The sequence below is a fragment of the Teleopsis dalmanni genome, chromosome 1, assembly GCF_002237135.1.
Source record: "Teleopsis dalmanni isolate 2A chromosome 1, ASM223713v2, whole genome shotgun sequence".
Lineage (NCBI taxonomy): Eukaryota > Metazoa > Arthropoda > Insecta > Diptera > Diopsidae > Teleopsis > Teleopsis dalmanni.
The window spans coordinates 12988840-13133018 of NC_051846.1; the positions used below are offsets into that span (position 1 = coordinate 12988840).

A 144179-nucleotide genomic window follows, 5' to 3' on the forward strand; every position below is an offset into this window, starting at 1 on the left:
AACTAGCATATTAGGAGATATCATTTATTTTTTCTATATATATTAAAGGTCCATTATAATTTATTAGAAACAATAGTTTCGCTTAACATGTAAATGAGATTTTTAACTTGACTGATTGTCGTAATAATAAACTAAACCTATCCTATTTTTTTACTGGATTCAGAAGTTTTTTGCTTTACAAAATGTAGTATATGTTGGGGAGGCCCCTAACATAATGAAACTCAATTGAAAAATCGATATAAGTAACCAGTATATTTTTCCTATTTTAGAAGTAAGTCATAACTGCTAGGCCTTTAAATTACAGGCATTACTTTTCCAAGTAAGCTTAAGTTTCATTGTATATCTAAATATTTTATAGACTTACTTTATGAAATTGTTGAAATTAACTTCTAAACGGTGTGGTATAAATATAACTTCCACAAATATTTGCAAGTTAATCATTATCTTCCACTCTAATAACCACTCATCCATTAAACTTATCTGCAATTATGTTTCGGGTGCAGGTTCATCAGTTAACATAGTGGCGTGGCTAGAATTCTGTCATAGCAGAGTTTATTCTAGAAAATATTTTTCTTGAGTGTTTTTGTAGCGCATTATCTGTTGGTGTCAAGTGGGATCTATACGTTAATCCTGCCTAACTATGGCACTGAGTTGCTACAATTGTTGCATTACCTGTGAACATTGCAATTTATGTGCTATTTCAGATAGTAAGGAGGTTATTGAGTATATCATTTTGTGAAACCAATAAGCTAAAATTCTAATCATGAGAATAAAGTAAAAGTTTAGTTCTTTACTATTTAAAATGAATTCAAAATAGATTCAGCCGGCTATGATAAATTCAACTGGTTTAGAATTACTTGCTGTTCTTTTCGTTCTGCAATTACTTTAAAATGTAACCAAGAAGTGAAGTAATATGTAAAGTAAATTACATTCTTTTCTGGTATTTTAAACAATTTTTCATAATCATCGCTGCCTGTCTGCTTCCTGCAGTTCTGCAGCACTTTGGCCAATGCAAGATTTGTACATTCATCCATTCCAAGCTTCTCTACAACGGAACGCACATTTAGTGTAGTTGGCGCATGCCATGGTAATTCTGTGCGAAAGCGTCCACTTCAACTAAAGACGTGTTATGGCGAAACTTTGACTTAAACTTAAATGTCTTGCGTATATAAATATTCAAATAACCGTTGTTTCCGTACTTATACTCCATTGCTATGGATTATAGCAATGGATATACCCCGTGTAAGAAATGAATTTATAGATGGACACCAAAAAAAATGGTTTTATTGCTCCACATTAATTATAAGATTTATTACTTCATACAACACAATTATAATGCAATCTCATATAAAAAAGTCAGCCAAATGAATAGAAATGAAATATTAATAAAATATTTATATTGCAATTAGCGCTGAAGTTGAAAACTTTAATTATGATTAATTTTTACATGTTCCGTTTTTTCCAGATTGAACTCTGTACTAATCAACATGGCTGCGACTTGGTGCTGCACAAGAAATATTATAAAATTAGTTTTAGTATGTATTGTAGTTGCCAAACAAATTACCTTCATTCAAACGTTGGAATCAGATCAATCAATAATTCCACGAAATTTACCAAAAACTCAGACAGAAGTAACGAATCAACAGTCAAATAGTCTCTTGGATGAGATTGAGCACGAGGAGTTTATAGATAATGATTCAAAACAGCCGCATTCGCGAAGAAAACGGTTGGTGTGGATAACCGATGACGGACGTTTAGCACTTCCACCAGGCACAACACTTACCATTACGCCTACAATAGCGCTACCACTAGTTCGACATCCACCCGAAGGCTTCTTTTCAAATGTGTCAATCAGTTTTCCATTAACAAGTAAGTACACAAATATACGAATATATCTACCTCATTAAATATAACTTTCATAAACTACTTTTAAATTATTTCCTTTCAGTTGATTTTGACAAACTTGGACTAACAGACAATCAAAACCCATTGGGCGATTTACCGCCCCTATTCAGTCGTTCATTCGGACATGCGGCTGGACATATGCTAGGTGAATATGTGTCTCGTTATTTACATTATAAAAAGAAGCGTGATTTAAGCGACGAAATGAAGCCCAAATTTAAACAAAACTCCTATTTCAATATTAAGGAGGAAGAAGCGGAAGAGGACAAAGTACCAAAATTACCTGAACGTTTTAAGCACGTATTTCATGGAGGCGAGAGGTATGTTATATGATGTTAATCTTCGTATCAATATTATATATTAAATTATTTCTTCTCCCATTAGGGTCATGCTGTACAATGTCGTGGAAGATTTTTTATCCACATTTGGTATGAATGGAAAAGCTTGTCTTTTACGTACAATTTGCGAAGTTCATTCCCGAAATCTTGATAACTTTGGAGTTTTTGGTGAAATTGTTAAACTATTTCTAACGTAAGTCTATACAAATCTTGTTTAATTATATTGTCTTTAAAATACTTACCCTTTCAGTGTTACAAAATCACCTTACTCGAGTTTGTTGCCAGAATATGTACGAGCACAAGAGATTGGGGAAGGCCGAGAAGGGCCTGGGGAATGCTTTCCTTATTATAAAGAATGTCCAAAGAGTATTTTTAAGGCTTTAGAAAAGCATAAATACAGGTAGGGATTTTTTGGATTTATACATAATGAAAAAAATATTTTATTATTTTCCATTACAAATTACTTTTTATTTATTTTAGTGAACCTACTGGTGAATATCATGAGCAGGAAGTAGAAGAAATTATTAGCCAAAAATTACCAGAAGAACTCAGAAATGAAGATTTACAAACGAATGAAATCAAAGAGAATCTCAATGATATATTAACAGACAATCTGATATCAATGTAAAATGAATACACACTAATTGGATAAATGAACTAATGGAATATTGATGACCTTATGGAAAAATTTGAAACAAGAAAAGAAACAAAATATTATTTTAATATATAATGAATATTGTTTTTGTTGATATGTAAAATTGTAAATATTTAACAATGAGTGTTACTTGAGTCATTTGTTAGTTTGTCATATATTATATTATATATACATATTCTTATACCTATATATATATATATACATATATATCTGTATATTTACATGTATATTTATATTTGTTGTAAATTTAGTTATTTATTTATTTAATTTATTTATTGTTATTAACTTAGTGCTTAATATAATCATGTAAATAATAACAACAAAACAATTTTTGTCAAGTTTGATAACAATAAAATATTGTCTAATATAATTAAAATTATGAATACTAAAGAAAATCATTTAAAAATTAATTAAATATTTTATTGATGTAGTTAATATATTTCTGATGAAACAATATTTCAGTTATCACTGAAAATATTTATGGTGAATTAAAACTTAATAAATACTCACCACAAAAATCAAGTTTGCTTCACGAGCTACTCGTTGTAACTTTGAGTAACACTATATGCGTTTCACCAGCAAATTTTCGCTTTAATGAGAGCATCTGAGAGAGCGTGACATCTCTGTCGAAATTTGAATATTCTACACAGACTTTACTCGTACATTTTATTTCAAGTAAAATTTGTGTGATGTCTGAATCAGCTGTTTTGGTTTAAATTAAATTTTTGAATTGTCTATTTGCGCGGCACTGGTGTTCTCACCAGACTTTACATAAAGCTGCTCCATGAAAATCGGTGTAAAGAGCGAAATTTTGCACTTTATTTGTGTTACGCTCACAATTTGTACTTTACTTGTGTTTCACTCACGGTTGCCACTTATGGTACTTTAGTACCAAAATTGGTACTTTTTTTCCGTTTGGTACTCTGGTACTCATGTTCAAAAAATGGTACATTTACGGCGACTCAACTTTATTGTGGATATTTTCAATTAATTTTTTTTATAAATGTAACTTGTATTGTTTTATACTTTTTGTACATTTTATATAAATTGTTTTTTCTTATAAAAAGACAATAGAAAAATTTTGGACCTTTTTTTTACAGAAATAGTACCTTTTTAAACCAATTTTGGTACAGGAAAAAATTTTCAAGTGGCAACCGTGGTTTCACTTGAGTTTTACTACGAGTAACTCTTGGAACAGACGAGTAAGTAAAAAGTCATCAAGAATATATTTGTAATTCACATCTCAGAAAATTTATACTAAATATTATATCATTTAGTACATTTTAATATAATACATATATAAATATTTTATCACATATATTTTATATTAGTATTTTATGAAAATCGTATATTACAACAATCTACATATGCGAATCCAATTTTGGATTGATTTAATATTAAACAGAAAAATTAAACCTTATGAGAATTATAATTGATTTGTACAAAAATAAAAATTATTGTTTGGCAGCGTTGTAGCAAGGATTATGCTAACCAATGCTTTTGCAGTTTATTATCAAAAGAAGATCTACCACCACAGTGTAGGATTACCACCTGATTCAGCCCACACTGATTATGCCACTGATATATAGAGAGATTTGAATCTGCAATTTTCGGGTACTAGTTAATTAAACCTAATTCAAAATATTTAATTTAAATATTTAAGTTTAGTTGCTAATTTTTAGGTAAGAATGGTATGATATCGCTTATGTTGATTATATTAAAATTATTGTATTAATAAATTATATTATATTAATTTGTAAATATATTTGTAAGAATACTTCGCATACATCGGAGGTTTTCGAATAAATATATATTTAAGAACAGAGAGTAGGTACACATTAACCTACTTTAGTTTAATCTTGTGGTATAACAAGTACGCACATGGTTAAAATTTATTTTACATCTAAAAGATAAGTTTGCTATTGACGTTATAATGATCGAAGAAAGTATTACTAACTTAATGATATGGTTAAGATACTTCGCTATAAGCAATTCGTAGTGCTTTATCTGTTGAGTAAATTTGTTACCAACAATATGAAATTTATGAAAAATGAGAACACTTAATAATCGAAAATACTTAATTCTGTACTTTTTAATCGTTTTTTAGTAAAATAATTTAACTCTCAACTTTTGGTAATTGTTATTTTCTTTTGTTCTTTGTTTTATCATGCAAATGCTAATCCATATAACTTCATATGAGTTAAAGTAAATCCTACCTTATACTGCGTTTACATTGTGAGATTAAGAGTACAAGATTAAGTTATACATTGGAGATTTATTTGGTATTTATCTTGTCATGTTTTGTTTCCTGTGCTTGATAAATTTCTGTAAATAGAGAATTTAATGACAACTTTGTACAAAAAAATTATAATATAAATTTAATAAATAGTTTTATACAATAATTTAACAAATTTTGGTTATAATTGTGTATAAAACCATTATTAAACAAATTTAATAAAAATTTTACTCATTCGGCATTTACAAATTTTTAATGATTGTTTCAAATAGATTTTGACGATATTAAGAAATTTGCAGAGTTGCACAGAAAAATAATTACCATATCTAAGGAAATAAAAAATTAATCTCGACCAAAAGAAGATTAACTTTTGTATGGGAAATCTGAGAATAAACAAAGAGATTAGTAATTTAATCTCTATTATTGTTTTAATCTACTTTTAATCTCACAATGTAAACGCCGTATTAGTATATATCGACAGCACAGATTGTACACTTTGATACATAGCGTATCAGCAGGTTTATGTATAGCGTGGCCGCTTTTAGTAAATATATTATAAAATATAAAAACATATATACCATACAAAAACAAAATTAAAAGTTCGTAAAAATTAGTTATATGTGGTTATGGGTGTGATGCTTTCATAGTTTTCCATGTTACTTTCGTATTTACGATATAAACCAAAATATATTTTAAACTGACTCCACCGTGAATGTTCCATATGAAAAAGCTGAAAGTTATAAAAGCCATTTTGACATTTCAATGAAAAAACAAAAAATGAGACAAGAACTTTTGTTGTCAAAGTCTTGTGCAGAAATTCAGTAGATTTATTTTAATAAAATGCAGTAGAACGTTGAGTTGAGTTGACAAATATTAATTAACAGCCAATTGGTTAGGTTAAAGACCAGCAGAGTTGGAATAATTAATACAAAATTTATTATGTGAGAAAATCAAATGAAATTGAACTTTTTTTTTGCAAATGCTTAAGGAAACTAGAACAATAACAAAGAGAAAAAAAATTAAAAAATCAGATGATCCCAGCGGCTATAAACAACAACAAATTAAAGTGAAGATAAATAAAACGCCTCATGCTTGCCTAATTACGTGGCTAACGGCTTTATAACTGTTTACTAAAATTAAAGAAATTTAACAAATTCTTGAATACTGAAATGGATGACAAAATACTCGTAGGAACTCCACCCGCACATCACATAAGATCGAAATCAGAAATAACTTCAGTGAGTAGTGACGATTCGGAACCAGAGTACTTCGACAACAATAGTGTAGAGTTACGCGGTTATCTCAGCAAATGGACAAATTATATTTATGGGTGGCAGCCACGCTATATTGTATTAAAAGTAAGTATTTTTCTTTAAAATTACAATAATAGAATATTTTCAATGACATTTTATTTCAAAGAATGGGACCTTATCCTATTACAAATCAGAATCGGAGTCGGATTTCGGCTGTCGAGGTGCTATAAGTCTTAGCAAAGCGACTATCAAAGTGAGTGTTTACACATATTAAGTAAATTTAATTACATATGCATATATAGAAAGTTATTAGATACGGGCGGTTAATACATTAATCTTATATTAAACATTATTTCTGCTGTTGCTGTCGTTTTCTATTTTTACTGTCGTATTTCATCAATTTTTATTTTTAGTTGAAAAATAAAGCCTCAATTAGGTGCTGAACTTTAGTTGTTGACCTTATGACCTAATTGCTATTATCAACATTGCATGTGTGCTGTAGTAGGGCTAAATCAACTTGTGGTTATCGTACCAATACCACTGTCAATGTATTAGTATCAATAAAATTAATGTTTAATTTTATGTGCATGAAATAAATTACATTATAGTGTTTACAGGCGGGCGTGAGGGGTGTTGCTACACATTTAATGCTGAAATATTTTTTATTTGTTATTTGTTTGTGTAAGGGCACCCCCAATTTAAGTTGACAGAATGCGTCATCCTCGTAACTTATCAGTTTGTACATTTTAGTAATTTGTATATAAATGTTGATAATATAAGTGGCGCTTAGTTTACTTGACAAATTGTAATAAAAAAAATGTATTATGTATGATTCATGGAATAGTTTTGTTTACATTTGCTTTAATTTGTTATTATTTGTTATTTTTGTTTGTATTTAAATGCCTTGTCTATTTATAGTCACATGAATCTGATGAATTACGCTTTGATATCGTGGTTAATAACTATAATAATTGGTGTTTGCGAGCGGAGACGTCTGAAGATCGTATGCATTGGGTGGAAGTTCTGCAGATGTACAAGGAGGAAACGGGCAGTACTGATACTACATCTTTACGTCGACATGGCAGCACAATGTCACTACAGTCAAACACTGTTTCAGTGGCCAGTGGTAGTAGCCTTAAGAAAACATCTCGAAATCTGAAAGAGAAAGTTGGAGAAATTGAAACATTCAAAGATATTTTGTTTGGACAAATTGAAACATTGCAAAGGTATGGAATATATAGTCTTAAACAATTAATTATTAGTATTTTACAACAAAACATTTATAAATGGTTTATTTTTCTCACACTTTCTAATGAAAGTTAACCTTTCTATTTGTTAAGTTATAATTTAACTCATTTTTCTTATAAATTTCTGTTAAAAAAAATTAAAACTTTGATTTAATTTCATTATTATCTATTTAAATACAATTCCGTTTATTAAATCTGCATTTAAATGATAACATTAATAAATATATGATAAATTCTTTCGAATGAGCAATAATATCAGGGATGGGAATCCCCGTAAATTACTTTAAATGCCTTATCTAGCCGAATATATAACACTAATAAACAACGCTCTCTACACTTTAACATAGTAGTGTCGATCTGCATGTTTCTAATATTATAAATGATAGATATAAATGCGGTCTGGTAATGATTGGTGGATGGAACAATTCTATTACATACCAAAAATGTGCCACAAAAGAAGAAAAACTCTTTAGTACAACAAGGAGGTGTTTTTGTAACCCACAGGGATCTGTTTGTGTAGTCCCATTGGAATGTGGCGAACGGCACATGTTTATAGAACTTGATAAGTGGCTCCGCGATGTAGACTCTGTCACAGATAACTATTTGAAAGATATTTATGCGATTAGATTGGGTGCTCTAAGTAGAGACTTCTGTAGAAATTAAGTTCATAGAAGAAATGATTAAGTATTTATTAACTTACTCTCTGGCTTATCTTACTGGAGACAAAGAGTTATCATTTTAAAAGATTTGTACTTTGAAGAATAAGCAGAATTAGAAATAGTTTACTTAACAAAATTTGAAAGGGTTGTCATTGGACCAGAGCGTGTAGTATAGGTGTTTGATAATTTGAGGCAAATGTCCAAAAATGTATAAGCAAAATTTACATTTTGTGTCTATAATTTATTGCTAAATGTTTTTTAAAATTACTGAAGACTAAAATCAATATATTTTCAAAAAGTAAGTTATTAGAAGTTAATACACGGAATTAATATAGACAAGGTGAAACGGTTATTTTTTATGTTATCTAAAGTTTATTGTGATAAAGGTCTTATAAAATAACTCAATTAAGTATTTAGTGAAATCAGTTGTTTTTTTGTATAATTGTTCAATAAACATTTTATGTTATTTATAGATATTTCGATGCGTGTGTAGACATTAATAAAGATACAGGCAAACCATTGGACTTAGGGGATGGCTTAAATCCAATCGATTTTAAGGTAAAGTATTTTTACTATAATTTTATTATATATAACAATTAATTTCAAATATTTCAATTCTTATTGTTTTAGGGTGAATCTATTACATTTCGTGCTACTACCGCTGGTGTTTTAACAACATTGCAGCATTGTTTAGATATTATTGCTGAGAATGATGATTTGTGGCGAAAGAAATTGGATCGAGAAGTTGAAAAACGAAGAAGAGCCGATGAACAAAATAGGTATGAAATATGTATTATCATATAAAATATATTATTATATTATTTAGTTTTTTGACTAATTAAGGTCAAGGTAGTTAAAGTTTTCGTGATAAACATATAATTCATAATTGCTTCATAAACTTCAATATTAGACATCTTCGGCAGTTTTAATCTTTTTATTTTTTGCTATTAAATATTTGTTAAATAAAACAGATAACATTATTTTTGCAAAAAAAAGAATTTATTACAAAAAAAACACTTCTTATAATTAGATTACATTATCACGAACTATAAACAATTGATTTAAACAGCAATGAATTGCAGCAACAAAATGTTTGTATTTAATTAATTGAATTTTGTGCCTGACTATACAGCTGTTTCGAATATTGTCAAATACTCATCATCAGCGAATTTTACTTATTAGTTATATAAATATATAAATTATATAAATTTATGAACAAGTACAAGAGGCTTGGAATCATGAACATTTTAAAATTTTGAATTAAAGACACGATCTTTTGTTAGCTGAGAGTGTAATTTCGTTATGTAGAAATTCAAATTTTATTCTACCTTTTAGCAGATTTAGTTTATAATGAAATTTTATTTTTATAAGACAATTATTAGATTGTGTAGTAATATAGAATACTGTCATTTATCCTTTGTTAAAGCTCTAGGATCAATGAGTACAAAAACCCTGTTGTTTTCAGTGGAATTATAATACAATTTAAATAAATCTGTAATAATTGTTTATTATATATTGTTTATATTGTCTATATTATTATGATTATACTTTTTTATATTTAATAATGTCATATATTACGAAATATGTAACTAAAATAAATGAATTGTACTAATTTTAGTTTTATATCTTAAATTTATGTTATCTAAAAATAAATAAATTATTTTTAAGTGACTATTATGGAGTTTATATGTGAAAATATGCATCAATTTTTCAAAGATTTAAATTTTTGTATTAAAACATTTCTGAATAATCAAAATTTTTTATATCTTTTGCAGGAAGTATAAAGAAGAAATAGAAAAAATCAAACGTATTTCATATCCTGGTCCAGATTTAGAGGTAAGTTTAAAGATATATTTTTTGATTTTATTGTCTTTAAGCTAAGATGTTGCATAGAAATGATTTAAGTTTCATCAAAAAACAGTTCGAGCTTAGCATAATTTTTGTAACAATCAACAAAATTAATATTTAGATAATAATATTATAAAGTGTAACAAAGTAAAACATTATTTTAATGTTATATCTATACAAATTAATAATGTCATTTATTTAAAAAGTAATACAATGTCAGCCACGAAAAAGTCATTAAAAAAAGAACCGGCTATAAATCTTTGATAAGCGTTTAATGACTAAAAAAACCCCACAAAATTTTAACAAACTAATACATTTCTGTTAGTATTTAATTTTGATATATAATTGATTTCAATTTTAGTATTTGGGCCTACAAAAATATATCTTCTAACATTAAAAATGTTTATATAATGATCTTCTGAGGAAATTTTTTGTTAAAACATTTTAATTGTTTTTAATGCAAGTTCTTTATGCCCATATGACATTGTATATTTTTCATTTCATAGCTTATTTTTCATTCAGTATATAGAAGTAAGAAAGACTAATATAAATATATCATAAAATAATAGTTTACATAATAAAATAGCTTGCGATTTAAAAACAATATAAAAACATCTCCAGAAACGTCAAAAAAGTTAATCTGCTAAGGTTTCGTTATTTTATTTCTTTTACTTTTTTAGTGCCGTTAGCTGGCAGTTTGACAATTATTTATTTCATATATTGTTTTCCTTCATTTTTTATTTTTTTTTATCTGTCGCATTGAATCTTGTTTTTTTTTATATCTACAATATATTTTAGCTAAGTTGACCATACACTGTATAAATGAGTGATGTAGTTTTCATTGTAATTGATTTTTTAAAATTGTATTTCAGTGAAACATATATATAATGTTTTAGGTTTTTACATATAAGGTTTTAATGTTATAAGTAATTAAGTTCAATTTATGATGACAACATATTTAATGATTTTTGTTAGAATTGTGCCATATTTATCTATATATTTATCTATATATATATATTTATCTATATATATATATTTATCTATATATATATTTATATATATATCTATCTATATATATATATTTATCTATATATATATATTTATCTATATATATATATTTATCTATATATATATATTTATCTATATATATATATTTATCTATAAAAGAATTAACATATTACTTATGGTGGGACGTTGAGACAGCGCACCGTCCAATAAGTGGCCCCACTGCAGTGAAGGATTAGCCGAAGTATTTCACGAAACTACTTGGGCCCTTTTTCGTTCTTCTAATCTCGGATGTCGTTATTAAGTTAAAACTGGAGCGGCTTCCATCCGCATAATTACATCTGTTAATGCAAGCAGTTCATTTAGCTTGAGGTTGCCTTGTCTTCCTCAGCAAGAGTTATCTTTTTGAGGTGATACTTGAAGGTGCCATGTCCAGTAATTAGTAAAGTCAGCCAGCTTAGGGTGCTCCGCGGATAGCTAAGCACTTTTATCGCTTCCCTGACCCATAGTTTCGGCAACATGGGTTTGGTCTGTCTACAAGTGTTCAACTCTCTCCATTTATTGAGGTGAAGTGAGGTTATCCATTTATAGACATAGGCTGTCATCATGTTGTAACCCAATGGTATTCTGGGTTTTGGGCCGCACAAGTTATGGCTTAATCCTTACAAGTTCATCTGCCTTCTCGTTTTGCTCAATACCGATGTGTCCCTTAACCCACATGACCGTTAGCTCATTTTCATGAGCCTATTCTATGAGCTTGGCTACACATTCTTGAACTAAGCTGTTATGTATGTATGTCATGTTATGTATGCTATGTATGTCATTTGCATGCTCTTGATAACTGCTTGATTGTCCAGCGCTATCAGAATCTTTTTCTGATACACCTGACAATCCAATAGGTCATCCAGAGCATGTGAGACGGCCATAAGTTCCCCCTGATAGACGGAAACATATATTCCCAGATGTAGAGTGCACGTTAGATTTAGCTCTTTCGAGTAAAAGTAAAATATATTAATCGCATCAGTGAAAACTCTACCTTATAGTGATGATTATATTAATTTTCAACATATCTAGAGTTATCTACACAATAACGTTTAACTAAGTACTCTCTTTATTTTTTCACATTTTCATCTATTTTGACGTTGATATATAGTTTTTGTAATTATATTAAATAAAGTATTTTTGAAAGTGTTTATGCAAATATTTTTTTTAGAAGTTCTTTAGCAGTTCTTAATGACATATTTGTCTCGCCTAATTTTGAAGCAGTTAAATAGCGTTTATATACTTTCGTTTTTGGTGCTGTTAGCTAACACATTCATTTAATTTGGTACATATTAACAAAAATGCTATAATTGCGAGGGTGAATTGAGGAGGTTTGCTTAGCAATTGATATGCATTTATTTTAGTAAAGCAATTTATATGCAGTGCATCATTTTCCATGTATAATTAAATTGTTTTAAAAAAGGGTCTGTGCATTTTTATTTGTTTTCTATTTTTTCGCATTTATAGTTCTGCTAACTATAATAATTTTATTTTTGTAAGTTTTTATTGTTGTTAGATGGCACTTTGATTTTTGCTTGTTTTAATATATGTGCATATACAGTAGAAATCACATCACAATAACAACAACTAATATAACGACCAACCAGATTTAATAGGTGTTTTTTTAAAGTCGAATTCATATTTAAGCGAAGTTGACCAATAACTGCTTGCGTCTGCAAAGTGAAGAGGTTTAGTTTGCTATTGATAATTCAATTTAGAAGTGCAATTTATACCTTTACAATATGAAATTTTCTTAATTAATTATGACTTAATAACATTAGTAAATTATGCTAAGAGGTTTTTATAATCATTTAATATTGTGTTGTGTGAAATAAGAAGCTAACTATTACGATTATAGTCATAGCAACTGATTTATTTTTAGTTTACATTTCAGAAGCTATAGTGTATATTTTATATGTATTCGTATGTAAATTATGTGAAATAATTATATAGTAAACAATTGAATTTCTATTTGTTTAAAAAATTTGAAAAAAAAATGTTTAAAACAAGTTTAATTCAATCCCAACATGCGGCAAATGCTTTGAATATTTCATTTTGACTTGCCAATTACACAATTTCTAATATAAACAATTTAAGTATAAAATATTAAGTAACAAAGTAAACCACGGTCAAGTTTATTAGGGCAAATAAGTCCAACATTGTGGAAACGTGTGAATGGTCTATTAAAACCAAACAAGCTAACATGTAAAATATTAAGCAAAAAATAAACAAACAAATCGGCAAGTAAACCGTATACCAGCCGAATTTAAGTTACTCATAACTCAAGACCGATATAACTAATATAATTGAAACATTAAATTATAGCAATAAAACTGAAATGCATTAAAAAAAAAAATAATAATAAGAAAAAGATATTGTTTGCCTTAAGTGAAGCTTAATACTCACTATACAACTCATGCCATAAAAAAAAATATTTTACACTTAGAGAAATTCGAAAAGTATATGTACTTGCTATTCATATTATTCCGAAAACTTAACTTTAAAGTATTAATTGCAATTAAGAATGAAATTAAGTACATGCAGAATTAATTGAAGATGATGAAGTTTCATTTTAAAGATAATTTGATTGCTTTGTACTTTATTATTGTATTGTAAAAAGCTTCCGACCTCTCTTAAGAAAAACAATACCTCATATTAAGAACAATTAAAAGTATAAGAATATTTTAAAAGTTGAAAAAAAAATTGTTCACTTGTATTAATTATAATAAAGAATTAGAAAATTATTTATTTAAATGGAACCAACAAGGCCAGGTCAGGTTAAAGTCTAATGTAAATCTACTCTTTAGGTGTATACTATTATTATGTGTTCTCTCCAATCTCGTAGATTAGATGTGATAAGTATTTCTCCAACTTTTTCTCTTTATTAAAGACACGAATTTCTTACACGTGCTTTTCTGTTTTTTTTTTTTTTGAAGTCTTGCCTGTAATCTAACGACTTAACTTACTTAACTAATTCGCATTAATAATATCAATTGTATAATAAATTTTTATAGTTTTTTATTTTTCGGAATCGATATTCCTTGCTTCTTATGAAAAATGTTTGTACTGAATATTGATAGCACGCCGTCACATTTCATCTACCTACAGAATCTGTAGTAGCATCTATGGGCAATAATAATATTTCGTCGCATTTTAGGATTGACAATCTTGTTTGTATGGTGGTGCGATAAAGATAATTGAATTTTTACAAAAATAAGATCATCAGCTCAACGTATCACAACAGGCCATTTTTTGAGTCCAAATAGGTTTGGACTCCAACCTTACATCAAAAGCAAGCTATCTGAATATTGAATATATTTCATTTAGTCCTATACACTTTTGACTGCATTTCTATAGATTACTTTTAATAGCTATAAAGTCACCAATCACCTCATGCTTGATACTTTTAATGATATCATCTTTGGTATATGAAAAGACTATCGTCAGCGTGTACAAAAAGTTAAACACATTTGTTATATATGATATCACTATCATAAACCCCCACATCATCACTTCTATGAAGAATGTATGAAATATAGTGTAATGTAAAAGAATTGTGTAAAACTCAACCTAGTTTAATGGAGCTGTAGGAAATACCTATAATGCAATTTTACAGAAAAATATAGATAATATATATAGATAATAGATATATATAGATAATAATATATATAGATATAGATAATAATATATTGGATGCTATGCTTGTGAACTTTACCTAAGATTTGGTGCAGTATAAATATCTGCCTATAAACGAATGGTCAGGTTCAGAGACGAAATGATATTAGACGTCGATGGTATATAAGGGAATGCTAAGTTCGTTCGTTAACATCAACTACATTAATGAATGATAAGTTGTACTGATAAAACATAAAGACTATGTTGTAAAGACTATGTTGCAAACAGAACTAGATTAGTTCAAGGATCTTGTTGGCAATGGGTGTTATACCTAATCGTTGCGTATTATATGAAATATTATATATAATACATATTTCATACTTACATTTTGTTTAATATTATCATAAAATTGTCTACTGTATTAATTTTCCTCAATTACATTTGTGTTTTGTTTTATGATTTCTAATAATAACTGTTGTGTTTAATTGAAAATATTAAACAATTAAACAAAAACGAATAGTCCATTCCACTTAGTTTTTGTTCAGTTTTTCCGCTCATGCGTTAACATTTTGTTTATAAAAAGTTTTTATTTTAATTGATTAATTATTTTATTATTGCGGGAAGTTTTCAACAACTTTTGTGTAACTTTTAATATATCAAAAGAGGAAAATCTCTTTAAAATTAAATCTAAACTGCCGGTTGTGGTAATGAATTCTAACATGCGAAACTCATTACATTTGTTGACTGCATTCCGAAACATCCATCGGAATAAATTATGTCCCATGTGCCACACGCTGCTTCCCATACATAATTTCAAGTACTCATGTTCATCTCATCTGGAAAATTGTTGGCGCTGCCTATGTGGACTGTTAGGCGACAATAATGACGCCTTCAATTAAAGCATAAAACTAATGATATTTATTTGGATCTTTTATCTTTTTATCTCAAAATTTGTTAAATCGTGTTTAACTTATGTCAGTTTTTAGTTAAATTTTGTTTTTAAGTCGGATTACTCGTTAAGAAAGTCTATGGTGCATGACTGCATCTGGCATCATTTCGTAGATTTGTTTAATAATGATTTTATAGGATGACTAAAATTTCTTAATTTTATTTTTGCAATAAATTAATTTTTAATTTATTTAGTTTATTTGATTTCCAGCAAGAAATTCCACATTGTATTACACAAGTAAATGAATGCGTTGCTTTATTGGATTTCGGGTGGTCATGGTATATTGAAGCTTCGATACGAAATTATGATTGTTTCAACATTGACAATGTTTATTCATTAGATATTTTTTGTGAAATTATCTTTCCGCTTTTAAGTGTTGTAAATTGAAGCTTTTCTTTATTTTATTTTATTACATTATTTCTAAATTTTCAGTTTCTTTAGTGCTGTAAGCTAGCATTTTAGCTATTTCTTTTTTTCTCATATTTAGTGCTATTGGCTAGTACTCTGGTTTATATTTATTATACTTAGGTGTGATTCTTTTAATTGGATATCAATGAAACATAAAAATATTGACAAGTAGATGAGTAACATTCGCTTTGCAATGAGAACATATTTAATATTGAAAATAATTACTATAGTAAATGATGATGATTTTCACTCATGACGATGTAAAACAAGGTCTACAGATTTTGACATAAGTCATAATTAAGTATTATATATATTCCTCTTTTTACTTGAAAGGATTTTAGCTTTATTGTTTTTCTTTTAAGATTCCCTATAATTAAATGTATTATTTATTCCCTATTATTTCTTTACTGTTCTTTAATATTTTATCCTTATTTTGATAAAATATTATTATTTTACTCTTATTTTGATATGGATATTATATTCTATAACCAATCAATAACAATAATATTTTTTTTAATTCTAAGTTTCTAAGTTTAAAAAATTAATTGATTCTGTTTCACAAATGTTTTCCTGTCGGATTTACCTCATATCCATAACCTCTAATTCATTGCAGCTGTATAAAGTCTTCTGCCTTTGAACTATGGACAAAAGTTCACAATGAAATAAATATTAAAAATGTCAAAATAATTTGATTTGATTGGAAACTTTATGACATTAAGTAGATTTGTTGTCTTGTACAATAATAAGTTCATTTAATTATTGTATAGATTACTAAGTGGATACTATGAAAAGACACAGTGGGCCAATTCAACGATTGGTAACTTTAAGTGACTATTATAGAAAATTTTTTATTCAAACAAATGCTCATAAAAAAAAGTAAAATAATTTAGTCAAATATTGAAAACAAATATTCAAATTGTCTTATTAAGTCTTGATATGAACTCATATCATAAAATTATTCATAGTATAATTCATATCAATTACGGAATGACGCAGGTAGTCATTGCTGAACTTAGCTAAAATAGATACATGTATGTTTGTATATTAAAAACACGTATTTAAATAAGCAAAAATCAAAATGCCAGTTAACAGCACCAAACTTAATATTAAAAAAATTGTAGGTTACAGAATTCCCTAATTTTGTCGTATTAAACAAAAAATTAATGTCTGATACGATTGTCAATGTTAATAAATAGAATTGTCCATTTTATTATTATTAAAAGGAACAATAATCTACTGCAACCTATAAGATGTATACAACCTTCAATATTAAAAAAAGAGACATAGATCTACTGCAACCTATAGGATGTATACAACTTTCAATATTAAAAAAAGAGACATAGACGAAACAGACAATTGTTCAGTGAATAGGTGCTATGCTTGTGTAAATTCTATTATCATTGGAAGGAACAATGGTATACTGAGACCTATATTATAAGATTTATTGTGTTATCTCTAAGTTAACTTGGACAAATGAAGGTTATTGGCAAACCTTATTATGTCTCTTGACTGAAGATTCCTGACCTTATTTAATTCAATAAAATTCGAATGAAGTAAACACGATTCATTAGATTTGTTCAAATATGTCGTTGAGCAATTTCTGAATACTGGCTAAGTTAATATTTTATGTATTATTTTTCTGGCCTATAGAAATGCCTAAAACAACACTGAATGCGGTAAGAAGTTTTATTCAAGTCCTGATGGAAATGCGTGTTGAGATAGTAGCACAAGTTAAGTCCGCACGTTAAGAATGTCAGATCTCATATGATGGGGAAAAGTATCTCTTTATAGATATGAGAACCAATCAGTTTTTTAGGCTGATAGTTAAGTGAAATGTAGTAGTAGCAATGAGGTTTTTGAATTGTTAAGCCATTGTCAGTCAGAGTCTCTATTTTAGATTAGCTAGTTTCGCAATATAGTACCGGTTCGTAGTACATGGATGCATAAGATAAAGACGGCTAAGCTTTTACGTATACTAGTAATACAGGATTACCAATTTGGTGGTTTTAAGATTTTGATAAATATTTTAGTTTAGTATGAATACCTTTTCAGGGTATTACTTTAGTAATAGATGACTAATATCATCAGTGTGGGTCTTAACGACATTGCAAGTCTTATTGAAACGGAGCAGTGTTTTTTTTTTGTTCCATAAATAGAGTTATCTTATCTCCTTAGAGAAACCACATGCCTCAAGACTGTAGTGTCACAATAGGCCTACTTTGTCATACAGTCTGAGTCGCGTCTCTTGTAAGACAGTCTGCCACTGGTATCTATTATCTACCTATACCATTTAAGAGCACGTCGATATCACTTTTGTTTAATTTGATCAGTGTCTTAATTTATTGTTTTTGTACATGCAAAATGAATCTAATTAATGAATAAAAATAATGAAAATAACAAAATGTCAATAAAATTTTATAACTTAAGCAGCTTTACCACTGTATCTAATATACGAGTTGACGTGGCAAACGTGTAAAAATTTTCTTTACGATTTTATTTCTTGTTTTAGATAATTTCGTATTCATTGAAGAAAATTTCTGTTTACTTATTAACTTGTCCGCTCGTCAATACGTCACTGCGTCAATTTATTAGCGCTTGACCATTTGCTACTCGAAGCATTCGACGGGCCACTGCCACTTCAGTGATCAGCTCGCCGAGTAGCGCATTCAGTTTAATGGGAACTTCAAATGCGTTAGCACATTCGTCCGTCGAGATACTTTTGCCGAGTTTTTATGGTTTTAACTGAAACGTGTACTTAAATTGCTTGTTGATTCGCTTCCACCGGAATTTCGGTTCTGAATAAATTTGCAATTACTTTTTTTTTAAGAAAATAATTTTAAACGAAACAAGAGAAGAAAAATTGAAATTATAAAAAAGGAATATTTGATATCCTTTTTAGTGAAAACGGTGTGCCCAGTTGTTATCTTTTATTCGAGTGTAAAATTCTTTTTTTTTTGTTTTTTTTTTTTTATTGAAAACGGTAACAAATTGCAGTAAATTAGGCTTAAAAGGATGCCTTCAGTGCGATTTTTGCCTAAAGGATTTGGATTCTTATCCAATAAAAAGGATATTGTTGTCGTTGTGAGTTGAAGAATATTTTTATTTCTAAGTTTCAGTTTACATTATATATGTATGCATATTTAGATATTTGCATATTTACATATTTACTTGTGTATTTGATATTAAAAAAGTGTCCGTTTGTGAGTTAAGATTGTTTGCGAGAATTATTTATTAATATTTAAAGTATCATTAAGAGTCGTGTGCTTTAAAACTTCACTATTATTTCAAATTATTATTTATTTTATGATTTTTATATATTTTTTAATGGGGCTATAGGTCCCTTTTTGTTAAATAATACAACGTATATTTCGACTTTCCTTGAAACTCATTATCAGGATTATGAACTAACATAAATTTATATTACTAAAATAATATCTGCGTCATCCTCTTTATTCTATCGTCTATATTGCTTAAAAAAATATATAAAAACCATTATAAAAAAACAGGTCGAAAAATAAATTTAATTATTTATTTCTTATTTATTACGAGTGTTTTAGATTTAAGCATCTGAAATGTTTTAAATTTTCGCTCAACTGTTAGTCCCGATAGGAGTTTTGTGATTTTAAGAGGAGATTTTACAGTGGTGACATGACATAGGCATGACTTAATACATTCATTATTGAGACTAAAGTTACAACTGTAAATGCGGTGCTAAAGACCTATGTTGATTTTATTTTTGTCTGCATGACATCAAAAAGACAAATCGGCTTAATGGGAAGATTGGGAATAAAATTAATAAATAAATAAAATGTGATTGCCATTCCACAGAGTTAAATGGAAGTAATTTTTTACATATCTTTGTTCTTTGTAGGAATATATTTATATATACTTGCATTTTAATAAGCTATGCATGTATTTATGAAAGTGTTACATTAGGGTTTATAGGTATATAAAATTGATGAATTACGTTGAATTATTGTTACAAACAAAAATTATTAAAAACACTTAAATTATTTCACATAATTTTTATTAAAATCAATATTTTAACTTTAAATTAAAGACAATCCTCAGGAAACTGTCTATTGAATTTGTTTTTAAGAATTTAAGAAGTTGTTAAATCTTCACATCACCTTTTTGTCTCTTTATAGCCTTCTTTATAATCCTTCTCTAATATAAACGGTTAATAATCTTGATATCGAATATTAGTGTTTGAGCTTTCTTCCATCGCATACAGTCATCGATTCTGCAGGCTTCCTCTATTCCTATTTTCTTTCAAAAATCCTTTTAAATATACTCTCATCCGGTTTTCGGAAGGTTTTGGGAAGGTCTCGATTTACGAATTTTTAGTTTTATTATATTGGTAGAATTTTACTGCCTAGATTATTTATATGTAGAAATTATTCCTTAAGTTAAAGATGAAAACTTTAAATTCCTTTAAGTTGTTTTGTCAAAAACCACTGCATTTCCTCTTTACCTTAAAGTTGCTGCTGTGAAAATAAAGCAGACTTTTAGGCTCCTGTTAATTTTTTCAATTGGGTTATACTGCATGAACTCACTTTTATCTTATTTTGCTTGCTTAAAAATCAACTTTAACTCTCAATAACCGAACATATTTACCCTCCTTCCATATCTCACAAGCAATCCAAATTTGTGCGTATGCCTTGCTCTTTTTGTTTTCCGTTTATTATCAACCTTCATAACTCTACCATCTCTCTACGCCTCCATCACCCCCATCACACCATGAGAGGGTCTTTTGTATGTGTTGGTATTTGTAATGGATTTCGTTCCTCACTGATTGTGATGAATTCATCTCGAATCCCTACAAAGCACTGGTAAATTTGTTGGCTGCTTTTCTGTCAGCAACAGTTTGCCTGGCGTGCTCGTACAAAACGGAAGGATTTAAAAAGTTCTGCAGTTTCGACATCTGATTTTGTTATATTATTTTGTGATTGGTTTGTGTTGTTGTTGTTGTTGCTGCAGTAATTGTTGTTGTTCAAGGATAATTTATTTTGCGGCAATATATGTGAAATAATTGTAATGTTACGACAATAATTCAAAGCCAAATCGTAGCATTTGTGGCAATTTGTTACTCAAAATATTTAAATAAATTAAAATTCTTTGGCAGCATTTTAGGCGGAATGAGTATTGCATATATTATATAATTTTGTGACTACATTAATGTTTGGCGCCATTTGTTTTTTTGTGTGTATCATTGTGTGTGTATTTGTGAAAAATAATTTTTCAATCTACCATAAAACTTAAAGTGGTAGGAATAATTTTATCTTTCTATATAAAATTAAAGAAAAGGATATATCACAAATTAAATTTATCGCCCCCACTCTCCTCCTCCTTGACAAAATCATCTATCTCAAGACTTTGCTTTTCTAATATATTTTGCACAAAATAATTGCGGTAGAAGGAGTTTCTTTTTAATTTGGGATTTTAAAATCTCAAAGGACGTACTACTCATTTTTTAATAAATTTTTTTTAGTTAATTGTAGTAAATGAAATTAATGTAAGGTGAGGTATATACTTGAAAGGACATCTTTGAACTGAAAAGTAAATAACAAATATAACAGATGACTTGTAAAAAACAAAATATTGCAGTAATTGATATGAAACCAAAACGGATTGGAGTTAATAATACTTTTAGAATACATGTCTCGGTTAATATTATTTTAACAATTCTTTCAGCATTGGTCAATTAAAATTAAAATATGTATGTTGCCTATCTATTATTCAGTTACTAACTTGTATAGTTTCTACTTTAAAATCCTTATAAATTATACTTGTTCTTTAGTTATAAATGAAAATATAATACAAACTATTCTTTGCAATGAATAAGAATCGAATATTTCAATCATATTACAGCGTTTTATTGAAGATTTATTTGGATATATTATGCTCAATTAGAAATATAGACAAAACATGATAAAAATGAATTAAAAGGATTTTTCAGAGTCCTGAAGTTACTTAACTTTAAATGTTCAACAAGGAAAAAGGAGAAACACTGAAACGTTTTAGTGTAGCTGCTCAGCTTTAGCTAGAAACAGAATAAGCTTCTCAAGTAATTACGATTTTATTCCTCTTAGAGAAGTGGATTAGATACTAAGATTAAACCCATCCTAATATTTATTAGGAATATAAAATGCTCTATGAGTGAATGACTAACAGATTTTAAGCTCGCATGTGAAGTAGTGATATCACAGTGGATATATAGAATACACATATAAATAAGTTGGTGAACTTTACCGATTACCACAAATACCTCTCCTAAGTTTACCTTAAAATAAATATTTTTTTTGTTTATGAAAACAGTAAGGAGTGTTGTTCAATATTAGAACATTTTAACGAAAAGGACTACGACGATAAAGTGTATATTTACCGATCCTGTTAAAGATTTATACTGACTAAACTGCGAATCCTAAGGGAGTAAAAACCATGATATATATAGACCATTGCACAAAGTAAAGGTAGTAAAGGTTTTCTTAATAAGAATACATTTTTTAATTTATTAACGCTGGATTGCCTGGATTCTTCTGTTTTTTATTGTCATTTCCCAAACCTAAACTTGGATCCAATTCATTTTTAATTTAATTCTTTTCAAACTTTAAATTAAATACTTTTCCACATTCTGTGTTGTTTTCATTATCTTATTATGCCTTATATTAAATTTCACCATTCATTCACCTAACTAGAATAATAGCAAAAAAAAGCTTATATCGTTTACTATACTATATTTAAATTTATTGATTTCCACATTTCTTGTTAAATAGCGGCTGTGGTAGTAGTTAAATAATGTCCAGTCTTATATTCAATCAGATTATAATATATACATGCTTTATTCTTATGGTAAGGTATCCTTCTTCAGCAAAACAGAGTTGAGGTTGCTAATGGGTTATTTAACCGGTCACGATTGACGGCGTTATCATCTTAAGGAAATGGGTCACATCCCAGTCACAGTCTCTGTGACTGCCCAGTCATTGGGTCGAGAGCTGCTCTTCCCTTCTCACATTACTTTCTGGCTTTAATTCGGAATGCGGAATGTCTCCTGTTCGGTTAGTGTCTATTGTAGCAAAAAAGATCAACCATGGTCGTAGTGCTCCGCTCCGATGGAAGTTGGTAACCTGTTTATTTCTATTCTATTCTCTCGCCTCCCGTTTAGAGTTTTTAGAGAGGAATTTGTGAAGTTATCGCTCGGTTTAAAATTTACGAGAGATAATAAAATTACAACGTCGTTTATGCAAATTGTATATAGTCCACCGGATTTCTTAACAATCCAGTAGGCGTTGTATTTGTATTGGTTCAAACTGCGGTTATGTCTACGTCCCGGAAAAATTTCGAAAGAAAAACAATTTAAATACGTTTTCTCAAGGACGTTTGAACGATACGTCCCTCTATTGAATAATAAGTTACACCTTACTTTTTGAATTATTACTTTGTTATCAATACTTATTTCACGTGTCATGTGATTACGTTTTAATTAACGTTCCTATGATTGACATTTATTTAAAGTGTTTGCCTTGCCTATAAAACTGTAAAGCAACTGCCTTTTAATTTTGATAATTCAATTAAGAGATTTGACACATGAATTACACTTTGCATATTAAACACAAAAATTATTCGATTAATGTTTTATTAAAAGACATAAACTATTAAACTTTTATTGAATATATTAGAGATATAGATTCGTTATCTTTTCCAAAAATTTCACAACTCAAAAAAGATGTTTGCTTTAAATCCACTAAATGAATAATTAAGTTTTATTATTCATTTTATGTGATAAGCAAAAAACAAACGACGAAAAAGAAATACCAGCACAATTAAAATTTTGTTGCCGTAGACGAAATGTGCGCGCAATGATGAAGCATCATCACCACTAATGTGACCGACGTAACTCGCTTAGGTAACATGACCATTACCTTTTTAATTGAATTATTTTGGTCACGTTTTTGCTTTGCCAGAAGGAAGCATAGACAGACGACAATATTTAATGAACCAGTAGCGTTGCTATTCACATGAGCACTTAATTAAGTTTTAATTCTTCTGGACGTTAATCCGCAAGGATTTGTTTTGTATACAAATTTACTAGAGTGAAGAGATTGTAAGGACATGAAGGTAGTTAACCGTTTGCGTTATAAATTATAATTACAGAACTTTAGTAAACCTAAGATTTATAATGTACAAATTTCTATTAACAATATTTATATTATTTATTTGGTAATAAGCATTTTATTTATAGTATGAGTTATAATTTTAATTATATTATGTATGAAATGATTTACGTGGTACGGAGAAACCTCATGGCAAACATTTCAAATTGAAAAAGTGCTTTTTTGAAACATTTTACTGCTACATTCTTGCACTATATTGGAGTTTAACATTTTTTTGGGATATAAATAGTCAATCTCAAGTTGATTTCATGTTCAGTGTCAATGGTTGAGTAACTTGTCTCTGCAAACTCCTTCGGAAGATTTCTATTTGCTTCAACTGGTTTGGAACTGTTTTTGTTTTTATTAACATCTTTTCCTGCTGAGGCATTCCTATCGTTTGTACTATTTGCATTTTCAAGAAGAACAAATTTCTGTCTTGCTCTTAAGAATTGTTCACTTGTTAAGGGGCAATCATTATTTTGAAATATTGTATCTCCTCCATATTGTCTATCCTTAGGAGACACAGACGTTCCATCACCTTTATATTTTAATGTTATACTTTCGGGTTTAGTGGCATTGCCAGATATCGAACTTTCAATCATTTTCACTTGTTTATTAAATGATTATGTATTAAATATCTAGTATACGTCAGGCCAACAATTCTTGTTACAAAACTCGTGTTTTTGGATCCCAATTAGAAGTTTATGTCCCAACGAGAAATTGTTGTTAAGCGTGAATTACGATTTATTATATATAGGAAAACGTGATGGTTGCATTCCGAATGTTATCTTCGGGCTCTATATTCTTGTACACCTTGTCAATGGCACGTTAGCAAATATCTTATTTCCTTATATACTTCTTGATACCCTAAATATTAAAAAATTTTGTTGAAGAAAGTTCGAAACATGTTTTGAAGTGACCGGGAATTTTGAATAGATAAACACAAAATTGTTAAAAAGACTAGCGAGTGTATGCATAATAAGAGCAAAGCAAACAAGTCCGACAGTATCCATGAGAGTTCATTTAGAACTTACACCTCTGCATACTACGAATGCTCAATATCAAGCGATTATGTCGTCTTGTGTAATTGTTTAAATCGTAAGAAGCCAACATTTTTGCAAAACAATTTTTGAAATAGGTCCTTATATGACTTCAGCATATAAAGTTTGATTGTATAAAATGATTTGAAGTATATCTAAGCTCTTACAATATAAACCAGCATATTATATTCTGGCATGATGGTTCACATACAGACCAGGGAGTTGGAGCGAGAGTTATCGGGGTGTTACGGATAACATACTCTTTACAGCGGAAATATACACAATTGATAGGTGTGTTTAGATTAATCTTAAACATAAATGCCAAAATCAAATAATAATCACCTAGATAGACAGTCAGACAGTTATCAAGGCATTAAAAACTCTTCAAGTAACATTAAAACTGATGATGGAGTGCAGTCGACCAAGTAGGGTCTTTGTTTATAGATCCAGAACACTTCTGCGGCGTATGAAGAAGTCACAGTTTTCTACTAACCTAACATACTTATAATAAGCGAAAGAAAATAAAGAAAACCTCTGCTTTTGATAATTTGCACTATTGCATACGGTACTTTTCTCTAACACCAAAGTAAGATTACTGTTGCCGTGTGAACAGGCTATAAATATGAAGTACTTTTACAAGGAGCTCATATGAGTACATATTGATACTTTTAGATATCGTGTTATCCGTATACTATCTAAAGCTAGGTTGACATATATAATTTAATTATAAATTAGATTTAAAAAATCACCCTGATTTTTATACATAGTAGGAATAATTATTGACATAACATAGTTATTAATTGCATATGACTGACATGTAAGTTACGTGTTGCATGCAATTTCGATGCACTTAAATATAAAATTATTTTTAGTTTTTAGTAATTAAAAACTTAAAGATAAAATCATAAAAATGTTGTTTTATATGTGCTTAACGATTTGACTTTTGTGATTTTTGTAGGAGGGTCCACACTCAACTTTGCCTGAGGATGAATTTTTCGATGCAGTTGAAACGGGCTTGGACAAAATCGAAGAGGATATGCAATTGCGCGTTAAATTAAAATTGCAATCTCAACAATCGCAAACTCTGGTCAATGTGCCTCATCAAGCGCAGTCAGAGGGTGAAGAAGGCGTAGAGGAGTTTGGCACTGGAGCATTGGCGAAATGTCACACTTTGTGGCCGGAAGTAAGTGAAATAGAAAAAAAAAACAAAAAAAAAAAATATGAAACAAATGGAATAGAGTTCAAAGGAAATTGCAATATTTCTGCGATTAATTGCTTTTTGCCAATAAAAATGTTGTTTATTTTGCTTATTAGATCGACCGTGTCTGCAAAGAACAACTACACTACGCTCGAGAAGGTGTGGGGCAGGGTGGCAACGGTTGGCAAATATTTGCCGATGAAGGTGAGATAAAAATGTACAAACGTGAGGAGGAAGTAAATGGCATGGTGATGGATCCCTTAAAGGCATATCACTCGGTAAAAGGAGTTACCGCGCGCGAAATGTGTCATTACTTTTTCATGCCAGAATTTCGCAACGATTGGGAAAGTAAGTATAAATTTTTATTAATTTAAATAAATTAAATAATTTTATAATAAATTATTTTATATTTAAACTAATGTAAATATAATTTTAAGCGCAATATTATACATAATTATGCATAGCAAAATATCAAGTTAAAATAGAAAACAATGTAACTGACTGGTATAATATTTACTTCATCATTTTGTGACATGAATTTCTTTTAATTTTTATTTTTATAGCCACTTTGGAAGATTGTACGATACTGGAGAAAATATCTCCTGATACTTTAGTGTTTTTGCAAACGCACAAACGCATTTGGCCTGCTAGTCAACGAGATGCACTCTTCTGGTCACATATGCGTAAAATACAGGATGGCCTAGATGAAGGTGCGACTGATACATGGATTGTGTGCAACAATTCTACAAATTATTCAAAACAAGAGGTAATTGTTATTGCATACTAATTGCAAGGGTGTAGCCAGAAAGCGGAATGGGGAAGGTGTTTATGGCACAATTTACCTTATGAGGCCTCTTTTTATAATAAAATATTACTTTGGACAAAGTTTCACTTCTGTATGCCTCCGTTCTCTCCGTTAAATAGATTATAAGTATTCCCTAAGAAGACATGTTTGTTGTAAAAGACGACTACAGATCGTCCCGTATTGTTTTGTATAGTTAGGTTTTCAAATCTGACGCGCCACCAGAGGCAAAATCTGGTACTATGAGATCCAGCTGCGCCAACTTAGTTGTAAACACCAAGTCTGCTGTGCACTTTTCCGTTTTGCATAGGAAAAGTATAAGTATTTATGCTTTCACTCAATATATAGTAAAATTGCATTTTTTAATCGGGTACTGTGACCCATAAAACAGCATATGTAGACCACACTACTAAACAAGGAGGAAGCTATGTTATATTCATATAATTTCAATTTGTACCACCGAACTTCAATGCGGCATTTGCCGGAGCATTATTTGATACGTGTATTAACAACACGGGGGTTATAATCCTTACGGCAGTTAGCCAAGTAGAACAACTACGGACTCATAGGTCCCGCATTGGTTACACTCATAATAAATTATATTAATTACAATTCTAAAAAATTAAAAATAAATTGTTTTTTGTAATTTCAGTCTAAAAACGGTAAATGTGTACGTATATTCTTAACAGTAATACTCGCTTGCCAGACATATTTACCACCCAGTAAAACGAAAACTGATGAACTGAAACGTGATGAACTGACCTGCAAGATAACATACTGTTCCGTGGGTATGTAGTATAATCATAAAAATAATAATAATTTTTTTTATAATTAAATTCCATAATTCTATGTTTTAGTCAATCCTGGCGGTTGGGCTCCTGCTACCGCATTACGCGCTGTTTATAAACGAGAATACCCTAAGTTCCTTAAACGCTTCACTGGTTATGTGATAGATCAGTGCAAGGAGAAGCCAATCATGTTCTGATATTTGCCATTGTTGTTACGATTTTAATTTTATAAATTCTCTTCAAACTATTTGCGGATGTGTTATATATTTTCTGTATGATATATACAATATAAACTAAATCATGTATTTTTATATAAAGAAATGCACAGTTAGCATAAGTGAAACTAAATTTTCTATTTTTAATTGCATAACTTAAGCATATAAGAGAAAAAAATAAATAATAAATATTTTTTGAATAAGTATAGTTGAAGCTTTAAGTGGTTTAAATACTTGTTTACACTATTAAGTATATTTTATAAAATATTTTATATACTTTTTATTATTACAAAGCTAATCTAAAATACAAATAAATACAAATTTATCGCTTTAAGCAAATTATATTTAAGTTTAAGATTTAAAAAAACTATAATATTATGTTTTTACTGTATGTTTTGCATTCAATTATATTAAGTGCCTATTTTTCGGAAGTTAATTTTGTGGCTTTATACATATCTTATATATTAAAATATTCAGGGTTTCTAATGGTCTTTCAAAAATTGTAACAAATTTTAAGATTTTTTTTATTAATTACAAATCGCTGTTCGTTCAAATATTAAAGCACAGGACAATCAAACTCCTATTCTATAGCATTTTTATTGTTATTTTATGAACTTAAGAGTGCCAAGTTCTAAAGATGTCATTCATTTGATTATATCTATTTAGTCGAAATAGGGTCAACTATTCTGAATATGATAAATATTCATTACAAAAAATGTGTTAAACATTATATTTGGAATTAAAAGAAAAGTCAAACAAATCAGTTCTCTTAACTTAGTGAGTTGTAATCAGTCAACACTCTTCTGCACACGTTAAATTTTATTTAAAAAATTTATTTAAAATTTTATTCAGAATAAAATAAAGTAAAACATATTTGTCACTTTAACTAACTTATTTAATCAATTGCATTAACTAGAAAATATATTATTAGCTTATATATTTCCTTTTTATCTTCAGTAGTCTGATAATACATATAACTCTTTAGATGTAGAAATAATGTAGTCTCGTTTATGATTTCTTGTATTCACAATAGTTTGGCTTCATGTATGTCATTTGTTAAGCTCTTGCGTGTTAAAAATTTTTTAGTATGTAAATTAATATTTAGTATATATACTTAAATCAAACCAGGGCAATAATATTAATTTGAGTAATAATTTTGCGTAATGAGTTGGTATTCTGTATTCTTTTCTTTCCATCATTACATGATATATCTTTTTAAGAAGTGTATTTGTTTAAAAAAATAATTTTTATTTGTTTTATTTCAATTTTACAAATTTTACTTACAAAAGTTCCAAGTACATAGTTACTAAGTATTTTCCTGAATATTTTTGACCTAAGTAACTCTGAAAAAACTTGTCAACCTTGAAAAATAATTAATCTAAATAAATTATAAACAAAATTGAATTTCTTTTTTGCTGCATAAATATTTAGAATTGTATGTTTTTAAATATAATAAGTAACTTTAAAATTTCACATTAACAGAAGCATAAGTTTTTATTCATTAAAACTGAATGTAACATTAAATTAAAAAAACAAAAAAAAATTGACAAAATATTTTGTATTGCATTTATTTTGAATTATTGAATTATTATTAAAAAAATAAAAAAAACAATTTTAAATAATAAATGAGAAAAAAAATTTGTATAAATGTTTATTTATGATCTAAAAAAAATAGCTCTGAAATATGATAACAGATATTTGTATAATGTTATTTTTTGTTGTGAAATATAATGTAGTAATAGATTTAAATATAACCCGATTTTCGTTAATCTATCACTTATTTACTCTTATGCTTTTTATCTAACTTTCTGTACACAAATGCAATATTTTAATTAAAAACAAAAGAAAAACTTTGAAATTTTTACTATTATTATTTAATTCTGTACAACACAAATATTGATATTATTTATAAAGATAAATTCATATGATATATTGTATTTACCTAATTTTAAGAAATCAATGTTATATTTTAATTTTTATATTTGTTGATACAATAAAATTGCGATTATTAAATAATTATAATATTATTAACTACTATTACACGATGTGGTTAATGGTAATTATTGTCAGAATTTTCAACAGTGAAACAATTTCTAGAATCGTAGAAGCCTATTACGTTTAAATAGTATTTTGATATAGCCGGTTTTTGTTAAATCTCGATATTTGGATTAGGGTTTTTGAAGTTATATTGTACGGAAAACATCAAACAAATAATATGAAAGAAATTACAAAGAAATTTAGCATGTGGGTGATGGGTGATGGTAGTGTGAATGGCGAATGGGAATTGTTTATAATAACAATTGATTGGCGATAAGAATTTCATTGATTGTCAATAAAATGTTATAATAAAGTTTTCTCAAAGACTGATATGGTATCGACAATAACAAATAATGTAACTTTGAATGATTAGGAATTATAGATCTCTGTTTTGATATCCATGTAAGAGTTGAAAAAACCCGCAGGAATTAAACAAAAACTTCAGTCAGAACTAGACAAAAACGTACAATAATTGAAACCAAAGAAAGGCAATGAGGCGATCATACGTACTGGCAGCCACATAGCGATATAAATAGATTTTTTCTCCGATAGGTACGGCAAGGTAGTCGACATCTGCCTTGAATTGACAAGAACTATTGATAAAGGAATGATAACGGTTGGATAAACTAACTGGTAATTGACTATTAATAAAGAAAAGAAAACAGCTGGATATACCTAGGGCCAAATCAAACAAACAGTCAACTGTAGAGTGAGATTTAAACAGATTATGGAAAGCCCTATATATAAGTTCTTTCCAGATATCACGCAATTAGTAAATAAGTAAGTCATTTTTTGAAATTATGTGGAAATAATGGTTTTTCTAGTTTCAATAGAAATAAAAGGCATAAGATAATTTTAATTATTTTTAATATTTATTTCCATCTGTTTTATATATTTATTCATATATATATATATAATATTATCATATTATCTGTTTACTGTTTTGTTTTTTCGTAGTTCAGTTTCAATATTTCAATATTTTTTGCATTTTTTAGTTTATTTTTTATTATACACACGCACATATTTATTTTATTTTTTATATAATATATTTTTAATTTCGATATTTTGTTAAGTTATTGAAATTTTGAATTTAATTTAATTTTTACAATATAATTTTTAAATTTTGTATATTTTACAACCAAAAATTTGTGATTTTTTTAAAGTTTTTGCCAAAATTTCTGTATTTAATTTCTTTATTAAAATTTTCAGATTCTTGTGAATTTAGTTTTTTTTTTAATTTTTGTGCAGTCTGAACAGTTGCATATATTTATATATATATATATGTATATTATTTTTTTTAACAATAAATTTTTTTTTAAATACTGTATAATTTTTTATTTGAATAGTTTACATTTGGTAGTTTGTTTTTTTTTAATTTTAATTTTATTTTTATTAATTTCGTACATTTTTATGATTTACGATTTTTATATGGATTTTGAATTCTATTTATTTTTATAGTAAAATTATTTATTTGACACTTTCAGTTGCAATTTGTTGTTTTATTTCTTTTAAATATATATTTTCTTTTCTATTGAATATGAATTTTTTATATATTTATGCAAGTATGTGTGTTTACTCAATTTGTGAAAAAATAATTAATTTGCAATAATAGTTATTTTATTTAATTTTTATTATTTGTTATGAATATTGTCGTGTGTATTTTGGTTTATTTTTTTATTTGTATGTGTAAATATATTTTTACTTAATGTAGCTCTTTGAACTCATTTTATTATTGTTTTATAAGTTTATGGAAATATTTGTTACTCATTTCTAAAAAAAAAAACGAAAAGTGCATATTTCAAAAAAAAAATTCCAGTACGTATTTTATTTTTAAGTGCTTTATTCAAGCATTTAAAAAGAAGTAGTGTCGTTATGGGAAGTGAATTCTGCGCCATATAAATGTCGCATAGTGATTTTAAATCACAGATTCTAGCAATTTAGTATTTAAATTATTAATTTCTGTCAATATGTTTTAATAAAAGCACAATATCGTTGTCTTACGATCCAATTGTTAGGCTAAAAATTGTAGTGACATTGGCCAATGTTTGATGTAGATAAGATATTAAAAAAAAGAGTTTTCAGTATTGCCCATAAAAAACATATGTTTACACTTTATAATGGGTGGAACTCAATTAGTGATAATCGCATAACTGTTTACACTACAGCAAATCATTTAGCGATTAGCTTAATGAGGAAGCAAAATTTTTGCTTCTGTTGCATCTTAGTCTTATTTTTTCATTAACACATAAATTTTAGTTTGCAAATAAAATAAATAAATAATGCTTAATTGCATTTAAATAAGAATGATCTATTGTTCTTTGTATTTGTATATTCAAATTTTGTAAAAATCTAGCCAATGTAGAGTTAAATAAATAATTAGAGCAACGAGAGCTACGATCTGAACAGCACTAATTAAAAGATCTCAATTCGAATATAGCTCGACTTTAACTATATTAAAGCTGTTGATACATTGTAAAAAATTTGTAAAAAATTTGTAAAAAATTGTGCTACTATGACCCTAAAATACGACTAATTGTTACACAATTAGCAAGTTAATTGCGAAAATTCACTGATTGAGATAGAATAAACGTACTGTAATAAAAAGAATATTAATAAATTAAAAAGAAAAAAGTAAATAATAATATATAAAATGAGAGTGAAGAACATATTCTAATAATAACGGGCATTTGTGATTTTGTTATTTAATTAATGAAATGCATTTTAGCTGGTTTACGACTTTAGTGTTTTATTTTCTTTGAACAATTTTATATATTTACTAATTTATACTGATTTCTTTGTTGTTTAATCATTTGTTAATTAATTTATATTTTTTTAATTAATTTTAAATTTTAATACCAATTTATTTTTTTTCCATATAACATACCAATTACATGTATTTCAATATTTAATGTATTTACATGAATTTATGATTCATATGTCAATATGATGTACATACTTGCTTATAATGTACATATATAGCAATTACTGAACAACTATCTAATATTAGTTAATGTAATTAAATAAATATACAAGTGAAATGATATATAAACATTTTACAAATATTTTCTTATACGAGCATCAACAAAACTGAAGACTATTTTTATTGTTATTACAGCTTATAACTAAGGCATTTAATTATTATTTAACTTAAAGTTTCATTATAACTTAATAATATACTTTTATTAGAACTTAGAATAATAAATATTTATTTATTTATAACCTAAACGCTAATTGATTATTTTTATTTATGTATAAGTTTATGGTATTAACTATTTAATAAACAAACTTACTTATCAATAATTTAAATATATATATATATATATTAAATAGTGTATAAATAAGTCTTTTTGGTTTATTTTCAATTTTTTATTAATTTCTTTATTTGAATTTATTTTTAATATTTTAATAAAAAATTCGCTAATAAAAATTAAATTTTTTAAGTCAACATATCATTTTAGTATAAATATTTTATATTTAATATATATTATTTTAACAGCTTAAATTAGTATAAAAAGAAAATATAACTAGAAGATAGAACAACATATAAAAAATTCGTAATATACTTTGTAAAGTACTTTCGGGTTCCCAGACCCATTAGTAGTAAAGTGGAATCCGCGCTGAGATTTTGTTAAAATATCTGCATATTTTATTACTTATAAAATATGTTTTGTTTTATTTTTAAATTTAATATTGTAATTTTTAATTTGTATTCAACTCTTATAATGGGTGGATTAACATTATATTACAATTAAACTATTTTTTTTTTTAATTTTCTGATTTCTCATAGTTTGCATACATTTAACGAATTTCTTTTTTTGTTGTAAATTTCATTTTAAATATTTTACAAATATTTTTCTGTTAATCTTTATTTATGTCTTATTAGTATTTTATTTTATTTTCTAAACATTTATTTGAAAAGCTTCCCTCTGCAGTTTCTGATTGGCACGTATTCGTGGTGAAGTTTGGGTTTTCGATTTCTCATTTGAATCTGAAAAACGCGCTGGTGGATTTATGTGATCTTGGTAGTTTGGTGGATAGTTGGATATGCTTTGGTATATACATAAAATATTTGAAATTAATTTTTCTTTCTTAAGTTTAATATATTTAATATTGATTCAAGTAATTGTTAGAGCAAGAACAACCCAGTGCTGTAAATATGGTTTTTTTTAATTTTTTCACATATAAAAACTCACCTAAATGTGGTTTCTTCGTTGTGGCTGGAATATCCACTTGAACTTCGCACATGTCGCTTACCGCCGGTGCCTGATTTTCCTGCTTTCCGTGCTGCAAATGGAGGTTTCGATTTCCGCGACATACTAGTAGGTGTGGTCTCCGATGAGGAAGAAGTTTCATCCTGTGTATCTAATAAAAAAATATATTTATACGTTACATTACATTCTACGTTTTTTTAATGAAACTAACTCACCACGTTGCGCTCGATACTTGGCTGAGTTGAGAGCGCGCGCAGACACATCATTGTCGGATTCGGAACCGAGTGTGTCATATTCTGTAATTGGTATGTGAAGCGTTAGGATTTTCCTAACTTCGGAATCTGTTGAACCTGGATTATCCGATTCTAAAAAGTTTAGTACGATATGATGGATTTTGTTGTTGTTGTTGAGATGAAGATTGAATGAATGTTGTAATTTTTTAGGAAATTAATATTAAAAAACAAAAAGTTAAATAAAAAATTAATAATATACAAAAATAAAAATAAAAAGCAAATATTTTAATGATTTATTTTATTTTTTTTTTTTGAGGCGAATGAAAAGTGCAGGAATTTGTATGAATAGTGAGTGACGTTGGGAGGGGGTGATAATTTCAAGGTTTAAGATCAATTTCATATGATATTAGCATGATGGTGTGACGTCTATGATATGTCTGATTTGAAGCATGCGATTCAAATGATGATTTTAGTCACTCTAAATTTTGCTTACTTCAAAAAATCTTACTACTTAGAAATTACTAAAAAGCTTCAACTTACCTTGACTCTCGGAGTGAGGATCACGTAACCGGCCAACTTTTCGTCTCACCTTTGTGTATTCTGGTTCTTTTGTCTTAAAAATTTAAGAATGAAGAAAATTTAAGATTGAAGAATATAAGGAAATTATAAATGAAAAGAATTTATTGTTATATTTACATGATAACTGTCTGGTTTTACATCGTGGTAAACAAAAGAACCACGCACGGAGTGATAAGGTCCACTGTAGACATTGCCGCTATATGAGCTCTCGCTGTAGGTTTGCTTGTTTAGTTGAAAAGTTGCATATGGACAGATATCTTCGATGTATTCATTGCCCTCAGCTTTACCGAAACTGCCTGAATCGTTGGAGTTGGAACCGCGTGGTGGACCAGCGCTAGGATTGCAGCGTACCGCTAAATATTGTTGGTCACGATTTTGTTTGTTCTGCAAGTTGGCCAATGAGGGAGATTCAGACATTGAAGATGAAGCGAGGCGTGCTTGATGATTTATTTCTAGTAATTTAATAATGCATTTCAATAATATTAAAATTAAAGTTAATATCATACTTCTTTTTCGTATAAATAAAACAGCTGCTATGAGGCCTAATAGCATAAACATAGATAAGCAAACTGGTAATAGCACCTTGAAGTTTGCATAAAAAGGACTGTCGCTCATATGCGACACGGGATTTGCGTGATCTGTTGAGTATATAACTGTATACACGATTTTGTTTTAAAAAGATTGTAATACATATTTAATTAGTACTAACCTCCTTGTGGTGAGAGAGTAGTAAAATTGTAAACAGCTGTAGTGGAACCAGCATTATTGTGCGCTGTTACTTTTAGTTGATATTTTGTACCAGGAACTAAGTCACTAACCGTGAATATGCGTTCTGTAGGAGGTATATGATTCGAAACAACATTCCATTGCGATCTATACAACGCCATTATTGCAAAAATGTTATTCAAACTAAAAACAATTAAGACTCACCTGCCATAGACACGTGATTCAATCATAAAATACAAAATTCCACAACCACCATCGCCCCACGAATCTAGCCAACAAGTGACACTTGTTGAGTTATGAGTTATCATTTGCGAATGCTTTGGCTGCACTGGCGGATTGCCTTTTGTATACGAGTTAACTATATCACAGGGCAGACCCGTGCCTATTTTATTATAGGCAGTTATGTAGAGTTGATATCGCGTACCACACCACAGATTACTAAGCAAATGTGAATTTGTTTTCGCATCCACCTGCAGCTCCTCCCAGTCACCATTGTCACGTTTATAGTTAATAACATAACCTAGTATAGGACTACCTCCGTGACTATTATCTAACCACTCTAAGTGTAAGCTATCTGTATACGTGTTGACAACAGTTAAGTTAGGTGCCTCTGGTGGTACTTTCACCACGATACTATAAACAATTTCATCCTTTCCCCAAGTGTTTTCTACACTGCATGTGTAGTTACCGGCATCCAAAGCCTGACACTCACGTATATTCAGTGTGCCGTTCTTTGAAATGGACTTCCGTGAGTTCGTTTCCATATTGTGACCATCTTGTCGCCAAATAGTGACTGGAGCTGGTGAACCGACTTTTCGGCATGGCAGTTCTAAATGTTCTTTCCACGGGGTTATAATGCGCTGACTGAAAGACACAATCCGTGCTGGTACTTTGTTGTTTGGTGGCACTGTTACCACTTGTGTCTTCTCACCCTCACCTATCTTTGTTGAGGCAGTTAACCAAAATTGATATGTGGCAGATTCTTGTGTGCGTTGTGTCTCATGCATTTCCACAAATGGACCAAGCACACGTTTATGTGTGCCTTCTTCACGCCCGCCCTCTAACATGGACATGTAGAATGTGTAACCAGTCTGTATTGAATACATTCGTTTATCAATATTATTAATGCCAATGTGATCAACAAAATTGGTACTTACAATGTCGCCATTTGGAAGCTCTGGAGGAAGCCAAGAGATTATAATTTTTGTATTAGAAGCTGGTATGGCTTTTATTGCTTGTGGTGCGGAGGGAACTGTAATAATAAGAGTAATATATAAACCCACTCCATGATTTTAGATAAGATCTCAAAACATTTACCATCTTCGTGTGTGCGGCAGTAGAGTGGCTTAGTTTTTATGCCATCACCAACTTTAGTGTAGGCTAACACCCAAACCGTATAGTTGGTGTATTTTCTTAGGTTTTCAATGGTAACGTATTGATTTGTAGATTTCACAACCTCAGGATCAGTTTCTATTAAAACAGGAATTATAAATATGTAAATTAGAGGTAAATAAGTAAAAATGACTGATTGAAAGACACAGTTCACCAATCAATAACGAATGGTTAACTTGCAAAAACTATATAAGACAATGTACCATGCAGTTTTGTGGAAAGAAGTTTAGAAACTGGAATGAGATTTTTAATTAAACCATTAATGAATATCAACTCTTTTGATTACAGAAACTTGACAATGGATTACAATTTACTTTATTTTGAAATTGTGAAATATCTTTTTTAGAAGACAAAAATAAATTGAAAGAACTACTGAACCGGAAGTGGATAGAAATGGATCGTCTAGATGTGGACCGTCCAGATGTCAACCGTTTACCATGGAATGAAGTTGACCGTCTAGAAGTCGACTACCCTGAAGTGGACAGTTGAGAAGGGAACTGTCCAGAAGTGAACTATCCTGAAGTGCACTGTCCAGAAGGGAAATGTTTGTAAGTGGATGTTTAAAAGACAAAATATCTAAGTTGGCTTAGTAGGCAGGATCTTGCCATATTATGGTACTAGGCGATGGTTTGAGTGGCAAACACGCTGCTGTATTCAAAACTATATCAAACGGTTTTTATGGGAGTTTTGCATGTCGAGGTAAAAGAGAGGACGATTCGACATTTCCTCTTCAAATGTCCAACTTTATACTAAATTTGCAAGAGTAATTATGGAGGTTGGTGACTTTGTAAGAAATTTATTTTTTCTGCAATAGTAATATTTCATCCAAAAAATATATACATATTATTTTAAAATACTTTGACCATCATGTTATAGATTTAATCTATATGAGTACAAATATGAAAACGACATTTTTTGGTGTGAATTTAATTGAAAGTTTTTTTTGGAAAGACATCTTTTATTCTAGATGTCTCCTTTGTTTATAATAAACTTATACTTATTAACATGAAAGAGACTTAATAGTAGTGTAGTAGTTTGTGTTCGAATTTTTCGAATAATTCAAATAGTTCGAATATTCGAATATCAATGAATGATTTAAATAATTCGAAACATTCGAATAATTCGCTAATCGTTTTGCTATGAATATTTCGAACTATTCGAAAAAAATTGGAATATTCGTATTATCTCAATATTAGGAATATCAGAATTATTTGTATAAAATGAGCAACAGTACCTTCTAGGAACTTTTGTTAAAGCATCCACAAATTAATACCTTACCCGCCCTGTTTCGACACTATTTGTTCAATGTAAAATAAATACTATCTTCCATCTAAACCAAACTCTGATAAAACTATTTTGATTCTCAATTTACTGCATTTTATTTGCTTTAATTTTGAATGCAACCAACCAATGTGACGAAATCAAATTTTTCCTCAAATGCTCTGAAATGGTTTTAATTGGCTGCAATTTCCTTTTATTCTTCATCACTGACGAATTAATCTTTCATCATCAGTCAGCAGTGTTTGTAAAGGTGTTAAAAATTAATGGCCTGCATAATTGGTGCCAGTAAATTACCAACAAATCTTATATCTCCTGACGTAATTTACAGTGTAAACATTAAATCATTGCAACGGCGGTAATCAATGTTTGCTTTATTCGCAATTTCATTTGGCAAACAACTACCAAATGCAAATGCAGACATATCTACTAGGGACATGTGGACATGTATGGACATCCATAGTAGTTGCCCGATGCCCGATGCCTGTAAGGACATGTGTACATCTGCCTCTGCATAAAACTACATGAGCCGCTATTTTGTTCAATTGTGAGCTTGTTTCGTTTTACGCCTCTCATACTCCACTTACCATACAATTCATCCACTGATATGTAAAATACTTTGTATCCTTTGATTTTGCCATTTTGTCCGTCCACATCCGGTGGTGACCAGGTGATGTAAATGGATGTTGAACCTAGAACGTCGCATTGCGGACTTTCTGGTGGTGAGGATGGCACTAAAAAGTGATATTATTAATACTGTCGTCTCTTACAATGAGTAATGCCAAAGATTATCAATTCTCACTGCAGAGCAACAAAGATGTATCGCTCGCACACATACATACCAACACACACAAATACATCCCCATGTCTTAGTGTATTTGTCTTTATAATTTAGGCAATTTGAATGTGTTGGGCAATTAACAAATCCAATCAATGCATTTACACATGACACATACACACATACACACCTACATGATTTTCCATTGTCAACTCACTAACTAAATGGTTATTTGTCAGCCTCGCTGACCCATACTTACCATCCTCCAATGTTTGCACTGCAATCTCTTTACTTGGTGGTCCGCTGCCCTGACTGGTGTATGCCTGCACGATTACATGGTACTGCGTGAATTTGTTTAGATTTGTCAGCACTGTTTCACCGCCAAAATGTGACCTTACTTCCACCGTTTTAAAGCTGAAGCCCTGAGTGGGATTTACTTCCTTGTCCTCGGGCGATAACGACATCTGATAGCCCACATAGTAACCAAGCAATATTCCGTTCCAATGGTCACGTTCGGGTGCATCCCATGTGACTGATATCTCAGTGGAACTCTTTGCCTCGGCGCGCACATTCAGCGGCGGGCCGGATGGCACCTCCTCCAGTGTGGTCACTTGCACCACCTCAGAGTACTCGGAGGCGCCTAATTTATTCTCAGCTGACATGCGAATGTGATAGGCTTTGGCTGGTCGTAGATTTTGTATGTTGACCACTGTTTGTGCACCGGTGATGGTGATGTGCTCGGCGTTTTGCCAAATGTCTACAGGAATTTCGTGTAAATTAAGCAATTAAGCAATGAAAATCGAAATATAAAACAAAATGTAAAATGCAATATTATAGAAGAAGGAAAAATAATATTTTTAAAAGGAAATTGAAAAATGGAAAAGGTATATAGCCTCTGGCACTGCATTGGTGTGGTGGCTTTGCTCTACATTATTTTTGATTTGATTTATTTTATAAGTGTACACTAATCCAATGCAGTTCTTGTTAGATTATATGATTTTATTTTATTGCAAATTGAAGTCCTTATTTTTGGTTCATCTGTTTAGAGGTACAAACCTGAGATTTGTTTATAAAAAATGTGATACTCCTCAATTGGACTGTTGCCAGCGAATGGTTGACTCCACGTTAACTGCAAACTCCGGGATTGCTGTGAGTTGATGCGTAGGTTCTTTGGCTGTTCGGGTACTTCTTGCACAATTAATTGTATCGACATTTCGTCCTAATTGTTCGTTTGGTTTTTGCAGGATTGTTGTAATATTCCGGAAAACCCAAGTCAATTATTATTGTTGTTTTATTTATTGTAAGTTGCCGGCATTTATTTTGTATGCATGAAAGCAAATGAAAGTAAACAAAAAGGATATTTGAGTTAATATAGAAGTGAGTCACATATGCAAACAACATGAACTTAAGTAGGTTAAGCTCACAATAAAGTTTATTTACTTGGCATACTGCGTCTACAATTTATATATACTACATATATATATAAATATATTTGTAGATGAATGCAATCCAAAAAGCTTCAAAATAAATTATACTAGCATTAGTTAAGCAAATATCTAATAACTTACATCCTTCTATGGTATTTGTTCATTATCCTTTTGAAATACAGCATACACATTACTTAAAACGAAAGTATTATGGAGAATGCAGAATATTTAAAATAAGTTGAAAACCCATTAGCAGTTGATTAGATAGTTTAGAAAAAAAATTTATTATTTATTTTAAAAACATTTAAGATTATTATTCTTCTCGGATCGGTCAAAGTAATCATAACATTTCATCTATATTCTGGTAACTTATGTTGGTACATTGATAGTTCTAAGATGGATTGATTGAAAAATAAATCAATGCAATAATCACGATGAGTGGATGGATAGTACTGCTTTATTTAATGTACTTCTGTCTCTTATATTCATTTTGGCGTGGTGTTTTGTTGTGGTGTATGCGCCTAAACAAATACTATTTACAATGAGATAATGAAATATCTGGTGTGGCGTATGCGCCTAAATAAACACTAATTATAGGGATATCTTCGACTAAACATCTAAATTAGTCTAAAATAAGATACATGTTCATATTTGACTACAATTAATATTGCTTTGCGTTAAACAATAAAGCCATACAACTAGATTGTTTAAAAGGTTTGCAAAAAGGAAATAAAATTTTTAGTTGTAAAATGACTAATATTCAGTATAATATTTTTCAACTTCTTCCAACGATTCTTTAATTCATAAATCCGATATTTGTATTGATTTTTAGAAGATCTGGAAATACCCTTCCGCGTCAGCTATTACTTTTTCGTTTCACCAAAGAACTTTATGAGACGTTAGAAGAGCCAGAAGTAAGAGAGAACTTCATGTTATAAATAGGCGGATTGTTGCAACGTTTGATGAAAGAAGAGCCAGTATTTGGAAGGAGCTTAATTTTATGAATAGGCTGATTATTGAAACATTTTTTGAAATTTGTTTCATTTGGAAAAATTTTTAAGATGTGAGAAGAGCCAAGAGACAGAAACAGCTTAATCTTTTTAATAATCTTTACATTTAAGAAGAACCACAAGTCAGAGGTAGCTGAATCTTGTAAATAGGCTGCAACGTATGGACTTAAAAATATGTGTCATGGAGGTTTCGAATCAAAATTGAAGCAAACAATTGGACTAGTACAAAGCAGTTAAGGTATTAATAACTTCCGATTGGTGAAATAATACAAAATGTTTTCTCGTGAAATTTCACTAATCTGAAAATAATATTAGTTAGGAAAAACAATGGTTTAACAAATATAAAATATTTATTTTCTAGCATTTTTTGTATTAAAATTAAAAGTTAAATTTTTTTTTAATATTTAGGAAATATCGGTACTCGGTTTAATATATCGAGCAAAAGTAAATTAAATTTAACTTAAAAAATATTAATATGATTTAAGTTAGTAATTTATAAAAATCATTTAATTGAAGATATTTATCCATAATAACTTTAGAGATCTTTTTATATAATAATTTCATTCTAACTCTTAACCTTATTTACTACAACATAGTGTTGTATTATAGTGTTATTATAGTTTTTATAGTGAACTTGTAACTTCCAAATGTTTTTATGTATCAATGAAATATAATTAAATAAAAAATACTTTAAGGTTAATTTTTTCTTGCCGATAATGGCGTGTCGATTTATGACGAAAGAAACTATTTAAAAGTTAGACGGATTCGAATAGCAAAGAAAGGACAAAGACAAAAAGACCATAAACTAATTAAATAAAATTCGATTATTTCCAAAGACCACTGATGAAGAGTACTTGGCAATACTCGAAACAGCGTTGTATGATCAGCCAAATTTCAAAAAAATAAAAATAAAAAATTTTTGTTTTTGTCCTTTCTTTGCTATTCGAATCCGTCTAAAAAATACTTTAATTTGTTAGATTAGAAAGACTAGTTAGGTGAAGTGGTAGGAGGAATGAATCCTGCTCGATAAACTAGAAAGCTATTTTGATTCCACATTCTTCGTAATTTTGATCGAAACCAGAAAGACGCATTGATGAATGCAAGTATATATTTCTCAGTGTCCGTTTCCGCTGTTGGTGCATAGGGCAATGCAAGTATCTAATCAATATTAATGTTGGAAATATCGCCGATTGTGTTAAAGCGTTCAATAGCTTAAGACTGTTTCTGAACAAATCTGGACAGAAATACAGCAGATGCTCCAGTGTCTCCTCTTTAAGTGCCGGTAGACATGTGTTACAGGACAATCGACAGAGCAACTTGAGCATGACTCTATGCCGTCATTAAATCCAATATATTTGTTAGACTAATTTTAATTTATTTATTTTATACCATATAAGTCAGAAATCCCGTCACTTTTCGCTCACATGCTTTTAATGTTCAACTCAGCTCAAATATATATAATGAAATTAAGAGCCAAACTGCCAAGCAACGGCATTAATAATGAGAAAAACAAAAAGAAACAATTAAAAAATTATTTATTAACATTATAAAGAAGAAATTTAGAAAAAAAAAATATAGTATTATTAAAAAGTGCCAGTTAACAGCATTAAAAAACCAAAAAATATATTTGCAATAAATTTTTGTGGAAAACTTTTGTTTTGGATTGCGATCATCTACAACATTATTCCATTATTTTCTGTGTACTATCACTAAACACATAAATATTTCAAATAATTATTTTAACATTAAAGGTATTTTTGTTTCTATTTTTTTTCGTCCAATTTAAAAATAGAAAATAACAGAACGACAGCGAAGGAAATAAATGGAATGTCCTTAACATGGATAAACTTACCTGTCCAAATGCATTGCTGGCCTGACAAATATAAATGCCTGTGTCCTGGCGATATGTGTGGGAAATGCCTAATTCGGATACCATTCCATCGTCGAGGACCTGATCACGTATCGTGTATCTATTACAGACGAAAGAGTATTATTTTCACTGTTTGTTTGTTTGTCTGTTTGTTTACTTAAGTAAATTTATTTTCTTATTTTGCGAGCATTTCAATGCAGAACGAATGTATGAGTGTAGTGTATTGTGTGTTGTGTAAATGTGTGAATGTGTAACTATTTGCGTGCTTTTATTCATTTTTTATTGTGTTTTTGTGCAACATGAATTTTACAATGAGTTACAATTTTATTGTTGTTGTTAAATTTGTTGTCATTGTTGGTTGGCAAAGACGAAGACATATGATCCGTGCCGCGTACGATGTATTTGCATCAGTGCACGTATGTTTGTATGTGTGTGTTGAAGTGAATTGTGCGCTTCTGCATATATGAAGCACTTACGTACGTACTTGTGTGTGTGTGTGTATTTGCGATACAAAAGTATTTGTAAATAGTATAGGAAGAAAGGAGAATAAATAAAACTAACAAATATACACTCTTTATACTCTTTGCTCGTTTTAATATTCAAGTAAAATGGCAAATGGTAAATGGAAAATGGAAAAATGTTCAAAAAAGAAAAATAAGAAGAAGCAAATATTTTAGCATAAAAGGTAAAAGTTGATATAAATGGAAAATTTCTACTCAAATGGCATTTGTGGCAGTGAAGTACGTTCATTGTGTTAACTGTGGTAACATATTGTTAATGTGAGACAAACTCAAGTGCTTATACCTGTACAGGAATCGATTATACAGGGTATGTCATCAATTTTAAATCCACTTTATTTTATTATGACAACTTTTGAAATATCTCAGAATATAATTTCTTTTTCAATAAATTATATGGTACATATATTTACATATTAGAATACAAATGGATTTTAATACCTATAATATTATATTATTTTGTAACGTACGGCACTGTAACTGACTTAATGGGTAAAAGGCAAATATAGCAAATCACCTTCAGGTACTTATTGCAATCAACATTTGGGGTTCCTAATCCACCATCTATATTATACATTATAATCCAATGTCAAACTCAGAGAAATTACAATGGTATGAAATTCAATACATCCAGAAAACCACCGCAGGTATTTATAAGAATAAAAATTTAGGGTTCCAATCTATCACCTTTATCACGATTTATAATTGAATCTCAAACTTCTCAAACCTGCAAAGCTGAACAGACCACTATTTTATACTGAAGAAATAGAACAGGTGACTATTCTATATTGAAAAAGTAAATAAGATAAGACTACCCGTTACTGAAGAAATATAACAGATGTCTTTTCTATACTGAAGAAATAAAAGAGATGACTACCTATTATAACTATCTCTATTTACCCTTTACTTACAATTTACTTAAGAAATATAACAGATGATTTTCTATACTGAAGAAGTGGAACAGACTACTATAATATATTGAAGAAATAGAACAGACGACTATCCTATACTATGGAAGTAGAAGAGACGACTATCCTGTACTGAAAAAGTACAAGAGACGACTATCCGGTACTGCAGAAATAAAAGAGTAGACTATAATATACTGCAGACATGGAAGAGACGAAAGTGAAAAAAATGACTATTTTATGCTAATTAAGTAGAAGATATGATTATCCTATACTGAACAAGTAGCAAAGGCTACTATAATGAATAAGTAGAAGATATGATCCTTCTAGCAGCAGAAGTGGAAGAGATTACTATCATGTACAGAAGAAGTAAAGGACATGACTATTACCATCTACATATATGATATGACCATCATATACAGAAGAAGTAAGAGACATGACATTACTTCTATCCTCTACTGATTATTCTCTTCTGAAAAAAGTAGAACAGAGATCTATCCTATACTAAATAAGTAGAAGAAATATATTGAAGATGTAGAAGAGATGATTATTCTGTACTAATGAAGTAGAAAAGATAACTATTCTATACTGAAGAGGTAGAATTGAACAGAATTCACAGTGATTTTTATTGTAGTTGTACCTCTGCTTTTCAACCTCTGTTTTTCAAATGATTGATAAATTTTCAATATTTTGAATAATTAATTAAAAACATTATCAATCTTTCAATGATTATCTGTAAAACTTAGTGAATTTCTACCGTATTATCCACTAATAAGTGTTGTTAATGTACGCATTGTTTTTAAAATATCTCTCTTAGGTAATGATTTTAGTCAATTCTATTTTGTCCTCATTTTGTATATATTATTATAACTTTTGAATTATACATGTAATATTAACAATAATGATATATGAATTGATGTTCCCAGTGAGAGCATAGGGCTATTAAGATTGAAGTATAAAGTTCTATTATTTTTTAATGAAAACACTGATTTTCCTTACTTTTCTTATTAGAGTAAAGCTTAAAATCTTCTTTGTTCCTTTCCTTCCTTAATTAATGCAATGGGATAAATAATATGCTATTTGATAAATTAAAGAACATATTAGTAAGGGCCGTCTGGTAATTATTTTCTCTATAGGTGCTTTTAAAACTAACGCCGATATAATTTTTTTAGTATTACAAATATTTACTTCAAAACCAGGACTACATATAACTATAATATTTCAATACCAACATCTTATAAACAAATTCAAATTGATATCTACAAATTTAGTGTTTAATTAGTGTCATCAAATATTTTCATTACACTTTTTCGTAGTCTGAGTTGTAGTTGTAATTGACAGTAATTTGGGATTACTAATTGTCAATAGCAGGAAGACACCTTGTAAAGGGTTCTAATGTTGCTGTTATTGTCATAAGGACAAATACTCTTTAATTAGTTTTAGTTTTAGAGTGCAAAAAATGTATGAAAAAAAATTGTCAAAGAAATTCTTTCTTAATTGAAAGCAATTTTCTGTATGTTTTCAGGCTGAAAGCCTTTGTACTTTTTCGACGTGCGTTGTTTCGAGAAGTGTAAAGACCAGTTGACACACCTATAAGCCGACCATACACACATAAGTGTACAAATAAACGACAAAAATTGTCAAACAAAAGAAAAAATGAAATGAAATTTGGAAAAAAAAGAAAAAAAACTAGAGCAACTGCATTGAATTTTTCAATAAAAGTTGACTTTGATATGCATACCTTGAGTCCAATGATTCATCAAGATACTGTTGTGTCGCCTGTATTTTCCATTTAATATCGATGGGATTGTCTCCTTGTACGTTGCACTGTACATGCACCTGCTTTCCCTTTGCCACGGATATTTGTTTGGACTTTGTTTGAAAATGCGCAGGAACTGTAAGCAATGAAAATTAAACAGAAAAATAGAAAGAATAGAAAATAGAAAATAAAAAATGAAAGAAAGATAATTGGAAAGAAACGAATCAAGACATTTTTTTATTTGTGTTTTTATTTTGAAGTTCGTTTTTCTTTCCATTTTTGTCTTATGACTTACCATTAACTTTAAGGAAGATTACTTTACTAACTCCAGAACCAATATTATTCTTTGCTTCACAAAGGAAGTGTCCTTGTGACTCCTTGCTGATCTTTTTAAAGTAGATCGTACCATTAGGAAAAAGTTGTACTGTAGGTTCATATAAAAAGTCTTTGTATTCGCCTGGGGTGGGGCCAATAGCCTTCTTCCATGTGATTGTCGGTTTGGGATAACCTGCGGACTGGCAGTGCAATAGCACATCTTGTCCTGCTTGTGCGCTAGAGTCCTTTGGCTCCAGTACCCATTTCGGTGGTACATTTACCGTAAGCGGTACTGTAAAGCGTTCGGTGCCCGCCACATTGCTCGCGATGCAAGTATAATTCCCTGAATGTTCGGAGGTGATATGTTCAATGACCAAACTGGCCGAATATTCATCCAAACGGCGAAACACTTCATTACTGTAAGAAAGATCGTATACGTACATAAGTGCGTGAGTGGGTGATATTGATTTAATTGACAAATCAAAAAGACAACAACAATTTTGTAATATAAATTAAAAGCAACAACTTTGCTGAAATTATTTTCCTTTCATACAAATTTATTAGACTTTTGCAACTTACCCCGTCCCTATTAGCGGTTTACCATTGCGCTCCCAACGAAAGCTGACTGGCAAATCTCCTTCCAATATTTGACATGAAATTGCCGCTCGCATACCCTCCCGCAACATGTTTGTCATGGCCTGTATCGGCATAATTTTTGGTGGCACTGCAAAAGCAAAAAACAAAAAAAACCACAAAAAATCATGAATTCACTTGCTAATGAAAGTAAGGATGTTGGCACGGAGGATGGGAGGTGTGACAATTTGTAGTTAGCTGTAGTGTAGTAGTAACACGTTATGATGTGGTGTGGAGTAGTGTTGCCATTTTCATTAGTACATATTGTAGGAGTGGTGAAAACTCATTACAATTGCGGTTGATAGTGGCATAGCAGCAAAACAACAACAACTACTACTACAATAACAACAACAACAACAACACCACCACCAACAGCGTAGCAGCCGCACTGCATGTATCAAGTGCTGTGGCAAGCCAAGCCAAGCCAAACCAAACCTTGCCTACGATAATTATTAAGCAGCTTTGATTGTTTTCATGAAATGATGTTCATGTTAATGTTGAAGTTTATGATAATGATGAGCATAACGAGTATTTTTGATAATTAGCAAATGATAATTATGTTCCTCTACGTATCATGAGGAAGATTATTTTAATTTTGCTTCTATTGCTGCGCTACTGTTGCTATTGGCGTTGATTGAAAGGGTGGCTGTATTATGGTGTGCTGTGGTGTAATATGGTGTGGTGTGGGGTGGTGGAAGTGGTAACGATTTTATTATTTATTTTTGTGATTTATAAGCATAAAAACTTGTAGTGGCGTTTTTGTTGTTGTATCGTGGCTTGGTGAAGTCAACGACTTTCATCAAACAATGGAAATCACTTAAAATGTTGTAGTGATTAAAAATGTGAAAATGTTGAAATAGTGATTTTGGTATTGTGGCGATGAATTTGACTAAAATCAGAAATATTATATATTCAGTGACAAAAAAAAAATACATATATATTTCGAAATATTTTATTTTGAAAAATGATAACGATATACATAATTTGAGATTTATTTTACTGTATTGCGTGGTGGTTGTACTTAATATGAAAGAAAAGTACTATGGAAAAAGGCGTCCACTGGAATAAAGAACTATTACTATAGATTCAACTAATTCTAACCAATGATAAAATACGTAACTCTTCAAAAGAACACCGGAATATATGTCACTGCACGAGTTTTATGACTTTTTTATATAAAGATATAATTTATAATACACATAAACATCGGTTGATTTAATGCAGGGGAAGTTTACCAGATTACTTTCCGTTGACTTCAACTACCGATTGAAATCAACGGAAGCGAAGCTAAAAGAAGAGAACAACCAAATCCATCTTATCGAATTTAGAAAATCTAATAGATCTTTCGTCATTATCAATAAAAAGCCTGACAAACTGTCAAAATGCAGCTCCTTAAAAACCTACTTATTTCTGAGGTCTCAGCCGGAAATTCATAAAAAAAATGCTTAGTAGTTTGTTTTTCCTGTAAGTTTCCACAACTTTTACAATAAATATTAAAAGGAATGCACAGTTTCTCTGAGTAAGCTCCTATGTATCATTGACCAGAGAGAACGGTTCATGCATTCTTTTATAATAAGTTCCAGGTTTATGACCAAGATCTGATCTTGTTATATGAGGATTTTGTTATAAGAGAAGTTACACACAATCGAAGTATCTTTCATTTGTTATTAAGAAGCTATAAAAAAGTAATGATAGCTAGAAGAACATTAACTGGTACACTTAGGAATACATCTAGTGAAGTACCAATGTGAGCCAAAACGTCTGTTTATTTATTCTCTTCAATGTTTCCGATTCTTTAACACGTTTTGATTTTATGCTGAAAGATTGATGGACTTTAAGTGTCAATCTTATTTGGTATAAACGTTTTGCCTAAATGGATATCAAATGTGTAAACCAGGTTTGTAGATCAAATGGTAGCAGATGTAGCACTGCATTTATGGTGTCCAAATGGGTCGTCTGAAACTCTGTAACGCCAACACATGCAGTCCTCTGAATTCTGTTGAGTTTTTGAATGTAATAATTCTTATTATAATATTATTATTATTGTTATAATTCTTGTTACTATTCTCATTGTTATAATGTTAAACCTAATTTAACCTAAGTAGATCCGTTTTATTTTAAATGTACTTTAGTGATTTTTGGTAGATAGAAAAATGTATCTGTGGCGTTTTATTGGAATGCTTTTCAAGTTGCATATTTATATTAAAATATTTACATAGTGAAAAACTATCTCATTTTTAAAACAAATTAATGAGTATTTCAAATTATGTGATATGATTTTATATTTTTTAGAATCATAAATAATAATAAAGTATTTCACAATGTGTAATGTGACTCTTAAAGAGATAACATATCTACAAACATTAAGATTCATCTTGCTACATACTTTAATAAAATTAGAAAGCAAGTACAAGTATATATCAAAGTAACAGAATAAGTGCAAACAGTGGCATATGGCAAAAAATGCATTAGTAATGCCTTTAACTAGTCTGCTTATTAAAATGTTAGAAGATACAAAAGTGCGCTTTGGATGACAAATAGAAATGGCATTTGCCTCTTCGCGGACACAAGCACACGCACACAAATAGAAATTGAAATGAGATTTGTTGCAAATACAAAATGCAACACGAGACGCGAACTATCATTGCTATGTGCCGCGTGCAACGTGCAGCATTGCAATATTAACATTTCATGAATGTGATATCTTTGTTAAACTCGTTTAAATAAATAAAAAGATACGAGTATGTGAATAATTTATAGCAGCTACTATACTACAGTATATTTAATAAAAAAAAAATATATTTTATTTACGCTCCTCCAACTGTGACTGTGTGTAGCTGAACTACTGCAAATAATAAAATCACGTACATTTTGTCATTTTGTTTTAAGTACAGAATAGTTTTTTCTATTCTGCATTCTACATGGCTTAGAGATTTATTTATATTGCAGAAGTACAAAAAACGAAAAAGTAGGTTAATCTTGTTGCAATAGAAATAAGTTATCTCTCGTATGTGCAAGTGGGCCGTCGGTGCGTATGAGTAACTTTCATTCAAAATTCAGTTCATAAAAGCAAACTGCGAAAGCAGTTTCAATGAATGTTAAAGTTTAATTAGTGATTTAGTTATTTAGTGATTTATGTTAAACTTTTAAATATGTTATTTGAAAATTCGTAAAATGGTAGTTCGTAAAATAAATTTAGAGATAAATTATTAGTTTACCTAATACTTGTATCTCCACGTTTCTGCGCGAAGTCTGCTTTTGCTTGTTTTGTGCCATACACGTATAGGTGCCAGCATCCTCTAATCTTTGAAGCTGCTCTATGATTAGAGTGCCATTGTTGTAAGCTCTTTGTCGTCGATTGACAGGTAATGTTTGTCCATCTAAAAATAATAAACCCAACTTAATTATATTTATCTAAGTAATATTAATATGATTTTGAATGCGCTTTCGATTTATATAAACATTTATATGGTTTATTCATATATATATACCTATTTAAATAAACAAAAGCTAATATATAATAATTAAAATTTATTTGATTTGTAGTTTTTATTTAAGTTTTATGTAATAAATATTTATTTGAATTAAGTAAATTTAATTAATTTTTGCAAATCAAACAAAATTTAAATTCGCACGCTGCAAAATTAAATTTCAGCTGAACTAACTACTTTGAAAATTTTGCAGTTCAGCAATTAAAAGCCTTTTTTCTGGTAATCAAATGCTTCAATAGAACACTGAAAAGTTCAAAATATTATATTGCAAATTTTGCTCAAAAAGTCCAAAAAAACTATAGCAAATTAATAAGGCAACAAAATTGCTGAATGCATAAAAATGTTTTTCCATTCAGGATTTATGCGAACAATTCAGTAGAATATATGCCCTTCCCTGTAATAATTTGTTGTGCTTTGCATGGACTTTGTGTTCCACAAAAAACTAAATCAATGCATTTGTGTGTTTCAAATTATAAAGCTTTTATACGTTTTTAAATATATTCTTTAATAATTTTTTTTTATCTGGTTTCGGTTTTTTTGCCAACACAATTTTGCGCTTACCTCTTTCCCAATGTATTTTATCGATTGGATAACCTGCCACAGGACATTTGACTATCAAATCTGAACCAGATATCCCTGTTATTTTTGGCATTTCACGTATATACGGCAATCCATAAATGTTAACTTTGGCACTATGCGATACTCTATATCAGCAGGCAAAAAAAGTACAAAAACATTATTAAAAATGAGCATTGAAAAGTAGTTAACTCGAAGAATATAAATGTATATGCTAAATAATAGATAGAGTAACCACAAAAAAATAATGATAAATGTAAAAAAAATTCACATAAATAATAGATTAACAGAGCTCATATTATTTTTAAAATAATGTTTAAAAAAAAATATTTGAGAAGCAAAATATAACATATATGATTTATATTTTAGCTTTGTTAATTTACTATTTTTTTTTTTTGATCCATTAATGTACTTGTTAACGGATGTATATTATAATATAAAATTTATAAAATCTTAAAATAATCCCTATACTTATATAACATATAATAATAATGTTTAAAATGCATTCGCTACTAACTTTCCAATTGCATTTTGTGCGGTGCAGGTATATTCGCCACCATCTTCTTCCTTGACATTTGACACGTTGACGTGACTGATAACATCGTCATGTATAGTTACATATTGACCTACTAAGAAGCGAGAATTATCGGGAATCTGTAAATAGAAAAGTAATCAGATTAAACGTCAAAGTTAGTTAGCTGTTCATGTGTCTTTTAAAAATTATATTGAAAAATGTTTTATCTAACACTTATAAGTATAAGTTAGACAATATGAATTTAAAATTTAATATGTGACATAAAAAAGATTTAAAATATGTTATAAATACTTGGAAATTCAGAAAATGGAGTAAAGGTTTTCAAGAAAAAGTTATAATTTCTATAAAGAATGCTGCAATGATTTTGCTATCTAAATCTACAATGAACAATAATTCACTCGTTACTTATTTTAACAATAAAATGGTATTTGTACAAAGTGTTTCTCTGGTATATTTATCTTTTCAATGAAAACATTTAAATTTAAAATTATTATATTCATTCTAATAGCGTTTAATAGAAGATGAAATAAGTGTAAGATTCATAGTACAATGTATACTTTATCTCCAATCAAAGATTCGTTCGAATAGCATTTTAAAGAAGCTTCTAGTTGCACCGTAGTTACTTTTAGAGGAAATGGATGTACAATATATGTACACTACTCTAAGAACATACTTTAACTTTATCTCTAAACAAAGATACGTTCAAATAGCGTTTTATAAAAGCTCACAGTTACTGTGCAATAGTTATTTTTAGATGAACAAGATGTATGCTATATTGTCACTATTTATTTTTTGCTTAATATTTTTTAAGAACATATTCAAAATTTATGTTATTAATGACGTTTCTAAATGAACCATTTTTATATTTATTTTGTCTGAACATACCTTATTCTATATTGCTCTTAGAGAAAAAATATGTATTAGCAAACATTATTATTTTTTGTACTTATTTTTCTAAAAAGGACTTTGCTTTTACCTCCAACACTTATGAAAGTTTCGATACACAATAGATATTAGAAGTTACTGTTTGATATAAAAATATATATGTACTTGTCTATTTAAGCATATTAGAAATGAAAATAGTGGTTTTTGATCTTTGGTACATTTAAAGATATCTGTAGTAAAATGAGATGTCAAATGGGATCATATATAATATTTTAGAAGTTATACAAAATTCTGAGCTTGATATCACTTAAGTCATTTTCTTTAAATTTATCTTAAAGGATTTTGTTAATATGTAATTATATGCACTTACTGGAAATCCGTCCAAAGACCATGTAAACTGTGGCAGTGGATTACCAGTGGCTACACATTTAAGTGAAACAGTTGGTCCTGGCTGTAATGTTTGCTCCGAAAACCAATAGAGTAGTTCCGGCGAGGCATCTAAAATTATAATAAAAATTATTTTAACTTAAATCTGTGGTTAAGTTTTATTAAAAAAAAATTGCCTATAATTAGCTAAAAATGAATATAAATACGATATGTTTTAATTGTATTTTATACGTTTGTGCACTTATGGCTTAATTGTGGCTTAGTCTAGTTAGAATTTATGACTTAATAAATAAATTTTTTTAATTCAAGGTAAAATATTTGATGACTTTTGTACTAATTGACATATTAAGCACTTAAATATTAAGTTAAAGTAACTTAAAGATTGCAAAAACATTTGATTCTCTAGGATTTCGTACACAGGACTGAGCTCTGCTCTTTCATACTTTCATACACATTGACTCACGAATAGTGACGTTAATAATAATTTCAAAAACATATAATTATTATTTAAAAAAAGTATGAAAAAAATTCAGTTATAGTTTTACTAAGATCTCTACACTTGTCAGATAGAGTTTTTTATTAATTAACTATTAACTATACATTTTTAGCGCTAATTTGGATATTTTTGTGTATTTCTAAATTAGTTTAAATAAATAAAAATATGAACTCATTTTATATCGTAGTGTTATTTTTTATGGAGTGTCCCTATTATTTTGGTCCATTTATCTACTTTGATTTAAAGCAGATTGTGTGCAAAATCTCATTCTATGAGATCATAAGTGGAGGAACATTTAGCTAGACATACAAATAACAATAGCGTTATCCGTCTTGTCAAGCTGATCGAAAAGATATATAATTTAAATTATGTCCATTTATATATTCATTGGGATATAAACATTTTGGGAAACAAATTATAAGCAGTATATATAAAATAGTGTCAAATAATTAATTAATAAAATATTTATTACTCAGAAGTGGAGGAACATATGGCTGAACAAATAGGTATCACTAAAGTGATAAAATGATTCGAATTGTCTGAATTGTTTGAATATATATGTAATATAAATTAGGTCTGATCTCTCATTTATTCATGAAGGAAATATGTATATTATAAAAAACATATTTTAAGCTATATATGAAAATACCTATATGGGTTTGATGAATACAATATGGTAAAGGGTTTGATGAATACAATGCTTGTGATCCAGTGAGTTCAATAATAAGCTTTCCGTTAAAATGTAAAGTTTAAAAATATTTTAATATTTTAAAATTTTATAATGTAACAATTTTTTTGTTAATTCAAATACATTTTCTCAAAAATCTCTATTTTTCATATAAAGAATTTGTTTGAGCTGGAAAACTTTCTTTCTTAATTTTCGTAAATGAATTTCTATTAAAATGTTAATACATTTTCTTTACAGATACTTATTTGAAATTAATTTTAAATGAAAATTTATGACTTAAAATTTTCATTTAATAAAATGTTTATGTGATCAATCAAGCTGCTCTGTCTTTATATACTTGACTTACGATACATTTTCACATTCTATCGATACCAGTTAAAGACCACATATTTGCCACAGAAAATCATATAAAAGGGAGCAAAGCCTATATGTTATTTTTCATTGCCACATCGCACAAAACTGTAACAAATTGTGGCGAGCGCTCTCTTAGCTTCCTTGGCTGATGGAAAAGTGCCAAACTTTTAGAGGGCTTTGTTAGGGGGATTTATATTGTGAGTGGCAACATACGTTTCCCGGCATCATCATTTAATAATGTGCGCCTTAAACGACATTTACTCGTTTGGCTTATTTATTCTGCCTTCTTATTGATAACGCATGTTCGAATCCTAACAAAAACAGATTGCGTGAGTATGTAAATGACTAATGCTGGGGCATTGAAAGGTGCTATACATAGGAGTGATGTGCGAGATGCTGAGAGGCTAACAAATACAATATTTCTAACGGATGTTGTAACACTGAACTATGCCAATAAAACATCGAAATCAATTTCCGGTTTTGCCTAAAAGCAAATTCATATGCTGTTCGCTCTGATTTACTTGTCGGCGTGGTTGTGATGGCACATTATCTGAAATGCGGTATAACACGACATGGTGTTGGTATTACTCCAGGCTTAACAACCTCTTTTAGTATATAAAAGGAATGCAATACTCATTTATTAGCCTTACCTTTTTTTTTTGTTTTTGGTATTTTTATTAAAACAGTTCAAATGAGCTACAATGGAAAGTGATTATATAAAACTATTTAGATTTGCTGGAAAGAAACATTATTAAAATACATTACTAGAATATATTTTACGAGATTTATTTTAGTTTTAAAATTGAAATATATTTGATTGTCTCTAATAATTGAAAATGTAGCTCACTTCATTAAATATTGCTAAACTCCTCAACTCTTGGGGCAAAGACCTACTAAATTTGAACTGATTTTCTTATTTCAATTATTACTGATAAATACTTAATTTTATGATTCCGACAGTGAACGTAAATCACACTTAAGATTAAAGTTTTTAATTTTCAGGCAATTTTTGTTTCCTTATAGTACTAACTTAAGATGTACCTTATAGTACATCTTATAGTACTAAATCTTTTTGAGATAGTTTTAAATGATTTCTCTCCACACACCTAACAATACCTTCGCCATAATTTAACGATTGTTTATTATAATGTTTCAAAATGTAGATGGCTTGACGGTTATCACAATAAAAAGTCAAGTGGTAACAAATCGTTTGATCTCGATAGCTAGTTTAGATTATCAAAGCGTAAAATCACTAGTCTGGAATGTTTTCCGCACAACAAAGCCAAAACAAGACGTGTGGTATAATCACAAGTTACATTATCCATCCTGTTGAAACCACAAATTTTCGACATCCATATCCTCAACTTTAATCTAAAAAATTGATAATCATATTGTTGAAACGATTAGATTTAATAGTTTGTCACATCTTCTGCATTATTATAATAGTGCGGACCTTTCGCATCTTCAGATCAAAACCTAAGAGATACATTTCGAAAAATCTAAGATTATATATGGATTCGTGGATGACAATGGCCTTCTGAAAGTTATTTATGAGTGTCTACTGACCACTGAGTTGTAATTTTATTTGTTAACATATTCACAAAACAAAAAATAAGCCTCATTTCTGAAGGAAATTCAATGTATAAAATTGTCTCTAGAGTTTTTAAACATTCAGTGGTTGTTTAACGATTCACTAAAATGTAAAATAACAAACCATACATGTGTTGCCAATGACGACTGTAGTTAGTTTATGTTATTTGAAAGTATTAATAAACTATGATCATGACCATATTAGGCATATCGTGAAGTAGATATCCCTTTATATATTTAAGTATATGTTCGTTATGTATGTATACATAGTATATATGCCTAGAAATTAATATTCTCTTCAACCAAAAATACATAACCTGCAGAAAACACGAAGAAACAGCTGAATACTTTTTGTATAAATGCCCAGTTTGGCATTTGATAATAGAAGTTTATGAAAGATCATGACGGACACCCCAAATACTTAAAATTGTTTCTAAAACTTAATATTTCCAAACTTCCCAAACTAAGCTTCCCAAACTAAACCCATGAACTACTCGAATAGAAGAGAAATCCCTGCCTTTACTAAGACCCAATCAATCACAAATATAAACCACATCACTGCAGTGCTCACAAGGCATCATGACCAACTCTTTCTGTACTATTAACAATTCTTTTTTTTAGCTTTCTTAGCATCGGTTCGGTGTGTGTGTATGTCTGTCGACAGTAGTAAAAACGGCAATTTGCTAAATCAGAATATAATGAAATGCAATTATGACACATAATACAAATGAAAGGATATACATATGTATGTGTGCACAGCTGTGTATTATCCTATTGTGTGTGTGTAATTTATTGTGTTATTTTACAGATTGCAGTGGTTTTAATAAAATCAAAGTGGGTTCATTTATTTGTTTGTGTATTGATATTCGGAAACAAATATACTCATACAAGTATAATGTCCCAGTATGCATGTGTGTGTATGTTTGTGTGAGTGTGACAAACGGATATGATGGTTGATTTAAAGCATAAAACCCGCACTCAATGAAGTAAATGAGTTTCTGCTGTGGTTTTAATGTCTCATTTGCTATTTGTTAACACCCGCAGGATGTGAAGCTATTTTCGTCTTTATTACGCCACATTGACTTGATTATTTTGTTAAATGATTAACCATAAATAAGATTCAGTTTGGGACTTAATTGCAAATTTATTAAATTCCAAAAAAGATTTAATTCTAGATTTTATTGAAATTTTAGAATTTCCTTCGGAATTGGTATCAATGGAAATTGTTGCGAAGGATTCTGTTAGAGACACGTCTTTATTATATATATGGAAACAGCTATTGTTATTAATTAAATAAAAGCAAACAATAATATAATTAAAATTTCAATAATGAGAAGCAATTATTTTTATGAATTGGAATTTAAATAAATACAAAATGTAATCCAAATAGCAAGTTAAGTCTTTAAACCTTCACATCATATGTTGAAATAAATTGAGGCTCAACTATGATGAGCTTTAACATCAATGGTTGATTTGTCCCAATTTATTCATAAAAAATAATACAAATAAATTAAAATTTTCAATTTGCTTATTCAAGCAAGAAAGAGAATAGGATAGTAAAGAATTTAATAGAATAGCTCATAGCAATTTTTTATTTTTCCAACTAATCTTAAATAAACTGATAATACTTAAACTTTGGAAAGCAATAAAGAGTGTTTCTTACTTAAGCGTTTCTAGTATCAACAATCGAGTACAAAACCAAGATCATAAATTTTGCTTAGATCATAGCCGGATAATTACAATGTATGGGACTAGAAGTTTAATCCTTTGTCGAACAGGTACGAATCAAAGTTCCTCAAAATAATCAAAATCGAACAATTACAATGAATGTGACTAAATGTTTTATTTTTCATCCTTTATTCAATACAGGCATTAACCTTGAGTACAGAACCAATCGTGTACAGGACCAATATCATATATTTAGCTTAGTTCATAGCCGGATAATTACAATGTATGTAACTAGAAGTTTCGCCCTCTGCCGACCAGGTACAAAACTCTATTGCCTTAAACCTAATATCTAAAAGTTATAATAATATCTAATAGTTATTAATAGTTATTTATTATAGCATTAAGCTTGATGATATAGTGATCGTATTGAAAGCTTTCGTACTGACAGGTTTGAGACTGCTTCAATTATTCATTTGATTTAAATAAGTTCAATCTCATATTTCTTTATTATATATTATTAATATTGAGTGAAATATATAAGAAATCATTTTATAGCAATGTTGATTTTTTGTCGTAGTTATGTTCTATAATTTGACTTGATTTATAATTGACTTAAATATTTTGGTTTAAAAAATTGCACAAATTTAAAATTTTCCTTTAAGTTTGTTTTTAATAATTATGCTAATAAATCTTTATTAGAACTTCAATTAATTTTGTTCTTAAATAAATTTTTCTTTATAAATTTTATTTATCAAGTCAATATTTTTCATTTGCCAATCAGCTTCAGGGTATTTGGAGCCAAAATCAAATAAAATTCTCTAAATTGCAAAGTATAAATAATCAAAAAATCTAAAGTCTATATTCAATGGTTTTTCTTATGTGGTTAAAACCTAAATACACATTTCTCAATAATTTAGTTTTTTAGATGTGATGAGGTGTTCTAGAAATTTGAAATATTTCACAAAAATTTATTCTTTGAATTTAAATTTAAGTATTTTTTTTTACTTTGGTAACTTTAAGGCTCATGTTTATTATTTGCATAACAAAATTTAATAAATACAAGTATAGTTTGTCAGATATGTACTATATATCAACATATATATATATACTATATATGTAGGAGTATATTTATATTAAAAATAATATACAGAAACTTACCTCCTAATTGCAATTCAGCAGTTGATTGTATTTGTTCCCATTCATTGGATACGAAACATTGGTACATGCCAGGATCATCCTTTTGCACTTTCTTTATTATCAGTCTTGGTGGGTCGGTGAGTATCTAGAAATATTTGTATGTAAACTTTTAACAATGCTAATTAAAACTAAACAAAATGCCTGAATGCATTTAATCAACAAATTTCAAATAGAAGTTCTCTCTTGATTAGTTGAATATTTCATACTTGTATAGTACATTTAATGAATTATTGTTGTTATTTAAAAAATGGTTTCTTTTCCATAACAGTTTGTGAAATTTAATAGTTGAAATTTAATCATTTTTGTTTTAACAATGAAAAAAATTTATAAAATAAAAACTGGAAATTTCTAATATAAAAAACCGTAAAAATAATCAACTTGAAACAGACACATACAGAACTCGTGTTCTGTACTCAACATCCTTCGTCCCTTAACCACAAGCACTCAATATTGCAAAGAGATATCAAGAAGCAACACTAATGCCAATAAAAATAAATAATGCATGATTGCATCTTGGCATTAAATATACTTGCAATATGCACATATGTACACATGCCACACATCCTTGTTGTGGCGCTAGTATTTGTGCAACAAGGACTTGTATTATACGGGTATGTGGGTAAATAGAAAATGGTTCTTGTTTATTATCAGCAGTGCACAGGTTTTGCTTGTTTTTTGGTTCCTTACCTCAACTCGATTATCTCTGAGAATTGGTTTTCCGTCATGCAACCAATTAACATCATGCACAGGATGTCCGGACACAATACACTGAAATTGTGCATCCTTATCCACGTCGACTGTTTGCACTTGTGGCTGGAGATGAGCTGTTAATGGTGCTGTAATCGATAAAATTTATAAAAATGTGTAAAGAAAATCTGTTTTAAAATTTCTTTCTTTAAATTTTATTGCATTTACTGCATTTATGGTTAGTATAAAAGTGCATCCTTTCTTTCAAATTTAAAAACTTTCACTTATCAAATGCAACGAAATTATTACAGGTTATTGCGTTCTGTATAGCTGCCCTTGGGCTTACTTGAGGTTTCAGATATGAAAAATTTGCATTTTTGCATAATAACTAAAGGCAATTTGTGTGTAATTTAAATTTATTTTTACTTAGCTTTGCGTTTAAATTATTTCACAAAATCTTATAAAGTTTAAAATTTATTCAGTTTTAAAGTGCAAATGGGTTCTGTTGATTTTTGAATACTAATAAAGATTGAAGCGTTGCAGTAAGCCTTGGTATAATGGCGAGTCGCGACAGACTTTACTTATATTACCTTTGAGTTCCTTGCGATCAGGAGTAATATCTTCTTGTTTTAAGATGTTCTCTTTCCTTTCGACAATCAGTTTAGATCGTCTAAAGGATGTCTCTACTACACTTATTCTTTGATTTAAGAGCTAGCTATTTGAGGCATTTTCACCAATTTATTCTAATTGAAATTTTCTAAAATAATTGATAGCAGTTGTTGATAGTTTTTCGTGGTTTCTGAAAAACTAGTATTAGTATTTGTTGCCAAGGGTGCGAAATAGATTAGAGCTTAACAGTTCTTCTGTTGGCAGAGCTCATGATGATAGTCAGTTATAATTCTAAATTATTATCATCAAAATTTTATATTTTTAAAGATAAAAGCATTATATTCCTTTCATCTACTCTTTTAGAGTAGTAATTTTGCATCATAGTATTTCGAGTTGCAAGACTGTAAAGATTTTCAAATCGTTTTATTTTTCATTTTTTTTATTTATTTATTATTTAATTTTGAGAAAATCAGTTATGGTTCTGCAGTAGACAAATTTTAACTTAAATTTCTTTAAAATTTAATAGTTTTTCATACTCATTCAGTTAGTTATAAATTAATAATACGAGTATTTCGAAGTTTATAATTCTCACTCACTTGTAAGTAATAATCTTTTACTATCACTTAAAAATATCTAAAATTCAGTTCGGTTTCAGCCATGTAATTTTAATATAATAGTTAATGCATATTAAAATTTTATATTGGATCTATTTCTTCCACTTATCGTATTTTCGTATAGTTTTGCATTAGACAAATTTTTAGATTCTATTAATATCTGAAGTTTATAATTCTCATTTAGTTAATTATAAATTTCATTACTATCTAAAAGTTTATAGTTCTCATCAAGTTCTAATTAGTAATCTGATAAAAATCACTTTAAACTGTTCAAATGTCGGTTTACTTCAAGCATGTAATTTTAATATAATAGTTATTTTGACATTTGCAATGATTTTTCATTTTTTTCATCAAATTTTCTTTTAATGTGTTAAATATAAAGATCATAGTTAAATTTGAGCTGATATAATATATAATAATAAATTAACTGATGTGTTATAATACAAATTTAAGCAAGAAAAGGCACAGCAATAAAAAAATTAATACTAAACATAGCCATTAATTAGATAAAAACTGCCAAATTTTACTTTGAAAATTATTTCTTTATTAATTTTTTTAAAATAATAACTATGCTTCATCTAGTAATTTCTAACGGACATTGATTTGTAGTTCGTATTTTATAGGAACCAAAAACATAGAATATATTTCTATGTTTTTGATAGGAACTGTTCTAAACTTGTAAATGAAGATAATCCTTAATTTAATATTAATTTTTGTTTGCGTCATAATTTTGTATATGTTAATTAACATAAAAATTTAGTTGTATAAGAAATAACCTCAAAAAAGTTTTTCGCTCCAGACCTTTTAAGATTGACACTATCTACGACAAAAAACATTTTGTGTTTAGTTTATTATTTTTTAAAAATGTGATAACTCCATCATGATTTTTTTAATTACATGACTCTCTAAATTATCTCTAGAAGCATTAAGGAGAATATTGCTCTATATATGTGTATTCTATGTTTATATGTGTATTTGTAATAGAGCAACACATTGTTGAAAGTACTTAAAATATTTCAGTTCTTCACAATAACACTTCTTGGTTCCATAACCATTTAATCAACCTTATTGTAGTCATGCAGCGGTATTCGGTAGGTACGTCAACATATTTTAGAGTAAATATTTTTACTTACCTGTAACAGTTAATGAGACTTGAATTGTTTCTTCGCCGGCGGTGTTGTTAACCCAGCAAAGATATTTTCCGCTGTCCTCGAGACGTGCCTGAAGTAGTAGAACAAAAGCAGAAATAATAAAAATGTTAATAAAACAAAATGCATACAAAACTTGAAGGATGATGGTGCATAATTATGCAAATGGCTGTGAAGTATGCAAGTCGAAGTTTTCGAAGAATGCTTTTTGTTTTGTAATTTTAAAGCATTTCGAGCTTACAGCCCTAAGCTACTGTTAAAACAGCAATTTAAGGTCTTAAAATAAAAGTAGTTGATGGAAAAGTCCGAAAAAGTTTATGAAACACTTGATTTCTGCAATCATCAGCTGTGAACTTAATAATCACAATACAGCGGATGCACATCCTTTGATGTTTAAAAATGCGAAAAGTTGGAAATTTTAAATAATTCCGTGTTACTCGACTCATTCGGGCTTTTCCATTGCAATTATGTTGAACTTTAATCAAATAATGGCAGTGAATTACCTTGGTTATTTTAAGCAATCCAGCGGATACGATTGTTATGCGTTCGCTCAGTTGCAGTGGCAACAATTGCTCATTCTCCTCCTTAAACCAACTGAAATGACATACAAAACAATTATAAAGAGAAAATTTATATATACCATATATATAAAAAAAGTGGTAAAAAAATAATATAAAATAATTTTAAAAAACAGAAAAGTGGAAAATTGTTTAAAATGTGCACCCGAAATGCAAACATTATCGATACGAGCATCCATGTACATGTCTGAGTCCTTTGACGTATCTGTGGGTTAGGAATTTTTACTGTATCTGTAGTTGCGTCTGATGATTGCACCTTCGACAATAAAAATGCGCAGCACGTCCCCGTGCTTTGCAACACTGTAATTTTTACGGTTGCATTTAATTTTATTTTGCATTTCACAATTTACAATTCACACATATAGGATTGCAATTGTTGCTGTAATTTTTGTTGTATTTTTTATTGGAAAATAAAAAATAATGCAAAAATTAAGATTTAAATTACATTGTTGTTTATATTTTTCGTTCTTTGTATTTATTTCTGTGTATTTATTTTGTGAACAATTGAGCCGTGATTCAACACAATCGACATTGATTAATATCGAAAAAAAGAAGCTATATTACTGCTTTTTATTGCCCTACACGTTCAGCAAAGTAGTTTCGAATCTATAGTAAATTGGAAGTATTGAATGATATAGTTAAGCCCATGTATTGGCGGAATAGTAAATTTTAAATTGATTATAGATCTGTGTGACTAAAAAGTGTTCATCTTCTTATTTTACAAGAAGAAGAGAAGACCATGCGACTTTTCGCATGTTTTATGCATAAGTCATACTAACATTATTCTCCAATGGTGCAAACATACTCAGAACTGCTTTCTTGAGATAAAAACATAATAATGACAAACAGTAATAAAACCTTAGCATTAAACTATCTTGCTCCTGAACTAGTTACACAGCCAGTTCTCATGTCACTAAATGTTTTTAAACGTGCTATTAAAATTAAATTCTTTTAAATAGCGGTTTTCAGGTGGTAGAGTCGTGCAATATGTGTAATGAATAAACTGAATTATTATGGCTTGGATATAATCTGAATCTGACATTGTCACTGTAAAGACAAATAAATGGAATGTCTCTAGATGGATAGAAGTCACAGGTTTTTAGTATATTAGAGAGCAGGTGCCCAAAATTGTAATATCTCCCAAAATTTACATTCCATATCTGAAAATCAAATTTGGAAACAGAGGAAACTCACTCTGGATAAAACGTTTATTGATAATTTCCGTAAGCTAGCAATAACACAGTGAAAATGTGGAAAAGAGAAGGAATTACCACAAATACAGTTAAGAAAATGTGTTCATAATATCTTTAAGTGCAGTTGCATTGTTAAAGTAAATTTTAGTATAATTAAGAGTTTTTTTATTTTTTTCCTCATACATATACCCTTCTACTTGCTTGGATTGGATGTTTATCCGAACTGTTGGTAACAAGGTTGCAGCCTCAAAATAATGCAGAAGTAGTGCTTGGTCTCATAGACTGAGTGTACAGCTGAACCAATCAGCAAAGAACTTCAGTTTCATGTAGACAACAAATAAAATTTATTGGTTTTAAATGACTGGACTTTGAAAATCTCTCATATGAATTTTAACAAAATACAATGACATTGTAGCGTATCTTTGTATTCTTCTTAACTGATTTTATTCGATTGAAAACGTTGAATAAATACGATTAAATATTTGCGATTGTATGAAACGTTAATACTTTGTTTACTGTTAGTTTTCAATGAATTAATGTTAAACATTATACCTTTGAAATTTAATATGTCTTCATTTATAGTTCATTACTTTTGAAAATCATTCATATACTATGAATATGAATATTATTTTTTATATATGAATTTTTAAAGTTAAAAAACTTCATTGGTTGCGTGACAAATATTTTTATTTATATCAAATAAAAGTCTTTGCATTCAATGTAAAGATGGGAAATAAGTGGGATTAGTATGGGTGCGACGCAGAAAGGATACTTCATATTATGTTATTCTCTATATTTGTTAATTTAAAGTACCATTTTGGACAGTTAAAAGATTTATTTAACCTGCTTTTCTTATTAAAAAATGTCAAACACCTAATTAATTTGTTTTTTATCATTTAAGTGAGTTATTTAAAAACTTTCGAATAAGAGTATAACAGTGCTAAGAGACCTTAGAATAGATCCGATCAAAAAATATATAAGGGACAGTGCTCTGAAGATATATGCAAAAACCTGCCCTACTTAGCACTATCTAAACTCAGACTAATCACTAAACGCACGTAGCGGTACGCAGATCTTAGATCAATCATTAAATAATCACGAAGATTATCAGGAATACTCAAATAAGTCAGTGATATGGGCGGGATTCTGCACAATCCTCCCAGCTATCATAGAGTAAAAATTAGTCTTTATCATAGAGTATGTTATGTTAAGGCTTTTCAGAGTTAGTAACTTCTCAAAATTATCGCATAACAGTTGATGGAACTGGCTTTTACTGTTGTGATTGTGAGCGAAGGTGACATTTAGTTTACTTTCTTATATAAATATTATCTTTTCTAACAACAGCAATCTACACGATCTTACAATCTTATCATTGTATGCTCATTTTAGCATTTCGATTAAATCGTATCTTTAGAGGATTTGTGTTTCGAATAGAAATCCTTAAAATTTCTTACTATATAAAGTTAAATACATTGTACGGAGAGAGAGAGATCCTCCCGTTAAACGAGTACTCATCTATTTTTATATTTATTTGTTATAGATTCACCTTTATTGGACAAAAGTTCACTTAAAATGACTGTGTGATCAAGTAAGTTCCCACTACATAAAAAATTAATTTAATTAATTTTTAGAATTGAATATATTTTAAAATGCTGTGGTTTCTTAATAAAGAATAGTATCATTTAGATTGCATTCATTTTTTAAAACTGTGCGTAAATTTGGTAAATCCTTCAGATTGTATTTTTTGAAACTGTAATACTTATTTAATACCTTGAGTGTGAAATTTCATTTCAAAATCCCGAGTTCTTGCCTACGTCTACTGAAATATTTCCACATTTCCACTTATTGCACCTGCGACCTAATTTAGCAAGCAGGAATTTAAATTTGACAAATGAAATTTTTACTTAATGGTCCCATTAGAGTGAAGTTAGTCAACTTGTGGCAACCTGAAGCCGAGTACTTGGCAGCAATAACCGAAAACTGAAAAACTGAAAAGGTGAATTAAGGCAGGTAAAAATTGTATCCAGTACCGAGTAATCCCAGTAATGTTGACTGTTTATGCCAGCATGGCTACTGTGAACATAAAAATGTAAAATAATTTAAAGCGAAACAGGAAAATCGAGAGTGAGTAAGTGCCGAGCTAAGCAAATGAAAATATGAATTTAGTAAGGCAAGCAAGCGGAAGCTGGCACTGCAGCTGGGAATGTGGTGGTGGTGCCTTAGATGCGCTTCCTTGTGCCTCGTTACACAATTCATTATTATTTATCCTTCCTCATATATTTTTTCTGTTGGTTTTTCATATTTTCGTTTACATTTTCATTTTTTTAGTTTATTTTAAGTTACATTTTTTGAAAATATTTTTTTTCTGGTCGCATAACATTATTTGTTTAAGCTTGAACAAGGAAGGACGTTATATGCCGTTGTACTCTCATGTGCATACTCGTACTTGTACGCTTATATTCCAGTTACTGCTTCAACACGCTACTGTGCACTCATAAAATTTTCAGGATGCGCTGTGTTGAGCTTTGCTGCGCTTCAGATGACATGACTTCACATGGGCATGACTTCTGAGCGACCGACCCTATTACTAACATGGAGTTGCAAAGAAGGTTGAAAAGTCGCTAGCGACAGACGAGGTGACTTTTCGGACGTACTAACGAGCATAACTCTTATTTTCCGCGCCTTTACTTTAAATATTTTCTATTTCTATTTTTTTTCTATTATCCTCAAATTAATTCATATGTAAATTGTTGCAGTTACTAGCGATGCAAAATATTAAAATTTTATTACAAAATTATTTTTTTATTTTTATTCATGTTTGTGCTTATTTTTCACAGAATTTTGTTATATATTTTTTCCTTGTGTGATATTTTATTAGGTCAAAACGGCAGCAGGCGAAGTTTTGCTTGAGTTGCCTTAACCTTTCGTTTTCAGATTATTTTCATGAAAATTTATTAAATTTTTTATTTTCCAAAATCTTTTGTTTTGGCTCATGTTTGAAATTGTTGAATTATTTTGAGCACAATGAGCCAACTGTTTCAATTCAAATATTAACAGCAAATTTTGGGCTTTATAATGCTACTTTTTGGTACTTGGTACCCTTTTTGATGTCATTTTGGTCATTGGCAGCTTTTGTTTTGGTCTTTTGTCTGCTTTTCGAGATTTTGTTTATACCGAAAGATATCCATTATGGGCACTGATAAAGTGAATATTTGAAATTTGTTCATTTTATGAATATTTAATATTTTAAAAGGAATTAATTTAGGAAATGACCTGACAGAAGTTGAAGAGCACATTTTTAAAACCTTTTTCTCCATATAAAGAAATACAATAAAAACATTCTACATATTTAAGTAAGGATAGTACAAATTTTTACATAAAAGGAATGATTTTGTTAGGCAATATATACTTTTACGGATACATATTAAGGCTAGCTATAAAAACTCCTTAATATTTTTCTATCGGTCAGATAGAAACTTTTTGTTTTTTTGTTATGGTTTAAAAATTTCATAAAAATTAATGTTTTTCAATTGATATATTAGTGAATTTGGAACTTATTTCATATCAACACACTTTGTAGTCTAAATCAACTTTGAAAAGCAACAAAGTGTTTGGAAAGTGTTGGAAACATATATATAAAAGCATTTTAAATATCAAATCCATGTTTATGAAATAAACTACACTCTATATCGCAGTTGTATGCCTAATATATGTTTAGCTGGCTAAAAGAATCACATTTAACAGAGATATAAGAGTATTATTCTTAATGATAAGTGAATTTTCACTAAAATTAAATCATACAAACATGGTCTAAAGTCGTAGTTCGTAAATAATAGTACTCATAGCTCCACCTTCTACTAAAACGTGTTAGTGATGTAAAATACTTAACTATCTTAAACTCATTACTGGTTATGAAAAAATACTAAGTACAGTCAGTTACAATAGCCATGCATGTGAATCATTGATTATGAAAATATACTAAGTATAGGCATTTATAGCAGCTAAGGATGTAATAGTTTCTACAGTATAAACTGAAGTGTACATCTCAGTATTCTTTGGTGACTTTATATTACAACAGTTATATTTATTACAACTTAAACGTTCAAGGTGCTTGAAATAAATTACTATTAAGTGTTATCATCGTGGGAACTAAGAGACTGTAGTTATAAAATTGTAATTATAACAGTTAGCTTAAATATATCTTGTATATATGTATTACATCGAAATTGATAGGGAATCGTTCCTCTAAGCATCCTTCCATTAAAGAGACTTAAAATCAAACGACACATTTTACGTTCTTTATATATGTCTATACATTCTTCATGGTATTAAAATCGTTATCACCAATCAAGTTGTAACTATACGATTTATTTTTATTTTCGATTAAACAATATAGGAAAATGGCAACCCTTGCCTTGAACAATTAAAGATCTACTGCTATTTTTCTGTTTATTTGGCTATAGACATATTAGTCCTTTAATTTTTAAATCATTTCAACACAGTTTCGCATAATTTTGAACTTAAGTAGGTATAGATAACAAATCGATAAAATATGTATTAAACTGCTCTTACTAATCGAAAGCTCAGTTCTTTTTATTTCTTTCAGTGCTGTTAGTTTCTACTTTCTTCATTTAAGTCGTAATGTTTATACTGCTGAGTTTGAAATGCTAAATTGTATGAGTGACATGTGATACTTTAAGAGCTTGAATATATCTATGTCATTAGTCATCATCTGGAAGAAGGCAAAAACATCGACAAATAATTCAAGAATTTATTTCCTTCAACATATCTTTCTACAACATCAATTGAATTAACCTAAATTTGTTAGAACTAATGCCAATATAATTAAATATTTACATAATGGAGTGTCTCAATTAAAACTCGTGTTCACCTCAAGTGCTAAATGTTCTCAAACTTTTCCAATTTTCTAATATTAAAATTTTAAAATTCTTTATTGCAAATGGAACACTTTACCAAGTGTTTGGCTCTAGAATTGGTATTAGTTACACTTTATGTACATATATTGACATCACCATATGTGCCATTGCCAGTGCTTTTGCTGGTGACACATGCTGTGACATTTGTGTCTTCGCTACATATTCAACTGTGTCACATAATTGCTTACTCTTCATGCCCCTCTTAACAACAGCGCTTTTAGGTATTATACATTTAATGTTACTATAAACTTAAACAACATCGCCATCACATACTAACACATACAAATGCATTGAAACTCATATATGCATAGTAACGGTTATATGCTGTTATATATTCATAGGATTGTGCACGTGATATGAGAGATGGAAAAAGAAAAAAAATCTTACCGATATGTTGGCACCGGATGTCCTTGAGCAATACACGGTAATGTTGTCTGCCCATTAAGCACGACATGTCGCATCGAATGCTTCTCAACGTTGATACGTGGCTGTACCATACCTTTGGGCTCTGTTACAATAATACGTCCGGGATATGTGGAAATTTGTATTTCACCTGCAAAAATTATGGCGAAAAAAAAGAAATTGTAAACAAAACCCATGAAAAAGAAAGAAAGCGGAACATTTAAGTTTAGTATTTGAAAAGGAAATAAAAATAAGCGAGTGGATTATATATTTCCGTTTATTCTTTATTGGTGTGAAATAAATTTTATTGTGGACTCTCCAGTTGACATTTATGTTGTAAACAGTTTTCGACATGTACATATTTATAAAGCCGAACGAGCGATAATATACACTAATCATAGGTTGAGGTAGTTTATATGCGCCATATGTTGCTCATACGCACTGTTGTACGATAACATTGAAGCATTTTTAAGTGCGTTGAAGATAATTTTATGAATCATTTTTAATTTTTTATACCAATAAATTTGAAAATTTATTTTTTTCTATTATAATTAATAACTAAAGCAGCAAAGTTAATTTTCATACATATTTTTTGTTAGTAATTTCCTTATAAATGTTTATGCATTTGTATGAACTGCATATGACCAACAAAGATTTTATTCGTCCTCTATGGTTTCGGTTGTGCATTTTAATATTATCTGGTGTATGTAAGTTTTTCATGAAATTTGAAAACATGTTTTCGTTTATATTTATGATGTTGTATAACTTTAATGAACATGTTTTCAATATTTCAAAATATTGTTTAAGCAAAAACTTAATTAAAATTGATGTCAAAGCGAACAAATGCATCGGCAGAGTTAAGTTTTTGCATCGTTTGGCTTAAACAGTTTTCAATTTTCATTAACAAGCACCGCAGCAGAAAAAAGTTGCTGTTCCAGCTTGCATAAATGTCATACTTCACTGAACTAATCTGTATGTTGCTCATTTCATTAGCAAAACATTAATTCATCAACATATCGCAAACTAGTTGGATACAGGATACAGTAGCGTGAAACTAACGCTAGGAAAATTTACATATATTTCTGTTTAATCATTATAGATGACCATAAATATTGCAAGAATTCCTCAATTAAAAATATTTGCAAGTTTAAACCAAATATTCTTCCTTATTGATGTATATAAATATTATAAGAATATTCCATAAAATTAAAGTTGAATAATTTTGGTGCTTCCTTAACCCAGTATTCCAACCTACAAGCGCCTCTGTTAAAAGTATAAAATCCCGCAGATTTACGCATACGTGGGTCAGGCATAATATCCTAGGCCTGCTCATTAAATTAAATTGCGTTAGCTGACACAGATTCCCCCGTTCAGTTATTGCCTTTGTTTCTGAAACAACTGCATGCGATGCATTTATAACTTAATTATTTTTGCAGCTGTTAAACTTGCTGCTGCTGCTGCTGCTACTACCATTATTGCTGCTGGTATTATTGTTGTCGTTGTTGTTGCTGCTGCTTTGTTGTATTGATGCTCTTGCTGTTGTTAATACTATTCTATTAATTAAGGTTAAATTTAATGATGTTCAAATATTTGCCGCCATTTATATTAGTTAACAGGACACGCAGCGATATTACGATTTTCAATAGTATTATCATATCCTTTGTATATCCTTTGTGTTAGTGGAATTGTGTTTATTCATTTGTTTGTTTATTTAAAAGGACATTAGTGTTTTGCTTGTTGCGCATGTAAACTAATTTATAAATTTACAATAGAAATTTATCGGTTCATTAATAAATTATATTATGAGTTCTAAGACTGAACAAGGATTCTATACATATATATATATTGTATATGTACTTAGTATAGATTTTGTATGTTGAATATGAGTTGAGATAAGCATATAACTGTACTGATTATGTCCACATTAAGTACAATTTATTAATTATGATATTTTATTTAGTGACATTTACAGGTATTTGGATTTAATTAATATTAATTCAATGCTAAATATATCGTTATATAGTTTTAAACTAAACAAATGAATACATTCTATTTCCATTAGATATAGAATCGATTCAAATTGTGGTACAGTTTACTAAAATGTGCGGAAAAAGGAATTTCTACATAAATTGGACAGTTGTGTATCTAAAAGGAAAGAATTTCTTCATATATTTTGATTATCAAAGACATTCATTTAGAGTGATCGTAATTCAATTAGATGGTTGAGACTTTAGTAATATAAAATGTGTATGTATTCCTTGATTTACTCACGTAGGATAAACTTTGTAACATAAAAATTAAAAAAATTTATATCTTGATATTTCATTATCTTTTACAAAGTTAGTTATGCTACAAATAAATCGTTTATGTACCAACTTTTCTTAAGTTATTCAAATATTGAAATTTATGTCATTGTGTTTCTTGGATATCGAGTAATGTGAGGTGACTACAACGAAATTGGACAAGTTAGGTATTATTTTAAGTCATATTCAAACACAATAATTCATATACATAATCATGTAATCATACAGTATAATAAACTTAATATGATTCAAAGTAAACAGTATGCGAAATGTATTATGTTTTTAAGCCACAGTGCTACACTTTAACCTTCTAAAACCACCATTTAGAAGTGAATGGATTTCTGTAATTATTGGTGAAAGCTGAGATCAAGAGGTTTAATAGCTAGAAGTTTCAGGGTTTTTTAAACCCTACTTGAAGTTCTTTAAAATATTAAATAATTAACTGTGTCATAGGAAAAATCGATTATTTTGTCTACTTGTTTATTAATACACACATATAGCTATTTAGCATAGTTATAGTTAGATCATTAACGAAATTGCCATTTTATATATACAACCTAGAGTATGTTTTTAATGCAGTTAAGGAGACAAAACACATGTTAAAATCATTTCTTAGTTAAAGTTAGTTGGAATTATAAGTTCTGTATATTTGCCTTAATTATTTTCTACACATATAGTCTCTAGATATAGTTAAGTAATAATAATACTACTATGACAACACCAGAAGTACAATACAATGGATGCAACACATTTCAGAAAGTGTTGTTATTGGGTACTTCATCTAAAACCAATTTATAACAGATGAGATCGCTGTCATCTTGGCAATGGCAACGTACAATGAACTATCTAAACCAACAGATATACATAGCAGATAATAGTGCTGCAAAGAAGCACTGCGTGAGATCTTTTCTAACCATCGACAGCTTATAACTAAACTTTACTCGGGGTTAAAACGTATTAACGGCAAGGAACAATATCAGCACTCGCCTTTTTATATGACACATTATTCATTATTCTTTCTATCGATCCACGATGCCAAACTACTACAATACTAAAGATAGTTCTGGTGTCGCTGAAATGAAAAATAAAAGCACAGGATGCTTTTAGTCTGGAGATTACATCAGCTTACCAATATTATTGACCATATGTCACTTGTCGTACTATCGTTTAAATGAGAACAATAATAAATTTTCTTTAAAAAGTTATATAGTTACTCTTGGTATCGTAGTTAATAAAAAAAAATCAAAACATACTTTAAATTAATGTGCCACCAAGACTATTGACAATGTGTCAGTTGGCGTAGTATCGTTTGAATGAGAACAATAATAAATTTTCTTTGAAAATTTATTGCTTAATGAGCTGCACGTGCCTCTGCAAAATAGCTATTAACTTGTTATCCCATCTTTTAAACAAAATATTTTATTTACAGCTAATAAAATTTTATATATAAACGACTTAACCTTTTCAAATATTTACCGAAACATAAAATATCTATTGAGCCATTTAAAATGAATGTAAGTTACTGCTATACTAGTAAAATATCAGAATTACAACAAAAACATAAGAGTTTTGAAGAAAAACAGTTTGTCTTCCCCCGACTGACACACCAACAAACCTATTGGCCCATACTTCGGTACAATTGATTGATGATGTGAAATTTTCGCACTTTGCTAATAGAAAATTTGACTTAAGAACTTTCACACATGATATCCTTTCTTTCGATGGCACATGATAAAACCAAGAAATACATTAAGCAGAGTATAGAAAAAAAAATCAAAAAGAAAATTGTGGAAAATATACGAATGTGCAAAATCTACAATCTACAGCAGGTCTCCAGCAGTTTGGTCGTCTAGATGCTGGCTTGCCTCTGGAGTTGCTGCTGGTATTGTTACTGCTGCTGTTCCTATTGCTGCTCTTGCTGTTGCTGCCTTGGTTGAGTGCTAACTGCTGAGTTGAGTGCTAGCTCGTGGTAGTTGGTGGTGGCTGGTGGTGGCTGCTGGCTGAATTTGGTGTCCAATTGCATGTCATGCCTCATAAATTACGCAGAAAATGCACGTTTAAGCAGTTTGGCTAGCTGGCTGGCAACTTGTAGAAATCAAATAGAATTATTAAATTTACTTATTCCAAGTGAACGAACATAAATCAAATCGAAGGATAACAGAAGCGATGTGCCGTCTAATAAACTCATACCCAACGCGGACAGCGCATAGATGGAACATTTATTACAGATAAAAACAAAAAAAAATTTTCCTCTTAAAGTTGAAAGAAGAAAATGAAATTTATGCTGCTTTCACGAGAGTATTTTTTTTCACGATTTTTTTTATTTAATATAATACTTATCATATTACTATTCGCTATTCCAGCAGTTCCTAATGGTATTTTTATTTATGAGGATTTATGTACATTGAGTTCTATTTAATTTTCTTCTCAAATTTGTATCAAATGCTTACTCCTGAAGCGGAATTCTGCGTGTATTTTATCTCATCAAAAATGTTTTTCCAATAGTTTTCTTTTATTTATTTTTGAGATGCATACTGCAACGGAAGTCATTGCTGACTTCCTCAAGGAAACAACAAGTTTAAGTATAAACAATTCTAACTTTTTGTCTTCATTTTGTGCTCCAATTGTGTTTCACTTGCTCACGTCTCATATCTCACGTCCTCAGGAGAAAACAAAGCATTTTTGCATAAATTGTTGCGTTGCAAGTGCAAAGGAAACAATTCCAAGCAAATGTCGCAAACATTATTGCGATATCAAAAAAAAAAAAAATTGTTTGTAATCTCATATTTTAATATATTTTTTTATTTTTCTATATTTTTTCTATTTTCTATTTTCATATCAAATGTCATTATCACGTACCTGTCAGTCTATTCACTGTGCGGCATGTATAGCTCTTGAATGCATCATTGTTGCCTGCATTATTTATGTACAATTCTCCATTCGCCAGGACCGTGTATTTGCCTCCGATGTCTGTGTTCGGATACAGATGCATGCCAGTATCTTGCACCCAGGCTGTAACCATTACAAACTCTGACATGTAGCTGGGCACCTGCTCGCAATGACAGTTAAGTTGAGCGTGGACGGGTGCAGTGGCGGGTAGGCGGCAAGCAGATAGAATGGAATAACAGAAATAAGAAATTCAATTATTTCGATGGCACAAAACTAAATTTTCGATAAGTGGATTTAAAGTGTCGTAAGGCTTGGTTAGACTAAAAATTGGACAAGTTTCAGCATTTTTAGTATTTCGGCTTAACTGACAGGATTGCAGGATTGCAGGTAGTTGGAATAAAATGGTATGGAATATAATTTTGAAATAGGAGTACTTTAACTTTATTAAATGATAAAAATGTAATAAAATTGTATTATTTTTCATATTATTTTAGTATAGCTGTTGTATATGTTTCTTGGAAAAATGAGCAAAAAGTGTAAAACAAATAATTGAAGAGTAAGGATTTTTACTTACTTGACATTTTAGTACAGCTGTGTTGCCTGTCATTACGTATTCGTCATGTACTTGTACCGTGTACTTCTGATTGACAACTGCAAATAGATTAAAACTATTTTAATAATGATAGTACACAATATATACTAAAGGAAAACAAACAAAATGAACTAACTAATTATTATAATGTATACTTATAAAAAAATATTGTTATACACATTTGATAGCTCAACTAATGAGACTGCAGCAATTCTTAAGTTTATAGCCAAAATGCAATCAATCAGAAATTTGATTTCATTATATTACACTAAAAGGATACTTTTAGTACCCTAAAGTTTCACAGGACTTTAAAGTATTATAAACAAAAGTGTTCATTGATACTATAAGAAAAAAAAAGTGCAGTAATCTGTTATATGATATAGAAAAGTCGAGTATATTTAATAGTTGTTTTTTAAAGAGGTTTTTCGAACAGTAGTGAACTATAAGAACAAAAATTCTTTTTTATATTATTTTAATTAATTGAATGTTTCGAGTATTGCCAAATACTCATCGTCAGTGGTCTTGAAAATAATTCTTGTATTTTATTATTCATAAATAATTTTTTGAGACTTCAAGTACCAGGAACCGAATACAAGTGCCTTATTTTACGACACGAATTAATCTGTATGTAGAGCCGATTAAGAGTAGTTATAAAATTAATATAATATGCTGTGTAAGATAGTAAATTTGAGATATTTATGAAGATAAATTTTTTAACAATGCTTTTAGACAACATTTTTTTTTGCATTAATAATTTTATTAAGTTTAGGTGTTGTCTTAAAGATAATTTTTTGCCTCTTATAAAATAGATCAATTAAAAAGTAATTTATTTAATATTCTTTAAATTATTAAGAAATGTAATATTTATTACCACCTTACAAATATTTATTAATCCAATTTTAGAGAGGTCTTTCGTTAGTAAATCACTTTTGGTGATAAACATATTATATAAGTGCAGAAAATCTGTGGATTGTGAGCACACTACCTTCTAAAGAATCTATTTAAATACATTCCAACACTAAAGTACCGAGGATTTATAATGAAAAAGCCACCTAAACAGATGGTCAAAATTATTTTAGGGTCTATGTTAGAAACACCGTTCTCTTCCTCACGTGGAGTTTTTTTGCATTGCAGTTCTAAATTCTCAAAATTATCAAATATATTCCATTTCTAATATTGAAAACAATTTCGTAGAAGTTTACTATAGAAATATATAATTCTTATTCTCTTTACTGTTTTTTTTTATTCACTGAATATGTTATATGTTACATTTGAGTTACGGTGCACAACAAAAAACTAATTTTCAACAAAACCGTTGTTGTCTTATGTACTCTGGAAGTTTGTTTATATGTACGAAATTCATTTAAGAAAGTGGTATATAATAATAAACTATCTATTGCAACTGAGTTATTGAAATCTAACTATTAATTTCTGAATTAACTGTTTGTGTGAATGTTATATCCATAAAGAGAAGTAACTCTCTTCAGTAATGAAACTATATTCAGTTCTGATATATCCATGAAGAAAAGTAACTCTACTCAATAATGAGACTATATTCAGTTCTTATATATCCATAAAAAGAAGTAATTCTCCTCAGTAATGAGACTATATACAGTTCTGATATATCCATAAAGAGAAGTAACTCTACTCAGTAATGAGACTATATTCAGTTCTGATATATCCATAAATAGAAGTAACTCTACTCAGTAATGAGATTATATTCAGTTCTGATATATCCATAAAGAGAAGTAGCTCTACTCAGTGATGAGATTATATTCAGTTTGATATATCCATAAAGAGAAGTAGCTCTATTCAGTGATGAGACTATATTCAGTTCTGATATATTCATAAATAGCAGTAACTCTATATTCTGAATATTCAGTTCTGTTTATTAACTATATATTCAGTTTTATTGACTATATTCAGTTCTGATTCACTTTAGTTAATGATGTTAAAATTTATATAAAATTTTTGTCTCAGTAATAAAAAGTATCTATTTAAATACTTAAAACAGGTGTGATAATGTGCATCTAACGCCTGTATTATAGTGCAATGAACGTAAGGACAATAAGGACACATATTCATGTTAAGAAGTATACTTGTGAATAGAAAAGTTCAACTGCACTATAAATTTAGCCTTGAATCTTAGTAAAAAAAAAGTTTTGCTGGTATTCATTAAAATTTTTAACTTAATTTTTTATGTGTTAATTATAGGCGTACATTGTGCTAACTTTTCTTTTGATGATGAAAATAAATTACTTGAATTTATGTTGCCTGAAGCACTTAAAACTTTTGCAGGCATTACACCAGTAAACGCTCAAGGGTGACATAATTCGAAAGTTCAAGTTTCTCAATTTCACTTCTGGAAAAGTTGACAGTGTTTGGATGCAGTTCCAAAAATATTTCACAAGTTAAGTTTGACTTAACTTGACGTGGTTGATGCTGTTGTTGTTGTTGTGTTGTTGCTGTTGTGTTGCAATCTTAACATATCGCATAGAAGATACTAAAAATAATTCATTAAAATTTATAAGAAAATGTTAACGAATTAATTAAGTTGAAAACAAACATCGAAAGCTGGAAAATTATTTAAAATATTTTAAAGTTTTCAATTAAAATTAAATTATATTCATTATTTACTAAATAAATGGAAAAACATAAAGCAGTTTTTAAGTAAAATATACTTAAATAATGGAATTAAATAATTTTTTATTAAATATTTTCAAAGTTGATAATAAGCCTATTGAAAGAAATAATATAAAAAAATTTGGTTTTTATGTAATTTAATTTTTTCAATTTGCCTGAATAATTCTTTATTCAATATTTTTAACATAAAATATTTTAACTCATTTTCTGTTTTCTTCTTTTTTTTGTGAAATTTTTTCAAGTGTATAACTTGACCTGCTTTTAAGCTTATATTATTTAGTTTCTGTGATTTTTTAATGTTATTATACGAAACAAAAAAAGTCATTTAAAATTGCGAAAGTTGCTGCATAAGTTAAAAGTTCCCCCCGCGCCACATGCTTAACTCTATCTAAGCTCGGACGTTTTGACACTTAACAAGTCCTGCACAAAAATTGGATTTCACAATTTAGAGCAGAGATTATTCAATGTCAATGCGCACTGAAATTAAGAATGACAACAATTTTAAAATTTTAACATTTTACTAAAGCCTCCTTGCATACCCGTATTCCCGCCAGCCCCCGCTCACCCGCGTAGTTCACACCCTACGCCCACACAAATACATTATGCTTTTTGCCTTCCACATTATGTTACCACTTGTTTTTGTCGGTTGAGTTGCTGGAAATAGTGCAAGTATTTCAAAATGTAAATTTGTATCTCAGCTCACATAAATATCGCAAATAAGTTGGGAAAATTTGTCAACGAAGTCCGGAAAAAATCAAATTAATGTTCTCCTTCTTTTATTTAATTAATTAAAAAGGACAAAAGCAATTTAAGTTGCGTCATTGCCGGGATTTGATTGGTGTTTTGGACACTCTTTGCTATTGGAATAGGAAAAAAAGTCGAAAGTAACCAAAAGTGTGCTTGAGACTTTGAACAATTTTTATTATTTCATAAAACTGAAAAGGATAACTTTTTGGCACGTCGAGTTTAGCGAAAATTTTCCAAATTAAACTTTCAATGACGAACTCAAAATTCGGTGGATAGCTTCAGTATTTCAGTAGCATTTGCAGTATTTTTTGGACTGAATGGAGAGTTTTGCTAATTAAGATGAACAAAAGATCATAAAAAAGTTTGATAACTGATTTGGATTTTTAAAATTTAGATTACTTTTTAGATTGAATATAGAAGTCCAATTTAAATACTTCGATAATTGCGATTAATATTATTGGAATAATCAGAACATTGTCATAGTGGTGTCATAAATTTATGACCGGCAAACTATTATATTTACCAATTGTGATTCGTTGTCATCTTGTATTCTAAGTTGTGATGATTATATATATGACTCAGTTATCTCAATTGTAAGACTATAACTGAGCATTAGAGCGATGAATGCTTCTGTTTAGGATATGCTGCAGTGATCTGGTAACTAGTATGACTGCCTAATATTTAGTTAGGGATACAGCAGCCTATACTCAGACGAACACAGCTGGTACATAAGCTATTATTATTAGTTATACTTGTATTATACTACATATATAATATTACTATAGTATATACCATTTATTGGCAAGCAACGAATATAGAGCTGCATACATTTTTATCTAAGAATCATTTCAGTAGAAGCTGACGATATTATGTGTTGGTTCCAAACTTTTACACTATCCCTTTTGTTTGAGAATAATTTAGAGTTCTTTGCAAAATGTTGAGTTTGTTATCATATCATCGGTTCTAATTGATCTTCAAAAAGTTTAAAGTGGAATGTTGTTTTAGAGATTTGGTTTAAACATTGACAAAACTATTCCAGTCTTAAAGATTACAATAATTGGTAGCTAATTTGTATTTACATTTGAATATAAATATTTGTACTGTGTTGATTTTACAAATGACACTGCTACTTTGTGAACCACAAATTCAAATACCATCAGACTATTGTGACTTTATAACATAGACTGGTGGAGTTCTTTTTCTAAGTCAAATACTGTCGATTGAAATTTTACAGTCAATGAGGTGCGTTTGGAATAATGAAATCTTATTATTTATTGAATGTGATTTCTTTAATTGATTTTACCTTTAAATTAAATTTAGTTTTTAATTTTAATTCTAATTTCAATTTTAATTTTAATTTTCAATTTTATCTTATTATAAATAATTTAATGTCTCAATAGTTTTTTCCAAAGCAATGGCTGAGGGAAAAACAATAAATTTAGTTTTATGATTTGATCCACTTATTGTTAGTTTCGTTTTTAGAATGATTCAATAATTAATTTATACATTCAAAAAAAAAAAAATATAGAACAATTAGAGGTTACTACATGCAATCAATTGGATTGATTGGTTGGTTGCAGTGCCTTCTTAGCAGATATTCTTTTGCTGTCCATAATTAAAGCTTTGTCTCTTATTGGGAATGTGAATTCCTCTCAAGAAATCTTGCAAGATAAGAGAAAACTAAAATAATCCGTCCCATTGGATTTAGATAATTTTTCGATCTTACCGATGAAGAGTGTGGGAATCTGTCAAAAACATACTTTTTTAAAAACTGGTTTATTCTGCAAGCCAAAGTTGGGTAGTCACAGAGAAAATTATTAATTGTTTCTTTCTTCTGCAAGTTCCCACTCTTTCTACCGTAACTATTAAAAGTAAAATGCTTGGGTTCCTATAACACAGAGACTACAGAGAACTGCAATAAGCCTTAAAATATTCATGTGATATCAGTTAATAAGTTCGCAAGAGTTCAAGAGTTACACATGACCTATGACCATGACCAAGATGTTAGCTTTTCGATTTAGTTCGCCAATTTTGGCTCAGTATTCTTTAATTATAGTACCTTTGATTTCAAGATTAAGGATTGAAGAGAATTAATTGCCGCTAGGCTATCTATATAAATGGCAAAACTTCATCTATCCTAGATGTTGGTTATAATTAGCTGCCCTGCTTCCATTATTCACTAAAATTTCAGCCTACAAAATCGTGGCTTCATTAAGTAACATAAGGGGTTTATGTCTGTAAATGGTACAAAAACTCCTGATACTACTCCGTGGTCCATTCAGAAGCCAACTGTAAAAATGTATGTAACGTAGTTTGATCTTCTTTGTCTTGTTGCTTACTCATTTCTTGGACTAAAAAGTTTCTGAATATTTTTTTTGAAATATAAGTATAAAGCCAGATCCTTATGTTATGTTTTACTTAAGTTATGTACGTTATTATTTCACTAGTTTATAATTTCAGGTAATCATCTCGCTTAGGGAGCAAGTTGTATTTCTATTTCATAGCAACATTATGTAAGGATGCATAGTTATTTGCTCGCTTATTGTTGTGTTTCATGCCGTCGACATAACACCTGATATCTAACGGAATAGAATACAGTAGATTCATTAGAATAGAATGGAAGATCCAAAATATGCAGAGAATCTGGTTTTTATTACTAGCAGATACAGTCTCATGTAGTCAAAAATTGCAAACCATAACTGTGGGCTATGACTTCACATTACTAAAACTAAGTGTCTGAGAGTAAGTGCCAACTACATTTTACCGATAATCGTTATAGGTGACTATATGGAAGATGAACAAATTGAATATTTAAGCAGTATTTTCTCAATTTAATATCGTAAAATAGTTGACACTAATAATAGTTTGAATAAGGCAAGAAATGAGTTAATCACTCGGTAACATTGGAATTTCAGTTTAGTTTGTTGCCAAGAATATCTGAATATCTCTATTGATATCATATATCATTATATTTTTATTACTAATTATAAATGTATGTTTTCTCATTGATTATTGTTTAGCCTCTTTTAATACTATTGTGTTAGTGAGTAGATTATAGAATAGAATATATAAGGGATACTTACTCCCAGCGGAGCGGAACACTGCAACCATGGCTGCCCTTTTGGGCTGCTATTTGAGTCTAACTGAACAGAAGAAACTCCTGCTTTCGAAAGAAGACTAAAATGTTAGTTGTTGCGGACATTCTAACATGAAATGAGGATATGAACTCTCGGTTCAGTTATGAACTCTTGGATTAGATCAAAGGTGGACAATCACAGAGTTGCTTATAATATTTCAAAATTAGTACTTAAAAAGCCAAAAGGTCCTAAGGATTAGAAAATGCTGTTGGAATATTGGTAGGGCGAAGGAATAGTGGCGAATTGGCATAACAAATTGCAGAATAACATTATTGCCATAGTTCAAAATAATCTCTTCAATAAGCAAAATTTTACAAATCCTCTTTCCTTTTGATATATTGTATTATGGAACTATTTTCTCTATTTTTGCCATAATACCAAAATACTTTGTTTTTGTTTGAGTAGTTTTGATACAGTTAAGTATGCCAGAGGAGTCCTGGCTCATTTTACTGCTGCCAGGGAAAACTTTAATTTGAAAAGTTGCCGCAGTTGCTGTCGCTGCTCCTGTTCAAATCTAGTTGTTGTTGTAGTTGCGGCTTAAGTTGCTAGTTCTGTTGTAGTTTGTATTGCTGTTGCTGTTGCAGTTGGTGTTGGTGTTGCCGTTGCTATGTTGTAGTCAAAGTGTTTGCGACAAAATTTTATGACTTAATTTTTTATTTCGTTTTTGTGCATTATTTTTGTAGGAAAACATTATTAAACTTTTTCTTTTTCATTGCATCCGAAATGAAATGCAAAACTGTGGCAACGCGAGTTTCACAAACGACAAGTGAACGGAGTGAATTGCAACCAAGTAGCTGTATCTGCGGCATTATAGCAAATGTGTACTGAATTATATAGAAATTGTAAGAGGGCGGAAAGGATAAAAGCCTTTAAAAAAAACCAAAATTTTATATGAAAAATATTTCACACATTTCTGTTTCAAATAAACACTCAATACTCATAATGACAAAAGCAGGCTTAGTACACTGTAAAGGCTTAACTGCACACAAATTTATTTTTATCGATGTTTTTTGTGAAATAACTAATGCACCGATTTGGCGAAAGGTCCTTATATATATATTCATATTGTATATATTACAACAAGTGAAGAGAGAGGAGAAATGTTGCAAATAGGAAATGTAAAAACTTTTGTTTCCATGGCCAGCAAATTTGACTCCATCGTAAACTTCATAGTAAGCTCAATGTGCAGTTTGGTTGCAAAATTTTTGTAGTTTCATTATTGCAACTTTGGAGTTCTAATATTATTAGTGGGATTTGCAATGGCACGTAAGAGTGCCATAGACACAAAGTTTGAAATTGCAACATTTGAATGCAGTAAAACTGTGCTGAGTGCAGCCAGGTATGGGCAACTTTTGTTAACTTCAATTGCTTTTTAGTGGTAATTTTATTAAAATGGAAAAAGTTCCTTACCAACTTTATAACAAAACCATAATTTTTAACTGACAAAATTATGAAATGAAAGCAATTTTTACACCAAAAAATAAAAATTCAACACAAAATGTTTCCATTATTTTTGAAGTCAAAATTTTATCCCATAAAAGTAACTTTGAATTCACTAATAAAATGCGGCATTCGTGGGAGTTGCAGAATAAGCAAAACAGAACTCATTTCCTCTAAACGAATTACAAGTTTCCCTGAAAGAGTCGTTATTTTGGCATGTAAATCATAATTAGTTTTGATGATTTAAATCATAATTAGCGGCTTTGCTCACAGTTCATGAATAGGAGATGATTTCAACTATTGGAGTTAGTTATGAGATATGTTACTGAACATGCCTTAAGCGGATTTGATAAACAACTGAACTTGCACACAATTTCATTACATCAAATTAATAATGTTAAAAATAATATAACAACTAACTGACTAATTAAGTAATTGATTAATCGAGCCAAAGTTCATCACACATTCTGTGAAATGAAAACGACTAGATTCTGGCTTGCGCTCTTACGCAGTACCAAACTTAAAATCTTTAACACACACATCAAAAGAATTCTGGTATTCAAATCTTACCAGAAATGTGAGACCTGAAAGATTATAAAACACATCCGTCATAAGCTCCGAACTTTTATTAAAAATCCAAAATCCTATTTACCATCTTGGACAGCAATTTTCCCACTAGTACCGCATGTGCATCGGATTAGTTCAAGATCATCAAAAGGAAATAGAAATTAATGAACCACATGCTTCACAAAACTTTGCAAACAATACGAAAATTTACTTAAATGGTGCCCTCTCAAATAATATAGATCTAACAATCCCTGCACTACACGGTTGCATTCCGCGCAGAACATTGGCAGTTTGGATCATGGTAAGAGATTTGGTATAAAGCACTTGATAGATCAGAATAGAGAACTTTGTTTTCAATTTTTGCTCTTATTAAGAACGATGATACTCATCAAGGAAATAATGTTAATTATATGAGAAGAATAGAAATCTTAACAAAATTTAATTTTGTATATAAAGGCATATTGTTAAATGTTAGGACATATATGGTAATTAACACAGATATCCACTCTAATGTTAATATTAGTACTCAAATACTTATTCCACAGGTATTGGCTTCGTTAAAATAAGCCATTGAATTTTATTTATGCGATTTAACTCAGGTCATAGATTTTTTCTCTTAAATGTTCCTCCTTAAATGCTTGGACAAGCTTGTGTTATCATACAATAAGATAAGCACTGCACGACTCAACAGAACGATGTTGAGTAGTATGCATAGTTCTATCAAGGACCCGATCCTGGTCTCTTAAAACCTTTTAATGTTGTATAGCGGTGATTTCTTATCATAGGATATTTTTAAGTTTGCCATAGAAGTAATCATATGGAGGGCAGGTGTTTAACATAATGGGACAATATTTTACAAATGTGTCCAGCTCCTTGCTTATGTCAAAGACATTGACATCATTGGTTGTAGTAAGCGTAATGTTATTGCTGCCTTTTCTGCTGCTAAAAACCAATCTACAAAAATATGCTTAGTGGTGAATGAGTGCAAAACGAAGTATACGTCGACTTTTGTTGGATATGTGCGTCGCTCAGAACAAGCTTGTGGCTGGCGACAAAACTTCTGAATCTGCCAAACCATTTCAACTTAGAGATCAGACGAAGAATCACTATTGCTCATTGACGCTATTATGGGCTCAGTAGGCAATTGGGATGTAGAGCTTTCTCTTGATATTCAAAACTTATGCTTCATAGGTTGCTCCTGCTTTTTATGCTTCTGTATATTGTAGAGGCAGGAACGCTATCACAGAATTATGAGGCAGCACTGGGATTTTTCGAGAGAAAAGTTCTTTATTAAATCTTTGATCCTATTCTATTTGGCGATAGCTGCCATATCCGACATTGATATAATTCAGCCAATTAACACTCAGCGGTTTTACTGGCATGTCATTAGAATGAATAAAGATGCTCCAGCGAAAAGGTGTCTAAAGCGGTAATTGTAGAAAAAAGATGTAGAGATGGAACATCTAAGAGACATTACTTGACATAATAGTCTGTGAAATAAACGTAGAAAATATTATAATGAAAATGATGCTATCCTAAGAAAACTGGAGCGGTATAGACCAATAATCATACTCAAACGGAAAAAATATGATATCGAAAATTGATAATTGAGAAGAACAAGTAAATAAATAAATCTAAGCAAGCTTGTATGCAAGCTAACGAAGATAATTACCTATGGATCACCAACATAGGGTTCCCACATTGAAGTTTTTCGCCAGATTGGGTATACCACCATTAAGACGACATAGTGACGATGCGGTAGATATGTTTAAACCTTCTCTGCAGAGGAAAATAAAATAAAATTCCATTTCATAAAAATTTATTGCTGCTCATTTCATTTAAAAAATCCTACAAAATCATTAAAAAACATAAAAATTTTAAAATCCTTTTTGCAAATACAATTCGTTAGAGTCATTAGCTATGTAAAGGGAGAAGAAAACAAGGGAAAATCTATGTGCAGTAGATTGAAAAGATTTTTTCATGGAACTACTTAAACTTTAACTTCTTAAGTAGAACTTATGCACTTTGATGCGGTGGCTGCACATTAAATTTATTGTTGCACTCGATTTGACGTTGAGATGCGATGGAGTTTATATTGTTAAATTTCAAAGCTCGCATGTAAGCCCCTGGAAGCAGGACTAAGCAGAGTGGTTGCATCCAAGACTCGAGTTAGATGTGCAGCAAATGCGAGTATGCAAATGCAAGTGTTTTGGTATTTTCATGAAAACTAGCTTAAGTTTTTGACTGTAATGCCACAAAAATGTTTGTTTCATTTGTTACTGTCAGCGAAAGAGTAGAAGAAAATGTAGCATTAAGAAATATAATTGTCAGAAAAGTCGTTTTAAGACAGTCGTAGTAAAAACGATGTGGGTTAAGTATATGGCTGACTTTTAACTAAACTACACTGAAGAAGATTAAAAAGGATATACTCAGCATATTTCTAAAAAGTCATGTTAAAATAAGATAAGAGAACTTAATGTCCTTTTGCAACGTTTGTTTAAATAGTGACGGTATTAACATTTTAAAAATTCAAATAAAATTACTTTTCAAAGTAAAGAACAATTATTTAAATTTATTTTAATTTTATTTTAGCAATAAAACCTTAAATGACTGATTTCCGCATTACAATAATTCCATTAACTAGCTTTTAACAATTAAATATTTATTACTTTCAGACCTTTTAGCTAAGTTTTTCATAAAACTTCACTTGACTGATTGCTAATTTTTCTGGTTAGAGTAGCAGACAATGGATGTCATGAATATTAAAAGCCAAAAAATAAATAAAATAAAATAAAATACTTAATGTTTCCGAAGACATAAAGTAAAGTCTTTAAACACACAAACAACATATTGTACGTTTTAGCTGCCTATCCCTGTAAAGCTGAGAAGAGTTTCCTTTCGGCATAAAACAAAAATCAAATTTTCACAAATTAGCCAAAATCACTGAGGCAGTAAACAATTTTGTCGAAGACCAGAAAAAGAAGAAAAAGAAGAAGAGGAAAAGAACAATACCGCAAAAGTAAAAATGGCCACCGAACATTAAAACATGCAAACACACACACACACACACACACACAAAGAAGTCAAATAGAGTAACAATTATAATTGCACATATAAACAGTTGTAGTAATCCCCACAACAACAACTATATACTGATATCAGTAGAGCGAAAAAACAACAATAACAACAATTACAATAACAACGGCAACAATTTAAGATACTTCAACATGACTTTTAGCACTTTTCCGTCTTGTGAGGCTTAAAAAGTTCGCCGTAAAACAAAAAGTTTTGTTAATTTTTTTTTTGTGCCGCATTTTTGTTTCGTCACATTTTTGTTCTGCTTTTGTTGTTTCATTTTCATTTATTTTTGGCAATCAAAAATGGTCGAGTTAAATGCGAAAAGCTTATGGCAACTAAAACGGCTTAAACGATTGCTGAACTTGTGGTTAATCCTCACTCATTTGCGGCAAAAGTAGCTAAATTTGCTCATTTTCTTGCCTACTTCAAATTAATGAGCGTGCACGACTTAAATTGTTATTGTTGTAGTTTTCCCCTGCCATAGCGACTGCCATAGTCGCTATCGTTGCCGCTGACGTTGTTGTTGTAATTGTTTTAATATTTGCTACAGTCGTCGTTTTTGGCAATAGTTGAGTACCATTTTTCCACAGACTGAAATCTTAATGTACCGCAACGTATAAGTTTCGTGTTGAAGTGAGAAAGGGAAATGGGAAATGGGAAAAGGGGTGTTGAGGGCAAGAGTGAAGTAGAAGGGAATTAAACAACCTTTTCTTCAAGTAGCTTTAAGTCAAACAAAAAGGCAAAGGCATTTTCAGTTTACGATTATTTGGCAATTGCCTTGAAACTCTTAAGTTTGGTTTTACAAAAATTCTTCTAAAAGCCAAGGAAATAAGAAAAAAGAAAAGAAAACATTTTTCTTAATTTTAGCCAAATTTACAAAACTTTAATTAAAGTATCCATAATGTTTTAGTGTAAATTAGTTGCCCAAAAGTTTATTCTTTTCATTTAAAATTAGCAAAGTTACTGAGTACGAGTACATTAATTTAACTGATTGCCTTTTGATATGACTGCACAAAAAAAACCTAAAAAAATATGACAACACTACTTACGTTGCTTGAATTTTTAAAAAGAACAAGAACACTCAAAGAATCAAATATTTTTTGTGGGTTACCACAAGAGATTATTACATTTAGAAAATGCAGAAAGTTGAAATCTGTTTTTTTTATATTAACACAAATCTTACTTTTTAATTAAATTAAATATTTCAACATAAAAATGTTCTATGGTGGGTTTTCTGTAAAATATTGTCTCCGATCTCATTCAAACTCATTCTCTTTCAAAAAGATACTGTTCCTTTTCTAAGATGAAGAATTTTCTTCCATAATTCACTAGTGCTTTTATTATCCTATTTATTTTTGCTGTTACAAGTATACGTTTTTATTGCATTAGATTTATCCTTATTTTTGGAAAAATAAAGATTCCAAAGGTGATAGTTCGATGAGTTTTCCACTCTATTGGAGATGGAGATGTGAACATGAACGTAATCAAATAAAAATGAAATCACATTGGGGGTAACGAAATGCAAGAGATAAACGATGCAAAGCTTCACAGCAGCCCAATAATTGTTTTTAGATTAAGTAAATGTCTGACAAACTTCGCTACTTTTCTATACTTAATATTTTCTAGAACACATCCAAACCTTACATCCATCCTTTACATATAAAATAGACAACTTAAACATACTGTCAGGTATTTGTATTACAAATGTTCAGCTATTTTTGTATGCTTAACATATCCTAAATTTACATCCTTATTTTAATGATAAAATAGATAATTCAAACATACTATCACTTAAGACGATATAACACCACTTTTATTTTGCCCAAATTGGATAAAATTTTGATATAACATCTGTGCATGAACTGATTTACAGATATATGTAGTTACCATTAGATGTCCTTACTATAAACAGCTATTTTTATAAAGCCCCCTTTTAAAACTCATCTTGCGTAATTATATTATTATGGTACTTATTATAGTAGGTAAGTAATAATTTATTAAATATATACCTTAATTAAAGAATATGGTTAACAAATTATTTATAATCAAAGTAATATAAACTAAATGTGCGATATTGTAAATTATAATCGATAAAAATAACTTCATTATAACTTCATCATGGATATAGAAAAAAGATGTCCAAAACAAAATTAGAGGAGTCGACATAGAATAGAATAGAAAATAGTAATACAAGGCTTCACATTCTATAAAGTATTATAATAAAATGCAAGATATTTATATTAATTTTATCGCTCCTAACCTAATTCCTTTTCGAAACTCAGTATATATGTATGTACTAACGATAAACCTAGTCATCCAAATACTTTTTATATGTAGATTTCGGTATAAACTACACGAAAGTTTTGGTGAAAACGTGAAAGTCTGGACCCAGATTGATTATCAATACAGTGTGGCTTAAAACGGCAACATAAAAGAGACCCTTCCCGAAGTAATGCGAAAGTAGTTTCAGGGGTCTCTCCGAATAGGGCATGCTTTAGTCCGTATACAATAATTAATAAAGCTTTGCATAAAGCTTTCCAATTCCCGAATCCAAATTCCAATAGTTGAGAATACTATGCTTTGCATTTCAGATATACTATAGTGTTATCTTAACCAGTCCTTAGGTTTTCTATAAATGTGAGCAGCTTTTTATAAATTTATTTTGTGTCTATATTGGATGGGCCAATATCCCAAAAAATGTAAGTTGCTGCTACTCTGTTCTTGATATTTTCTAATGATAATAAGTAGTGATGGTGGGTCTGATGGAAATGAGCAGATAATAATCCATGTTACATGTTATGTTCATACCTTATACATTTTAATAAATTGAGATAAAAGCATAAATATTTCTGAAATATTGTGCGGTTAACCTATCGCTTCCATTCTATGTTCAGTTTTCCATATCAAAATTTAGATATGTCATCCGAATTATTTTGTTCACAAAATTTTACTGTGCAAGTCATATCACCATGACAAGTATTGTATGTAGTTTTAGAAATAAATTTATAACAAAAAATATAAAATGTATATTAAAAAGTCTATGTTGTGCTACCTTCCCGGTTGTCATAACTAACTCATTTTTGTTACCTTCTTTTTGGTGTTTCTGCTAATTGGAAGGTGGTCAAAACTTGTGTAACTTGGGATATTATTATGAACGGCAAAAAGCAAACTAATTTCAATTAATTTTACAACTACAAAACATTCGAACCGAAATGCAGGTCCACAGAAGTGCACCCAAAGGAAGAAATCGAGACAAATTCAACAAAATTAGTTTGTGGTTTGTTGTTTAGCAACAAAAAAATAAATTTTTTTGTGATAAAAATGTAAGTTAAATTATAAAATTTATTTATTTTTTAATTTTTTTTTTTCGTTTTCGTTGCTTTAAGTGAAAAAGGAAAAATGGTTACTGAAACATCAGCGGAAATGGAAGCGCAACGAAAAAGTTTAATTTGTTTTTTATCCTTTTTATATTTTTATATAAATTTTTTATTTGTTTTTAGTTGTCGTTGACTCCCAAATGCAATCCTCAAACCGAACCTAACAGAACAGTACCGGGACCGAAGGGAAGCTTTGATGTTTAAATGAATTTCAGTTTTACGAATGTGTACTCGTACATCCTTTCAAGCCTTTCATTGCCTACCCCCGTAGCCCGTCCCGCGTGTGCTGTTTTATTATAAGCTGCTGTATGGCAATTAAAAGTTTTATATTTTAAAATTTTTTAAGGACGCTTTTTTTTAGGATATATTTTCGCGTGACCACAAATTTTCAGGATCATTCATAAAAAATGGCTGACAGAAATGTGGAGGCAAATGGAAAACTGTTTCATTTGGACATCAAATTATTGTGACGTCCAAAGCCGCCATTTCGGTTTTTAATGATTTTTAATATATTTTTCAAATGAATGTTTATATTTTAAAAGTTATTTTATTCTCTATTTGCTGATATGTTTTATTTATTTATTTTTATAAAGTTTGGTTACGAAAACATTAGTATTAATTTTTTCTGAACTGACAGCGCATTTGCAAATAAAACTTTTGTTTTTAATGTTTTGTAAATTGTTTTCATTTATTATTTGAAATATAACAAAACTTTTTTTTTATACGGATTCTAAAAATTGCAATTTTATTATATAATAATTTTTTTTTTTCTTTTTTGTAAAACGAATGCAGCTGAGCGCTTAGCTGCGCTTCTGTTTATTCTGTTTATTGTGAACTAAAATTATTTCATTTGTTTTTTACGAGTTTATGGCCTTTGGCTGAAATTGCACGCAAAAAATCGAATAAAAACTGAAATGGCTTCATTTTGAATTTTATTGTTTGGGATATAAAATATAATAAATGTTTTTTTTAATAATGAATTAAACTGAAATTCAGTTTTTTGTTTATATAACAATTGTTTCAAATTCACTATATTAACTTTTAAATGGTTGATTTATGTTTATAGAAAATAATTAAAAATATTAAAGTTGCAAAAAAATTTCAAATTAATATTAAAAGCAATAAATTTTTAATTGATTTGCCAATATCATGAAATATTAACTTACAGTAAATAATTTTAAATAATTTTTCAAATATTTTTTCAAACAGCTATTAGAATGGTTTAAAAAAATACAGGGTATTTGCATTTAAATTCCATAAAATTAAATGTTTAAAATTTTGCATGTATTATTTCAAACAACAACTGAGTTAATTTAAAAGATTATTTACAGGGTGCTTGCATTTAATCTTTATTAAAATGAGGAGTTGCAGGAAAAGAGAACTCGACATGAGTTCACAAGTAAAAAATAACTCCTGCCCATGGCAGCGAACTCATGTATTTCTAATGGTTATAAGTGTTATATATGTTTTTAGTTATAAAGTAAATATAATATTTAAAATTTTTTTTTTATTAAATACAAATAATAGAAACATTCAACAGTATTTCAGAAAGATTTTGATTTTAATGGCTTTTTTTGGGTTAGAATTAATATGTCATTTGTTTGAACTATATATGAATGTCTATAAATAATAACTTTAAATAGAATCTTTTACTCAGTATTAATATTAATACTTGTACTTAGATATTAGTATTAATATCTTCTTGAAAATTGGGAGTAATCCCATAGAAAATAACGAAAATAAAAATGCAGTATAGGACTGTGATAGGTTGATAATTCTAATGATTTTTTATTTCTATGATCCAAATGCATGAAATGCAAGGACATGGTTTGTAAAAACTGTTTAAGTATAACTCAAGACTGAAAATGGCAATCACTGAACAACTTTTTTCTTACCACAATAGAGCTATTTCAATTGTAGATTTAATCCAAGTCATGGTATCAAGGCTGTTCGATTTACGACAACATAAACTGATTGTTCTCACTTTATGTGATTTCGTTTTATGGAAGGGTGCGTTGTATGAGAATTTCTGCAGTTAAACTATAGTAATATTAATTTATAAAAAAAAAGAGTTCTAAACAAATACCTACAATACACTGATCTCTTCGAACTTCCCTTTATGCACTACATATTTGCGTAAGCATTTTAAACGAGTCCATTCGTTGTACACTTTTTGTTGAATTCAATAGAACTTGCGTTGTACAATGTGAGAGTTTACTGTAGTAAAAGTGTGTAAACAATAATTAAAAAAAAGAGTTTTAATTAAATATTCGCTATATGGTGATTTTCTACTTTCTGCAACTTGCCAATAACAGATGGAAAACAGTTAAGACATGTGCAACTTCCAAGTTAACTTGACCCATCTATACTAAAAATAGATTCTCGAAACTCATCAAAAGAGATCGCGTGAATACTGCAAGGTTTACTGCAGTTCTTTCTGGTCATTGGTATGTAGAAACTCATGCAGAGAATCTGCGCATTCCCGATAATCCTCACTGCAAAAGTTGTGAAAACTTGCAGGGAAAAGAAACCATAATATAGAAGATATATGTTCTTAGGAAGATACTTATTTGGCAGTCTGATATCAGACTGTTTATCGGTGAAGAAGAAAGACCTATTAAAATTTTCAAATTCGGCTGGATGGATTGAGTCCTTTCTCTTCCATATTAGGGTTCTAGCGAGGAATGTGGTAGCAAAACGGCAAAAAATCGCTAATTAAGGTACATGGAGGTTATCTAATAGGCTGCTACTGCAACCAACCAACCAACCATGGTGATCAAGTTTAAGTTCAAGATCAAATTTTTATCGCTTTATATAAATTCACTTTAAAGAAAAGTTGACATACTTCATATGCGTTTGTTTGGGAGTTTACTGTAGTTAAGTGATAGTAATAATAATTTATAAACTAAAGTGTTTTTAATAAATACCCTCGATGAAGGTGATCCCTTCAAACTTCTTTGGTTTGCTATTAAATGTTGACATAATTTTGTGCACTTTAAAAAATGAGTCCTTAAATCTTTTTAGGGATTTAAAAATATTAAACGCAAATTCAAATTGATAGTTGCACATAAAATGGCAACTATTTTGTATTTGTAATAAAAAATCGAATTTAAATATTTTTAAGCCATTAATGCAGGATTTGGTGGTATTAAGCAAATTGTTCTGTGGTTAAAGCGATAAAAGCTACGATAAAAGCTGCATTAATTTTTCAGCACAGCCAGTCAGCAAAATGACAAAATATCTTTAATAGTTTCAAATTAAATTAAATATGAATTAAATTTGAATTAAATTGGCTTTAAATGCTACTAAAACGAATTAAAATTCGATTTAAATCAGAATTTATTGAAAATCGTGCGGAATAGTTGACCGCGTCAAGAGCAGTTGCATGTGTCCAAAAGAAGTAATTATTTATTCAGTCCAGTGTGAAAAGCTTAATTGGCATGGAAAGGAGGGGTGCGATAGAGAACTAAATTTAAGGTGCTAATAAAATTTATTGCCTGAAATTTATTTCGAAATGCAAATGTGAAAATATATGATGTTCTTACTTACCGCCACGTACGTGCACCTCACGGCTGAGCACGGTCCCGACCAAATTTCGTAATTTACATCTGCAATTGTAAATTTTGCACAGAAATGAAAAAATTGTTAACATTTTATTTGTATGTGCATCTGAGAGTCACTTAAAGTTGGAAAAATAGTAACAAATTTTTTAGTGCCGACTTTCGGTACTCACCTGTAAACTGTGGCGTGCACTTCATGACGATACTTTTCCGCCGAAAATGGATAAAACATCAAACTTCCATTGGATAGCGTAAACACCATATCCTGCTGCGGTGGTATAGGCGTCCATTCCACCTGCGTTTATGAACAAAAAGAGAAATAAATAAATAAAATGAATATTAAAGGAGAACCCATAAAATGTGTTAACTTGTAGCAATTAAAATTGAAAGTCAATTAACACGAAATGCAAAATGCGAAAGGACGAACACAAACGTGCTGGCGAACCATAACAACAAATAAAATGGCGCGGACGAATACCATTTAAAGATTGCTCCTTGCAAATTGGCAACATTTTACATTTTAAAATGTAAAAACATGCAGAGCCAGCGTTGCCACTTCGTTTCGCCCAGCGACAGCTAACAAATTTGCTGTGATAAATTGCATGCATAATTAATCACAAAATCAAAGTCCTGGATCTTATCCTTTGGTGCCCACTACATCAGTTCGTTTTTCGTCCTTTCCCCAAAAGTGTATATAAGGCGAAATTTTTGTTCATTAGGAAAGGTGTAATTAGAGAGACTCTTCTCTAATTCGTACACCCACACAGCTGTAGGTACGTGAATTTGTTAGCCGCATATTATTTAAGTTAGTAAATTACTTTCACATTTTTGCCAAATTTTAATAAAGTGGCGGTGAACAAAGGTGAAAACAACAAATACATTACCAAAAGTCTGTAATTTAAATGCTATTAACGTAATTTTGCTTACCTCTGGTGGAGGACTGCCATGACCGGAGCATTCTATAAGTCCTCCAGAATTATTTGAAAATTCCACTCTGTGTGGAGGTTCGTGAAGAAATATCGGTCCCTGTAGATCCAATCCATTAACAATGTTGCTATGTTCCACTGCTAAATGAGGGAAGAGAAAAAAGTTGAATATGAAAATTTGAACTTTTGTAAAAATTTTGTAAGAGCAGCAGAAAGTTTGGGTTATGAATTTGAAATAGAATAAAAGCAGCAATCAATAGATATTGTATAATAAATATAACTATACCAAGGGTTTAGGAAAGTTGAAGAAAGTTAAAACGTAAATAGCCTATGAATATTGAATCGTATATTTAAGGTCAAAGAGCATATAGGAATCTCAATGCCAGCAGGATTTCATTGTTATATCATCAATGTTATATCAATAGTATTTCAAGTTAATACCAAAACTTTCCTAAGATTTCAAAATATAAAACCAATTAAGTTTAATATTTTTTTGTTACAAATTAATTATTTTTTAAAGTTTACCATGAAATATAATCACAAAAATTTTAAAAAAAAATTAAATAAGAAGTTGGAATTTTTACGTTAAAATTTTTGGGTTATACCCAACCTACCCAAATGGAACTTTCAATACAATTTAAAAACCTCAAACCACTAACGGATTTTTTTGTTAATAACGCAGTATTGGGAAAATATTGCTAAATATTTATCATGAAATATCTGAAGAATTTTTAGTAATATATACAATATTGTAAGTATTCACTCCGGTTGCAGTGATAGTTTGTACAGTGAAACCTCACAGTTCTGCCAACACTTCAACCTTTGCAAACAAAGTCATCAAACCACAAATGCTTTGGCCTACTTCGGCAGTGTAAGTGAACTGTTGGTTAAGTAGGAATATGACACATATCGGCACGCAAGTGCTCCATTACTGAATATTTACATAGCCCACATGCATTCTCACACTTAACTCGCTTTTAGTTGACATACAACTCCAACTCCGTAAAATATCAAAGAAAGATATCCTTTCAAATTACCAGAAACGCTGCTGTCAGGTTCAGTCTTCAAATAGTTTCCAAACAAGAAACCACTAAAGCCAACCCAAAAGTTTTCATTGAAATTTTTTGTACATTATTTTTTTTCTTAAATAAAAAGGATATCTACGTATTTGTTAGGAAAATTAAAGTTTTCGCTATAGAATTCCAATTTGTGAATTTGCAACATAAGTTTTGTATCCTTCTTAATGAAGCAATAACGCAAATTTAATGTTCCCTGTCGAATCACTAAATACCAAACTGAAAAGTGCTTCCATTCCTTCGTGTTCGATGGTGATTTGTTGTTGTTTGTGGAGCTGTTTTTGATATTCTAAACACGAAAGTTAAGCAGAAGCCTGCCATGTTATTAGAGTTTTAATTAAAAGTTGAACAATACGTTTTAGGAGTCATGACTCAGGAGTATAAATTATAAGATAATTGGGAAAACTGAGTTCAGTTTGGAAACTCCTTTGTGTAAATCACAAAGTTACAAAATAAAGAAATTATAATAATTTAATATTATAATTATGTGTTTCTAATATTTCTTTATATTTAACCTAAAATAGTAAATAAGTTCTTAGAAAAGATGGATGAAACTTCCCACATATAGCTTCTGAGCGTAATGCTTCAGCATGAGATTTAAAGATTAAAATCGTTTGAGACTTTCTTTAACTTGAAATAACCAGCAGCATCACCGTTCAATGTGCAGAAAGATAATTTGAGAATAGAACAGCAAGAACTACTTTCAACATCCACTAAGCAATCAAAAGCCCGGGCAGTAGAACCAAGGATTATTCTAAAAAAAAAAAGGTACCAATAGAAGTAATTCAGGTACTAGTACGACAAATATTGCAGGCTAGCATCCAAACTATTGTGAGTATCAAATGCAAAGTGCGTGGATAGAACAGAAGTAATATTGATTGGCATTGAGGCATCGAAATCGATTTTGTGTTAACACGTATTACTAGAAGAACTGCATATATAACTATCACAAACACTGCAGACTAATATCTAATTTGTTGTAAGTATCACTTTCAAAGCAGATGGATATAATAATACTTTCAGATTACCAAGTTGCAATACTCCTCAATGAAGTAAATGTTTTTTAAAAGGTATCATCAAGAGAATTGTAGGTACTGGTATTAAAAATACCAGTATTTACACTGGTTGTAGGTGGCAACGGGTTGTAGATGGCAGTTTCGAAGCAGGCGAATAGGATACACCTTTAAGGGTATGAATTTCAATTTTGCTCGAAAATCATTCAAGTAAGTTATTCTTCTAGACATATTACCAGAATAATTGCACATACTGATATGAATAAGTCTGAAGGTTTGAGCTTAAAGAGTTTTAGGCGTGAGATTTAAAGGAGGCGGAGATTTAAAGGGCATAAGTTCATAAGACCAAATTGTAATATTACTCGAAATTCATGGAGGTGGAATATTTTTCAACACGTATTACCGGAAGCATTGTAGATACTTATGTCAAAAATAGTAAAGACTAGCATCAAACAAGTTGTAAGTATTCGATACACTGGGATGGAACAAAAATCTCTGAAGATCAAATTGCAATATTGTTCGACAAGCATAAAAAAGAGAAACGCATAATTCCAAACGCTTGTATGTCCAGACTTCCAATAGTATAGGGAAACACGAATAAAGAAATGGATATTAGCTTCGGGACTACGTCGTTTCCTTTTTCCGTCATAACATATTTTGATTTAAACTGATAACATAAGCTCTGTGCTTCATCTATGTGTAGGATGTCAGAGTCACAAACATAATTTGAAGCAAGCTATACTAAATAACTTGAATCCGTTTGAAGAAGAAAATGAATCGATTGAAGTTAAAAATCTAAGTTGTCGATTGATATAAATTGTATTATACCCATTATATTTGTTATATTATTTAATTGGATTCCCATATATTTTATTTAAATGGTATTTCCAAGCCTTATCTATATTGATTTTAATTGACGTACGACTACTATAATTGTATTCAATTGTACCCTTTTATTAGGAAAATTATCAAAAGGATTGTTAATTTCAGAGTCTGCCTTATAAGAAATATATTCAAAAGGGCATTAGTTTTCATTCATTAAAAAAATTTCTTTCAATACAGGTTCCAGGTGATACTAATTTCGAATATGCGCCTCTACATCAAAAGGGTTCCAAATGTTGTTTTCTGATAATGCACTGTGTTGACGAATGCGAGGTCTTTAAGACCTTTAAGACACCTATCCACAATCTCTAAGTTCTTTATCGTTATGCTATCTTCCTTAGAATCCTTTGTCAAGTCTTTTAAATTAGACTTTTTGTTTCTACGATCATATGTTCATTCCGTGCCCATAACATCTTTTCGACGTTTGCGTATCGTTAATAGCCACAAAACGATGAGTTTATAGATTACAATAACAGTGGGAAAACTTGAAAAGAATTTCTTTGGCTTTCTCCTTTGATATTATCATTGTATTTATTTAGATCATAAAAAACACAAAATATATTTTTAATTATATAAATTAAAATTTATAATACATAAACTAATTCTACGCATATTTTAACTATTCAAGATTTGCTAGCACCAGAACAAATATAAAAAAACTCATTGTATAGTTCTTCTTATGTAGTCATATGTATATATATATATATATATATATATATATATATATATATATATATATCATCTAAGAGTATGTGTATATCAAAAATAATTTATGTGACTATGTACAATACACACCACCATCCAGTTCAGGTAACATGTGTATTTCATTTGTAATTTAATTAAACTCTTTTACTTTCCCGTATGAAGAATCTGCAACTACCTTTCATTTACATGAAATTCTTCTTTTTAAAGAATTTTAAAAATGTTTTTTATTGATCTATTTCCTTTAGCACATATCGCACGAATTCCTTCACAAGAACATAAAATAACTCATTGATTAATCAAGCATTTAAGTTTCAAGTATTTGCATCCTTTTAATCAATCTTCGTATTCATGACTGAATGCATCCACCCACAGTTGCAAGAGGCAGGATACAATGCCACTTAATTACAACGCAATTTACTTTTATACAAAATTTTATATCATTTTCACTTTTTGTAGATTGAAATTGGAAAAAAGATAAAAAGACTAAAAAATCGAGAAGGAATTAATCAGATTTTCAGGTCATTTGCAGATATCAGTTTTCGTTGTTTCCCTACTCAAGTTGAATCCGGAATTTTGCAAATATGAAGAACATCATGCATATTATTTACCCTCAAAAAGTGACACAAACATGGTCTATATCTGTAACAGATTACGATTCCACTCATATTCCACACACTTAATTGACAATTCGATGGACAGTTTTGGTAGTTCAGAATTTAGATAGACTTTGGTAGTGCCATTTCAAATGTAGACATTCATTTCATTAGAAATTGCCGATAGCACAAATGCATTCGTATATGTAATGTACAGACTCATTGATATATCACTCTATATTGAGGCAATGAGCCTTATTTACAAATCAATAAAGCATATCAGAAACACATCAGTTAATTAAAGTGGTTGTGTCATTAGTTAAAGGGTGATTAATTTGAAGTCTTTAAGGTGTCCACTTATATTGAGCTATCTTCTTAAGGTTAGAAATGTACCGACAAAATGTTGAAGTAGTTTTGTTTTATGATTTACCAAATTTGTAGTTGATGTTTAGAAAAAAATATTTTATTTAAAATGTCTACAGAATAAAAATAATAATTTGAAGTATATATTGACTAATCACCCTTCTTGAGTTTGATAAAAAGCTTTAACATATATTAAAAGTATAATATGTTAAATAAAATATACAATTAGGTCACTTGCGGAGTTTTCTATAATAGCAAATTTACTACTCTTTTTCTGCCGACTAGCAATAAATGCCGGCTTTATATAAATTGATTTGCATTTGTAGATCAAACTAAGAGAGATCTAAGAGAGAGAGAGTACTATACAGAACAGTCGAAACTGTGGTCCATTAACCACTGTAATCCATTAACCACTGTGGTACCAAATGCATACTTCCGGTCTAAACATTATCGCGTGGTGCCTACAATGTCTCACCTCGGGAATATTGTATATCTGAAAACCACATAATCATTGAACCGATGTTTAAAATTAAATATATTCCCATATATGAAAAAATAATTCACAATTTATGGGTCTGTTATGATCACTATTGACATTGTGATTTAAATATTTTTTACAATTACGTCGTAATAGTGAATTTTTGTGGGTGGATCGCTCACTGATAACCGATCTCATCTTCTTCTCTTCTTCTTTAAATCTCCTTATGTGTAAATGGGACAAACTTATTGCGATTTTTATTAATTGCTTCATTTTGGTTTTGGTTTGCTGGAACACTTTTTATAGTGAATTTTAAAGCTGCCATTACCGAACTTCAGTAGGTCATCGACTTTCCTTTGCTTACAATACAGGGTTTTGTGAACGCACTTATTTATTGATTTTCACTTCTCCAGATATTTTAATTTTATTTGATATATTCAAAAAGCAAAAAATTTGAATAATAGTCACCATTTTTGTAGAAAGTTTTAACAATTTTAATATATTCAACAGCTTGTATGGTAAGCGATATATATTGTGATATGAAAAACCTTAAACAAAATGTATGATGTCTTAAATGATTGTTTCATTTAGCATATAGCACTGAAATAGCATTGATAAATCAGGATCACGAATAGAATAACCAAAAACACTTATTTTTAATTCAAATAATCTAATTGCTTGCGGCTTAGTTGTTTGAGAGTCCATATCTAGAAGCTGAATATTCGAACTGGACGCTCTTACATTTTTATTCAACATTGAGAATGTTTATATAGTATAAAGGCTTTTCACAGAAAATAATACATTAATTTTAATTAAAATATATTCTTTAAACATTTTTAGTGCTGTTAGCTGGCGCTATTATTAGCTTTTAACTATTCTCGGTGCTATTTGCTAGCACATTTGACTTTTGCTTGGGGACTTGGTATGTAGAGTGTCATGGGGTCGTCATGATCAAAATTGTTTTTTTTTTCAATGCAAATTATAAAATTGAGAGTGAGAGAAAAAACAATATGGCGGTTCAAATTTGGTCATAAGAACTGAGACTTTTCAAAAATAAATGTCAACATTTGTATCTTTTAGAAGCAAATTATTACAATTACTGTGACACTCTGCATAACATACACTTTCGTCAAGGTCATGATAGTCTACATAACATAACCCATATAGGTTTATATATTTACAATACATATTATCTAAGTATTGAATGTTTACATGTGTGAAATTGAGTTTGATTTCGTAAATGAGTGATTCTATTCTATTCAGTAGAGCAATTTATATACAATGAGATATTTATAATATATATTTTAGTTACTGTACTGTATAATGTAGTGGATTCTCTATATTTTTATTTTACTTTTTTGTTAAAACATTTAAAGGATTTTTTTAATATTCGTTGTAAAATATATAGAGTTAAGTCTTGTGCATTATAATGTACAGTAAAACTCAAAAACGTTAAGTAGCTTTGCAAATTATTATTGGAACTACATCCTTTCACTCCCTCCGCTACCCTACATTTTTTTTAGAAATTTTTTGTAAATCCTTTTAAAAGATACTTTGAAGAAAATAATTTTGTTTGTTCACTTTTAAAAGCAATTTGCAATTGTGAGAAGCGATGAACAAGGAGCTGGAGAACGCAGGATAATAATTTATATTTCATTACTTCCTTTATGTACTCAGTTCTCCTTCTGAAATCAATTACAAATGGTCATTCAAATGTGCAATGAACTGCGAATTGTCAGCACTGAAAAACGAACCGGAAGAGCAACAAACAAAGCGAGGGAAATAATTAAATGATCGAAACATAAAAATAAATTTATATATTGTACAAAAGAAGAATTAAAAAAAAATTTAACTTTTTATGGAATAAAAATAATTACTTTGTTCCTAGCCGAAAAGGAAAAGTACAAATCAAATATATGTTGAAGTGAAATTAAACTTTATTAAAAAAAATTAACAAATATTGACTTAAAAAAATGAAAAAATCCATATAATATAAAGAGAAATATATATAATAACAAAAAAGTCAAAAATAAAAACAAATAAGGACATTTATTTACACGGAGTGGCAACTTTAGTGTGAAGTGAAATATAAATATGAGCGCCATTAAACGCAGCTGTTGTATTTTACCTTTTGCCATATTTAAATAATTTTTTTTCCCTTAATAACTCAGTTTTTAATTTTCTTATTTATAATTTATTCAGTTCTTCTTTTTACACTGATTTTTCTTTAAGATAATTTTTTTCCCTCCCAAACACATTTAACGACAACTGCAGTGATACCACTTAAGTCGACTCACCGCAGATACCAGATACCAACTTATAAATCTGACCGAGCCAAAGTGAAGTGAATAAGAAAATAAGAAAAGAAAAATTGTAATTTGCATTAAAGGACATAAAGGACAACGCGACTGTTCCGCCATTATTATTACGGATCATTAAAAATTCCAACATTGGTAAGGCGCGTTAGCGGAAATGACAAGCAACGAGGCGAAACGAATGTTGGCAACATCATGTGAATAGGGATAAGGCCAGGTATAGTCCGGATGCAAATGAGCACATTAAATGATGCAGCATTTGTGTAAAATGAAGATAAAGTAGATAAAAACTTCACCACACACATATACACATATATATATATATATAGAAACGTTCACTCAAACACTTACAAAGCCTTTCAACTCAAGTTATTTAAAAAGACAAAAGGTTTGCAATCTAGAGACATGGATAAAATAAGGGAAAATCAGCAAGCGAAACTTAGAAATAATTAAGAAAAATCATTGGCACAGGAAATAACAGTGTTGCCAACTTAAATGAAAAAAAAAAAGATTTTTCTAATTCAAACTGAGGCATTAAAACGCTCAATTTAATTTTCTGAATTATTTATGTGAAATTTTAAGGAGCTTTTGTGGGAGATTACCTGACAGGCGATGAAGAATTGAAATTTATTAAATTTGAAAAGAGGTTTTTTGATTAAATTTGGTTTAAGACGTTTTTCAAATTATTAATTATAGTAAATAAATAATAAGATTTTAAAAATATTTTTAAACTATTTGGATGAAACGTATCAAAAATAATTGCCCTTCATTTTGTCATTAAAACCTTCTCATATAACTGGAAAAGCTTAAGCTAATATGTTAAAATTTATAAATTTGAGATGGTATTTATTGATATAAATATTATTAGAAGGGACAGTGTTAGACTGTGCTTTTTAAGATTCATTATTCTGTCTTTGCAGATACTCACCTAAACTAACCTCATAGATATAAAGATATTGATAAATTTAACAAAATCTTTGATCCAAGACGACATCATCATTCGGTTCCATGAAACATGGGAGAAATATTGAATATACCGGCAATTTCTAAATACGAGCACGTAAAAAGAGCAAAATATTCATCTTAAGTTTCTGTTAAGTTTCTTTTCTGTTTTCATTACTTTATTTACATTTTTGAAAGGTGATCATTGACAGCAGTATGCTACATTCTAAGCAAATAAATGAATTAGCTTATTAGGATATTCAGACTAAATCTGTATTGTGCCGTCTCAAACAAACGTATGCTAAGCTGTTAGTGTAAGTTAAGATATCTTACACTATCCACTATAAAATCCTTTTAAAAATGATTTCCGACAAGTAGACGAATAATTTGTTTAATATATTAAATGTAACAAACTGATATAGTCAAATAAATATGTTTATTATTTGTTTGTGCGTGGATTATTGACATAATAATTAAAAACTTAACCCTCGAACCAAACTTCATCCATAGCATCGAAATAATAATAATATGATCAGAATGTAAAACTGCGGAACGGAGATATATAAATCGTATAACAATAAAGCTCGGCGTAGTAAGCTGAAAAACAGTCCTTATAGCTCTAACATACATTGTGTTGAAGTTAAACTAAACAAATGAAGTGATTTGGACACCTATCCAGAGTGCCAAATCTAAGAACAGAGAAAACCAAATTGATATCTGGAACGGAGGAGATAAGTCTTACGCTTGAAAAGTGAATAGAAGAACTTGAAGAGAGAAATAATCGCTTAAAGAAAAGGAAAATATTGGTGGAAAATTATTGATACTGACAGAGATTCCACTATACCCACATACCGTCACTATTGTGTTGAGAGATTTTAATAACAAACATATACATTTTTTTGAGTTATATATTAAACAAATTCTAAAGTCGATATTAATATTACATTTAAATCATCTATTTTCTATCCGAAAATATTTGCAAAAATATTTCCAAAAAAATAGCTTCAGCAATAGGCTAAACAGCTGTATGGTCGGTCATAAATTCGCTTAATAAAAAATAATAAACTTCTGTTGTTATAATTTACTATTGTTCAAAAATCTCTCTATCAAAAAAAATACAGTTAATCCCTTCAAATGAAATATATTTTAATTTACGTTACTTTAAAAGTATTTTAATATGTGTTTATTATTCTTTTTAAGGAACAATTGTTGTGAAAATTGTTTCTGAAACTGCTTTTTTGAAATTTGTGAAATCAGTTTCTTATAATATTTGCCTCCTTTTGCATTATTTCTATGTCTTCTCCACTTGCTGCTAATTACTTTGATTCTATTTCCGTTTGAAGTTAAGTGGAAGTTGTCTGACATTAAGGAACTTTTCAAAACCTCTTGACAGTGCGTTTCTGTTTAATGATTTCACTTTATTTTTCCCTCAGAAACCTTCGAACATACGTTTAAGTTACATTAGATAAAATTATAGATGCGGTCCCACATATACGCACACCCTTATATATATATGTATTGTATATATATGTTCAAATGAGTTGAAATCCTTGCTATTTAGTTAAGATTTGCATGCATTTAACAGTAAATATATTAGCTTCAACATATTTTCTTCGCTTCTCCAAACTGCAGATAAACTTCATAACTTGACAATCAGGGTCACAATTTAAGCTTTCCTAGGCATTTTATTTCCATTTGCCATTTGAGCCTTTCTAAACTTTTTCTCAGTGCTTGATTCTCTTCTATTAAGTTTTATTTCGTCTGTTTATGGCAGGAATCTTATTTATATTGTTCGCTTGTTCCTAAGCACACTGTTGTGTATGTGAGCATCCTTAAGAGCTCGAACTCAATCTTTTCGGGTAGGCTTAAGTGAGGAAGTTTCTGTGCTGTGCGTAAATGTCGTAGTGAAATTATGCAAATAACCTTTGAGAATCCTTTAAGCAGTTAAATTGTTATTTTATTTAAATTTAAAAAGTTTCGCAGTTTTCTATTTCAAACAACAACAACATTTGCACTGTGCTTCCATTTTATTTTGCTTAAGCGGCTCCAAATTACATATTAAGTTAGGACAGTGATAATAATAATGTTAAAAATTACATTTAAAAAGTATAAAGATTAGAGTTTTTACATTTTTAAGTGTAAAAATAAAAACAGAAAGGAAACAAATTTGAATCCTTCAAGATTTTATACGAATTTTCTGATTTTATATTCCGGCTACAATTTTTTATGAGAGATTTTTGTCGCAATGAAATGTGTTGGACAATAATTTTAACTGAAAGTTGTTATTTGTACAAAAAGTCAGCAACATTTTTTGGTATGAATATAAATTTGTTAAAGATTTATAAAACAAATATCTACTGTCCCTTCAAAACTTAGTTTTAGTATTATTTCAAGCTATAAAAAATTTTAAAGAGGAAAAACGAAGAATAATAGTTAGTTTGGATATGAAAAGAATAAAATGAATGAAAGGACCTCGACGAAGTTGAAAATGCTGTCAAGTGTACATATTATAACAAGTTTTGTATATCTAATTGAAAAACGATTGAACATACTGAGAAAAAATGAAAATTGAATGGTCACTTTAGCCACTTTTGCATATCTGACGACCTTCTATCTTCATCACATGTCATTAGATAAGTGCAAAAACAAGCATTTCTTTACCATAATTGATTGATGCCTACATCGACAATTAAAAAAGTGATATTAATTAAAGTCTTCACTACTCCTTTGAAGATGACGAATAAGCAGATAATACGTACTCTTGCTTCATAGGCGTGAACGTATGCAATGCAAACTAAAGTACTTGAATAAGAAATCGGCGGAGATATATCTAAAAAATAAACTACTCCAAACCTAATCAAAGCTAGTCATTTACATTAATCGAAGTGCTACCTTATAAGGCCACGATTTTTCATCAATCTTTCATCACAAAATTAAAACTAGTTAAAGAATATATAGAGACAATAGACTAATTAAGCCGTTTAGCTGATATCACAGTTATCTGGGTTTCTGGACGTAAGAACATTGAAAAGAATAAAAAATAGTTGGTTTAACGTACTTTACTGCTTCCCTAGATTTCCCCTGGAGATCGTTAAGAGTAGTACTTATCCCTACTTTCTTTAGCCGACAAATAGCAAATTAAAGGTACTTACGTTATATGCAACTTACTGGTTAGTTACATGGCCAACAAATATCAAGATTAAATCTCGGAAACTCATTAAATGGGATCGTGTGAATACTATCAGACTTACTACAATTCTCTCTGGATATTTGTGTATAACAGCGCATGCAGAAAAAGTGTTTATTCCATTTACTACTCATTGCAGAAGTTATGGAAACTTGAAGGAAAAATAAATTATTAAGTATTTTCACTGTGACTGCGCGTTTTTGGGCTATAGATTATGATGGGTTTTCAAGGAAGTACTTTTTTGGCAATTTATTAGACTGTACATCCTTAAAGACGGGCGATTTGTAAAATTATCAAAATTTTACTGAATTAATTTTTTTTTATATTTCCTAAGCTTCCTTGCGAGAAATGTGGTAGCCGAAAAATCACTAATTGTGATCAATGGAAAGTTATCTACTGGCCCGCCACTGCAACCAACTAACCAACTGAATATTATAATAGGGTCAATAGAAAATGATGACGTTGGGATTAAGAATAATTTTTGAAGATAATGTAACTATAATATGACAAGATTTATTGGTCAAAATCTCACATCACTAGGCTGTATATTTCACTCTAATGGAACTTGTAAGTTTTGTAAAGAAGGAAATAACATCCGAAGCCGGTATTGGAAGCTTTCTTGTCACTGATGCACGAATTCAACAGTTTTTTAGATCAAAATGTGTATAGCATAAAAAAGGAATCAAAAAATATAATCGATAATACAATCGAATCGAATTGGAAAAGAAACACTCTAAAAATATTATTAAGTAAACAATGCATTTGGTTTCTGGAACAACAGTGCGTATGAGTGACATATTATATTTTGCCGTGCAGATTTCAGTGAAAAACAATTTAAAATATTAAACTCAATGTATCTTACGATGAAGATATTCACTAGAACTGTAAGTTGATTTTGTGTAAATTTTTCTTATTTGAAGGTTGTAGTTTTCAATAAAAAAAACTTGCGAGTGTGACTGCAGGAGAAGTAAAAGAATCCTTAATTAGCTCACTGCAGTTTTATGTTAAACAATTCGCTTTTGAGAATTTCTTATACGAAAATTGATGCATAAAATCGTTTCAATTTCTTTTCTTTGTTTTGTATTTTATCTCGACACAATGCAAGAAATTAAAAAGTTTCAAAAATGCAAGCAGAGCAGAAAATCAAACAAAGTGGCAGCTCCGCTGCAGGATTTTCTGCTGTTGTTGTAGATTTTTTTAAGTTTTCGGTTATGCACTCACGAAATGAAGTCAAGAAATGCTGAAATACAAAAATCCGAGGCGCATGCAAATGTAAGAGTGCATGTAGGTAAGTAAATAAGGCGGACTACTATGCTATACTCCAATACTCCATATGCAGGATAACTGTAGGATAACTACAGCAGATGAGAGATGTTTATTATGCATGCGACAGCATTTTTGAAAAGCACGCGTACATGAACGCCTCAAGGCATACACAAAAGACAACGTTCCCGGAAAAAATTCGGTGAGCTGGTGAGCTGGTGAGTTGGTGAGCTACGAAGAAAGCACAAATAACAAGAAAATTACTTTAAATTAAATCACAGGATTTTTTTTCATATTTACGTAAAATTGCAATTAAAGGATTTCCGGAAAATTGAAAAACTTTAACTAAAATGTAAATAAAGTTGAATTTCTATAAGAATTTTGAAAGACTTGTTAAAAAGAAAGTTTTAAATAAAATATATTTTAATTAATATGCAAAAATGCAGACAGAGCAAAATTCACTTTATAATTCAAAACGAAACTTTTTGCTTCAGTTACTACAGACAAAAAAAGATACTTTTATGCAAAGTACAACTGCGAAATAAGCAAACTCAGATGATGGAGTATCTATCCTAAATGAAATCAAGCGCTTTGAATGCGCTTCTCTCGGCAATTGGAACAATTTAAAACGTTGCGTATTATCAGCACAGATCAGTAATGAGCCACTGCGACTGTGTATGTAGTTGATGTCATGTTGTTGGTTTATTGTGTTGTTGTTGCTGATGTTGCTGTTGTTGCTTTTGTTGTTGATGTTGTCTTTAGAAAATCTCATAATAATGATGCAGGTCTGTTAGTGCTTTTGTCACTTTGTTCTTTTGCGACTGCAACTGGCACTGCTGGTACGCTTTTGTGTTACCAGCAGTTGCTGTTTTGGTTCAGTTTGATGATGCTGATTATGTTGCGTTATTGTGACACGCTTTGGACAATGTTGCACTTTCATATTAACATGCAACAAACATACTTGGTTTGTGTGTACATCATTTTTTCTTCATTCATTCATTCATTCATTCACTTATTCATGCATGCATAAATGCGATGCAACTTTTATGTTCATATTTTCACAAAATAACGTTGGCTTAATCCTGCTCTGCAAATTCCCATACATTAAAACTGAACAGCGCAACATGAATGCACCCGCATTGTAGGACCACTTTCTCATATCCCCCATTTTCGGTACATATGAGAACTCATACGTGTGACTTCATAATCGTGGATGTAATGTTGTGCAAATGGGCCTGTTTGTTGTAGGCATAACTCATGACATTTGGGGTCGTTCACATTTCATATTTGGAGGGCATGTTGTTGAACTTGGTACATGCGTTATTTGATTTTGGATATCAGGTTGCCTTATTTACGTTAATAACTGGCTTAAGTCTGCTCAGTAATGCAAATTAAAAATATTTGCGTGATACTAAAAGTATACTTTTAATAAAAACATATTTGTAATAAAATTCGAAACCTGTTTAATCACAATTCTTAATTATTTTCTTTTTTTTATTATCATTTAGTTATTATTAGCATGAGGTAACAAAACATAATCAAAATCAGATATAAAAGATACGGTTTGAAAAGTGTTTTCAACTCCAATTTATATGAAGTTAGGTATCCTATATAAGTATGATATTTTCCCTAAATTTAGAGCTTAACATTACTTATATAAGTCGTGATTGATTTTGCGAAACTGTTCATTGATCTTTTGGATCTAACTGCAAAGTATCATCCTACCATTTTCTAGTTACATCTAGTCCTTATTATCTTTATTGAGTTTTACTTTAAGTGCAAAGAACGTAAAGCCTAAAGCACTTTTTTTTTGACTTACACTAATGCAAAACTTACCAGGAATAACAATAACTACATTCACATATCTCATGCCATCTCATCTATATACGTGAATCTCGTTTTAGATTTATTACCACTTACATCAATCGCTTTCAATTTAGCATAGCTCTAGTGTCGCTATGCTTCCTAACTCGTCTGACTCTATTTGATTAAAATTTGTAGTATCTTCTCCTCTCATCATTCATTTTTGTTAATTTGTTTTTTTTGATCGTAGTCATAGAGTTGGTATCTAATAATCCTCCTATGATTCTAACAATTCACTAACATCTACTTTTGTCCTTGATTTTTGAAATAATTTTGTCAACTGTTTAATCTTCATAGGCTAATGGCTGAACTCTTTAAAAAAGTCACGTAGAGTAACTTACGGACAATTCAGCCTGAAAAGTAATGAAATAAATGAGTTAAGAAACATAAACACGGAATTATCATAGATCAGGAGACAATTCTACTCATAGTATTGGTATAAAGTTTAAAATAAACTTGTCAGTCGTCTAATTCTTATATATTAATGGCTAAAGACTTAACAAATCATTCATAAAATGAGTAAATTAAATCGATTGATATTCCACATAGAGTCACTTATAGACCTGTACTGTATGTAAGTGCAGACAGAGCGGCACTATAGAGCTACTTGTGTTACCAGGGAATAAATAAGTTGAAAACATAAACAAGGAATAATCAGAGGTGAGGAGAGGTTGCTTTTTTTGCCTTTGATTACATATATAAAGTTGCCAAATATTTTCATGATCACTCAGCTAAAGGCGTTATAAATAATTCTTAAAAATATATGTTTATAGGATAGAAATTAATTATATGAAATTTTGATGGTTTTGACTTCCCGACAATATAGTAATTGGAAAAAATAAAAACGGAATTATCAGTGATGTGGAAAGAATATTGAGGGAAAAATATATGCTATCGAGAGTTAAGAAGATGTTGGAGTAGTTTAGGTGGATTAATATTAAAACTTGCCCCAATTCAAATACAAGAACTTTGCCACCAATGGGGCTAAAGTTTATATGTGCCTTAGGAAAAAAAGATGACTGTAAATCGGGAGCGATAAATCTGCAACCAGGGCACTCTTTAGAAATATCTATATGTGACAAGTAGATGTTTAGAAAGTGGAAGTCTAATTTCTTCCCTAACGTGTTTAGGAGATTGCGACTGAGAATCGGTAAGCAGTACAAACGTGATATGGAAGAAGTCTTAATTTCGATTTGAAAAACGAATCGTTAGCTTCAAGTATATGGAATTGGCTGTTTCTGTACTGATTATAACATCAGTTATTTGCTTTGGATATTTGCTTTAGTTTGCTTCTCTACAATAAACCTAATTATGGAATATATTTTATGATATACATATTAATTATTAGTTTACAAAAAATATTAATTTAAGTATATAAGATAATTTCTCTTATTCCCTTTATCATTAGTTACATTTTGCAAACATTTTCTTGACTTAAAACATAAAATTTGGATTTCACTTTACTGCCTTAAAAGAATAGCTCAACGGAGTGTCCATATAAATTTACAACAACAACTGTTTAAGCAGAGATTCGTCATTAAAACATTAACACTTGCCTCGTTTTGACTTTTATTTACTTTGTCAGCAGTGATAAAGTTTGTTTAGCGAATGCTTCTACAAAAATCCCTGACCCCACTGCATTCATATGCCTTCAACAATGTTTAGCATTGTGTTAGTGTTAGTGTTAGTACTCACCTCTTATTATATACAGGATCAGTACAGCCTTAAAAAGGCTGAGTAAATCCATTTTTTATGAGCTCTAATGTTTTCCATTACATTTTTTATGTATGATTTTGATTTTTTTTAAATTTGTTTTGTTGTTGTTATTTTCGTTATTTCAGGCTTCAGTGCTGCTGTTGCTACTTTTGTTACTTCTGCTCCTGCTGGTACTCTCGCTTGTTTTTCGTTTTGTTTTCTTTCGTTTCGTTTGGTTTGGTTTGGTTTGGTTGTGTTTCTATTTTGATTTGTATGGTACGTGCTATTCTCCCACTCAACCTTGTGCACTTAGCTGTAGTTGCATTTGTAGTTGTTGTTTATACGTGTTTTGTATTATCTTGTGTATTGTTGTTGTTGTTGTTTTACTCGTAGATAGACAGTATCACACATTCATACACATAAAGTCAATATAAATAAGTTTCGAGTGTGTTGACTGTGTTTGTGTTTTGAAACGAATTTTAAAAGGGATATGCACTCCCCGACTTTATTGTTTTTTTTTTGTTTTTTGTTATTTGTTTTTTTTTATGTTTTTACAATACTGTATTCATAATTTCATTCGAATTTATTTGCTCCACTGTATTTTTATTTGATTCCTTTTTTTTGTTTTTGTTATTTGTTGTTTATTTTCACGCCAATTGATGTGGAAAAATTCATGCCATTGATTTATTTATCGTAATTTGAACAAAAAAACAACAACAAGCGCACATCAAGCATATCAAGCACATCGGCATCAAACCAACAAAAATTTGGTTAACGCAGTTCGTGTGTGATAAAAGCTGCCAACTTAGAACTTCACTTTTTTTTGGTTTTATTGCTTTGTATTTCTTGTATTTGTTGTTTTTGTTATTAGTTTACGGTTGAAGTAGTTTTGCATTTGACTAAAGTTGACGTTGCAATTATGTAAATTCTTCTTCTTTACTGCGATTTGTTGTTGTTATTTGTTGTTTATTTTAATTATACAGTAGCGAAGTATAAAAGTCGCTGCAGTGTAAACATGTTGTTCTTATCAAAATGGCGATAAAAGGTTAAGATAATTCGAAGAGTTTTAATCAATGCAGACACAATGGAGTGAGGTATCTGAAATTAAACGAAAACAAATGAAATTTGAATTTGAAACACTATTTTGGCTTATACTATGGCTTATAAAAGTAACGTAAAATCGTTATACAAAATCATTTTAAAATTAATAAAATTAAAATATAAAAAAAAATATTATCCAAAAATTTAATGTCTTTTAAGAGTTCTTTAAATATCTCAGCTTAGTTTGCGCTTAAAGCATGTTTAGAAGTGTTATTAAAAAATTAATTAAACACCGCCTTACATCAAACTCATATGTACATGATCCATTGAAATCAGTAATACAAAATCAATATTTTTGAAATATATATTTCGGAATTTTATTCATTTGATATGAAATCTCATTTGATATGAGTTACACATTTAATTAATTTTAATAAATACTTTTAAAACAAAATATAAAACAAAAAGAAATATTTTTTTAATTGAACTTAATGATTAATTAAAATAATTATTTAGTTACAAATAAAAATATTAAATATTTTTGTTGTATATTTTTTACACATTTTTAAACTTAATTAAAGTAAATTTAGAGTATATATGTACAATATTTCTACAATATTTGATTATATTATCTTTATATTGCAAAAATTAACAAAGCCTGATATATGTGGCCATATAAAAACTCGTTCAAAATTTAAATACTTTGAGAATTTCAATAAATCAATTGATTTATGAGGGCTTCAATTGTATTGTATTTGCGAAAGAACACAATTCCTAGATACTTAAGTTTATTATCGAGCTTGATGAGTGTTATCTCTATCTAATTACGTCTGCTAGTTCTTTTGCCGCACAACTTCAAACTTTATGAGTTACGACTACAAGATACATTGCTTAAAGCTGGAAAGATTTGATGAAAAGATATCACTGCATATATATAAATAAATATATACTGCAAATGGTAAATAAAAATAATTAACTATATTGTATGATAATAGCTGATTGTCATAATTGGTTATGAATCAAAATTCTGGTTTACAAATAGTAACATCTTTGAAATAAGATTAAAACATGAAAAATATTAGGAGATAACATCGAGAGGAAAATCGTGGGAACGTTTATGGTTTTTCTCTTTAGTGGAATCATTGTAGGAATAATTATTTCCATAACGCAATTCAAAAGGACATTGTTTTCGAAGAATACTGTCTCTTTGTTGTTGTATCCAGTATACAACGAGTACCACTTGCTATATGTAGCTTGTTGTCAGTCAGGTTATATTAAATTACATAGTTCGTTAGTCATATAAACCTGTAAACTACATAATAATAAATAGCAATAATATAATAAAGGGAAATATTTACATGCCACTTCAGCATGTCTAAATAATAAATAAATTCTGTGGTTATTTAGTATGATACCGGGAGGGGATAAAATTGAAAAGGTAAGAACTAAGGTATATGGAGCTTTGAACTCTGACCTAAATCTGAAGCGAAGAATATAAAAAATAATAATAATAATAAGAGCAGGCTTCGCATCACTCAAATATTGCTAAAGTATAACAACAGCAAATAAAGTTACATTGTATTCACCCTCGTTCGTTTGTCATTTACTCGTCGTATATAGAATACAAACGAATACAATCCAAAATGTGTGTGTGTGTGTGTGTTTTGTTCCTTTTTCTGTTTTTTTGGTTTACGCTAAACCAACTTTAACCCCTTTTTTGTTTGCAACTTTTTTTTCTGCTGCTTACTTATGATACTTAACATCGCAGTCGTTTTCGATCAACATGTCAGCAGTCATATTAATCATGCCATGTCAACAGCAACGAGTAACGAGTAGCAAGTAACGAGAATTGTACGGGTTCAAATCAGAGTGAAGAGATGACAACAACAACAACAACAACAGCAGCAACAATACCAACGACCGTAACAGCAGCAATGCCAACAACAACAAAAATAACTTTAAAACCAGCATAAAAAATACAATACTTACGTATAAATCGTACACTTCCCGCTATCTCCATTCTCTCTTCTGTTAAGGAAACGTATTTGCATTGACAAAAGCACAAATATGCAAGTAGACAGTCAGTCATTTCATCATTTCGTCAGTTTGTGAGTTTGTCACTAGCATTCGCATTCGCATTCATCTGTGCTGTATGAAAATATGATTGCAGCATCATAAACTGTGAGAATATTGAGTTTAAAAGTTAATGCCAAAGCAAGAAGATAGGACATAAAGGATATACACCGTACTGACAGTACTAGAAAAATCAGTCATTCTATCAAAATTATGAGTAACTATTTTAACATAAAAAACCAATTTATGAGTCAATAAGATAGTAATAGATGGACATATAGTTCCTATAAGCAATTGGAGACGCTTACTTAGACTGAGAGTAGAGAATACAAAATATGACAATCAGAATATTAGTTAGTTAGAGGGCCATTATAGACACACATAAGTCGTCAATGGCTTGCTGGCGCCAGTTGGTAGTACCAAGTGCATTTATATCGTTAGTCACTTGGTTATTCTGACAATGATACTGACGTCTTCTACAACGTTCTTTAACAGCAAATACTGAATGAAACACTTTCTTTCATTTGTACAATATTACCAACCCAGCGAACCCGCCGAATTATGCTGATCGTTCCATCCAATTCGATAATCGTTACTGATAATCGCTCGGGTGTTATGTTCAACAATATATATATCATAACTATACGCAAGCAGCGTATAGTTTTTTTTTTCATTTTGTAGGCATCCAATTATGTGTGTTGTAGGTCAGTGATATAAAAAATGTTCATCAAGTTGTAGTTCTAATGCATTTAATATGCTTACTTATAAAATGTAGCACATCAAAATCATTGCTGCTCTGCTTCAGCATGAATGCGTTTAGAAAAGCTGAAGGGAAACATCATGGATAACGGATATGTGCTGATATATTCGCCTCGTCTCGCCTCACATTTTATATTCCCGTCCTCGTATCTGAGAAAAATGACTGAAAAATTTTTATGATGAAAAAATTGTTGCAGCGATAATTTTTACTACAAATTGGGGTACGAAAATAGGGCGTTGCTGTTGTAAGTTTTTCAAGTGGAGCTGCTAACGTTCTAGTGGAATATTAAATAAATATCTCGTTGCATATGCACTCTCGTATATTTGCAATCATAATGCTCGTATTTAGTTAAATAGGCACAATATGCCTTTATGGATTAAAACTTGTCATTCTTTTTATTTTTTAAGCCAGGTTCACTGAACTGCAACCAATAAGTCAACAGCCATATAAAGCTGTTTTAGGGAATATAAAGAAATAATAATTAAATTTTTAAAACAAATTTTATATACACAGTTTTTTACTGTGAACAATAAAAAACCACTAAAAGTGTTTAATATTTTATTTAATTTATTTAATGTTGATTGAAAATATCGCCTGGTACTGGCTTTTAACTGCACAAAGATGTTAAACGACAGGCATCGTACATATGTAATATAACAAACGAATGAAAGGAGAACTCATATTGTGACTAATAAATGTATTTGTTATATATTAATGTAACAAACCTAATTCATTTTTCTTCATCTGCACTTTTCACAGTAGAAATAATAATCACATCGTTTCACTTAGTCTCTCCATTTTCAAACATTGTATCTTATAGTCGTAAGTCATATAATTGTGTTGTATAAAAATCAGTTGATATCATTAAATATAGATAGCATCCATTTAGCTCGTCCATAAGCTAAGCTTAAATACATTGCAGTATCACTCATTCCCATCATAATTCTATCTTTCATTAATCCCAGGTTGTACAGAAAACTACTTTTCGAGATATCCAATTCAAAAACGATTTACGTAGGCATAATTTATTAGCCGTTTAAGCATTTTCAATTTAATCCAATATAAGCGCGATGAATGGAAGGCTTGCGCACTCGTCAAAAAAAAGACCTCCTTAAGTCTTTCTATTCTCACATAGAACTTCACTTATAGAGTTCTTTATTAACTTTACTGACTGGGAAGGTTCTTGCTGTACAAAACTCCCAAACTATTCAGACAAGAAGAGTATATTATTTAAATCTGAACACATCAGATTTCAAAACAATGACTACATTTCGAGAACCACTTAATGCAGACTATAAATATATATATGGAAGACACAAAAACAATATTACATATACGTAGAGAAAGTTCTGCTCTTATATAATATAGGAGAAAAATTTTCCATAAGGAATTGATCCACGAATTAGTGGGGTCATACTGCGATCTAGAAAAATTAAGACGTTTCTAGATACAGCTGAAGTGAAATGAAGTAGTGTGGTAATTATGGATAGGACACGATAAAATAATTCATCAACGAATGCATTGTTATAAACAGCAAATGTTTATTTCAATCAGAAGTCAACTTTGATTCAACATTTCCTTTAACTTTTTATAAAAACCACTATACTACACAAAAGAATAAATCGCTTTTAATCTACTTATGCAGTAGAATGGTTCATTTAAGTCCATTAAAGACTTTAAGGCTTAAGTCAGAGTAAAACTAACTCGTTAAGCGGTATGCCCCGAATCCCTCGTGAGCTTTAATTGTCTACAACAAGTGAAACTAATTACAATTGCATTTCAGTGTTTTCGATTTCATGTTGACAAGTTCAAAAGTTTCTCGATTACATGGAAGGAGCATTTAAAATTTAAAAGCAAGCATATCAGTGCCCCAAATAAGCACTTTTGAAAGCAAACTTTAACAAATTCAATTTGAAATTCGAGTAAAGTTTTGCGAAAAAAAATTGAAAACAAATCAGAGTCTACGGTAAACTGAATTTTAATGCAAAATTTAATTTTAGGAAAAATAATTTTCTTTAAGAAAAATTCAAGTTCAGTTTTTGAATAAAATATGCTTTGTCAGCAACTGTAACACTTCATTCGACTCCACTTCACTTCACTCCACTCCACTCCATCTCACATCATTTTGACGACCTCATGTAGTAGAAGAAAAGTCATAAGCATCCACATATCAAACGGCTCAGATGTATTTGTCAAGTGACACAAGCGTATAAAAGTCAGAACTGTAACGAAATCGGAGCAGGAAGGGAGGGAGAAATGCTTTTGAATCAGCGTAACTTTGGCAAATTTGTCGATTTCTTGCAAAGTTCAGGCATTTTCTTGCTTCAATTGCGTTTGTCCCAAAGGTGCCGTGTGCGGAACATAAAATGGAAACGTTTTGACGCAAATTGCTGACAAGCAAAATATACAAAAAAAAAAGGAAATTGAAATAAAAAGACCAAAAAATTGAAAAAACTTTCACATCAAATAAGTTTTAACCAAAGGCAAAATTGTCGTAATAACAACAGCAACAGCGACGCCAACAGCAACTAAAGACTGCAGCAGCGTTTCGACCACTGGGACAGACATGTCACTCTTATCAGTCAAACTGTCTTCTTCAATACAGAAACACAAAGAAAGCTTGTAACAGAAGAATTTAGAAGAAATCGTACCCAATGCGGAGATCATTAGAATTTGATGCAATCACAGTTGCTCGTTTACACGTTGGCAAGTGAAGTTTTCCTTCTATTTTTTGTTCTCATGTAGCAAACGTGCCATGTATTGCTCGGCTATAATGTTTCCGCACAAGTACCGAAGTGCACACTCGAAATAATTTTTAAATGTTTAAAGTTTCTACTCTAAGATAAAATATAAAAGAAAAGTTAAAATGATGATACTTCTGCGTCGCTTCAGAGCGTCATATAAATGTCACGCATACGCCATGTGCCACTTAAACACACTTCAACAGAAAATTGTTACTCATACGCCACGCTGAGCGGTGTTTTATCGTAAAAAGTTCATTTTGCATTAATTTAAGTGATCGAAATTTAATAGCTCCTTCGTTTCAAATTACGGCTGATACTAGGATGTAATTACAGCGGTACAAAAACTATATATATATATAAACAGATTTATATTATATATTATTATGTTTTCCTGTTTTGAATGTAATTTGATTTTCGTTAGTGAGCAGAATATCAAGAGCTAAAAAGCAAGATATTCTTAGGTATTTAGTAATTTCCGCTTTAGAGCAAAATGCTAAAGTTAGATTCATACAGAAATGTTTCAACTTACAATTTACAATACACAATTTAATGCATTAAACTTTTAATGGCATTTAATGGCGTAGCATAACTTTCTTATCCTAACTTTCAAAACATAATCTTATTAACATAACTTTCCTAAAATATTTTTAATAATCTAACTTTCCTGGTTTAACCTCTTTAAAATAAATTGATCTTAACATTAAAGTATAGAGCCCTGAAATTATTTGCGAAAACTGACAGACTTACCAACACTGCGTTATCAAATCTTAGATTGGTTACAGGTTCCTCGGGGAGGTATACAGATCTGAGGTCAATTTTTGCTTAGTCTGATGAAGTGATAAACAATAATCCAGTCAAGGCGTAAAGAGGCGTTTTGAAAATAACTCGAGTTAAGAAAGAGCGAAGTGCAGTTAGCTTCAATATAACAATTAAACTTACCAGAATACACTTCAATATAATATATTATATATTTTGAACCACTATCAAGAAAAGTTAATGCGACTATAAGAACTACTTTGTAAAGTTTCTACCAAAGAGGAGAGGCAACTAAGAATTCATAAACGTTAAAACTATTTTATATCTATTAACATTTTTCATGGATATTTAGTTTGATTATAAACTTTTAAATAAATATAAACTTTTAAAATTAATTTCATTAAAGATTAAAATTGCATGAAGTCAATAAAACACTGAACGCCTGAAGGTGTAGAACCGTTTTGAAAAATGGATTCTTCTTGTTTCTTAATAACGAATTCCATATAAGGCACAATTCCATTGAGAATTTTTTTTCTCTGCAATCATTTAAAGCGATTCAGTTTCATATTTAGAAAAGCATCTCAATATCATAATATAAATCGAATACTTTATTATGTCAATACACTAGTTTTCCGAATATCGTTCTGTTTTCCTACGACCGAATCTCCAGTAACCATTGGGTTCAATAAAGTTATACTTAGACTAATCCGAAACAAGTATGCGCGAACTCTCAGATTTAGTTTAATTTTATCTAATTCTGTGACTAATTTAAACGATTTTTCTTTATTCGATCAATTAGAATTAGATTTTTGGCAAAGGTTCCTGCGATTAAGATCCGACGTTTATTAGTTAGGGAATAGTTTAAATAGATAAATAAAACAACATTTGGGAAAACCAAAGGCTCGGTTTTTTCTCACTGGGTGTATTTATATAACTTCTTTAGATTCCAAGAAAACCAGACATGAAACTATACTTCTAAACACATTTTAAAATGAAATGAACAAAAACAAATTAAAAAAGCATTTAAAAGTATTCCTGACAATTACTTTCGTTTGAAAATATTATATTTTCTTTTAAGTGAGATAAAAACAATTTACGGAAATACTTTAAGATACTTAAAAAGGTTTAAAAAATCATTGAACTCACATTATGAATGTTGAACGTTGTTGGCAATGTTACGCCCACAACAATTTTAACATCAAAAGAATATTCTTAAGAAGTCAAAACACACTCCTAACGATAGACATATAAACACTTGCCTACAAAACTCACACACACTGCTTCACCATCAAACAGCACTACAAAATCATTTAAAGTAGATGAAATGTCCGCTAAAGCCACTTCCGACTTTTAAGGCTTTATACTATAAACAACAACAATTTTTTCTTTATTGTTTTTCTTATTTTTATTTCTTTTGTTTCACTTTTTTTGTGCGCTGCACACGGCATTGAGAGTTGCATTGACAACATCAATGGCTTTAAGCACAGCCGCTATTATTACCACTACTATTGCAGCCATTGCAGCTGACGCTTGGCTGGCATTCACGCTTAAACACTTAAATACAAATTTAATATATTTTTATTGCTACAGCGACTGTTAATAACACAAGCATAGAGATATAACTATTGACTGTGTGTGTGTGTATAAACGAGATAACTGAAAATTTCAGTAAACGTGCCAAAAAACTTTTTCGTCGCAAAACACCGACAATTGACTTGCAACGCGCACATGTTGCACCAAACTAAAAACTTCAATACGAATTTATAGACTTCAGCCTGAAGCTAAGCACAAAAATCCCAAGTTTATACAACATTTAATAATGTGCTTAGTGCATACAAGTGTCAGTGTATATATATGAGTGTAAGAGTCTGTGTTTGTATGTGTTTTGTTCTTATGTTTGTATGTTTGTATGATGTAGGTTTGTCTTAAGAAAGACGTGATTTATTTTAATAGATAATCATTACGTTATCGATTTTATTTATCTAACAGAAAGTGTGTGTCTGTATTATGTACTAATAGAGTTGGAGTGTATATGTGTGAATGTGTGTATTTGTGTTAAAGTTGCAAACAAAAAGTTAAAAATAAAAATGTGGATAATAACAACAAAAAGAAAATGTAACAAATAGAATAGGAAATGACAGTAACGCTTGTTGCATTCTTCAATAGAATGGAAGTTGTAAATCATGAAGTGATGTTGGCAGCAAGACAGGAAATTTAATGTTATTAAATAAAAGTGGAAATAGAAAAGGTAGATAAAAAGTTGGAATTTGCGAAAGATGTGCAAGAGATGGTGAAGGAGGAAGTATGTAAATTGAAAAACGAATTACTTGCAAGTCGTGCTAAGAAATTTGATATAAAAGCAGTTGTAATTGAATAGAGGTGCCTTTGGAACTTCAATATCTGGAAGAGCATTTACTGATTATTCAAAGCACCAAGAACCAACATTGAAAAACATTTAAAAAATTGCAAAGTTTACAGAAATATCTACAGTTTACTTTAACTATTTATTTTTTTAAAGAATAGCATCGTTTAGTTGGAATTCAATATAAAAAACATGATTTTAAATGATTTATGCATGAAAAGCAATTAACATTGAGTGTTTTCTTTAATATGATGGTATATATACATATACATATATATACATATACACATAAATTCTTTATAAATATTAAAAAAATAATGATGTAATGTTGAAATATAATTTTTATTTAAATTCTTTAATATATGAATAAAATTGCTAAAAAATTTTTAAAAAAGCTTCGAAGTTTAAAGAATTTCTTGAAAGTACATTCTTGCCGATTTTATAAAAAAAAATCTAACATAAAACCGCACCCTTAAAAATCTTAAATGGATTTCACTTATAGAGCGGAAACCTCAACTAACAAAAAAAAAACAAAAACTAAAAGATGACATCAAAAATAAAAAAAAAATAACGAGAAAATGGCAACACTAAAAAAAGTAACATAAACCATTAAACCGCATCAAAACAGCATCATGTAAATCTTGCATTCTCCATAGTTTCAGCCTTTCATGCACTCACCAACTTTGTATGCAACTGAAGCAGCGAATGTGGCAGAGTGCAAAGCAGTAGCAGAATTTCTGTTGCAGTCAGTAACTACAGAATTTCTGTTGCTTGCTCTGTATGATTTTCGTTACTAGGTTTACTTATGCGTTAGTTCATTCACTTGCATTTCATTAGCAGCGCCTGAGTCTAGCCTATGCGCTCACAGCAGAATTCACAAACAAGTTGCATTCGTATATGTTTTTTGTGTGTGTGTGTGTGTGTGTGTGTGTGGAGAATCTCTTACATACCAATACAACACAACACAAACATACGTGCACATAGCATTGTATTTAAATTGTGCCATTATTATACATACAGTTTACGGCCGGACTAATGACTTTTTATATAAAAGCAGCAACTGCAACAACAGAGCATAAAGAAAGAACCACAGTAAAAAATCAATAGTTTTCATTTGTTACAGCCACTGAAGCTGCTGACACAACGTTGGCTTTTTTATTTTGCATACCTACTACTATACCTACTAAATAAGCAACAAAAAATTTGAATAAGAGAATGGACAAACAACAATAACAATAACAACAATGCCAGTAGTATGCAACAAGCTGTAAATAGCAGTGCAATTAGAGTTGTATTTTCAGAAAGCAAAAATAAAAAAATAAAACAACAACAAAACTACAGTAAGTATTGTTGCAATAACAATAACAACAACAACAACGCAACCAACAAATAAAATGAAAAGAAATTCGTATGAAAGCATTTTGAGGCTAAGAAAAAACCATTTACCGGTTCCTCCGCAAGTAAGTCAAAAAATCAATAAGAGAAAACATTATAATGCACACATACACAATGAAGAATAAAGTAAAATAAAATAAAAGAAAACAAAAAGAATTATTTATATATAATTGTACCGAAAATAATAAGAAGAATAAGCAGCGCAAGCAACATTTGAAGTGCCTTTGCCGCAAGCAGCAAAATCCTAAGGCAGCAGCGCCAATGTAGTAGCAGCAGCAGCAGCAGCAATGGTACAAGTTTTTGTTAGCATAAAATCACACTAATACTGTGGTAAAAGCGTTGCTGGCAGCAACAATGACGTTGACAGCAGCAGCTTATGCATTACAACGTTTTTAAATGTTTAATATGTAAATGGGTGAGGGCAGGAGAATAATAAAATCGTTGCATGTTAGTAGTTGCAGAAATAGGTCTGACTTAGTTGCTCTAAGCAGGTTGGATTTGTTGTTAGTATTGTTTTTTATTTTCGTTTGATTTTGCATAAAAAATTCTTTTTTTTTCTTGCTTTGAGAAGTTCGCTTTATATTGTTTTGTGTGTTTCGAAAAATTTTTGTTAGCAATTTAAGTTTTTTCATTGATAGCTTTTCTTAGTTCGTTTTACAGTTGAATTTTAAGAATTAAAAGTCTTTAACTAAATAAAAGATTTTTGCTTATTCCATACATTCAAAAAAATATATTCATTGATAAAGCCCTAGAATAATTCATCTATTCTTTAGAACAAATTATACTAAAATTTTATTTGCTTTTATACTTAAACTATGATCCTTTGGCTTTAATGAGTTTCACCCCGCAACTTGCTATAAAATGCATAATTATTGTTAATATGCAGCTTTATGTTGCGCTCATTTAAATCCATGGCACGTAGCATGAAATGGACCACATCGCTTTAGCCGCATTGTGATTTTGTGGTAGAAACAGGTGTGCAATGCAATTTTCAATATTAAATGCTTTTCCCCATCATTACCCAGTAACATTTAAGCTATGTTTATTAATGCATGTTTGTTTATTAACATGTGCCAGTGGTTGGATGCAATTATCAACGTCAGTAAACTTAATTTTTTCAAAACCACAGCAAAAATTATGAATGAAAATATCATATAAAAAAAAATTTAATGATACGATATATAATAAAGTGCAATAAAGTGGTTTAAAATATTTGAAACTAAAATAGATTTAAAAAAGAATTGAGAAATATGTGTCTATTATACTCAACTCCATGCTAAAAAAAATATTGATTAAAACTGTTTAAAAACTGTCTAAATTTAGTATTATGTATTTAAATAAATTTTTTAGTTCTACCACATTTGAAATAAGAACAATTTAAGTAAATTGAACTATTTATAATATAAATTATTTGACATAATAACCCAATCAGTTTGTTATTTCATACCCACACATAGTAGAGTACACAATTACACACAATGTAGCATAAAACTGGCACTGCCGTGTGTGTGTGTGTATGAGTAACATTAAATAATAGCAAACAAACTCTTCATCAATCAAATGCTCAAGAAGCTTCAACAAAAATAAACGATTTCATGGTAAATACACAAAAGGTTAATACATAAAGCACAGAAAAATAAATAAATAAAAAAAATACAACAAAATAAATAAAGCAGTGAAAATATAAAATAAATATAAAATGAATTTAAAATGGCAGCCGTCAATCACAACTGATGGCGGCACATAACGTGCATATCCGACCGAAATCTGATATCATACAAAATTTGTGTATGCCTGTGTATGTAAGTGTGTGCATGAGTGCATGAGAAAGGCGCACTATCGCATGCGTAAGATGTCATATTTATGTGACATATTTGAGTAGCTTATGACTGATATTTAATTATACTATACATAAAACCAACAACTCTCATATCATGTTTACAAAAACAAACATACATACACACATACACAAAGAGAGTACTAATTCATTTAACAACAACAACACTATTAAATCGTTAAACTCATTGATGCTATAAAATTTATAGCAACAAAATGACAAAGCATTTTTATATAATAATGCATATTTATGGTTTTAATTAATTTTATATTATGTTATCCATGTCAGTAGAATCCATTTAATATATATAAATTTAATTGAATAATTGCTTTTGGATTAACAGTTTGACGATGTTAAATTTTTCATCAACTATAAAGTTGAAATAAAAATCCTTCGTAGAGAGATTTAAGCACAATCTTTATTTATTTTTACTATAAAATAATCAAGTATCATTATAACCTGCCTATAATCATACTCAAGTATTTTATAGTTAATATAAATATAAAATGCACTCATATCCACGAAGGATGTTTACTAATCAAACACCAATAATGACGTCAGCATAGAGATTTATTGAAGAGTGATTGTTGGTGACAGAAGTTACTTTGGACTAACTAAGCAATTGAGAAATAAAATCCTCTCTCGATAAGCAAAAATCACGCTTTACAAGACTCTTATTATGCGTCTCCAGCTGTATTGTATTGAAGCTTGGACAATTATCAACAGTGTTGAGAAGGCTTTAGGAGCATTCCAAAGTCAATTTCTAAGAAGGAAGAAATAGAATTACAAGGAACGATAAACTATGCTACTACATTGACATAGTTAAGCACATAAAAATTCAACGATTTCGTTGTGTTCGCCATGTCGTGAGAATAGAAGAAGTTAAACCGGCTAAAAAGGTGTTTAATTCAATATCCGTTGATGATAAATCGGTAGAAAACGTGCGTATCTTTGGTAAAGGGAATAAGTGATCAACGATGTGAATACACTTGGTACTACCAACTGGCGACAGTGAACCATTTATCGGACTGACTGGATGTGGACAAGGACAAGTCAATTTTATAATGGCCATATAAGTAAGTAAGTATTGGCACGAAATCGGAAGATGAATCGTTCTCATAAGTCCACAAATGCGGGTAGATCTACTTATTGCTACTCATCTAACTATGGTTAGTTGTGATTCTTGCGAGAGTAGCTACAGTAACTTATAAACTTTTGATCTTTGGTCAAGTATTCACTGAATAACTTGAATAATTCTTGTACATCAATTTAAAGTCGAGTAAATTGCGAGAAGTCTTAATTTTATGTTTTGTATATCACTCTTTATATTGTCTTATGCGGCAATACAACCTTGACGTTCACACTTGAACTTCAAGATTGTATTAAAGAGAGCTTTCTGATATTTAAAATTCTGCTCACTCACTAGCGGATATTCTGTTCACTAGCGGATATTCTGCTCACTAGCGGATATCAAATTACCGAATCATAATACCCTTCCCAACTGCTAATAATACGACCAACTGAACGAAATAAACAAAGAAAAAATACCACAATTGACCAACAGAAAAGGATTAGTATTCCATCATAGTAATTCCAGGCCAAACACATCTATGATAACTAGAAACAAATTCACGGAACTGAAAAGTTTGGATGTTTCTACCGTATATTATAGACCTAATATCATCTGACTACTATGTATTTCGGTTTTAACATTACCACTTACACCAGCTTTTCGGCGATAAACCATATATTCTCTACACCAATGCAATACGAAACTACTTAAAATATGGTAAGAGGTCTTAAGTAATAATAACTATTAAATTTTTGGTTAAAATTGATGTTTTAAAGTAAAACGTTTATTCATAAAAGTATCGAAATACCGCGGTTTCTTTTTATATCACCCAATATTTAAAAAAACTTAAAGCTATAATTTGAATATACTAATTAGTATACTAATATACTAATTGAATATACTAATTACACTAATACTAATTAGATTCTGCGCCATTCCCGTTTTGTATTATATCAACATATTTTCTTTCCTTATTTAGTTTTAAACTAATTTCGAATACGTTTTTGAATGTATGAAAATATTTCAAAAACAAATTTTTTTTTAATAATCTTTTTTTTTTTAAAGTTTATTTTTTAAATGTAGCCTATATCTGGTAGCCTATATGGTTATTTTTAACAGCCTATGTCTTTAAAAATTTCCAAGATAGCTTAAAATTATTAAAAAATTCAGTTTCTCTTTTAAAATGATATATAATTTTAACATGAAGATATAATTGAAAAATTTTAGTGTGATATAATTATAAAATAAAAAAAATATAAAAAAGATATAATTGAAAAATTTTAGTGGTAATATTTTAAAGTGGGATTTGTAAAAAATTTTCTACTTTCCAGGACTAAGATTTTTGGAACATATTTTTTATTTCAACTAAGCTACTACAAAATGATATAACTAATCCAACCTAAAAAAAAATTTTTTCTTAAAAAACTGAGATCCACCCTTATACGGATAGCAAAATTTTTACATTGTAGGTAGTGGAATAAATATACTTATTCCTTTTAAAAACGTTTGCTCTCTAGTATTTGATTTATAAGCAAAACTTCATTTTAGTTGGAAAACAAGTAAACAATTAAGTATAAAATTATATATATTTTTCACGACAGACCCTAATGCCAAGAAATTTAGTGATAACTAAAAAGAACTTTGCACTTCAATGCATAGAAAAAAATATGTCGCTTCCGTAACATCAAAATATCACAACTTCCGGCACAAAAAGTAGCTGACAAAACTACATTAAATGCACTCAAGCCGATAAAAATCACGGAGAAATAGAGAAAATGGGGAGTCGGACAAGCGGGGATCATATGTGTTTGAAGTGAAAATCTTCAGCGGGTGCAATTCTATTTACAGAGACAATTTTATGGAATATTTTTTGTGTACTTTATAATGTGGTTGCCACATTTCCACTTTCGACGATTGGGGAAACATGTGAAATTATGTTGTCAGCAGCATATTTGTAGGAACCCCCACGCGTTTCCACAAAGGAAATTGCATTTCAATGTTCCTGCGGTTAGAAAATTTTCTTTTCTTCGACTCACGAGACTCAATGCCTGTGCAAAGTGAAAAAAGAAGAAAGCAAAGAAGAAGAAAGTATTTTTTTAGTGGGTGAAAGTGTGGCACTTGCATAGCACAAATGCCAGGCCGTTCGAGTTTATAATGTTGACAACATTTTTTGTATGTTTGCCAAGATTTTTTTAACATAGATTTTTTATTTTTTTTTTAAATATTTTAACTTTTATCTTGTTTTTTTTGGTGTCTTGTACTTTATTGTTTGCTACTTTGGTAGCGAAAGTGATTTCTTAATTTGTTTTATGGAGCAAAAATTCTTAGTTTAAGTGTTCCGGGCAAAGAAAAAACACGCACAAGTACGTGACTTTGTCTAAAATTACGGAATTAATGATGATTCCTTGGAAGTACGTTGCTGGCACAGTACGAAGTTTGTAGAGAATTTGTAACGTAACGTAAACCGTAATTTGATTCCGTCAAAATGGCAATACTCCTGCCTGCTCTGCCTGGCCTATGGTGGCTTAGAAGCTTAAAATATGAACAAATAAAGTCAACAAAAATTAAGTTATAAATGAAAATCTCCACGTGCAACAAAGTACATAATATTTAAATGCAAATATGAATGTAAATATGTACTACACTTCACTATGTACTACTCTATGTAGTGACAATACAAGGCAGTCATTCAGAGTTTCACGAGCAATGGCCAAATTAAAACTAACAAAAGAAAAAATTGTATTTTGCCCACTCATAACTCCAGCAATGACAGTACACCGATAGAGATATGGAGATATGAGTATACATTCAGCTGCAGCTGCAGTTGCAGTTGCAGATACAAATACTACTATTTTACTACGTCGTACAAACACATCACACTGATTTCAATGAACATACCTGCGTACGTTCGTGCTGTACATCACGTAGCCGTAGTAATCTATATGAGCTACTAACTACCACGACTGAGCATGTGTGCGCTTGCACATAACAATCGACCGTCGTGCCACATAAGAGCGTAGATACGCCATGGACCATGAATTACTCACACACACCAATGACTGGTGAACGCATACAGACGCTTCTCGTATGTACTAGCAGCTTACGAGCGACGACTACGATAAGCTACATCAGTCACCAGACACGTTTAAATAAATTTCATACCAAATTCATTTATCGGTCAGTCCCGACTGTGTCCCTGCTTTCGCATATTCGCATATTCCGATATTCGGGTATTCACAACACTCTGCATTTGCACTGTGCATGTGTTGCATTTGTAGTGTATACACTGGCCACTTCCGGTTTTTGTTTTGGGTGTTGCAATCGTCCTCGCACATTTTTTGGAACCAGAATCGTCGGTACACACAAAATGGCAGAAATTTACTACGATGGATTGTGTGTTTTTTTAAATATTTTTACTTATTGTTAAATTTTGGTTTCATACAACAGATTATTGCATCATGTGTGCAAGTTGCAATCAATAATTGCACATTTACACAATTGCACAACTGCACAACTACACAAGTGCACAAATTCACATGGAGAATGTCTCCATGCTCGTATTTTGTGGCAGCGGCTGCAGTGGCAGTTCCAATGGGAAGTCATAGCTTGCCATGGCCCATGGAGGATGTATTTACTACAGAAATTTGTACTTGCTATCCTTTATGGCAGCATTGCATTTATGTGCATTGTTGTTGTTGTTTTATATTGTATATGAAAATGTGCACAACATGTGCAAATTGCTGCACATTATTTAAAATGCATTCAATGCCTGCTGCACCGGCCGGTAAAATGCTTAAAGTCTGAAACGCTGCATGTACACACTGGGCTTGCATTCGTATACACTACTATAGTAAACGCCCTGACCCACTATTGATTTTATTAACAGGTATCAGTATCCGTATATGCTTATATTATCTATTTCAGTATTTATTGTGCACTACTCGATTATTTATTTCCTCTGTTATATGAACAATCGACTTTATTTATTAGAAAAATATTATAATAAAAAACTTATGAACTCTTGGATTAATAAAGTCTAAAATAGCTTAGCAAGAATGAATTCCAGGGGAGAATAAATTATGGAAATAAACTTTTAAGAAGTGAAGAAGTGAAATCAAAGTTGAAAGAAAGAAAGAATTTTTTATTTTCCAAAAATCGTAATATAATTTTTTAAAAATTACTATATATTTTACTTAACTATAGTCGGATATGAACATATCTGGATTCTAGACACAAGTCAAACTGATTGTTTAAGATGACAACAGATTATCTGAATCCATATTTATATTTAAAAACAAATTGTCAGACAATGATTCGTCAAGAAACTAATGAAGAAGAAGAAAAATTACGATATATTACTTTTTATGGATGGCTCTAAATAGACTACGGGGTAGCAACAGGAATTTCGCTCCATGTTATTACTGTGTGAGAGTAAATGACTTCTGAAGGCTACCTACTAATCTACCTGATTTTCCATGGTTTTCCAGATTGATATTTTAACCACTAAGAAGGCATATCGGCTAAATGCAACTCAGATCAGATGAATTGTTGCCATTTATGTAGACAGCCCAGCGGTAATTACAGCCTTACAATCCTTCATCACAAAATCAAGACTAATTGAAGAAAGTGAAGATGCAATTGATGAGCTGCATCAGTTAATTGATATCATTCTTATCTGTTTTTCTGGACAAAGAACATAATAAATAATAAAAAAGCAGATGGTTTGGCCCATAGTGCTTCCCTAGATGTAGTCATAGGGATGCCGACTTCTATTTATTTTGAGATTGTTAATAGAAGTAGTTTCCTCTATTTCATAGATCATGTGTAACTTCCCGTTTAGCATGGCTCTCTCATGACAACACTAAATCTTAGGAACGCATTAATAGGGACCGCGGAGCACAGCAAAGCTTATTGTAGTTCTCTCTGGTTACTGGAATATTGAAATTAAGGAAACTGCGACTTTTTTTAATAATCCATGTAAAAGTTATGGAAACCTACAGAAAAAAGAAACCATTAAGCACTTCCTCTGTAAATGCATGTTACTGGGCTCTAGAATAAATAAGTTTGTAGTGAATTACTTTTTTGACAGTTGGTCGAACTGTTCTTCGCTAAGAACGAAAGACCTATTAATTATATAAATTCAACAGTATAAATTTAATCTGAATCTTTTTATCGTAAGGCTTCTTGCAAGAAATGTGGTAGTGAAATGCCGAAAAATCTCTAATAGGAGTCAGCGGAAAGTTGTTCGCCGATCTGTCATTGCGACCAATCACTTAACCAAGGCAGGAAATGGGAATAACTGAGGTAGCTATAATTCACCAAGGCAAAAATGAAATATGAAAATAGACTTTTAATATCTGATGTACTTATATCCTATCTCAAATATCAAACTTCAGGCACATCACTGAATTAGTAACAGAAAAGTATTTATTTAAGTTAAGGTGAGCTTAGATAAATAAGTTTAACATTTAATAAGGTTTTGTGAATATTCCCAATGATGATTATAATATTCCTAGATTAAAGTTGAAATGACTTAATAATTGAAAAAATTAAATCGGAATGAAAATTACAATATTTATATATAAAAATACATATTTAAATTAAACATTTTTAGTATTAAGTTATGCAAAAAGAGAATGGTGAAGAGAATTTGTTTTTCCAGATAAGTCTTAGTAAATCCGACGGGTCTACTTTTCTTATCTCTATTCGGTCGGTATAAACACCGTCACACCGTCCCCAAGACATTAAACTCATTTCTTTTGCAGTCTCGGCCAAAGTCATAGAAAGTGATTAATTTATACTATTAGTTTCTTCATTAAAGCAATTCTATTTGTCGAAATCTACATAGTTCCTTGTTCGTACTTCAATAAATACAAGAATTTGAGATTTGGGGAAGTTGAAAAGGCTTTTCATATTACAAAACGTCTTTTGGCCAACTCACCTTCAATCTCGTTCACTTGAGTACTCATATATCTACAAACTTGATTTTAAATAAATTTATAACATTATTATTATTATTAAAATTATTTTTGTCGTAAAATACTTTTGCGAAATAAACCGTTCACCGACTCTTTGGTAACCATAAAATATATATTCCATTCAAAATTTGAAAAATTTGAATAGAAATTTTTACTTAATTTTTACAAATTTATAAATTATGGAATTTCTACTGATCAGGAAATTCAGTTAGACAACATGATAGACATTACTTTTGTTTTCACATCCGTTTTTAAGCCCCATGTATATATTGTGTATAAAGCTCTATCATAGGTTAAACAATCAATTAAATAGATTTGCTTAATAAAGTAAATTGCTATGGTAATTGTTTCACCAAGTTTAAAAGAAATCTTAATATTCGGTTTTAATTCGAAACCCATTTTTGAACCGATATTGCGTAGTTACTCTTAGTTAATTAGCTTAATTCCATATATCTATAAAAAAGTCACTGTTGAAAGAAGGGGCATTTTATGGAGGGTCAACCAACACCTCGAAGACCTCGACTATGTGGACGACATAGTTTTACTTTGATAACAGAAGAACTATATGTGAGATAATAGTAAATTTCACGTAATCTGTGCAAATCTGCTAGAATTCTCTTTCATGGGGTGAGGCAAGTTTCATAAGATGTAAGGGATAATTAGAATGCCTGATACCATTTATCGAAAATCCGGAAAAGTATTTAAAGGCGTATGAAATGGATTAGCGTAAACGGAGGGATGTTTATTCTTTCCAGTATTTGTTTGGTTCTAAAATTATCGCACAAGGAAAGTGAACCCGACAAAAAATAGGGTTCAAAAATGGAAGTAGAAGAAGGCGTTTGCAATCACACATTTTTTTATCGATTTTGAAGATCTGCCCTTAACACTTTTACCCTTTAACAGCTTTTCATATTAGAAGTTTCGTTAATATTTCGAATTTGGTTATAATTATAACAACTGAAGAGATTCTTTTAAGACTTTGTATTAATTGAAGACTTAAAGCAGTTTCCATAAATATTGAATCAAATAAATTGATTTAACCTTAAAGAAGATCTAAGGCGAATATCTGAAGAGGTCCTTTAATGAAATGTTGCTATTGATTGGAGGCTCAAAGCAATTTCGAGGAATCTTGTGTAAGATAAGTTCCACTAGCCGACGGCTAAGAAGCAAACTTAGTTATCTGTTCTTTTGTGTTTTTGCGGATGCAACTCATTTCAAATTATTTTGAAGCGTTTGAACAAATAATCTAAAGCAATAAACAACAAAACAACAGAACAAGCAGATAACATACAATTTTGGCATTGTGTAAATAAAGTGACATATTGTGTATTCACAATTAAAAATAAATAAATATACAAACAGAATCTATAAACGTAAACACGCACGAGGCTTTTTGCATTAACGCCCCCTCGCACTTCCTTCCGCACACACGTGTCAACACATGAACGGAAAGTGTGTGTGTGTGTGTTTGTGTGCCATGTCTGCTACAACAAAAGAAACGTCAAAACTAATTGCACGGCGAAGTGTGCGAAAAATTAAAAATTCCTTTCACAATCAAACAATCAAACAAACAAACAAACAAAAGCAAATAAACAAAACAAATACACAAAACAAATATTAAACAACAATAAAATCACACAAAGCATGAGGAAAAGAAGAAAAAAAATGCCAAACAATTAAAAAGCAATTATGAAAGGCAAAAAGAGACAAAAGTGATGCGGAACGATGCTTAATTCAAACTCGATAACAGCGTTAAAAGCTGAAACCAGCAACGCCCGCATAAAACAACAACTACAACAACAGAAGCAGTGGCAGTAGTAGTGGCAGTAGCAATGAATTCAATCGACGTAAAAGGTAAAGGTAAAAAGGGGAGAAAGAAGATAAAACAGTTAGCTTACGCCTAATGCGGGTAAATAAACGTGAAATGTGTGAGAAAAATTTTATTGATTTAAAAACAAAAGCCAACAAAAAAAAAAAGAGTTAAAAAAGAAAAGCATCCTTCAGTGAAGCAGATTTTTAATAAATACTTTAAATGCTTGTAGTGGTAAGCGGGTAAGTAGGGGAGGCAGTAACTTAAAATGTTGCGTTTTTATGTTCTGCTCAACAGCAGACTTTTAGGCATTAAATTGACATTTTCTATGCAAAACTCACGGTGGGAATGAACTATTTAGAGGCAGAACCGTATTTACTTCGACTATGGAAGTTCACTTGTGTGATTTATATGAAATTTATTACACAGTAGTTGCCTTGTAGGAAAATTTTTGTTGACATTTACTGCATCTTGTTGTCAACGTCAGTTTCATGCTTACACACTCATTTTCTACGTTTTCTGCATTTTCCTTTTCCTTTTTGTTCTTGTTTTTGTTTTTATTTTAATTTATGAACTTTATATATTTGCGCTATAACTCGCTGCCAATGTGTAAGTGCATAAGTACATAAGTAACGTAAAACTAAAAATGTGCGCAGAAAAATGCCGGTAAAATGCATAAAAATATTTTACACTTTTCTTTTATTTTAACTTTTTATATTCATATATTTATATATCATAAAAGTGTAACAAAAAAATGGCAATTAAAAACATACTAACCGCATTTTTATTTAATATTTATTGCTGAAATTTTTCCCAAACTTCTGTTTTCTGTTTTTTATGATTTATTAATTTTCGTTTTTTTAATTTAATTTTAAAAATCTCACTGCACTTGCAATTTTTTTATACTTTTAAAATTTTTCTTTCAAGCGATTAATGCATTTCATTGACACACCATTTTTCCATTTCATTTGTATTCAAGTTCCGTTCTTTTCAAAACACCGTTAAATCAGCTTAACACATCCTTACTCTCCGACGTTCGTTACGCGACAGATATGGATATGAGTAAAATTGCTCCGTTAGGACTTTTCTTATCTTTCCATACGCTGTGTTGTCTTGTTTTTATATTTTACTTGTGTCCTTTTCTTATGCTATTTTATGTGTTGCACTTTTTTGCACTTCTATTTTATGTTGAGTCGACGTCGTCGTCGTCGTCGTCGTTATTGTTGTTGTTTTTGTTATTATTAATATTGTTGTGCTGTGTATATGATTTTATTGCACATTTCACATTTAAGCCCACACTATACAAACGTAGCTGCTGTGGTTTATTGCATTCTTTCTCAAAATTTCTTCGTTCCTCTCTCTCCCTCTTAACGTTCACACGCTCTCTTATTTTTTTAGCTTAATGTTAGAGTATTTAACTCTTGTTCTCTTAAATTTGGCACTTGTTATTCTTCAGAATACATCATTAACTGATACTGCTTTAAAATCAGTTCGTTACTCTATGCTTCTTTTCCGTCAGGCACAACCGTACGCGAGGAGCTTCGAACAGCAACTGATTTCTTGTTGTGCTTGTCAGGATATTTTTACTTGCTTGTCTGCACAGGATGCTGGGTGGCTGTAAGTCGTAGCGTATTCCACGCGTAAACGTAGTAAAAACTGCAAACGCCATGGTATCTAAATTCATTTTAGACCAGTTTTCTGTTTCATTCATGAGTGGTGGAAATGAATTTTATCCTTATGTGGATTGTAAGTTGGCATTGAGTGATTTTTTTCTGAATAAACGATATTATTCTATAGTAACATTAAATTAGTACAGATAATATTTAAAGAAATTATATGATTTAAATAAAAAATAATCCAGATAAATATATTTTTCGTATATATATGTTATTTTTATGATTCTTATAGTCAAAGTATTGTATATTTTCCAAATACGTATGTATGTTTCATGTTTTCATGTTTCAATGTAAATGTAATTTATTATTGTTTCTATGTAATATATACCTAAATATTAGTTACAATGTATTTATATGTATAGTTCCCCGATGATGACTATAGATTATAGTCGAAATATTAGACAATAAAAACTTATAAAACTAAATAATAAAAAATTTTTTTAAAAAATCGATCATTATTTAATAACTGACCAATTAGCCCGTGAAATAATTATTTTTAAAAATAATCCAGAAAAAATAAAAGATTGATAATCATAATATTTGGAGTATTTTAAATACAATTTATTATAGATGAGATAGAAAATGCGTTATATATTATGGACTCATATTCATATTTTAAGTTGGTTTGAAGTTCACTGAACATATGTTACTAGAAATATCGCAGGGAATACTTTTGTTAAAGTTGCTGCCACGCTATTAGAAAGACATATTAGGTATATACGGCCACTGCGAAGTGCGATAAAAAACAACAAGTCCCTAGATAAAATCTCTTGATGAAGTACTTTATTAAGGTATTTTGATATAGTCTTTTGCTAAGGTCTCTTGATAAAGTCTTTTGCTAAGTCTTTTGGTAAAGTCTTTCGATAAAGTCTTTTGCTAAAGCCTCTTGATAAAGTATTTTGCTAAAGTCTCTAATTTGTACTCAAAACAATAACATTAATCTCTTGCTTTAGACTAGCTCATCTAAGAGACTGCAGAAAATAATTTTAACAAGATAAGAAAACTATTATGAACCCTAATTGGTAATTTTAACGATTATTCCAACTATATGTCAAAAGTTGGCAAATAATTAAATCTAAAACTTGTTAATTGTGAAATAATATTTACTATTTATAATTATTTATTAATTTCTAATTATTTATTTATAATATTTGACAAACTACTACAGTGATGCCAATATGTTAACAAGAGACTTTAGCAATAGAGTTTACAAGAGATTTTAGCAAGTGACCGTTGTTTGTTACCGCACTTCGAAGTGGCAGAATACACCAATTGTATATCAGAAGGTGATATAAGATTCCATATCAAAACCTATAAAGCACTCCAAACATCAATTTGGATTTTAATCAAAAAGTATACTTTCCTTTTTAATATCTCTAAATTTTTTGTCATATATGTTTCTTAACAACTATTTTGTGTCTTTCAATAGAACAGTTAATAAATGAAAATTTAATTTACAAAATCTTCAGAAATAGTTTGAATTCATATTTCTTTTTAAAATTCAGTATTTAAAAGGTACATTCTAATATCTATTCCTATGCTAATTTCATTAATGTAGTATATAGTCTTCGATTATCCGCATATAATGTAAAACTTTAAAATAGACAAATATTATATCAAGATTGACCAGTTTCTATTTTTGAAGTAATATTTGAATTAAAAATTCATAGAGGCCACTATTTTATATATCGACTGATAAGCCCAAAGAATAACCAATGACACAACAGCAACATAGTTGCCTTCAAGAGTAATACAGTCATCCTAGCGTTTCTCCAATATTTCCATACATCTCTTGTAGAATAATTTACTTCAGCCTTAAAATAAACCTTAATTTCAGAAATGACTTTTTCATCGGAACCAATTTTTTCGTTGGAGTATTTTTTTTAAGATCTGAATATAAAGTAATCGCTGGGGACCAAATATATATAATTAAAGTGTATTTTGTACAATTTGGTCATGGTAGCCAACGACATGACAGAGCGTATTGTCTTGGTGAAAAAGGACCTTCTTGTTCTTCTTATGGGGCAATTTTTTCTTTCAAACACACTAGTTAGGATACATAGCGAGGACTATTGCTAGTCTGGTCTTTTTCAAGTTAGTCAGTAAACAAAATTCTTAGCGCATTCCAACATGCGGATGACAACACCTTGTCAATTATCTGTTGCGTTGCTCCCCCCGCGAGTTATAGGTGAAAATATTCCAATGATAAGGTGTGCTTGTCGTGACGGTCAACTGAAATGCCGTCACCATCAGACACTGTTTGGAATGTAACTGATAAATGAAGAATCAGTTTTCACTTGCAGCACCCATACGGAGCGTGGACTGTCCTTACCAATTGAGGTTGACAGTGTCGTGGTGGCAGTGGTTAAAACCCAAACTTGTGTGGGTAGCATGATTGTATTTATTTACTTTCATTCAGCATGGAGTTGCGATTCTAACCGGGTGCTATGACCCAAAAATCAGCAGAGATTTAGGTCGGCCTCGCATTCCACCAAGGTAGAAGTTATGCCCTGAACACAGAACTCCAATTAGTACTGGCGAAATTCCTCGGAGCTCCAATGGAATGTTGATCGGCGCATTATCTTAATACATGTGTTGAAAACACTGTTTTTGTTGAGTCATCAAGGCAGGTGATCACGTAATAGTTCTGATCATATCATGTCTTTCGCCTTTTTGGCCGCTTTGAGCTAGGTTCGTCGGCCGCTGCCCACTTACCTAACTACTGATATGACTCGGGAGTAAAGTGATGAACCAAAGTTTCGTATATTGTCATATACCGATAGCAAATGTTCTTATTATCTTGATTCAATAGCTCTAAATAGCTCAAATGTCAGCAAATGCGTTACCCTCTTCAGAAATAACTTTCTTATAGACAAATCTTCATACAAATAAAACTGACAAATTCCTTTGAAATTCTAAGCTGTCAGCTAACATATTTTCTGCAACTTGCTTTACTGTTTGTCGTAAAGATTTTTTTAAGAGATCACAACCGAATACATTACACATATATTGTTCAAGTAGTGACTAAAAGGATAGTATTATTTTAATTATGTCAATTAATATAGCAACTAAATTTCAAATGGTTTAAAAGTTTTAAGTAAAAAATCTTCATTACTTTACAAATGATTTTTTATTACTCATATCGAAATAGAACTAACTTAACATTTAAGTCCATCATTATGGTTAGCCATAAGTACTATATGATACACATGAAGAAAATAGTCAGTGCTCACTTTTGAACTAGTAAATCCAGCCTAAGTAAAACCATACCAACAACCCACCGAACATCCTGTTCCACTTATGTCCTGTGTTAAATTGTCCGGACCAAAAATGAAATTAACTTAAATATGCAGAGAATAAAAATGAAATCCGAGCTGGTACAAGCAAAACGCATAATCATGAGCATGAGCATGTGGCCTAATCCTTTGAAGCATATGTTAACTTAAGCATTACTCGACCTTGCAACTACAAAGTGGCAAAAGATTTAAATTTACTTGGAAGCATAAAGTAAAATGCAATTGACAGAATTTTTAGGGAGAAAACTAAATAACAAATACAAATAGAAATAACAAAAGCAAAAATAAAAACACAAACTGAAACTGAAACACTGAGAATACGAAATATCCTTAAAACAACATAAATGGTTTCATAGTGTCAAATCGCCGCTTTGACTTTGGCTTTGGTTTAAGCTTTTCCAAAGTAACTGCAAATTTTATTGCACAACTTTGACAATACAAATACAAGTTTCTACCCTGCTAAATCCTTTGGAACTACTCAAGCCCGCACTCACACCCTCACCACACTCAGCCGCAGAAAAACAATGCATACCAAAGTAAATTAGAATCCTTTGGTAAAACAAAACTTACAGTAATAAGGATTTGCAGTTGTTCGAGTGGTTTCCAACTTAAATTGCTCAGGCTTTCATTTGGAGTTTGACTGGAAGGACTACGTGTACTCCATGTATTTTTATTTGCCATTTGATTGTGTTAAATGCTCTAAAAGGATTAAAACTGCTCGCATTTAAAAGACCGAAGGGTGCTGGAACACTTGTATGGGTGTACACTCGCATGTGCTGGATATTGGGGTATTCGGATATTGGGGAAGGACACATTACAATAGCATTATAATCAAATTTCTGTCGCTTTGATGACAAATTTTATGCACAAAATAAAATAATTAATTTAATTTTAATCTAATAAAATTGAGTCAATATATTTTCAAAATAAGTTTTCGAACTGAAATTTACATGAACGTTAATTGAGATCAGCTGCACTTCGGAAAATGGAAACATTTTTATGCCCAAAAGGATAAAGGACAAAATTTTATTACTGTGTCTATTTTTAATGAAATTAAATTTGAATTTATAGAAAATCATTTTAGCTTCAACACATATGAGCAAATATTTTTATGACAGCAACATTGCTCTCATGTGAGATTTAATTAATTAAATAAAATTAATATAAATTGGATTAATTTGGCACAAAAAATATTAACAATTTTTTGACGTGTAAATTGAATCAGGAATGAGTGTGTCAAAAAAACCACAGTATATAGAATACAAAGTCAATAGAATGAGGGACATCTCATAACAAAAACCCTAAACAAATACAACAGACGCAAAAGCAGAATAAGTAGAATACTAAATCATTGGAAGAAAGGACAAGAAGTCACAAAAACACTAAAGAAATTTGGAATCTTTTAATACTCAGAACTTGAACTACCGTGAAAACATAATTTCAATTTTTCAATTCAACATTTACTTACTTCTGCTTCTGAACTTATAGTTGTAACAGAAGGAGGTTTGATGTATACTTATTTTTAATTTAAATTAAAAATATTACTAATTAGATTTAATAAAAATATTAGATAAAAACAAAAAAAAGGTTAAGTTAAATAAATAGTAGGGAAATAATTGTAATTTTGCAAAATCTTATTCGTTTATAATAAATGATCTGATTTTAAGACTATTTACTATATATGTGAATATTGCTTTAGATGATTGCGGATCAATGCAGTTGAAAATGAGAGATTTATTGTCTCTAAAGACTGTAAGTAAGAAACTAAGATGGTGATCTCTTACTGAGGAGTAAATAGGGCACTCAAACATAAAGTGATTCAACGTTTCTTCAGTTTTTAAATTACAAAGTGTACAAAGGTTGTTGATTTCGAGTCTATGAATGGACAATTTGGGTTTTTTCCGTGTTTACAACAAGTTTGTTTTTTTCGCAGTAGCTTTCAAGTGCTAATAGAATTTTTCGTAAAATAATAGGGGACCTGGCTAGAACAACGGCGTCATCTGCAAAAAGCAGCATCAAAATATCGTGTAGACCATTAATATTGATCCCTTCAATATTTGCATTCCTTAGTTCTTTCTCAAGATCAGCAATAAACAATATGAAAAGGAGAGGACTGAGAATTTCTCCTTGGAGAACGCCTTCAGTAACAGAGATAGGATCGGAGTCTTTTTGTTGAAGTTTGATCACGAAGAAAGCCTTGTCGTAAATAGATTGGAGAATTTTAATTAGGCGCGAACTTATACCTTGCGAATGAAGTTTTTGCCAGAGCAGCATCTGGTCAATAGAATCAAATGCCCTTTTGAAATCAATAAAAAGTCCGTAAGCAGAGTTACTTTTTAGACGTAGATGTAATTGAATTGTTGTTTGAAGAGTAAAAATATTATCAGTACATGATCTTTTTTTTCTAAACCCATTTTGCGACTCAGGAATTTTATTGTGTTGTTCCGCCCATGGCAAGAGGCGATCATGCAGAATATGGGTAAAAATTTTTAAGATAATATTGCATAGAGCAATGCCTCTATAGTTTTCGGGTGAGTTTATATCACCTTTTTTGTGTAACATAACAAGTACGGATCGTGACCAAGAAGCTGGTGTGCTTCCAGTTAAGAGAATGTTATTGAATACAGACTGTAGGATATAAATCCATTGACTAGATAAATTCTTAAAGAACTCTGCCGTAATCGTATCTTCGCCTGGAGCCTTATTGATTTTGATTTTATTTATTGCTGTTTTTATTTCAATTATTGTTATTTCCGAATCCAGCGCTTCGATAAAGTTTTCAGACAGTATATGTTCAATGGTAGGACGAGGTGGATAAATTTGTTCGTAGAAGAATTTCCAAACAGAATTTGGTATGGGGTTGTTGACAAAAGGTTTTCGATTGTACGATTTAATAAGATTCCAAAAGTCTTTCGAACTTTTTACATTAAAGAACTTATTTTTGACCTTAATTTCATATTCCGTTCTTTTTTCAGACAGCATTTTTTTGTAATTTGCTTTTAAAACAATGTATACCGTTTTGGTTTCAGGTGAAAAGCTTTGACGCTTGCACTGTTTTAGGGCATGATTTAGATTTTTCTTTGAGGCCCGTAGCTCTGAGTCAAACCATGGCTGAGAAGTATAATAAGGAGGCATAAAGGATTTTGTAATTACCATTTCTGATGCTTGAGCTGATTTTTGTATGGAGGATATAATTAGATCACTTTGTTGGTCAATGGATAAAGAACAGAAGTGATGATTCATGTTTAATGATTCAAGACAACGGTTCATGTGCATTGTAAAAATGTCAAACTTTTTTGTATCCCATTTTAATCTGGTTTGCTTACAAGAAGTTACATTTATACAATTTATATTACTAGTGCCGATAGGTAATTCAAGTTTTAGGATTACCGGGAAATGGTCTGAGCCAGAAGCAAGCGCTTGTACTTCTAGGCTTTTTATAAATGGAATTGCAGCGACGTTGACCAAAATTAAATCAATAGTACTGTTTCCATTTTTGTTTGAAAATGTAAAACTTGCTGGGATGTCACCGTCTGTGCAACCGTTAAGCAAAATAAAGCCATTATTTTCTATAAATTCTAATATATTTTTACCACGCGTATTCAAGATTGAATCAAGAGATCTTCTTTTAGATATGAAAATAGAACTAATTTCAGATAAGAATTCTTGAGCACCCTCTTCACCCACTCTAGCGTTGAAGTCACCACCTATTATTAAAGGGATCCCTGCATATTTTTTAATTATTTCATCGATTAATGGTTGAAGCAATTCTAAAGCAATATTTATATCATAATGTGGTTTAATGTACAATGAACCTAAAATATAATTAAAATTATTAATACAATAAAAGTTGAAAATCCACAAATTTGTTTTGCTTATTTCGCAACTTTTTGCTAAATTTTTTTTAACTAGAGATACAATACCACCACTAGCTCTACCAGTGGACTTTTCCCTTGTTGCTGAGACTGTCAGTGCATCATAGTTGCACCAAGGACTAAGGCTAGTATTGAAAGGTGTTGTTGACCAGGTTTCATAGATAGATATGATCTGCGAGTCAGCAATTTTTGGTTCGTTAAAAAGATTTGCAATACCGTGTACATTCCAAAAAGTTATTTGAAGCTTAAAAAGATTGTATGTAGATTCTGTATTCCATGATGTTGATGGAGCTTCCTCTGTAGTTGTTGTTAATGTGTTGTATTCGTTCTTTAGTTTTTTGCCATATGGTTGTTTTGATCTATCTCATTCATGATGCTTAATAAGTTAAGATTAAGGTTTTCAAGTTTGCTTCCATACATAAATTTGAGAGTAGTAGTTGCCTCTTCATTGCCACACTTTAGGATTCCATTTTTGTTCCATTTGCACCACTTGTTTCCAATGCGTATTCTATCATCTCGAACGAGTACCTTATGCGAACGATCTATCGAGAGAATTTGTTTCCTTATTAAAAGAAGAGCTTTTCTATGCCGTTGTCTGTCTTTGTTCAGGTCTTTTTCAATTCTAATCGTAGAGTTTGCAAGTTTGTGTATGTTTTGGAAAACTAGGCCAATCGATTCTTCTGACGTCATCTCTGCCAAGACGTTGATTTTATTTTCCCGCTGTGATATGACTCTAGCTTTACGGACTACAATGTTTATGCCAAGAGTTTCTTCACACAGTTTTGTGACAGCTTCCTTGGGTGGCAGCTGAACTGTTAGGCCTTTGAAAATTAGGTTTTTCTCCTTATTGGCGTCAATTAGCCGCATCAGCTCATCGTGGTCGGTTTGTTTTTCATGCTCCAATTTAATTATTTTTTCTTTTAAAGTTTTATTTTCTTCTGAAAGCTTTTCGACTATATGATTAAGGCTGATTATATTTGTGTTGACAGCCTCTAAATCGGATTTAGTAGCAATATCCCTCAATTTCTCATCTAGAATGCTCACCATTGTTTTTTGTATGTCCTGTAAAAGCTGCGTCACATCCATACTGCCAACAGATTGTAGGTCACCTTTATTAGGTGACACCTCTGAGATAGTACGTTTTGCTGCTGGGCCAGACATTGTATCATTCATTAATTTGGTGGATTTGGATGGAGGGCTTCTTTCAGTAGGCATTATATTTTTCGTGGTCAATTTCTTGGCAAGAATCTTTTTAGATTGTTAAATGGACGCGGTTTATAACGAAGATTATTAGATTTCTAAATATGTTTTTAAATATTGTTAACCAATATTTAATTTATTAAATTTAATTGTTTACTTTCCGCACTCTGTATTATGCAACCGGTCACTTCGAACGTTCAATTCAAACTCATATTTATAAAGTTTCAAACACAAAGATATATTTGCAATTAGTTCAATTACAATTTTGTAAATCCAAAATACTACAATATAATTTGTTAAAATGAAAAAATGTGATTTTAAAATTTCGTGTAAAAAAAATTCAAAAAATAAGCTAAATTAAAATATTGAATTTTATTGTATTAAATATTATAAGCATTTTAATTTTAATTTCGTTATTGTTTATTGAGAATTGATATAATTATTTATTGTTCTATCAATTTTATTAATTTATGGAAAATAAAGATTAAAAACAAAATGCTTTATTTTCTCTTGTTTATATTAAAAAATGTTCCACTTTCCACGTGAAAACATAATAAAAACTTCAAATCCTTAAGTCGAGGATTGGCCCACTAGGAATGGGGTCATATTTC

At 30.0% G+C, this 144179-nt stretch overlaps 3 protein-coding genes across 5 annotated transcripts; 2 read left to right on the plus strand and 1 right to left on the minus strand.

Moving 5' to 3' along the window:
* Positions 1-1487: 1487 nt before the first annotated feature.
* Positions 1488-2868, plus strand: LOC119677499. The gene is made up of 5 exons (XM_038088870.1): positions 1488-1869; positions 1949-2222; positions 2287-2433; positions 2491-2640; positions 2721-2868. Exons 1-5 carry the CDS (start codon positions 1488-1490, stop codon positions 2866-2868), a joined length of 1101 nt encoding a protein of 366 aa, XP_037944798.1.
* Positions 2869-5837: 2969 nt separating this feature from the next.
* On the plus strand, positions 5838-28503 carry LOC119668443 (ceramide transfer protein). Its single transcript, XM_038077940.1, has 11 exons — positions 5838-6489; positions 6551-6637; positions 7303-7610; positions 8764-8848; positions 8921-9069; positions 10066-10126; positions 26309-26533; positions 26665-26896; positions 27112-27314; positions 28003-28138; positions 28208-28503. Exons 1-11 carry the CDS (start codon positions 6301-6303, stop codon positions 28333-28335), a joined length of 1803 nt encoding a protein of 600 aa, XP_037933868.1. The 5' UTR covers positions 5838-6300; the 3' UTR covers positions 28336-28503.
* A 5747-nt stretch (positions 28504-34250) lies between these two features.
* Positions 34251-112742, minus strand: LOC119668386 (Down syndrome cell adhesion molecule-like protein Dscam2). 3 transcript variants are annotated; one of them, XM_038077872.1, is made up of 32 exons: positions 111694-112742; positions 95320-95459; positions 94566-94687; positions 94382-94440; positions 75826-75902; positions 75222-75411; positions 70045-70210; positions 63453-63543; positions 62935-63022; positions 60579-60727; positions 59853-59976; positions 53882-54009; positions 52609-52745; positions 52077-52219; positions 51243-51404; positions 47971-48115; positions 47372-47808; positions 47059-47212; positions 43877-43994; positions 40644-40806; positions 39847-40344; positions 39397-39543; positions 37457-37609; positions 37297-37391; positions 36344-37230; positions 36123-36286; positions 35920-36066; positions 35531-35865; positions 35375-35447; positions 34817-34897; positions 34584-34752; positions 34251-34437 (listed from the first exon to the last, which is right to left on the minus strand). In XM_038077872.1, the coding sequence occupies exons 1-32, from the start codon at positions 111743-111745 to the stop codon at positions 34290-34292; spliced, it is 5742 nt and encodes a 1913-aa protein (XP_037933800.1). In that variant the 5' UTR covers positions 111746-112742; the 3' UTR covers positions 34251-34289. The 3 variants fall into 3 exon arrangements, with proteins under 3 accessions (XP_037933800.1, XP_037933799.1, XP_037933798.1); XM_038077871.1 differs by having other exon boundaries at positions 34817-34951; XM_038077870.1 differs by having other exon boundaries at positions 34817-34966.
* Between the last annotated feature and the right edge of the window lie 31437 nt (positions 112743-144179).

What these genes read in the sequence shown, in the direction of transcription:
- LOC119677499 (XM_038088870.1), top strand. Translation starts at nt 1,488, where the DNA reads ATGGCTGCGACTTGGTGCTGCACAAGAAATATTATAAAATTAGTTTTA. An exon ending in ATTGTTAAACTATTTCTAAC is followed by an intron (nt 2,434 to 2,490) that starts GTAAGTCTATAC and finishes TTACCCTTTCAG; the next exon opens with TGTTACAAAATCACCTTACT. An exon ending in TTAGAAAAGCATAAATACAG is followed by an intron (nt 2,641 to 2,720) that starts GTAGGGATTTTT and finishes TATTTATTTTAG; the next exon opens with TGAACCTACTGGTGAATATC.
- LOC119668443 (XM_038077940.1), top strand. Translation starts at nt 6,301, where the DNA reads ATGGATGACAAAATACTCGTAGGAACTCCACCCGCACATCACATAAGA. An exon ending in ATCCTGGTCCAGATTTAGAG is followed by an intron (nt 10,127 to 26,308) that starts GTAAGTTTAAAG and finishes TGATTTTTGTAG; the next exon opens with GAGGGTCCACACTCAACTTT. An exon ending in GTCACACTTTGTGGCCGGAA is followed by an intron (nt 26,534 to 26,664) that starts GTAAGTGAAATA and finishes TTTGCTTATTAG; the next exon opens with ATCGACCGTGTCTGCAAAGA.
- LOC119668386 (XM_038077870.1), bottom strand. Translation starts at nt 111,745, where the DNA reads ATGGATTTACTCAGCCTTTTTAAGGCTGTACTGATCCTGTATATAATA. An exon ending in TGAGGTGCACGTACGTGGCG is followed by an intron (nt 75,903 to 94,381) that starts GTAAGTAAGAAC and finishes ATCTATTTGCAG; the next exon opens with TTGTCAATCAGAAGTACACG. An exon ending in CAGCTGTACTAAAATGTCAA is followed by an intron (nt 75,412 to 75,825) that starts GTAAGTAAAAAT and finishes CATTGCGAGCAG; the next exon opens with GTGCCCAGCTACATGTCAGA.